Source organism: Vombatus ursinus, unplaced genomic scaffold, assembly GCF_900497805.2.
Source record: "Vombatus ursinus unplaced genomic scaffold, bare-nosed wombat genome assembly UNPS02014805.1, whole genome shotgun sequence".
In the NCBI taxonomy this organism is placed as follows: Eukaryota; Metazoa; Chordata; class Mammalia; order Diprotodontia; family Vombatidae; genus Vombatus; species Vombatus ursinus.
Window position 1 is genome coordinate 12,712,884 of NW_020954583.1, and position 144,179 is coordinate 12,857,062.

Below are 144,179 nucleotides of genomic sequence, written 5' to 3' on the forward strand. Positions count from 1 at the left end.
CTTAAATTTGTCCTGGTGTAAAAAGCCAATCATTAGAGATTTCTACACACTTGCAAATTCTCGCAAGCCATAACCCAAACAAGATTTTTGGCTAGTTTACACATTAAAACAATAACCAAAAATAGCTAAATCATTTTAGCAGAAACCAAATTATGAAAAGCTGCTTGGCATAATTGATAGAAAAATGTCACCAATTTGAAACTTGAAAACAAACCCATTACCAATCAGGTGACTTCAATTTTTGTTAAATGCATTTCCAGATTACTTTACACAGAGAATCAACATCTCATTAACAGTTAAAACTACAATTTTAAAAGAGCATGCTTACCCAAGTTTGGAGGATTGCTTCTTTATCTTGAGCAGGATGTGCTGAACCTGGGTGATGTTTCCAGGCAAAGACTGCCCCAGGGACCAAGGCCATTGCTAGTGAGACCTATGCTGTAACTGCTGCCCCTTACCCATCCTTCTTTTCCCAGGTGGGGGAGGGTGAAATCAAAAGTGAGGGGTAAAGGATGAAACTCTCTTCTCCTATGAGAGGGGTTAACAGATACCCTCTTGACTCAAGGGAAGGGAGTGGGAGAAAGGAGTGACCAGTGTTGTAAGGAGGAGTTTCAAAACTCCTTAATGATCTATCACAAAACCTCCAGAATCTGCTAAGATGTTTTTAGCTGTTCTAACTTTTCCCTGTAACCTCCATGAAGGAGGATTCATGAGTGTAGAGGGGAGTAAGTAAGCCTCAGGAAACCAAAACTGTAGTTTTTCCAATTCTCTAGCATGAAGAACACTGACAGAATTGGGCATACACCTCCTGATAGGGAGTCTGTCCTTGTCCTCTACACTGCGGAAGGTGTATCCAGGTCCATGTCCTCACACTGAACCAGAGGACCTAGAGCTTGAGAGAGTCAGGCCAAGTATGAGACAGCCTCATAACTATCTGCCCAAAAAGCACTCCAAGCCTTGGTGCTTGGAGAGCAACTCCAACTGCAGAGCAAGAAAGGAGGTGGGAGAGGCTTACATAACTTCCAGTCCTGGCTGGAGAAGAATTTAGGATTAGGCAGTTGCCCCATACGGGCCACAAAATGTTGAGGTTGAGGGGTGCTGGGACCCCAAAATCACAACACACAGGTCCTGCCTAAAAGAATTCAACTGAAGCCTTCTTTTAGCCAAAGACAAGGTTTATTAGAACATCTATCATATTGGGCAGACTCTTAAGGAGTCTGAATATTAGTGAGCTATTGGCTAGATCCTAAGAATCTGAGCAGCGCCTAGATTTTAAGAATCTAAGCAGTGGCTAGATAAGAATCTAAACAGTACTAGATTTTAAGAATCTAAGCCAAGAATAATTTTCTTACAAATATTCCCTTTCTGGTATTATCCTTCCTCTTACCCCTATTCCTGCTTTTTTTTTTCCTATTGAGTTTGATATATCTATACAACAAATTCTATGTGTGTGTCTGCATATGTTTATTCAACACATCTTTGTCCATTCATATGAGAATGAAGTTCATCTAATGCCCATTCCCTCACATTTCTTCTGTGTTCATTAATGTACTATTTTCTTAGGCACACCAAATATGAGAAATGAAACATCCTACCCTTTCTCTCTCTTTTCTACAGAACTGTATTCCTTTTACCATTTCTTCTTATTTCTCCCTTTCAAACCCACAGAAGAGACCTGATATGCCCTCATGTCCTCTGCTTTTAACTCCCTCAATACCCTTTGAATATATTAAGATTCTGTTTAGTATCTCACATGAGAATGTTAGAACTACAATATAATACTATCCCATAGAATTATTCAATTATATTGACCTTTCTAGCTTTCTCTTGAATCTTATGTTTGTATTTCCAAGTTCCTAATCAGACTTTTCACCAGAAATGTTTGAAAGTTGTCTGTTTTATTACAAGTCCATTCTTCCTTGTAGAATTATACTCAAATTTGTAAGGTCCAATATTTTTGGTTGTAATCTCACAAATTTTGCCTTCTAGGAAATTATATCCCAGGATCTCTTCTCATTTCTAATAAAAGTTTCCATCTTCTGTGATTCTGACTATAAATTCTCTAAATCTGAACCACTTCTTTTGGAATATTTGCCATAATTTTTATTTGATGTGGGAGCTCTAGATTTGGCTATTATAGTTTGGGGACTATTCCTTGTTTTTCCCCAACAGGTGGTCAGTGAATTCTTCCTTTATCAAATTCACCCTCTGATTTTGCTAGGCCTGGGCAATTTTGATTTATGATTTCTTGAAATATAGTGTCCAGAATTATTTTTTCTGGAAATCCAATAATTTAAAAAATTATCTCGATCTATTTTCTGGGTTTTTTTTTTGTATCTTGTATTACATTTTCTTTAATTTTTTCCAATTATTTCCTTTTTTTTTGGTTTTCATGCAGTTATTGAGTTTTGCTTGTTCTATTCTAGTTTTTAAGGAGTCCATCACCTGGCTGAGGTATATCAATTTCTCTTCTAAACTATTTGTTCTCCTTGCAATTTTTTTTCCTTAAGAATTTTTGTATCTTTCTAAAAATCATTTTCTTCATTTCTTTTTAGCTATTAATTCTGGTAGTGAAAAAAAAATCTCTTTGAGTTACTATTTGCAGTTGTTATGGCATTAGTATCTCCTTTTATTGGCTCTCTAAATTTGCAACAATTTTGGTACTGGTAGTTGTCTTCATTGGTTTACTTATCTCTTTACTGTTACATCGTTTCTGGAATGAAATCCTCTATGAAGATCAAAAGGCCTTGATCCTGGGCACACTATTCAATTCCATCTTCACAGAATCTGCCAGAGATTATGTCCTCCTGGCATAGCTTTTCGGAACCCAGGGTCATCTCCATATCATGATAGCACATCGAAATAATTCTTTACTGCAAAACCAATTCCATAAAAGATAAAAACTAAATACCAAGGTAACTTACTAGTAATCTTGAAGCAGAGCTTGGGCAATCACTTATCATATGAAATGTAGAGAGGGTTCTCATTTACATATGAGATGGACTAAATTATCATTGAAATTCTTGGCAGTTCTGAGATTCTTTGATTTCCTACTTGTGAAGGTAAATAAACTTTTTATAGGGAATGTGTCACTGAATTTGGGTCATTAAATATCAATATTTCAGCTAATGGAAATGGGAGGAAGGAGGTAGAAAAGAATTCCAATATGGAGGGAATAACATGAGCAGACACAAAACAAAAGTGTAATATATATTCATTCCACAGTAAGCAGTCATGTTCAGATGTAAAGTATACTATGGAAAGGAGATTTGAATGATATTTGACTGAAAGTTTCAGCTAAATAAAAATTTAAAAATATATTATCACATACTATGTTGATGTAAATAGCTGTGTTTCATCTGTTACCATCAAAGAAAAAGAAAAATGAACTTTAACAATTAGAAAATTAATTAATAAATATAGATAATTGGTACTTTTAAATAAATTGTTTTGACTGATACAACTGTTTCTCTATGAATATTAATTAATTTGAGCAATCTTCATTTTTATATTATATAGCTGCAACTTATTTTTTTTCAAAAATAAAATGTAAGAAAAGTATAAATTAAGGACATTAATTGCTTATATACTATTAATTTTGTCTAACATGCATTTTTAAATGACTATTTCTTCAATTTTAACTATTTTCCTTCTTGACTGTAATGTTGCTTTCACCACTGACAGTAACAAGGAGGATTAACAAGCTAATTGCTTTTTCATTTTAATTAATTTTGTATCAGATGATGTATAAACTATGAATTTTTAATCACTAATTCCTTCAAACATTGCTTTTCAAATGTTTATAACACCACTTCATAATACAATTGAGGCTAGAATCTATTCCAATAATTTTTTTAATAAGTTAATGGTAGTTCTATTTTATTCATAAGTATGAGAATTTGATCCCAAGTATTTTGATTTTAAAGATACTTTTTTATGATAGGAATTTACTTTCTGGTAATTAGTCTAGCTATCATAATGAAGATTAAAATAATTCCACTACCTCAGAATGTGATACTAGCCTGTTAGTAGTGTTTTTTCTCTCATTGAACTTGTTTGTAAGCCAACTTCTTTCATAAGTAAACTACATACTAAATGTGATGGACAAATTCGAAAATAACAATTACAGCTAACAGGAGAAATTTACCAAAAATTGCTTTTCATATAGTCTTTAACCACACATGTGGCAATCTATTAAGTGCCTTCTGCAATACACACACACACACACACACACAGAATAAAATATAGTCTCTCCTTTGTGGATCAAAATGTGTTGCTTTCTCCATTGCAGTGTTCTTGGATCATCCCATGCTGCTTACTGATAGGTTAAAATCTTCCTATGGTCCACTGGGAGCCTTTTATCATAATTAAAGATCAACACTTATATAGTACCTCAAGTATCAATAAGCTTTAAGCACTAAAGTATTTTCCTTACAACACTGTGAAGTAGGTACCATTACCCTCATTTCATAGAAGGGAAACTGAGGGTCTGAGAGATTGAATGATTTAAGCATTCTCTAGTCAGTCTACCTTTATATGGAATGCTAGAACTGACAAAGACTTTAGAGATCATATGGTCAAAGTACCTACATTACAGAGGAACAAAATTAAGTGTCAGCAAGTTCAGGTAACTTTAGAAAACCATAAAGTGTCAGCTGAGGACAAAAGTTGAGTTTCTAAATTAAAATCTTGACATTTAAGAGAGTTTAAATTGTTTCTCTTTCTTAATTATTCCTGACATTATTGTATTGGCATCATATTTTAAATGGAGAACAGCTTTCCATGCAGAAATCAAATATTCTAGTGTTTTTGCTATATTCTTTCTTACTATTCTCTTTGTGATCCTTGACAAAGACATGGTTATAGAACTTAAACAAAGGCTGAGTTTATCTTAATTAATAAAGACAGTGTACATATCACCATTTGTTCAACAATAACCAAATCAACAAAGGTTCACTCTTTATACCTTGGAAATTTATTGGCACACATATTTTATTATCATCATCATCATTATTGTTATCATTATTATTATTTTGCTCCTCAGCCAACATCTTTTCTTGTAAGTTTTATTAAATTTTCTTCAGTGGTATAAGTTATGAACACTTTGCATGATATAAATAGAAGTGCAATTATACTGTTGACGTGATCACTGCTGGTAATCCATATGTATTATCACTTGTCAAGAAGAATGTGATCAGACTTCCATCAGAAAGGATCCTAGTAAGTTGTTAGAGTAATTCAAATTCCACCACCAAGGATTTGATATAGCACGGATCTTACCCATACCAGAACTTTCCATGTCTTCAGAATAGTTAATTTTAGTTACTTGTCTGTCCCCTTGTTTATCATATTAAAAGAACACAGGTTTTCCACTTTACACTCATCCAATGTACACTTCCATTGCATCAGATATCTTTGACCCATATAGACAAAGAAATATTCTGTGTCTTCCTTTAAGTTCTCTCCTCTCTAATTTATTTGCCTCTCAATCCTCTCTACAATATACTTTTTTGATTCAGGATCTATTTATTTTGTTTTTTTTTTTGTGCTACTTTGACTTTTATATGTGATCTTAACCATTGGGCTTTTCAGACTTCTGGGAAGGGAGCCAAGATGGCAGAGTAGAGAAAGCTCTCAGCTAAATGCTCCCAACACTCCCTCTAAACAACTTTAAAATAATGCCTTATATTGAATTTTGGAGTTATAGAGCCAACAAAACTCCAGAGTAAGACCTTAGACCAGTACCAGATATACTTAGAAGGCCAGAAAGAGAGATTTGTGACACAAAGGTGAAGATTGGCCCAGAACCCATATGGATGAAATACCAGGGGTGGGACTAGATGGTGTCAACAGCAGTAAAAACAACTTTTGGAACTCTCAAGCCAGAGATAGTAAGGTTACAAGAGACCCTTGTGCTAACACTGAACACAGTTCTTCCCAGAAATACAATGATCCAAGACAATCCCAAAGTACTAACTCAAGAAAGAAATGATGGAGTCTGAATGTACTATTTTCACTTTTTTATATTTTTTTCCTTTTGATCTGTTTCTTCTTTCACAACTATGACTAATATAGAAATATGGTTTACATTGTTGCATATGTAGAAAGTCAAATTGCTTACCATTTTAGGGAGGGAGAAATAAAGGGAGGGAGGGAGAAAAATTTAGAAATCAATTTTTTAAAGAAATGAATATTAAAAATTTTATCTTTCCAAATAATTACAAAAAAATAAGATACCATAAAAAGAAATAACTATTCCTAAACCCCATATTAGATGAAATAAGAATAACATCAAGGAATTCATTAATAAAAGGGGAAAATTTAAGGACTTAAATTCATCTAAGTATATCTGGTACTGGTCATTGAAATTTTGGATTTAAATTTCACAAAAGTTACATAATAATAAAATAAAAGAAAAAATACCAATCATAAATGAATGTGAAAAGGAGGCGAGAATACTCAGAATGCAATTTTGAAAATCCATTTTGGACTTTGAAAGCATAAATCCAATGAATAGATCAAACATAACACAGTATTTTCTTAATTGGTATCTGCTATAACTATTACAATTTAACAATTGCCTTTAATGAAAAGATAAAGTGTTCAGGTTTTCTCCTCTGCATGTCAGAGAGCTATAGATGCAAACATCCAATAGCTTTCCATAGGTTTTGAATAGTTCTTTTAAGCCACTTCTCATGATAATAATTGACATCTATACTTGGGAGTATGCCTGGCTAGCTATATCTTTCTTCCTATAGTCTTAACAACTTTAACAAACTCAGTATACACAGTTTTAGACTGGTCCTGAAATGTTTTAAAACTTTCTATTGAATATTATGTTCACTTTTACTGTTTCAGTTATCAGTATCTTATTTTTAACATAAAAATAATTTAGTAGAATTTCACCTATTTTTCTAAATAGTTTATATAATATTGGAATTAATTGTTCTTTAAATGTTTGGTAGAATTCACTTGTAAATCCATCTGGTCCATGAAATTATTGATTGTTTTTGTAATTTGTTCTTTGACCCCGCTTATTCTTTAGGATTGCATTATTTAATTTCCAATTAATTTTAATCTAACTTACCCTGGCCCTTTATTAAATGTAATTTTTATTTCATCACATTCTGAAAAAAAGATGCACTTAATATTTCTACCTTTCTGTATTTGATTGTGAGGTTTTTATGCCTTAATACATGGTCAATTTTTGTGCAAATGCCATATGCCACTGAGAAAAAAAGTATTTCTTCCTATCCTCATGTAATTTTCTCAAGAGCTAATTTCAAATTTTCTAAAAAATGTATTCATATCCTTACCTTATTTCTTGTTTATTCTGTTTTATGGGAGAGTTCATCCCATTCACATTCATAGTTATGATTACTAACTGTATATTTCCCTCCATCCTATTCCTCCTGCTTGTCCTTGCTCTCCTTTAACCCTTTACTTAATCTCCTCCCTTCCTACTTCCTTGTTGGGTAAGATAAATTTCTATATACAACTGATTGTGTATATGATTTCCTCTTCGAGCCAACACTTATGAGAGTAAGGTTCAAGCAATTCCCATTGCCCACCCTCCCATCTTTCTCTCCACTGTAATAGGTCTTTCTTGTCTCCTCATGTGAGATAATTTACCCCATTCTACCTCTCTCTTCCTTTAGCACACATTGTACTCCTCTTTCTCATCCCTTAATTTTTTATGGCATTCCCTCAAATTCACCTTATACCCACACCCTTTCTCTATGTATGGCATTAATGTTGGCTGGAGGCCCACAGGGGACAAGGGTATCTGGTGCTGTGTTGAGCGGGTGGTGGCTGGCTGGAACTGCTGGAGGCCACAGGTGTCCACTGGTGCTGAGATGGGGTCTTGAAATGGTGGTGTTTGGCATGTGCTGAGGCCAGGGGTTTTTTTTCTCAGTTTCCTCAGGGCTATGCTGAAGTACATGGAGGTCCAGCTGCTGGAGGATGACTGCTTTCTTGGGGCTGTTCCAAAGCATGTGATGGTTCTCAGAGCTGGAGTCTGCCGGTTCCATTGGCTATGTTAAGGTGCATGGGGTTGCAGGAGGGGGGTTTTTTGTTGGTGTTCACTTGCTCCACTACAGGGGGTCTTAGGATCTCCCTCAGTTTTGCCATAAAATAGCATCCCAGAACAAATCCTAGAACAGTGGAGCCAGCACAAAGATGGGACGGAGTGTTCTTGTAGCCTCAAGAAAGGGAAGCACATTCCAAGACAAAGAAGAAACACAGCAAGTCAGCAACAATCCCCACCTCAGCAAACCAGTGGAAGATCCTGAACCCCAGTGTGGTAGAGCAGGCAAACACCCACACTAGGAATCTACATGTGTCTAGGCATAGCCAGAGGAACTGGCTGACTCCAGCACTAAGACTCACAATGTGCTTCAGCACAGCCCCAGGGAAGGCAAATGTTCTCCAGAGGCTGGACCTATAGGTACTTCAGCATAGCCCAGGGCAAACAGGGATCCGCCATGGGCCAGACATCCATAAGCTTCTGTGTAGCCCCAATGAAATGCAGAAAAAAACCTACTTGGCCTTAGGACACTCCAGACACCATTACTTAAACACCAGCTCAGCACCAGCTAAATAGCACCACAAAATAGCACCACAGAACAAATCCTGGAACAGTGGAGCCCCTGAAAACATGAGTTGAAGCAGTCTTTTAGCCTCAAAGATTTGGAAGATTGGCAAGAAAAGTCCATCTCATTCAGGTAAAAGAGGAGCCAGTCCAGGAAAGGAAGTGTCCCAGCAAGCTAACAGCAAGCCTCACCTCAGCAAACCAGTAGAAGATCCTGAACCCTAGTGTGGCAGAGCAGTCAAACACCAATACCTCTCCCCATAAGCCTTAGCATGGCCAGGGGAATTGGAAGACTACAGCTCTAAGAACCATCATGTGCTTCAGAACAGGGCAAACAGGCATCCTCCAGGGGCCAGACATCTAAGTACTTCAATGTTTCCTTAAGGAAATTCAGGAAAAAACCCATTTGGCCTCAGCACAAACCACACACCACTACTAGGACACCAGCTCAGCACCAGGTAAGCTGTCAGACCCCCACAGCCTCCAGCAGTGCCAGCCCCCCCCAATTGCACAACACCAGACACAAGGGTCCCCCAAGGGCCTCAAATCATGATTAATGCAGCACCAGGAAAACTGCCAGGGCCTGTTGTCACTGGCACAAGAAGCAGAACCCCTTCCTTTCTGCTTGGGAGCAGAAATCAAATTTAAAAGAAAGCAAAAAGGCAAAAAAAAAAGATGAGTAAAAACCAACAAAATAAGAATCTGACCATAGAAAGTTATTGTGGGGACAGGGAAGACCAAGACACAAACTCAGAAGATGACAACTATGTCAATACACCTATGGGCAAAACCCAAACAAAAATGGGAAGTGGTCTCAAGCCCAGAAAGAACTCATGGAAGAGCTAAAAAGGAGCTTAAAAATCATATAAGAGAGTTATAAGAAAAATTGGGAAAAGAAATGAGAGTGATGCAAGAGAATTTTGAAAAAAGAGTCAACAGTTGAAAAAACTGCTTAAAATATAATTGGACAAATGGAAAAGGAGGTACAAAAATTCACTGAAGAAAATAACTCCTTAAAGAGTAGACTGGGACAAATGGAAAAGAAAGTCCAAAAGCTGATTGAGGAAAACAACACCTTAAAAGTTAGAATTTGGCAAGTGGAAGCAAATGACTCTATGAGACATCATAAATCAATCAAACAAATTCAAAATGATGAAAAAATGGAAGAAAATGTAAAATATCTCATGGGAAAACAAAAACAACATACATGGAAAATTGATCCAGGAGAGACAACATCAGAATCATTGGACTACCTGAAGGCCATAATCAAAAGGAAGACCTGTCCAGTATCTTTCAAGAAATTATCAAGGAAAACTGCCCTAATGTCCAGGAACCAGAGGGCAAAATAGGCATTGAAAGAATCTACTGCTCACCTCAGGAAAGAGATCCCAAGGTAAAAACCAAACCCCAAGGAACATTATAGCCATTTTTCAGTACTATCAGGTCAAGGAAAAAATACCACAAGTGGGCAGAAAAAATTCAAATGTTGAGGAGTTACAATCAGGACACAGCTACAACTTAAAGGATGAGGGGTCATGGAACATGATATTGTGGAAGGCAAAGGAGCTAGGATTATAATCAAGAATCACTCACCTAGCAAAATTAAGCATAATACATCAAAGGGAAAGCATATGGTCATTCAAGGAAATAGAAGAATTTCAAGCCTTTATAAGGAGAAGACCAGAACTAAACAAAAAAAAAAATCTAATCTTCAATATCAAGAGCCAAGAGAGGCATAACAGGTAAAAAGAGAAAAGAAAATGTAAGGAATTCAATATAGCTAAATGATTTACATTCCTACATGGGAATGTGATACTTGTAACTCCTAAAAACTATATCACTAACAGTACAGTTAGAAGGAATATACATAGGTAGATGGTAGGGATATAAGGTGAATCTGAGGGAATGTCATTAAAAAAATTAAGGAATGAGAAAGAGGAGTATAATGAGTGCAGAAGAAAGGGAGATATAGAATGGGGTTAATTATCGTACATGAAGAGATGAGAGAGACCCATTACAATGGAGGGGAACATGCAAGAGTAGGCGATTGGCATTGTTTGAACCTTAATCTCATCAGCATTGGCTCAAAGAAAGAATAATATACACAGTCAGATGAATATAGAAATCTGTTTTACCTGACAGAGAAGTAGGAGGGGAGGAGATTAAGTAAAAGGGCCAGGGGACTGACAGAAGGGAGGGCAGGTCAAGGAAGGTGATAGACAGAAGCAAAACACTGGTTAAGGTGGGAAAGGGTAAAAGGATAGAAAAGGACATAGGAATAATAGGGTAGAGGGAAATGCACAGATATTAATTATAACTGATAATGTGAATGTGATGAACTCTCCCATAAAATGTAAGCAGATAGCAGCATGAATCAAAAACCAAAATCTTATAATATGTTGATTACAAGAAATAGAAGAAGCAGAGAGCGAGACTCACAGAGTAAAGGAAAGGGAGAAGAATCTATTATGCTTCAGCTGAAGTAAAAAATAACAGTGGCAGCAACCCTGATCTTAAACAAAGTAAAATCAAAAATAAACCTAGTTAAAGGAAACCAGGAAGGAAACTATATATTGCTAAAATGTATTATAGACAATGAAGCAATCAAATTAGAAGAGCAAGGAATAATCTACTCATCAGATCTATGGGGAAGGGAAGAATTCATGACCAAATAAGAGATAGAGAGCATTAGGAAATATAGACTAGATAATTTAGATTATATTAAATTAAAAAGCTTATGTAAAAACAAAACCAATACAACCAAGATAAGAAGGAAAGCAGAAAGTGGGAAACATTCTTCACAGCAAGTGTCTTTGTTAAAGGCTTCATTTCTCAAGTATATGAAGAATTTAGTCAAATTTAGGAGAATACAAGCCATTCCCCAATTGATAAAAGGTCAAAGGATATGAAGATACTGTTTTCAGATAAAGAAATCAAAGATATTTATAGGCATATGAAGAAGTGCTTTAAATCATTTTTGATCAGAGAAATGCACATAAAAATAACTCTCAAATACCACCTCACATCAATCAGGTTGATTAATATGACAAAAAAGGAATATAATAAATGTTAGAGAGAATGTGGGGAAAATGCGCACTAATGCATTGTTGGTGGAGTTAAGAATTGATCCAATATTCTGGAGAGCAATTTGGAACCATGCCCAAGGGGTAACCAACCGTGCATACCCATTGATCCAGCAATACTACTACTAGGACTGCATCCTAAAGAGATCATCAGAAAAAGGGAAGAAGACCTACATGAGTAAATATTTATAGTAACCATATTTGTGGTGGAAATTGGAAATTGTTGGGATGTCCATCAATTGAGGAATGGCTGAATAAGTTGTGGCATATAAATATAATAGAATACTATTGTGCAATAAGAAATGATGAGCAAGAAAACTTCAGAAAAACCTGGAAAAAACTTGTACAAAGTGATGCAATGTGCAAAACCAGGAAAACATTGTGCATATTATAAGCAATATCGTGTGATGATCAACTATGAATGACTCAACTTTTCTCAGCAACACAATGATCAAAGACAAGTACAAAAGCCTTATGAAGGAAAATACTATCCATATCCAGATAAAGAATTGATGGACTATGAATGCAGAATGAAGCATTCTTTCCTTTGTTCTTTCTCATTTTTTTTCTTTTGATACAATTCTTCTTCTACAACCACAGTGAATATGGAAATATATTTTACATAAGTGTAAGTATAAACTATATCATACTGCTTACCATTGTCAGAAAAAGGTAAGATAGGGAGGGAGAAAAATTAGGAGCTCAAAATCTTCTAAAAATGAATTCTACAATTTTTATTGATATGCAGTTGTGGGGAAAATACTATTTAGAGAAAAAAGAATACATTTAATAGTGCTTCCTTTCTGCACTTGATTTTGAGGGTTTTATCCCATATCACATGGTCATTTTTTATCTAGGTGCCATGTGCTGCTGAGAAAAAATGTATATTCCCTTCTATACCCATTCAGTTTTCTCCAAAGTTCTGTCATATCTAACTTTTCTAATATTCTACTTACCTTCTTTTATCTTTATTGTTTATTTTTGGTTGGATTTATCAAGTTCTGAGAGGGGACTGTTTAGATCACCCACTATATAGTTGTGCTGTCTATTCTTCCTGAAACTCACTTATCCTTTCCTTTAAGAATTTGGATGCTATACCACTTGGTGCATATATATTTAGTATTAATATTCCTTCCTTGTCTATGGTACCTTTTAACAAAATACAGTTTCCTTCCTAATTTTTCTGTTTTTGCTTTTACTTTGTCTAAGATCAGGATTGTTGCCCTTTCTGTTTTTTTTTCTTCTGTTGAAACATAATAGATTCTCCTGAAGCCCCTTACATTCACTTTGTGTGTCTCTCTGCTTCAAGTGTGTATCTTCTAAACAACATATTGTAGGATTCTGGCATTTTATGGGAGAGTTCGTCCCATTCACATTCCATTATGATTACAACCTGTGTATTTCCCTTCCTCTTGTTTGTTTTCTCTCTCTTTTTACTCTCACCAGTATTTTGCTTCTGTCTACCACCTCCTCTGATCTGCCCTCCCTTCTGTCAGTCCCCTTCCTCTTTACTTAATCTCTTCCCCTCCTACTTTCCTGTTGGGTAAGATAGATTTCTACTTTCAACTGATTGTGTAGATTGTTCCCTCTTTGAGCCAATACTGAGGAGAGTAAGGTTCAAGCAATTCCTATCGCCCACCCTCACATCTTCCCCTTCACTGTAAAAAGTTTTTCTTGCCTTGTCATGTGAAATAATTTAGCCCATCCTACATCTCCATTCCTTCTGCACCCAATGTAATCCTCTTTCTCATCACCTAGTTTTTATGTCATTCCCTCAAGTTCACCTTATGTCCACACCATCTGTCTATGTATATTACTTCTAGCTGTACTATTACTGATGGAATTTTTAAGAATTAAAAGTATCATCTTCCCATGTAGAGATGTAAACAATCTAACTCTATTGAATACCTCATGTTTTCTTTTCTCTTTTTACCTGTTTATGCTTCTCTTGGTTCTTGATATTGAAGGTCAGATTTTTGGTTTAGTTCTGGTTTTCTCCTTATGAAAGCTCAAAATTCTTTCATTGAATGACCATTTTCCCCTTGATGTATTATGCTTAATTTTGCCAGCTAAGTGATTCTTGGTTGTAGTTCTAGCTCTTTTGCCTTCCACAATATCATGTTCCATGACCTCTGGTCTTTTAATGTTGTAGCTGCCAAGTCTTGTGTAGTTCTAATTGTAACTCCCCAGTATTTGAATTGCTTCTTTCTGGCCACTTATAGCATTTTTTCTTTGACCTGATAGTCCTGATATTTATTTTTAATATTCCTGGGGGGAAGTTATTTTGAGATCTCTTTCCTGAAGTGATCTGTAGATTCTTTCAATACCTATTTTGCCCTCTGGCCCCAGGATGACAGGGCAGTTTTCCTTGATAATTTCTTGAAAGATGCTGTCCAGGTCTTCCTTTTCATCATGGCTTTAAGGTATTCTAATAATTCTGATAATGTCTTTCCTGGATCTATTTTCCAGGTTTGTTATTCTTCTCATGAGGTATTTTATATTTTCTTCCATTTTTTCATTCTTTTGAATTTATTTGATTGATTCTTGATATCTCATAGAGTCATTAGCTTCCAGGTGCTGAATTTGAACTTTTCAGGAGTTGTTTTCCTCAAATAGATTTTGGACTTTCTTTTTTATTTTGCCAATAATACTTTTTAAAGAATGTGTTCTTCAGTTGATTTTTGTATCTCCTTTTCCATTTCACCAATTCTACTTTTTAAATAATTGCTTTCTTTTTTCCATATTGTTAATTCCTTTTTTCATAGTTCTCTTGCATCTCTCATTTCTGTTTCCAGTTTTTCTTCTACCTATCATATATGACTTTTAAGTTACTTTTTGAACTCTTCTATGAGTTCTTTCTGGGCTTGAGACCACTTCCCATTTTCCTTTCAGGTTTTTCCAATAGATGTTCTGACATTGTTGTTCTCTTCTGAGTTTGTGTCTTGATCTTATGTGCCATAGTAATAACTTTCTATGGTCAGATACTTTTTGTTGTTGTTGTTGTTGTTGTTGTTGTTGTTTTTGCTCAATTTTTTGTTCTTTTTCCTTCTTTTCAATTTGAGCTCTGCTCCCCTGGTAGAAGGGGCATTGTCACTGGCTTTTTGTGCCAGAGACTGCTAGCCCTGGCTGTTTACCTGGTGTTGCAATGAAGTTTCCTTGAGTCCCATGGGGCACCCTCACGTCTGATGCTGTTTTGAGGGGATATGGTTGGGAGGTGGCTGGTGCTGCTGGATAACATAGATGTCTGGCAGCTTACCTGGGTACTAGGCTGGGATCCTAGTTGTGTTGTCTGGTGTGTGCTGAGGTCCAGTGGATTTTTTCTGCATTTCCCTGGGGCTACACTGAAGCAGCTGGCTTCAGTGGTGGTCTGGCTTCTTGTGCTTGACTGTTTGCCCTGGGGTATGCTGATGCAGGTATCAAGGTCTGAGCACGGCAACTGTGTGTTTGCTTAGTCACCTGTTGAGTTGGCATTTACCTGTTTTCCCAGGGCTGCACTGAAGCATGTGCCAGTCTGGCCATTGCAGGTTGCTTCTTTGTCTGGGGCTATGCTAAAGCTTGTGATGGTTCTCAGCTCTGCAGTCTGCCTATTACCCTGGCTATGCTGAGGCACATGGGGAGTTCTGGCATTGGTGTTTGCCTGCTGCACCACATTGAGGCTCAGAATCTCCTGCTGGTTTGCTGGGATGGATCTTGCTGCTGGATTGCTGGGATGCTTCCTGTCTTATACTGTACTTCCCCTTTACCCAAATGAGACAGATCTTTCTTGGCAATCTTTGAAGTTTCTTGGGCTAAAAGATTGATTACCTATCTTTTTTGCTGGTTCTGCTATTCCAGGATTTATTTGGGGGGTACTATTTTATAGTTGTTTGGAGGTGGATATGTGAGAGTTATGAACATGCATTGCTTACTCTGCCATCTTGGCTCAAGCAAGTCCCTCTTCCATTTACTTAAATAATTGAAATAGCTTCCTACCTGTAGTTGAGAAATAGATAGAAAGATTGGTATTCCATTTTTTGAGGTTTTTTTTGGTGATATTTTATTATGTATTTTAACTCTAATCATGGGCAAGTCACTCTACCTCTCACTGCTTTAGTTAACTCTCTAAATTGTGAAGAAAGACTCAATCTGAATTAGCAGAGGAAATTGACTCTTAGACTTCCAGATACCATTAAAATCACAGATTTATTTCCTATTTCCTATGCTGAAAATCATAGACAATGAGGGAATTTATTATGTTGATAATGTCAGATGTGGATCTAAGCCTCTGGACCATTTTTATTTTCTCCTTTGCTATCCAGTAATTCAATTATTTTTTATTTATTCCATTTCCTCATTATTTTTCACTAGATAATAATCATTTATATAAAAGGTAATGATAATATGATACTACAAATATGATGAATAAAATCTTTGTGATGATAACAACAAAAAAAGCATGAAATAATGGAAAGAGTAATGGATTTGGAGTCACTGTCTGGAATCAAATTCCAACTCTCATTTAGTATCTTTGTAATCTTCATTAATTTAGATACTCTCACTGGGTCTCAGTTTCCCCACCTGTAAAATGGGGAGATTGTACTAGATATCCCCTAAGTTTCACTCTACCTTTGTATGCTAAAGTTTTCTTTTTTTGTAGTTCATTTTGTTTTATTATCTATCTATTTTTCTATAAGAATTCTTACAACTTTATTAATTGATTAATAAATTGCTGCTATTGCTTTAAATCTGTCAGTATATTTGTGAAATATTGACATTTTTCTTATATTTGCCTAACCAAACTAGCTACTAACAAAGATCTTATTTTGTTCAGATATTACTTAATATCTATCAAAATCACTTTTATTTTCTCTTTTTATTATGTCATAAGTCTTACTAAGTTAAAGACCTAATATTCAATAAATTTTGCTTAATATAAAGGTTATTTTGCTTTCCATAAATTTCACCTGATTCTTAATCATAGTAAATAGAGAGATGAATTATTTTTTGGATTTGTTTTGCAATTCTGGTACTTTCCTAAAACCACTTATCAATTATATTAAGTTTTCTGTTGACAGTCTTTGGTTAGTTGGATGTAAAATTTGGTATATGCAGGTAAAAATATTTTAATTTTTTCATTGCCACTATTTTTACTTGTGAAATATTTCTAAAGATTCTTAAAGGATTTTAAACGGAAATATTTGTAGCAATTATCCTTGTTTAAAACCTGTTTTAGGTGGGAATGCTCCTAGAATTATTTTTATACCACATTAGAACATGTTGCTGTTGTTCAGTCATTTTAGTTATGTCTGACTCTTCTTGACCCCATTTGAGATCTTCTTGGCAAAGATAATGGAGTAGCCTGTCATCTCCATCATCCAGTTCATTTTGCAGATAAGGAAACTGAGGCAAACAGTTAAGTGACTTATCCAAGGTCACAAGACTAGTAAGTGTCTGAGGCCAGACATAAACTCAGAAAGATAAGTCTTCCTGACTCCAAGCTTCCTGACACTATCCATTGTGCAACATAGCTGCTCACATTAGATCATGGTTTCAAATATTTATCATATTTTAGAAAGATCTTCATATTTGTATATGCATATATATGTATATATCCACACACACATATATAGACATACACACACAAATATATTTGATTTAACAGTTCTGTAATTGACTGAAATTTCATTCTAATAATATGAAAAATAAAATGTAGCAAAACAGAATCATTTTTATTCTTTTTTATATTATTTATTACTGTGATTTCTTTCGATATTAAACAATACATTTATTCCATTTATAACAACTACTAGGACAAATTGTATGATTTAAAAAATATTCATTTTTATGTGGTACTTGTAAGATTTTTATTTATCTTTTGTAACTATTTATTTTTGTATTCAATGATTTTTTCCAATCATTATTATGTTTTCTTCTCTCAATAACTGAGATAAATTGTTCCTCAGCATATTTTTCTTTCCTTTTTTAATTATTATTTTTCTTTTTTTAATTTTGTTTTTAATTTATGGAAGAAAACAAGTATTTCCATAACAACACAATTAAAATGATGATTGCACATAAAACTGCAGATCTACCATGCACAATTTGCTATTCCTTTCAAATATTTAACAAAATTATCTGAATTTTTTTCTTTCCTCCCTTCCTACCTTACCCTAGAGATGGCTACTATTAGACACAAATAGATGTGTATATATGTGTATATATATATATATATATACATGTATATATGTATATACATGTATATATATATATAATACATATTTCTATTTATCAGTTCTTTCTATGGATGCAGATAGCATCTTTCTTCATATGTCCTTTTTAGTTAATTTGGGTATGTATAATAGACAAAATAACTTATTCACTCAAAGTCATTTTTAAAAAACAATATTGCTGTCACTGTATACAATGTTCTCTTGGTTCTGCTCATTTCACTCTTCATTATTTTGCATAAGTCTTTCCATTTGTTTTTCTAAAATCATTGAGCTCATCATTTCTTATAGCACAGTAGTATTTCATCAAAATCATATACCACAACTTGTTAAACCATTACCCAATTGATGGATGTCTCTGCAATTTCCAGTTCTTTACCACCAGGAAGAAAAATACTATAAACATTTTAGAACATATTGACTCTTTTTCTTTTTCCCCAATCATCTTCAGAAATTGACCAAATAGTAATAGTCCACAACCTTGCCAACATTTGTCACTTCTTCCATTTATTTTAAATAAGTTTCTCTCCCTTTTTGTGCACACACCCACACCCATGTATGCTTTTGTGTGAAGGGTGTGTGTATACCTCTGTGTGTGATTTTTTCTTTCTTTCTCAACTTTGTCTTTGATGTGGGGATCAAAAACATATTTATGTCATCAGATTTGAATAGTCTGTCACATTTTACTAAGATTTACAATAGTCTATTGAATATAATAGTTGCTCATTTTTTCAAAGTTTGGTAGAATTCTCTTAGGACTACATATGTATGCGATGTTTTTACAAGAGAGCTCTTTAATGTCCCTACTGAATTTTCCTTTAATCAATTTATTTTTTTCTGTTTCTAGTTTTGAAAGGTTGGGTAATTTGTACTTCTTTAGATAATCATCTATTATTTTAATATTATCAAATTTATCATCACAAAGGTACATATAATAAACATAATTTTCTTCATATCTTTTGCCTTTATTGTGATTGATAAATACTAATTTTCATGATTTGGAATTACTCTTTTCTTTTTTATTAAACTTACTGTTTAACAATTTTGTTACTATTTTAAAATAGAGTTGCTTATTTATTTTTTCAGGTATTGACTCATTTTCTCTTGTATCACTTATCTATTCTCATCTTGGTTGTTTTTTTTTATGTTGCTTTACTTCTTTGCTCCTTTTTTTAAAATCAAGCATAAACTTAGTTAATTAATTTTATTTCCTGTTGTTTAAGCATCTTGTTCTATGAATTGACCTTAAATTTAAACTTTTGTAGGATTAAAGTATCATAGATTTATAACAAAAAGGGTTATTATGACTGCTTTTTACTGATGAGGAAACTGAGATGCTTCTAAGTTAAAGTATTTGTACAACACACAGATAATAAATGGTAGAGCTGTAATATGAACTCAGGCACATTGACTCTAATCCAATCTACTTTCTAATGCATTATATTGGCCTCCTATTCATTTTCATTCAATGTATTTTGATACATAATATTTATATAGTCATTAACTTTGTTGTCATTTGCTGTTGCTGTTATAATTTTCACATTTACCGAGTAATTGTTTAACAGATCATTATTTTCTTTCCTTTCCACAGAGATATATATCTTTTATTTATTCATCATCTTTCACTAGCAGTTTCATTTCATTATAAAGAAGGAACTTTGCTGAAGAATTTAGATAAATATATCATTAGGAAAATGTATGAATGAAAAAGAAGATTGCCTGACCTGCTGGTTAGAGTGAGAGGTCAATAGGTGTACAGTTCCAGTACTCAACTACTATCTTTGCAATGACAATAAAAAATAACGAAGAAAAATCTTGCAGCACTAGGGATGGACCCCCAGTGCTAAATTTATGGGATGGCATAAATAAATTACATATAGAATGGGTAGGTTTAGGTGGGTTTTGATTTCTATTGCTGGATGGGATATTGAAAACATCAAGAGCATATAACTCTTTGGAAAATTTGTGTGTTCTGCAAATATATTTTAGAAAATCTTGTCTTTGCTGTATTTGCATATATAGAATGTGATGTTCAAATTTTATGTAAATTACATCAAAACTATTGAGGAAAAAGATAAAACATTGTAGTCCAATTTAATTCTTTCCAGTTATTTATTGTGTCTAATTTTGGGAAGGATACAGTTTTGGGTCAGATGGGTTGGGTAGGCATACATACATGAATGATAATTTGCGTTGTTGGATAATAATCAATGTTACCGCAGGTCCATTTGAGTATTTGAGAAGGATAGGAATAGGCACTGGACCTGTTATTTCATTTATCTGTAGAACTCTCAGGTAAGAAAAGTACCAATATAGAATGGTACAACTTAGAGAGTTTCATAGAACATTAAAGGTTATGTGTGTGTATATATGTGTGTGTGTGTGTGTGTGTATGTATATATGTATGTGTATATATATATATCTACTATTTTAATGTACATATATGTATACATAATTATATGTGGACCCATAATGTTTAATGTACATATATATGTGTATATGTGTGTGTGTGTGTGTGTGTGTGTGTGTGTGTGTGAGCCAGTATATGTTACAGATAGAATTTGAACATAGTTTTTCCTGGCTTTGAGGCCAGATATCCAGGATGCCTCTCTTAGTGCTCCATGGTGATTTCTTTGTTACAAATCTATGCTTGAGAGATTTATTGTATGTTGAAAATGGATGCTAAAAAATCTCCATGTATTCTTTTTTAAAAACCTACTTTTTCTGTGTATATAAGATTCCTTTATGAATTTTACTATAGAATTTTAGCTTTTTCTGTCTCTATCTCTCCATGTGTGTATATGTGTGTATGTATTTAATATAATTTCATTTAAAACATTTAAGTGTAAGGTCTCTTTTGTCTCCAAAACATTATTATGTGAATTTAGCATTGTCTTATTTAATTAATGCTGCTTCCACTTTTCATGGTTAAATTTAGCAAGATAAAACTATCCTTTTATTTGGAATCAGTTTGGATATTTCTGTATATTATATATTTTTGTCCATTACCAGATTTTTTTTCATTTTATGGAGTTTAGTCCATTTCCATTTAACATTATGTTTCTGAAGTTTTTTCTAATTCATTTGTTCTATTGGGAAAATGTATACTTGGTTTTTTTTAATCATTTCTATTATTAATCCAAATAATAGAATCATTTTAATTAACTTTATCTGTTATGTTAATTACCATGTCAGTTAGTGTAATAAGATCATCTTCTTAATAATATCAAAGATAAAAGTCTCACTTTGAAATAAATCTTTTTTTTCCCTTTTCTTTTCCCTTCTATGTTTCTATAAATTACCCTTTGGCAATCTTAGTGATTTAATCAGTAAAATTCTTTCAGGATTCTTACATTTTTTAATAACTGAGTTTTTTTTTGGCCCTTGAATTGAGAAATATGATACCTTAATTTTTTTTGGTCTAGGGAGTTTATTTTTTATTCAAAAACTGCATTCATGTTGATATGTTTTTTTTCAAACTTTTCAGTCTGATTTCTTCACTACTTCTCTTCTGACCCGATAAACAGACTGAATTTCCTTGGGTACGTAATTCCAGTTTCATTGTCAATGCTGTGTAGTTTTTTTTTTAATATTGCTTTTCAATTTCTGTGGTCCTTTCTTGTCCTCTTCATAAAGCACACAGTGAGTTGAATGATTATTCCTAGTTCAGTTATTTCTTTTGTTTCCAATTTATTTATTTATTTTTAGTTTTCAACATTTACCTCCACAAGATTTTGAGTTCCAAATTTTCTCCCCATCACTCCCCTTCCCCCACCCCATGATGGCCTACATTCTGATTCCCCCTTCACCCAATCTGTTCTCCCTTCTATTAACACCCCCCCATCACCTTTTGCTTCTTTTTTGCTATAGGGTAAGATGGATTTCCATACCCCTTTGCCCATGTAACTTATTTCCCAGTTCCATGCAGAAACAATTTCTAACATTTGTTTCTAAAACTTTGAGTTTCAAATTCTCTCCCCTCCTTCCTCCCCACCCACCCTTGTTGAGAAGGCAAGCAATTTGACATAGGCTATACATGTGCAGTCATGCAAAACACTTTCATAATAGTCATGTTGTGAAAGACTAACTATATTTCCCTCCATCTTATCCCAGCCCCCATTGATTCTATTCTTTCCTTTGTCCCTGTTCCTCCTCAAAAGTGTTTGTTTCTGATTAAACCCTCCCCTATTCTGCCCTCCCTTCTATCACCCCTCCTTTTCTTATCCTTTTCCCTCCTACTTTCCTGTAAGGTAAGACGGATTTCCATACCCAATTAGGTGTGTATGTTATTTCCTCCTTAAGCCAAATCTGATGGGAGTAAAGTTCATTCATTCCTTCTCACCTCCCCCCTCTTCCCCTCCACTGTAAAAAATTTTTTTCTCACCTCTTTTATGTGAGATAATTTACCCCATTCTACCTTTCCCTTGCTCCTTCTCCCAGTACATTCCTCTTTCACTACTTAATTTTCTTTTTTAGACATCATCCCTTCATATTCAACTCACCCTGTGCCTTCTGTCTACACACACACACACACACACACACACACATACATTCCCTCCAACTAATAATGAGAAAGGTCTAATGAGTTACAAATATCATTTTTCCATATAGCAATGTAAACAGTTCAACTTCAATAATAATCCCTTATTATTTCTCTTTCCTATTTAACTTTTCGTACTTCTCTTGAGTCTTGTATTTGAAAGTCAGTTTTTCTATTTAGCTCTGGCTTCTCAGGAATGCATTAAATTCCTCTACATCACTGAATATTAAATTTTTCTCCTCACTGATTACACTCAGTTTTGCTGGGTAGGTGATTCTTGGTTTTAATCTTAGCTCCTTTGACCTCTGGAATATCATATTCCAAGTCCTCTGATCCCTTAATGTAGAGGCTGCTAAATCTTGTGTTATCCTGATTGTGTTTCCACAATACTTTAATTGTTTCTGGCTGCTTGCAATATTTTCTCCTTCACTTGGGAACTCTGGAATTTGACTATAATATTCCTAGGAATTTTCCTTTGGGGATCTCTTTCAGGAGGTAATTGGCAGATTCTTTCAATTTCTATTTTAGACTCTGGTTCTAAAATATCAGGACAGTTTGCCTTGATAATTTCTTGAAAGATGATGTCTAGGCTCTTTTTTTTTATCATGGCTTTCAGGTAGTCATATAATTTTTAAGTTATCTCTCCTGGATTTATTTTCCAAGTCAGTTGTTTTTCCAATGAGATATTTCACATTGTCTTCTATTTTTTCATTCTTTTATTTTTTTTTAAATTATTGATTTCTCATAAAATTATTGGCTTCCATTTGCTCCATTTTAATTTTTAAGTAATTATTTTCCTCAAAGAACTTTTGGACTTCCTTTTCCATTTAGCCAATTCTGCTTTTTAAGGCCTTCTTCTCCTCATTGGCTTTTTGGACCTCTTTTGCCATTTGGTTTAGTCTGTTTTTTTAAGGTATTATTTTCTTCACCATTTTTTTTTTGGGGGTCTCTTGCATCAGTCTCATTTCTCTTCCCAATTTTTCCTCTACTTCTCTTACTTGCTTTTCAATATCCTTTTTAAACTCTTTCATGGCCTATGACCAATTCATATTTTTCTTGGAGGCTTTGGATGTAGGAGCATTGACTTTGTTGTCTTCTTCTGGCTGTATGTTTTTGGTCTTCCTTGTTGCCAAAGTAAGAGTCTATAGTCTGACATTTTTCCTCTGTTTGCTCATTTTCCCAGCCAATTGCTTGACTTTTAAACTCTTTGTTGAGGTAGGGCTCTGCTTCCAGTGTGGAGGATGTATTGTCCCAAGGTTCAGGGGTTTTGTGGAGCTGTTTTCTGAGATACTTCTAGGGACCTGTAAGTTTTCAGTTCTTCAAAGGTGGTGTGTTCTAAGGAGAGATGTTTACTTTTATCCTGGCCTGTGCTCTGGTCTGTGAGTGACCACAAGCACTCTTTTCTGCCTTGGAACTGTAAGGAGGTTTCCCTCTCCACCACTGCCACAAGCTCCACCATGCCAATGCTCCTCCTTACCCCAGAAATGCCACCCAGGACTGTTACCCAGATCTAAGCATGGGCAAAGCAAGAGGATCCTACCTGAGCACCAGCAAAGATATCTCTGTAATTCTCCTTTGATCAGCCACTCGATCCCCCACCATCTGTGGGCTGAGAGCTCTGGAAGCAGACACTGTCATTGTGGCCACCACCCTGGGGCTGCTCTAGGACCAGGGATGGATTGAGCTCCTCTCTCACCCAGGTCCAACAGACCTTTCCCACTGAACTTCTAAGTTGTCTTTGACATTTTGGGTTGAAAAAGTCTAGAAACCAGCACAGCTCCCTTTGATTCAGTCTCCTGAGGCCTACTCTGGGTTTGCTGGGCCCCAGTTTTTGCCAGCATGGCCCACACTGAACCACGCTCCTATCCCTGTCTGGCACAACAGACTTTTCCCATCAATCATTCAGGTTGTCTTGGGCTGGAAATTTGTTTCACTCTGTCTTTTTGTGGGTTCTGCTGCTCTAGAATTTATTTATAGTCATTTTCTTCAAGGAGGGGTTTGGGGAAGAGCTCAAGCGAGTGCTTGTTTTTTACCCCACCATCTTGTCTCCTTCAGTTATTTCTTGATTTCTGGAAGTTTGAATTACTTCCCCCCCTCGTTACTGTTTCAGTGTTTTGAATTACACTATTCTTTGTCAGTGTCCTGTGGTCCTTTCTAATTGTATTTTGCTGAATGTTGTTATCTTTTCAAATCGTTTTTTTAATCAAATTTTTTTTCAAACATTTATTAAGTGCCTACTATTTTCAAGACACTGTATTCAGTCCTGGATATTTATATCCAAAACCAAAACAGGTACCTCAAGGAACTTATATTTTACTGGATTTATAGTAGTGGATACAAAGTCAATTGGTGGTATTTAAAAATATTGTTTGGATGTCTTTTATTTTTACACTATCTACATCCACCTCCTCTACTTCCTCTCACTTCTCAATTCCTTTGTATCTGTCTTCAGATCTCATCTTTCAACTGAAACTGCTCTCTCAAAAGTTACCACTACTCATCTCTTAATTGTCAAATTTGATAATATTTTTTCAGTCTTCAATCATTTTTATTTATATGCTCTTCCTTTTGTACTTCTTTCTAGCTTTTTGTGATATGACCCTAGTTCTCTGTTAGTTCTCCTATGTCTCTGATATGTCTCCTATGTCTCCTCAGTCTGTTTTGGGGGAAAGATGCAGAAAGGCAGATTTAAACTCAATAAAAATAAAAAAAAATTCTAACAGGAAAATATCTAAAAGTGAAATGGAGGTAGTTTGTTTTCTCCTCACAGAGATCTTCAAAAAAATTCTAAATGATTGCATGTTATATATGTTGTAGAAATGATTCTTGTCCAGACACAGATTGGACTGACTACATGGACTTTGAGGTCTCTTCTAACCCTTATATGCTGTGATTATGTACATTACAGTTTTGAATAATCTGTAGAACTTATAGACAAAACAATGCTTATGGTTTTAATTATAAGAGAATGGTGTTCAGCTCTTCCAACCATTCTCTATTACCAGGTGGAGCCTCCTAATTGTAGATTGAACACTACTATATTCAACACACTATTCTAGGCACTGTGCATGATGCATGGCTATTACTATTTGTTAAAGAAAAAAATAATCAAATATTCCCAATCTTGAAAATATCTAATTAATCTTGTGTGGCAAATCTCTGTTTATGAATTAGGATTCAAATAAATAATAACTAATAATAGCAAATATAAATGCATTTTAAGAATCTTAGAATTCATCAGTACTGAGATTTCATGTTTCTTTTTTAGTTTAGTGTAAGAACATGAATTTTCACCTTCCTGTAAAAAACCCTAAACAACATCCAAATAAGGGATTTTGTCTATTTTTTAAATGATATTGGTATTTCAGGAGTAATTTAGTATTTTTGTGAAATATTTCTTTGAACAATAAAAGGTTCTCATATAAAAAATTTCCACACCAATGCCAGATTCAAAGCACAAAATGTTTTATATTGATAATCTCTTCAGGCATGGATGGCCAATGTTATTATGGTAGTGCCAGACTAATTCTTCTATTCTTGAAATTGAACAATAAGTGCTGGCTAATACAACCATTCTAGATCCTTGCAACTGATTTTTTTTTTGTCTCTGGAACTTTCTATTTCTGAAGTTTCAATAAAAGAGAAACTGGAGAATAATAGCAACCCTTTTCATTGCCTGCTGAATGCTAATGCAACTTTCAATATTACAAGATAAATGAAAGCTGAAGGGAGAGCAAAGTCTTGAATATACATTTTATATTGGTACAGCTTACTTGAAAAGATGTTTGGGAATAGTTTTTTCATTACCCTTTCTCCACCATTTTGCAAGGTCATGGCCACAAAAAGCTATTATTTGAATCTAGAAGGTGCAAGGAACCATAGTCTCCATGAAAATATATTGTAAATAAATGCCATAGCTCTGTGTTTTTAAAACAGTCCTAAACATCCATAAACTGAGTGGTGATTGTTAAACTGCATTGAATCTGAAAAGGATTGCTTCTCTGGGGTGTAGATGTTCCAGATCTTTTGTGTTTCTCCCATTTAAAAAAATAAATGATAGTTTCAATTGTGTTTTCACCAGAGAATGGGAAGAAAAGAAACTTGAACAAGCTGTAACTCAGTACATTTTTTTATTATATTTTAGAAGGAAAATAGTGGGTGTGGGGTGGGGATGAGGGGATGAGGCAAGATGGAGTGGAACAGGAATAGCAAAGATAGATAGCAAAATCTTACAGATGATAGAAAGTAAGCCAACTCATATTTAAACAAAAATGCCCCCAACAACACCTACTAAAACAAATGATACTTTCAAGAATCTGCTGTCAGGAAAATTACAATCAAATTCCAGAAACATCTTTCAATAATATATAATATACACTTTCTATATCTCTATCTATATCCACATACAAAAGAAATTAAGAAATAATTAAGTACACTTTATGTGGGGCTTGTTTGGCCCTGCCTGTAATTTCACTGGGTTAGGAAACTCCTAGATGAATAAATTCCCTCTACCATTGTAAAATACCAATTTACAATCTCAGAAAGTTGCTTAGAGCATTTAAAGATTAAGTGAATTGCTAAGGGTTACATAGTCAGTATGTGTCACTCTGGAGTTTGTCCTCTATCCATCATGCAAAAATGCCTTTCTATAAAACTATGTATTATATCTATAGATGTATACATACATATATCTATGACAATGACTAATACTGAGTTGCAAAGAAGACAATAATGTGCATTTATTGAGGGAGTTTCCTCAGCTAGGAATTCCCAATATCAGTGAAATCCACAGACCATTTGTATGTTTACACATACTGTACAATATGCATGTATACATATATATATACATATGCACACACATACACACATATATGCATGTATATGCATATAAGTATATGTGTATATACATATACATACACACACACACACACACACACACACACACACACACACACATATATATATATGGCAGCTAGGTGGTTCAGTGAATACAGCACCAGCCCTGGACTTAGAAGAACCTGAGTTTAAATCTGGCCAAAGACACTTATTAAGCTGCATGACCCTAGAAAATCATTTAATCCAGGTTGTATCAGTTTCTTCATCTATAAAATGAGCTGGAGAATGAAATGGCAAACCACTCCAATATTTTTGCCAAAAAAAACCCAAATGGGATTATGAAGAGTCAGATATGACTGAAAAGACTCAACAACAACATACATATACAAGTACCTTTCATTAAATTTTGTTTACATTTCAGGACAAAATTAACAATATATTTGCTTATTTTTGTTTGTTCTGGTCCTTGAATACATAGAATTTTATATTGGTAGATTCATGCATGTCTGTCAGTTAGTTAATCAACAAACATTTATTAAATACTTACTACATGCCAGGCATTAAGTTAGGTATTTGGAATCCAAGTAAGTAAATGAAAGAAATCTTACTCTCAAGGAATTATAGAGTTACATTTTTTAGGGGAGATAAGTACATATGTAATAAGTACGTACTAAAAAAGTATATGCAAAAGTGTGGTAGGAACTGTATGTGCCCCAAAGTACAAAATACATACAAAACAAATGCAAGGTAGTTAGTAAAGGAAGGCGATAACAATTGGGAAAGGATGGATCTTGAAAGGTTTTGTGTAACAATAATAATAGCTAACACTTATATGGCCCTTTGAATTTTTCAGTGCTCTTTACAAACATTCTCTCATCTGATCCCCATAACAACCCTGGGAGGTAGGTGCTATTATTTTGCCCATTTTGTAGAAGAGGAAATTGAAGTACAGAAGTTTCATGATTTGTGGGGATCACATAGCTAGTGTCTGAGGAAGGATTTGAACTCAAACATTCCTGACTCAAAATCCAGGATTCTATATATTATGCCACTTTGCTCCCCATGTTGAAATTGACACTTGAACCACATCTTCAAGAAACTAAGAGACTATCTGAGGCAAAGGTGGATGTGAGCAGGAAGTGAATTCTAGACATGAAGGTGGGCCAAGGAAGAACATGTGGAGACGGAATGCAGAATTCAGTGTAAAGAAAACAAAAATCAGTTTTACTGGAATATAGATTGTTGGAAGGACATATATATATATATGTGTGTGTATATATATACATATATATGTATACAGAGAGAGAGAAATGAAATATATATATATATATATATATACAGAGAGAGAGAAATGAGAGAGAGAGAGAGAGAGAGAGAGAGAGAGAGAGAGAGAGAGAGAGCTGGAAAGATAGGTTAAGGCCAGGTTTTGGTTTTGGAGGGATTTAGGAATCAAACAATGAAGTTTATATGTTTACTCAAGAGGCAACAGATAACCACTAATGTTTACTGAATGGGGGTGATGTGGTCTACTCTGGTTTTGTTTTAACATCTCTTCTTTAAAAAAAATCACTTTGGCATCTGTGTGAAAGATGAATTGAAATGAAGAAATATTTGAAGTAAGGAAATCAAATACAATGTCATTTTACTAGTCAAGTGGGACATTTTAAAGACATAAAATTAAAGTTGTAGCTAGGTTAACAAATATAGAAGAGTCAGATGTGGGAGATAGTGTTGATACTATTGAAAAAGTAAGTAAATAACTTATAATTTAATCACTATATGAAGAAAGAAAGAAGAAGAGTAAAAGATAACACCAAACTTAAGAACTTGGTGGTGCCTCTAACATAAATAGGGGTTTTGTTGTTGTTGTTGTTGTTTTGTTTTGTATTTTTTTTGTGTGTGTCAGAAGTATAGGATTGGGTGGAAAGATAATGAGATTTGTCTTAGATGTTGAATTTGGAATATCTTTGGGACAATCAATTGGAAGATTCTAATAAGTTGCTGGTGATTCTGAATTAGTATTTTGAGAAACAAGTTGTTGAACACCATTGAGTATCTTTGTTGGCAGTGGTAGGAAATTATTTCTTGCCTTTACTACAGTTAGGACATTAGAAGTTAAATATATTAAAGGTATTGAACATTTTCTTTTTCCTAAAGAAAACAATCTTTCAGTTATATCATAACCAACTGTTTCCATGTTACACTATGGAAAAAATGATTATTTTATACCTTTCAGAACTTTAATTTCTCAGACTTGTTATTCAGAAAAAAAGTATTTCAAGCCTATAGGTTTTATGTAAATACTATTAACTATAAGCATCATTGTCCTCCTCCTTTAGGCTCTTCTGAGACCAGAAATAGGTATCATACATACATATACTTATGTATGTATATGTGTGTATATATGTGTATGCACATATATGTGTGCACATATATGTATGTATAGATAGATATAGATACATATGTATATCTGTATCTATGTACATATTTATTTATGAGTTTTTCTAAAGCAATATGTTATAAAAACAAATTAGGAAACTTCTATTTTAAAAAATAGATTTATTAAACACCCCAACAATTTCCAGAAGCATATAGTTATTATCTTTAGTATGCATAATATCAGGTAATCAATTTTACATTCAAATTATTTTACATGAGTTTTAAGAGAGTTTCAGAGCAAGAAAAGGGTCTTCAGAAATTATCTAGTTCAATATACTATTTTTTTTTTGGCTCAAAAAAGGGAGGTTCTTAGAAATTAACAGAAACAAGTTGCTAATATAACAAAACCCTTTAGGGGCAGAATTGAAGTTCTCATATCCTGCCTCCTAGAACATAATTTTTCCATCTCACCAAACTGCTGCTGCATTCTAAATGTCTGCCTTCAGTATTTCATTATAACATCATTGTAATATTGTAAGTTATGTTTCAGAGCTTTAATTTTACCAATAAATGTTCTTGCCATTTATATGTAGGTAGAAATGACCTATATTTAAAATTTGAATACTATCTCTTATTATTAAGAATATTTATTTTCATTATTTTTTGCTCTGAAAATATGCCCTTCTGTCCTTTTTCCCATGCCCTAATTATTAAAAAAAATAAAGATGCTTATTAACTAACAAGGGAATTAGACTTAATGATTCTTTTGCTAATCTTAAGATCAATATTCTTGCATGGAGATATGTTTATAAATTAGACCTGTGATCTCCAAACTGAAGGTAGGCTCCCTTGGAAGATATATCATCTGAATTCAGGAGGTAGATGATCAGCTAATTGGAAGGTAGGAAGATAGGTGCCATCCCACATTCCCCTGATTAGCCAGCTTATGACTTCTCTTCATACAACCATACCTATCTTTGTTAATTATCCAGGCAATTATAGCCTAAACCATAACCAGGTACCTACATCAGTAGTTGCATAAGTACCACTGGGGAGAAAAAAAATCCCTCTATATTCCTAGCTTCAGACCAGTGTCTCCCAAATTAATTCTTATTCAGCAAACATAGTTCAGAGAGTTTACTTTGCATTCCAGGGCAATGGTCTGGAAGTATGAATCCCTCCTCCTTGAGTGGGGTAGAGTGAGTAGGCATGAGGAAAGGGAAAGGGAACACATTTATTAAGTGACTATTATGTGTGAGGCAGCTGGTGGTATAATGTGTAGAGCGTGATCCTAGAGTCAGGAAAAACTGAGTTGAAATCCTACGTCAGACACTAACTATGTGACCCTGGGCAAGTCAGTTAATCTTTGTTTACCTCAGTTTTCTCAATTGTAAAATGGGCACAATAACAGTAACTATCTCCCAGAGTTGTTGTAAGAACCAAATGAGATAATATTTACAAAGCAATTAATACATTGCCTGGCGTATAATAGCAGCTATATATAAATGCTTATTCCTTTCCCTACTTCCCTCATTCTCCTCCCTTTATACTAAGAGCTTTACAAATATTTCATCCTCACAAGAACTCTGGGGAGTAGGTACGCTATTAACTCTATTTTACAATTGAGGAAACTGAGACAGACCAAAGTTGTGAGTTAGCCAAGGTCATATATCTGGTAAGTGATTGACACTGAATTTGAATTCTGGTCTTTCTGATTCCAGGCCCCACCCTCCATCCAATGTTACATGTAGCTGACTTGAAACACAAATTACATTATATTATCTTTCCTCCCTCAAACCCACCACTTCCATCCAAATACACCATCCTTGTGTCACCCAGATTCACAAACTCAGTGACATCTTACCTCTTTGCTGTCCTTCTGTTTTCATTCAGGTGATTTTTCATTTAGGCCAGAATGGTGGGTGATGATTCAGATTGGAAGTAAATTAGACAGTTAATAAAAGGATCCTTGATAATAACATAGAAATAATATTCAAGCATGGATATAGCATTGAATGTGGAATGCAGTTTCTTTACCTTCCCCTTTGCAACAGTTGCATGTTTGAAGGCATGTTTCAAGCCAGTAGAACCAGTGATTCATTCTCTCTGTCTCTATCTCTGTCTGCCTGTCTGTCTATCTGTCTTTCTTTACACATTTGTGTGTGTGTGTGTGTGTGTGTGTGTGTGTGTGTTAAGCCGCTTGAACCTTAGACTGGACCACTTCTGTCTCAAAGACAATTTCATTACCTTTTAAGGAAAAAGAAAATACTAGTATAACCTACGGGAGGTAGATATTTCTCATAGGACATATCACTCTTTGGGGGCAAGGTCTTCTAGAGCAGTGGTGTCAAGCTCAAATAGAAAATCCCTGCTGGCTGTATATTGACTTAGAAAACCACAAATTAACATTACCTATGTTTTATTGTATTTTTATTTTTGTTGTTAAATATTACCCAATTATATTTTAAACTGGTTTGTGACGCTGGGGATTTTTGCCTGATGTCCATAGCAGTAAATTACACACCTTTATTCTAGAAGATTCCACCTGATCAGTTATGAAATACTGCCATATAAGGAACCACACTTTTCACATCTTCTAACACATACAGACACCAGACTGGTTCAGGACCTCATCACCTCTCAATGAACTATTGCAATACTTTCCTGATTGGTCTCCCTGTCTCAAGTTTCTGTTTAAATTCAACCTTCATTCAACTGCTTAAATGATTTCCCTAAAGTGCTTATCTGATCATGCTACACTTCTAATTGAGTGACTCTCTTTTGGCTCCAGGAACAAATAGTATTTCATACTTTTCTCATCCTTTTTTGGTTTTACTTTTTGTGTATTTTCAAAATACATAACTATTAGCATGGGTTTCTAGGTGGCATAGTTGGTAGATTGCCAGGCCTAGAGTCAGGAAGCATATCTTCTTGAGTTTAAATCTGGCCTCAAACACTTACTAGCTGTGTGACCCTGGACAAATAATTTAATCTTGTTTGCCTCAGTTTCCTCATTTGTAAAATAAGTTGAAGAAAGAAATGGCAAACTACTTCAGTATCCTTGCTAAGAAAACTTCAAAAGGGTTCATATGTTCAGTCAGACATGACTGAAACAACTGAATAACAAATTTATAGCATAGTAGTACATGTATGTGATTGATAAATAACTGAATACATATTCATAGTGAAGGTACATGCTCCTTTTATGATAAGGTTGTATAATTTAAAAAATTAGAAGGTCACTGAAGTAGCCAGGGATTAGTACACTATAGCCCATAGCTAACTCTAACTTGTTGCCTTTTTTTTGTATGTGTTCCAGGAGCAAAAATAAAGAGGGAAAAGAAAAGAAAAAGAGAGAGAGGAAAGGAGAAGAGAGGAGAGGAGAGGAGAGGAGAGCAAAGGAAAGGAAAGGAAATTTTTTAGTTCTCAGGCTGCAATTTGCTGATCTTTGGACTAGACCAATGAGAAGTCAAATTCTGAGACTTACCAGTTTCTTTTTCATCATTATTTTGTGTGAAAATAGGGGAGAAGACATTAGAAAACTCCACATACTCAATTTGGTGCGGTCTTTTTTGTTTCTATCTTCACAGTGTCTCTTATATCACCTTCTTCTCTCTACTCACACAGCCACTGCTTTGGTGTAATCTTACTTCAGGCCCCCATCTAATGTCTCTCACCACTCCAATTCATTGTTCAATTAGCTGCCATAGTAATTTTCCTAAATTCAGGTCTATCCATGATATTCCTCCATTACTCAGTTCCCTATTAAGTCCAGGGTCAAATAGGAAATGTTATGTTTAGATTTAAAGTCCATTCCATACAATAAGTTATTATAGCCTAGAATGTGAATGGGATGAATTTACCCATACAATGGAAATTGATAGCAGATTAAAAATTGAATTCAACAATACATTGCTTTTAGAAAATACTATAAAAATGACAGATACACACAAAAATAAAATAGAGGTCTACCTAGCATATAATTGGTGCTTAATAAATACATGTTAACTGTTGACTGACAGGCTTTAATCTTCCCTCCAGAATCAGATTCTAAAATCATTAGCACCATTCCCTCCCTATTTCAATCCATTTTACTCCACAAAGAGTAAATTTCACTTTTGGTATGTCATACTCTTCATGAAAAGTCTCAAATGGGTACACATTGTCTGAAAAATGAAGTCTAGTTTCACAACTTGACAGTCCTGGCCACCCATAATCTGTATTAAAAAGCAGGGATAGTAATCATGATCTTAGACAAATTTAAAACTAAAATAGTTTAATCAAAAGAGAAAAATAGGAAGACTACACTGTGTCAGCCATATTATTCAATATTATTTTAGGTCATTTAAAATAACTCAATAGTATAAAGTACCTGTGAGTATACCTGCCAAAACAGACACAGGAACTATATGAATATAAACATAAAACACTTTTTTATATAAATAAATGTAGATCTAAATAACTGAAGTAATAATTATAGTTCATAGGTGGGTAAAACCAATATAATAAAAAATAATTATTTTACACAATCTATTTATGTAATGCCATACCAATTATAATACTAAAAATTATCTTACTGAGTTAGAAAAAATAGAAAAGTTCATTTAGAAGACCAAAAGGTCAGGAACTTCAAAGATACCAGGGTAAAAATGACCTAAAGGAAGCAGATCCCACAGTATCAGACCTTAAGCCATATTGTGGGGTAAGACCATTTTTGAAGTGTAAAATAGATAATTTTGATCATTTTAAGGTAATTTTTTCATATATAAAGAAAACTTACACAGCCGAGAATAAAACAAATGCAGAAAATTGGGTGGAAAATTTCATAGACAATGTCTCAGTTAGAATGGGATTAGATTGGAATACAGCTGTAGTGTAGGAAATAATGAGCTGATTGATTTAGAAAAACATGAAAAGACTTGGACTTGTGAAAGATATTATCCACCTTCAGAGAAAGAGATGACAAGTAGAATTAAGCATAGTAAGGTCTTATATATATGTGTATGAGTTTCTATGTGCATATATGTGTATGTTTATCAATATCTATGGATATATTGTATGTGTATACATGTATATACATATGCAATGTGTGTATATATGTATGGATATATATAATACATATATGTATGTGTGTGTACATGTTTAACTGTAGCCTTCTATGGGGTAGGCAGGGAAAAATAAAGTAGAAAATGCACAGCAAAAAACAAGAAAACCTATAAGGAAGCAAAAGAAAAGCTGGACAGCTTTGAAAAAATATTTGTAGTGTTTATTATATGGGTTTTCTTAGAAATGAAATTTATTGCTTTGTATTGAATCTTCTCTTATGTTCTGCTGTGTACATATCAATGTTTTTTTCTTTTGTTTTATTATTTTGTACTTATGTTTAAAATAAATTTAAAAAATTAAAAAAAGAAAAAAAAACATTACAACTTGTCCTTTTGCTGTCTTTCTAATGTTCTTTTACTTTACTCCCCTGCATTTAATTTATAATCCAGAAACACCTGTCTTCTGATATGCCTTTCATATGGTAAATCATTATTCCATTTTCCTGTTTCCTTTTTCACTTGGTTTCCTTCAAGAGTCAGCTCAAGTATCTTCTTCTGGAGGAGTACTTTCTTGGCTCCTTTCTAATTTCCCTGTCCTGTCCCACTAATGCTTTCTCTTGGAGATTGCCTTTACTGTGTATACATCATATATTGACATATTTATTTGTATTTATCTGCTCCATTATAATGTTCTCTACTTGAGGACTGGACTGTATTTTGCTCTTCTTTCTATACCCAGTGTTTGGCACAACACCTGGGCAGAGGAAACACTTAATAAATATTTGTTGACTTACTGAAAAAAAAAGGAGTGAATTAGATACTCATGTGACCAAATAATGGTTGGTTAGTGGATGTTGCATTTAGAGTTAAGCCTCCTGAGTTCAAATTTCATTTTTATCATTTACTAAGAATGGCTTTGGACAAGTAACTTCTTCCTGGGCCTCAGTTTTTTCAATGGTAAAATGAGAGAGTTGTACTAGACAACCTCTAAAGGTTTTTCTAGCTCTAAATCTACAGCCTGGAGTTTTTCAAAAAGCAATTTGTACTTAACATCTTTGTTAATGTGGCATCTTGGTGACTGAAAGGGCAACATCTAGTTGCCTGTGAGCATTTAAGAGGCAAGAAGATCATTTTAATAAGTTCTTATTATTAAATTTGAGACGAGGAACTATCTTCAAAGAAAATAATAAAAGAATTTAAAAGACTAACTCTAGGGAAATTAACAGATTGTCTTTCCTTCAATGAGCAGAAATCTAGAACCAAATTTAGAATAATAAATTGACATCATTATTTGAAAAAAAATTATTTGGACAATATTATTATTATATTGTAATATAATAACATCTAATAAACATAATAATATTCTATTCTATATTCTGTTCTATTCTATTATTATAATATAATATTATAATATCATTATATGTTCCAAATATTATAAGCATGAGATATTTTCCCATTAAAATGTATAAAACTTACTTTCCTGAGTAATAAAGACACACTTTTGAGGGGACCAAACTACAAATAAAACTTGACTGCCTCAGTTTGGAAATCTTACAAGGTATATGTGCATGTATATATGTAGATAGATATAGATCTATCTATCTATAGTTTAGAAATAGTCATTGTTTATTTGAATTTTATTGATATAATTGTTGGTTCTTAAAACATCAGGGAAAATTAAAAAAAAACATTCTCACTAATTCTGTGAAGATACATGAAATCATTCATTCTTTATTTTCATGTTTGGTTCAATGGCCCCATTGCATTCTTTTAACCTAAGGTTTTCTGAACTGTAAAATCCAAAAAAATCAATTTAGAGACCTATATTTTGCTTAAATTATTGTGTGAAGCATTTTAGGGTTTTGTTTATGAATATATAAACTTATTTCTTTGGGTCACTGGTATTTACATAATTTTTAAAGTAGTAATATTGTCTTTTAAACAGATAGAATAGAAATATGTTTCAAAAAGGTAGAGTTGGTCTTTAATATGATAAAGAAGGGACAAAATAATGACCTTAAATTATAATTCAAAAAAAGGTTTAACATTGCAACAAAAATGCTATATGAGATTGAATCTTCTGTTCATCAAATGAAGAATTATGCTCTATTCAATAAACTCTTAATTAGCCCTCAATAGAAATATGGTTCAAAAAGATAGAGTTGATCTTTATTATGATAGAGAAGGGATAAAATAATGACCCTAAATTATAATTCAGAAACCATTTAAAATTATCACTAACTGACAGAAGATAAAGATATTGATTACTTTGAGAAATTCAACTAACTTTCCATTGAGTAGAATGCAATAATTTCAAGATCTAAGTCATTCTTATCTAAACTTTCTTGATATAAGTATGCAAATAAAAATTCATACTGTATTTTAGATTGTCATATTCTTAATTTAACATATTAGTTATGACCAAAGGATTTTTTCACTTATACTTCCTTATAAAATGAGAAATAACTTTAATATGAGGAAGAACTTTGAAGAACTAATTATATTTCAACTACTGTCTTTGACTTGTTTGCCCTACATTACTAACACTGAAGTGATTGTTTCATTCAGATGTAAAGAAAAATGTAATATTGATACATGGCATCAGAAACCCATTCTACATGTGTCACAGGTGACCAGCAGATAGATTTTCAGTGTTATTTTGGCTAGTTGCCATTGCATTCCTCTTTATCAATGAGAGTATTATTTCTCTACTTAGTATTTTTCTTATAATTGTCATCCTTAGTTTTAGGTCTAGTGCATATGAGTACATGATTAGATGCACTTGAATGTTTCTTGATTCAAGATGTTTTCTTGATACAAAATTAGGTGCACTTGAGTGATACATGAGTATCTTTGGATGAGGAAATATCAATAAATCAAAAAACCTTTATTAAGTGCCTACTATGTGCCAGGCATTGTGCTTAGTGCTAGAAATGGAACTTTTTCCACCAATCTCTTGAACTTAAAGAGAATAACATGCAAGCGTTCTCATTTCCTAAAGAAAATGGTTAAATATGGCTTCCAGAATACAAGAAACCCTGAAGTCACATTCTGAGCCAATCTGAAATTCATTGATTTTTTTTTTTGGTGAGGCAATTGGTGTTAAGTGACTTGTCTAGGGTCACAGAGCTAGTAAGTACCATATTTCTGAGGCCAGATTTGAACTCAGGTCCTCCTGACTCTAGGGCCAGTGCTCTATCCACTGCACCACCTACCTGCCCCAATTCATTGATCTTTTTTTAAAAGAAGTAAATACCTATAATGGAGTAATGTTTTCCATTAAGTATAAACTTGGAGGTAAGGTCTGACTTTAAGCAATCAATAAAATCCCTGAAAGAAACAGGACCAATGAAAGAACCTCCATGCCACTAACTTTCATCTAGGTGCAATAGTCCTTGAGTCCCACTTTCAACCAGTTCTGAATCAATATAACTGTACCATAATCCAGTCCATATCTATCCATCTTGTTAACTATTATATAATGGCTTATTGTGTTAGTTTGTTGGTTTAAATCAAATTCTTAATATTCATTGATTCTAAAAAAATGTCAGAGATAAATTAAATTCAGAACCTTATGACATACCACCAGTGACCTTTCTCTATGATGATAATGATAGATAAATCAATGTTCTTTGAATAGAAACATTCCACCATGTAGAACTTATACCTCTACAAATACAAGTGAACTCTGTTCAATCTTGATATGTACAAGTGCTTTTGGCAATGTGTAGAAATATCTTTCAGTTGCACAGTATTACATAAGAAAATGTTTGAAAATGCTTAGCTCAAATTAAGTACATTATTTATCCAAATTAATAAAGCTAACTATTGAAAATATGGCCATCTTTATATTCATTTTATAAAGGTAGTCTTGTAGACTGGGGGTGGGGGGGGAGATCAATTGTTATTCAGTCATTTAGTGCTGCTTTTAAGGATGACCAGATTATGACCAGCAAGTAGTTATAAACTGGAAGAATCTGACTTTATGCATGAATTGAGTGACTTTAACCAGTAGATTAACTAATTACAAATCCACAAGATATTAGGACACAATTCATAGAAGCATGACAAATTCACATAATACATGGCTTTAGCTTGCATATGTCTATTCATATATTAAGCTATTATTGCTCTGAAGCTTTACTTACTTATTTTTAGTGGTATATGGATTAGTGGGGATTTTCTAGGATCACTTATGGAGGAACCTAAGCTAAAAAGTCCATGTAATACTATGATGGGAGAAAGTTATTGAATGTTTACTTTCTATTCTTCTAAACCTTATTACCATAACTGGATTTAATTGGGGTGGCAGTGGTGGGGGGTGTGTGTGTGGGGGAGTCAGTGTACTCTTTCAAAAGTATGGCTTCCTGAAATCAGCAGAAACAAAATTTATTTTTAAAATATTATAAAGAAATTGATATTTCAAGATGTACCTGAACTGTAGTCATTGTTTGTTTTGTTTTGTTTTAAACAGAAACATAAAATATAGGGCCAAAAGGGATTTTAGAGATGACATAGCTTTGTTTTACAGATGAAATAACAAATATTTTATGTGAATTCCTTCAGTACTTTTAATGCATATATCCTTGTGTATATCTGTTGGTCACCAGGGAAGAGCAATTCAATTCAATTCAACAGAAACAACAACAACAAAAAAATTAACATCAACAATGTTGTATGTAAAGCACTATGCTGGGCCCTGATGAAAAACAGTCCCCATCCTCAAGCAGCATATATTATTGGGGAGGGACACATAATACATAAAAATAAATACTGATGGACCTGAATGAGGAGTTAGTATACATGGTTCTGGCTTTAATTGTCTATGTATCCTTGGAGGAGACATTTAACCTCTCAGAGTCTCCATATCCTTATCTCAGTAAATCATCAATAAACATTTATTAAACACCTACTATGTGTCAGATGGTGTGCTAAGCAGTGATCTGTTAAATAAGAGGGTGCATTAGAACTCTAAAATTGTGTGTTTTTTTTAGAGATGTTAACACCTTATGTCAGAGAGTTGTGAAGATCATATGAGAGTGATCATGTCAAAGTACTTTAACATTTTTAGGCAGTAAATTAACATTTATTAAGTGTTGTGGTCTGAGAGGTTGAGACCCTTCAAAGACCAAAGTATAGGATGGGGTAGTCTGGAATGAATTCACAGACTCAAACATTCTTTAAGTCAAGTTGGCAAAAAGTTTATTGTTATGCTTTTCAGTGGGCAGGGATTCTTAGGAACCTGTGACTTTAGAGGGGTATAGTTAAAGTTTATACAAGAAAAAATATAATAAAACAAGGGCCAAGTATGCTAACTAGGTGATTTAGGGCAGGATTAGGGAGTGGTGAAGGAGTGGTCAGTTCTTAAAGGAACATGCACTTTTTGTATCTATTGCTCAGGAGTTTTACCCAGAGTTCACTAGGAAAAACCCACAAGGAGGGGCCACACGGAGGTGTGGTTTTGGGCCTGCTATGTCACTAAATTAACTGCAGTCAGGAGCAACAGAGTTGTCCAGTCTGTCACCAGTCAATGTCTTATTTGACAGGATAGATGTAGGGAGTGTACATATGTCTTAGGTCTAGAATACAGATGAGGATGTAGATAATGAGGTAGAGCAGTAGTATAGAAAATCCAGTGGGCAAGAATATCTTTATGATTCAGAGCAAAGCCAGTTCAAACTAATGCTTCCTTCAGGTGCTGTTTGTAACTACACCAGGGAGAGAGATAGGGGTCTTGCTAGGACCCACTCATGAGTAATTGCTAGGCACAGTGTCCTTGGACTAGAGAGAAACTGCCAGGGACAGTGTTTCTGAGGCTAGGGAAAAGCATGGTCATGGAATTGGCGTCCCAGTACAAGCACCCAAGCACCCCATCATTAAGCATCTATTGTGTGCCAGGCACTGTGCTAAATACAGGAGATACAAAAAGAGGCATAAGACAGCCTCTGTCCTCAAGGAGCTCACAATCTAATGGGGGAAACAAGCCAAAAATAGATATAAATCAGTTATGTACAGGAAAGCTAGGAAATAACTAAAAGAAGAAAGAGGCTAGAATTAAGAGGGCTTGGGGAAAGTAGAAGATAGGATTGTAGTTGGGACTCAAAGGAAGCCAAGGAACTGAGTAGACAGAGATGAGGATGGAAAGCATTCTAGGTGTTGGGGGCAACTAGAGAAAATGTACTTGCCAAGAAATGGATTTTCTTGTTCATGAAAAAACAAGAAGACCAGTATCACTTGATCAAAGAAAATGTGTTAAGGAGTAAGATGTAAAAAGACTGGAAAAGTAGGAGGGTACTATGTTTTTTAAAATAATATTTTCTTTTTTCCCAATTACACGTTAAAATAATTTTAACATTTTTTAGTATTTTGGCTTTCAAATTCAATCCCTTCCTCCTGTGATCCCCTCCCCCCCAATACAGTAAGAAATCAGAAATAAGATACATATGTCCATGTTAGTCATTTTGTACAACAAGACAGAAAGAAAGAGGGAGAGATGGGGAAACAGAGACAGAGACAGAGAGGAAAGAAAAAGAAAGAAAGAAAGAAAGAAAGAAAGAAAGAAAGAAAGAAAGAAAGAAAGAAAGAAAGAAAGAAAGAAAGAAAGAAAGAGAAAAAGAGAAAAATAATATGCTTCAGACTGAATTCAGACAATATCCATTCTTACTCTGGAGGCAGATAGCATGCTTCATTATGAGTCCCTTGGGACTGTCTTTCATCATTTTACTACCGAGAATAGCTAAGTCTTTCACCGTTCTTCATTGTACAGTATTGCTCTTATTGTGAACAAGCTTCTCCTCGTTTTGCTCATGCACTTTGCTTATGTTCACATAAGTCTTTCCAAGTTATTCAGAAATCACCCTGTTTGTCATTTTTTGGTAGCACAATAGTATTCCATCACAATCATATATCATCACTTATTCAGCCATTTCTCAACTGATGGGCATACACTTGATTTCCAATTCTTAGCCACCACAAAAAAGAGCTGCCATGAATATTGTTGTACAAATAGGTCCTCCCTTACCCCTGACCCCCTCCTCCTCTTTTATTTCTTTTGAATACAGACCTAGCAATGTATTGGTTCATCAAAGGGTATTCACAGTTTTATAGTCCTTTGGGCATAGTTCCAAAGTGCTTTCCAAAATTGTTAGATTAGTTGAAAACTCCCCCAACACCATTAGTATACCAATTTTCCCACATCCTCTCCAATATTTATCATTTTGAATTTTTGTTATATTATCTAATCTGATAAGTGTGAAGTAGTACCTCAGAGTTGTTTTAATTTGCATTTCTCTAATCAATAGAGATTTAGAGTATTTTTATATGACTATAGAAAGAGTTTTGATTTCTTTGTCTGAAAACTGCCTGTTCATATCATTTTACCATTTATCTATTGGGGAATGACTTGTATTCTTATAAATATTACTCAATTTTTCACGTAGTTGAGAAATGAGACCTTTATTAGAAGTATTTGCTGCAAAATTGTTTTCCCACCTTTCTGCTTTCCTTCTAATTTTGGTTGCATTGGTTTTGTTTGTACAAAAACTTTTACATTTTATATAATCAAAATTGTCTATTTTCCATTTTGTGATGCTCTCAATATCTTGTTTAGTCCTAAATTCTTCCTTTATCCATAGATCTAACAGGAAAACTACTATATGCTCTCTTAATTTGCTTATGATATCCCCCTTTATATGTAAATCATATACCCATTTTGACCTTATCTTGGTATACAGTGTGAGATGCTGGTCTATACCTAGTTTCTGTCATACTGTTTTCCAGTTTTCCCAGCAGTTTTTATTGAATAGTGAGTTCTTATTCCAGGAACTATGGTTTTGGGTTTATTAAGCATTAGGTTACTACTGTGTGCCGTGTACCTAATTTATTTCCCTGATCAATCATTCTATTTCTCAGCCAGTACAAGATTGTTTTTATAATTACCTCTTTATAATACAATTTGAGGTCTGGTATACCCAAACTACCTTCATTCACATTTTTTTTTTATTAATTCCCTTGAAATTCTTGACCTTTTGTTCTTCCAGATGAATTTTATAATTACTTTTTCTAGCTCTGTAAAAATTTTTTTGGTAGTTTTATTGGTAGGGCACTGAATAAATAAAGTATTTTAGGTAGAATTGTCATATTTATTATATTGGTTTAGCCTACCAATGAGCAATTAATTTTTTTCTATTTGTTTAGATCTGAATTTATTGGTGTGAAAAATGTTTTGCAATTTTGTTCATATAGTATCTGAGTTTGTCTTGGCTGGTAAGCTCCCAAGTATTTTATGCTGTCTGCAGTTATTTTAAATGGAGATTCTCTACTCTTGCTCCTGGACTTTGTTGCTAATATATAGAAATGATAATGGCATATGTGGGTTTTATTGTATCCTGCAACTTTCCTAAAGTTGTTAATTGTTTCAAGTAGTTTTTTAGTTAATTCTCTTGGATTTCCTATGCATAACATTGTATCATCTGAAAAAAGTGGTAGTTTTGTTTCCTCATTGCTTATTATAATTTCTTCACTTTTTAAAAAAATTATCATTGCTGTAGCTAGCATTTCTAGGACAATACTGAATAATAGTGGTGATAATGAACCTCTTTATTTCACCCCTGATTGTATTGGGATGGCTTATAGCTTATAACCCATTACAAATAGCACTTGCTGATGGTTTTAGGTAAACATTACTTATCATTTTAAGGAAAGCTCTATTTAGTTCTATGCTCTTTGTGTTTTTAATAAGAATAGGTGTTGTAGTTTATCAAAAGCTTTTCTGCATCTATTAAGATAATCATCTATTGATTTTGTTGTTGGTATGGTCCTTTATGATGATAGTTTTCCTAATATTAAACCAGCCTTGGATTCCTGGTATAAATCCTACCTGGTTATAATGTATGATCCTGGTGATAGACTGCTGTAATCTCCTTGCTAGTATTTTATTTAAACAATTACATCAATATTCATTAGGGAAATTGGTGTATAATTTCCTTTCTGTTGTCTACCTTCCTGGTTGAAGTATCAGCACCATATTTGTGTCATAAAAGGAATTGGTAGGACTCTTTATTTGCCTATTTTCAAACATTGTTTATATTATATTGGGATTAATTGTTCTTTAAATGTTTGGTAGAATTCACTTCTGAATACATCTGGCCTTGAGAATTTTTCTTAGGAAGTTTATTGATGATCTTTTCAATTTTTTTCTAAGATTGGGTTATTTAACTATTTTATTTCATTTTCTGTTAATCTGGGCAATTTATATATCTGTAGATATTCATCCATTTCATTTAGATTGTCAAATTTATTGGAAATAATTGAACAAAATAACTATATATATATATAATTATATAATTTCCTCGTCATTGAAGGTGAATTCACCCTTTTTTGGGTTCTGGTAATTTGATTTTATTCTTTTCTTTTTTTAAAATCAATTTAACCAATGTTTTATCTCATTTGTTGTTTTTTCCTCATAAAACAAGCTCCTCCTTTTATTTATTAGTTCAATGGTTTTCTTACTTTCAATTTTATTAAGCTTTCCTTTGATTTTCTGTATTTCCAATTTTTTATGTATTTGGGGATTTTTCATTGTTTTTTTTCTCCCAGGTTTTTTAGTTGCATGCCCAATTCATTGATTCACTCTTTCACTATGTTATTGATCAAACAAAACAAAAAAACAATGATTGCAGTTCAGGTACATCTGGAAATGTCAATTTCTTTATAATATTTTAAAAATAAATTTTGTTTTAAACAGAAACATAAAATATTAGAGCCAGAAGAAATTTTAGAGATCACATAGCTTTATTTTACAGATGAAATAACAAATATTTTATGTGAATTCCTTCAGTACTTTTTTAAATGTTTTTTTTTAAATTTTAACATGTGTTTTTAAAGCTTTGGGTTACAAATTTTCTCCCTTCCTCCCTCCCCACCCACCCTCATTGAAAAAGCAAACATCTTGATACAGCTTATAGATGTGTAGTCATGCAAAACACTTCCATAGTAGTCCTGCTGTGAAAAACTAAGTATATTTCCCTTCATCCTATCCTACCCCCCATTTATTCTATTCTCTCTTTTGACCCTGTCCCTCCTCAGAAGTGTTTACTTTTGATTATCCCTTCCCCCAATCTTCCCTCCCCTCTATCAACCCCCTGCTCTCTTGTCCCCTTCCCCCCTTATTTTCCTGTAGGGTAAGATAGATTTCCATACCCCATTGTGTATGTTATTGCCTCCTTAAGCCAAATCCTATGAGAATGAGATTCACTCATTCCGTCTCACCTTCCCCCATTTCCCCTCCACTGTAAAAGTCTTTTCTTGTCTGTTCATGTGAGATATTTTGCCTCATTCTACTTCTCCCTTTCTCCTTCTCCCAGTATAATCCTTTCTCACCCCTTAATTTTATTTTCCAGATATCACTCGTCTTCATCTTCAACTCACCTTCTGCCTTCTATCTATCTGTCTATACATACATATAATTTTTTTCCCCCTCCCACTACCCCAATACTTACAAAGGACTCATGAGTTACAAATATCATCTTTCCCTGCAGGAATGGAAACAGTTCAACCTTAATAAATCTCTTATGATTTCTCTTTCCTGTTTATGTCTTCCATATTTCACTTGAGTATTATATTTGAAAGTCAAATTTTATATTCAGCTCTGGTCTTTTCCACAAGAATGCTTGAAAGTCCCCTATTCCATTGAATGACCATTTTTTCCCCTGAGAGATTGTACTAAGTTTTGCTGGGTAGGTGATTCTAGGTTGTAGTCCTAACTCCTTTGCCCTCTGGAATATCATAGTCCATGGCCTCTGGATCATTAATGTAGAAACTGCTAAATCTTGTGTTATCCTGATTGTGTTTCCACGGTACTTGAATTGTTTCCTTCTGGCTGCTTGCAATATCTTCTCCTTGACCTGTGAATTCTGTAATTTGGCTACAAGATTCCTAGGAGTTTTCCTTTGGGTATCTCTTTCAGGAGGTGATCAGTGGATTCTTTCAATTTCTATTTTGCCCTCTGGTTCTAAAACATCAGGGCAGTTTTCCTTGATAATTTCTTGAAAGATGATGGCTAGGCTCTTTATTGATCATGGTTTTCAGATAGTCCAATAATTTTTAAGTTCTCTCTCAGATCTATTTTTCAGGTCAGTTGTTTTTCCAATGAGATATTTCACATTCTCTTCTATTTTTTTCATTCCTTTGGATTAGTGTTACAGTGCTTTGATTTCTCAAATTGTCCCTAATTTCCAATTTCTGTATTCTAATTTTCAAGGAAGTATTTTCTTCAGTAAGCTTTTGCACTTCCTTTTCCATTTGGTCAATTTTTCTTTTTAGGGCATCCTTCTTCTCATTGGCTTTTTGGACCTCTTTTGCCATTTGGGTTAGGCTATTTTTTAAGGTGTTATTTTCTTCAGTATTTTTTGGGGGGTCTTCTTTAGCATCACTCTCAGTTTTTCCTCTACTTCTCTTACTTGCTTCTCAAAATTCTTTTTGAGCTCTTCCATGGCCTGAGACCAATTCATATTTTTCTTGGAGGTTTTGGATGTAGGAGCTTTGGCTTCATTGTCTTCTGGTTGTATGTTTCAATCTTCTTTGTCATCAAAGTAAAATAATATAGTCTGACTCTTTTTGTGCTGCTTGCTCATGATCTTGGCTAATTACTCAAGTACAGACTCTTTGTCAAGGTAGGAGTCTGTTTCCAGTGTGTAGAATGTATTTTCCCAATCTGCAGGGGTTTTGTGCAGCTGTTTTCAGAGATACTTCTAGGGACCTGTAAATTTTCAGTTCTTCCAAGGTGCTGTAATCAAGGGCTAGGTGTTTACTTCTTTCCTGGCCTGTGCTTTGGTCTATGAGCATTCTTTTCTGTCTTGGAACTGTGAGGAGGGTTTCATCTCCACAGCCACTACAAGCTCCACCACACCAGCCCTCCTCCTTGCCCCAGGACTGCCACCCAGAACTGTGACTCAGTTCCAAGCATGGGCAAAGCAAAAGAATCCTGTACCTGCAGAGAGATCCCTGCAATCTCCCTCTGATCAGTCACTCAATTCCCCTTCAGTCTGTGGGCCAGAAGCTCAGAAAGCAGCGGCCACCCCAAGGAGTGGGGCTGGGATCCTGAGCTCCTCTCTCACCACTGCAGTCCCAGACTTTTCCCACTGGCCTTCTAAGTTGCTTTGATGTTTGGGGTCAAGAAGTCTGAAAACTGCCACCGCTACCCGTGATTCAGTCCTCTGAGGTGTGCTCCAGGTTTGCTGCATCCTGCGCACCCACACCAAACCGTGCTCCTCTCCCCACCGGCGCAATATACCTTTCTGATCAACCATCCAGGCTGTCTTTGGCTGGAAATTTGTTTCACTCTTTTTGTGGGTTTTCCTGCTTTAGAATTTGTTTAGAGCCATTTTTTACAGGTATTTGGAGGGGTTTGGGGGAGAGCTTAAGCAAGTCACTGCTTTTACTCTACCATCTTTCCCTTCAGTACTTTTATTCCATATATTCTTGTGTATATCTGTTGGCCACCAGGGAAGAGCAATTCAATTCAATTCAACAGAAACAACAACAACAAAAAAATTAAGCATCAACAATGTTGTATATAAAGCACTATGCTGGGCCCTGATGAAAAACAGTCCCCATCCTCAAGCAGCATATATTATTGGGGGGGACACATAATACATAAAAGTAAATACAGATGGACCTGAATGAGGAGTTAGTATACATGGTTCTGTCTTTAATTGCTTATATAGTCTTGGAAGAGACATTTAACCTCTCAGAGTCTCCATATCCTTATCTCAGTAAATCGTCAATAAGCATTTATTAAACTTACTATGTGTCAAATGCTGTGTTAAGCAGTGATCTGTTAAATAAGAGGGTGCATTAGAACTCTAAAATGTTTTCTAGCTTTAGAATCTTGAGGGTTTTTTCGAGATGTTAATACCTTATGTCAGAGAGTGGTGAAGATCATATGAGAGAGATCATGTCAAAGTATTTTATTTAGCACTTTTAGGTAGTCAATAAACATTTATTAGGTGTTGTAGTCTGAGAGGTTGAGACCCTTCAAAGACCAAAGTATAGGACAGGGTCATCTGGAATGAATTCACAGACTCAAGCATCCTTTAAGTCAAGTTGGCCAAAAGTTTATTGATCAAATTTTCTGTTGAGCTCTGGTCTTTTCATCAGGAAGGTTTGGCTGTCCCCCATTTCATTGAATGTCATCTCCTCCCCTGAAAGATTGTGCTCAATTTCACTGGATAGTGGATCCTTGGTTGTAATCCAAGTTCCATTACCTTATGGAATATCACATTCCATGCCCTCTAATCTATTAATGTAAAAATTTCAAGGTCCTGTGTAATCCTGACTGTGGATCCATGATATTTAAATTGTTTTGTTCTGGTTTCTTACAGCATTTTCTCTTTGACCGGTTAATTTTTGAACTTGGTTTCAATATTCATAGGTGTTTTCAATTTGGAATCTCTTTCAGGAAGTGATCAATGAATTCTTTTGATGACTTTTACCTCCTGTATCTAGGACCTCATGTCAATTTTCCTTGATGATTTCTTGAAATCGTCCGTTCCAAGTTATTTTTTCAATCGTGACTTTCAAGTAGACCAATAATTTTTAAATTTTCTCTCTTGGATCTATTTTCCAGGTCAGCTGTTTTACCAATAAGGTATTTTACATTTTCTTCTATTTTTTTTCATTATTTTGTTTCTGTTTGACTGATTCTTGATATCTCATGGAGTCATTAGCTTCCACCAATTCTAATTTTTAATGAATTATTTACTTCTATTAGATGTTGTACCTCCTTTTCCATTTCTTTTTCAATTACGCCAATTCTGCTTTTTTTTTTTTGGTGAGGTAATTGGGTTTAAGTGACTTACCCAGAGTCACACAGCTAGTGAATGTCTGAGGCCGGATTTCAACTCAGGTCCTCCTGACTCCAGGCCTGGTGCTATATCCACTGCACCACCTAGCTGCCCCTTCAATTCTGTTTTTTAGGGAGTTGATTTTTTCAGTGTACTTTTTCCATTTGGCCAATTGTATTTTTAAAAACTTATTTTCTATAGTCAATTTTTGTCCTTCCTTTTCCAAGCCATTGACTCTCTCTTGCATACTTCTCATTTCTTTTCCCAATTTTTCTTCTATCTCTTATTTGAGTCTTAAAAATCCTTCTTGAGCTTTTCCAAGAAAACTTTTTGGGATAGAGACAAGTTCATGTTCCCCTTTGAGGTTTTGGATGTGAGTATATTAACAATGTTGTCCTCTTCTGAATTTGTGCCTTGATCTTCTCTGTCCCCATAATAAGAATCTATGTTCATTGTCTGTTTCTGCTTTCTGCTCATGGTGTTTGCCTATTTTCTGGCTTTTAAAGTTGAGCTCCTTTGCTGGAGCACAGGGGGCACTGAGCCAAGCTTCTTGTGCTGGGAGCCCAGGACCTGGTCATTGGCTTTGGGTGCTGAGGTTGTAAGTGCAGGCAACTGGAGGGTGTTGGGGTCTGGCAGCTTACCTGGTGGAGTCACTAGCATTGGAGCTCTTAAGGTGGGGGTGGGGAGTCTGACCCCTGGAGGATGCATGCTCGCCCAGGCTTCTTTAAAGTGCTCAAATGTTTGGCTGCTGGAGGATGTCTGGAGTTATGCTGAAGCACTGGGAGATTTGGCTACTGGAGAGTGTCAGTGCACGTGATTGTTTTTTAAGCTGGTATTTGCCAATTCCACTGCCTGTGCTGAGCAACTCGGGGAAGGGGGCAGGTCCTGGTGTTGATACTTGCCTGCTCTACCACCCTGGGGCTCAGTATTTCCTCCTGGTTTACTGAAGTGGGGCTTGCTACTGGCTGTCCCTCCCTCAGAATGAGAGTGACTTTTCCCATCAATCCCCTGAGCTTCCTGGGCTACCAGACTTCTGCACCCCATCTCTCTGATGGCTCAGTTGTTCCAGGGGTTTTCCTGGGGTGATATTTTCCGGGATTTTGGAGGTCAATAAAGGAGGGTGAGACTTATTTCTTACTCCATCATTTTGACTCTCATAAATGTTCTTTAGAGAAATTGGTCTATAATTTTCTTTCTATGTTTTGGCTTTTCCTGGTTTAGGTATCAGTACAATATTTGTGTCATAAAAGTAATTTGGTAGGACTCCTTTTTTGCTTACTTTTCCAAATACTTTATTTAGTAATTGTTAGTAATTAGTAATATTAGAATTACTTCTTCTTTAAATGTTTCATAGAATTCATTTGTAAATCCATCTGGTCCTACAGATTTTTTCTCAGGAAGTTAATTGATGACTTATTCAATATCTTTCTCAGAAATAGGGTTATTTAAATATTTTATTTCCTCTTTTGTTAATCTGGGCAATTTATATTTTTGTAAATATCCATCTCTTTCACATAGATTTTCTGGTTTATTGGCATACATTTTGGCAAAATAGCTCCTAATATTGTTTTAATTTCCTCTTCGTTGGTGGTAAAATTACCCTTTTCATTTTTAATACTGTTCGTTTGGTTTTCTTCTTTTTTAAAAAGTCAAATCAAATAAATTTTTGTCCATTTTATTTTTTTTCATAGAACCAGCTCTTCATTTTATTTATTTATTAGTTCAATAGCTTTCTTAATTTTAATTTTATTAATATCTTCTTTGATTTTCAGAATTTCTAATTTGGCATTGAATTGTTTGTTTTTCATTTGTTCTTCATCTAGCTCTTTTCATTGCATGCCCAATTCATTGATCTCCTCTTTATTTTATTCATGTATACATTTAGAGATGTAAAATTCCCCCTAAGAACTGCTTTGACTGCATCCCATAAGTTTTGGTATGTTGCATCATTATTGTTATTCTCTTTGATGAAAATATTGTTTGTTTCTATTACTTGTTTTTTGACCCACTCATTTTTTAGGGTTAGATTATTTAGTTTCCAATTAATTTTTATCCTATCTTTCCATGGCCCTTTCTTACATATAAATGTTATTGCAACATGATTCTGCCTTTCTGCATTGAATTGTGAGTTTTTTGTCAATTTTTAGTCAATTTTTTTGTAGGTGCCATGTACCATTGAGAAAAAAGGTATATTCCTCCCTGTCTCCATTCAATTTTCTCCAGAGGTCTACCAGATCTAACATTTCTAAAATTCTTTTTACTTCCTTAACTTCTCTCTTGTTTATTTTGTGGTTAGATTTATCTAGTTCTGAGAGGGGGATGTTGAGGTTCCCTGTTGGTATCGTTTGCTGTCTATTTCTTCCTGTAACTCACTTTACTTCTCCTTTGGATGCTATACCACTTGATGCATATATGTTTAGTATTGTCTATGGTACCTTTTAGCAAGATGTAGTTTCCTTCCTTATATCTTTTAATTAAATCTATTTTTGCTTTTAATTTGTCTGAGATCAGGATTGCTACTCCTACTTTTTTTTAACTTCAGCTGAAGCACAATATATTCTGCTTCTGTGTGGATCTCTCTGCTTTAAATGTATTTCTTGTAAACAATATATTATAAGTTTTTAATCCACTTCCTTTTTCTGGGAGAGTTGATCCGATTCACATTCAAAATTATGATTACTAACTGTATATTTCCTCCATCCTGTTTTCCCCTCTTTATACTTTTCTTTCTCCTTTCATCTTGTCCCTCCACACCAGAATTTTGCTTCTGATCATTACCTCCCTCAATCTCCCCTCCATTCTATCAGACCACCATTTCTTTCTCATTTCTCCTCCTACTTCTGCCCTCCCTTCTATCACCCCTTTCCCTCTTTTTTCCCTTTCCTCTCTTACTTCCCTATATGGTAAAATACATTTCTATACCCAAAGTGTATATTACTTCCCTTTTTGAGCCAAATCTAATTTTTAAGGATTATTTTCTTTAGTCATCTTTTGTCCTCCTTTTCCATTTGGCCAATTCTGCTTTTAAAGGAATATTTTCTTCAGTTAATTTTTGTAATTCCTTTTCCATGATGTTGACTCTTTCATAATTCTCCATAACTCTCATTTCTTTCCCCAATTTTTCTTCTGCTTCTTTTACCTGATTTTTTAGATCCTCTTTGAACTCTTCCAAGAGATTTTTTTGGATTTGAGACCAATTTGTATTCCCCTTTGAGGCTTCACATATAGGCATTTGTATTTTGATCTTCCCAGTCTCCATAGTAGCTTTCTATGGTCAGGAATCAATTCTGTTTCTTACTTATTTTTCAGCCTATTTGCATGACTTTAAAGTTTACCTCTGCTCCTGGAGCAAGGGAAGGTCACTGTACAAAGCTTCTTATGCTGGGGGTTAGGGGCCTGGTCACTGGATTTCCACAGTGGGTCTCAGATGCTCACAGATTGCCCACTGTTCTGGAGGAGGCCTGGCCTAGTCATACCTGTTGTGCTGGGGTCCCAGGGCTCCCAATTTGCCTTCTGTGCTGAGGCTGGAGGCTTTATTACTGCCCTACTGAGCCAGGATCCAGGGGCCTCAGGTTGCTGATCTGTACTGTGGCCAAGAACCTCCTGCTGGCTCGTCCAGATACCATTTGCAATGGTCTATGCTCTCCGTTTACTCAAGTGAGACAGATCTTTCCTGAAGTCCTTCAAAGTTATCTTAAGCAGAAAAATTGTTTCACTCCATCTTTTCATGGATTCTGTCACTCCAGAATCTGTTTGAAGGCTTCATTATTTTTTTTCCTGAGGGAAACTGGGGAGGGCTCAGATAACTTCTTGGCTTCTCTCCAGAACCTTGGCTTCACCCAGAATTATTTACTTAAGTGGTTATCTCCTTTTCCATTCATCCAATTCTATTTTTAAGCAGTTATTTTCTTTCATGAATTTTGTATATATTTTCCCATTTTTAGTGTTTCTTTTCCCAACTTTTTGACTCTTTTTTTCATGATTATCTTGTTTTACTCTCATTTCTTTTCCTAATTTTTCTTCAGTGTCCCTAAGTTCCTTTTAAAAATCCTTTCTAAGTTCCTCCTGTAATTCTTTTGAGGACCTGAGACCAGCTTACATTTTTTCTTTGAGGCTTCATATGTTGTCATTTTGACACTGTTATCCTCTTCTAAGTTTGTGCCTTGATCCTCCCTGTCACCATAATAACCTTCTATAGTCAAGTTCTTTTTTGTTTGTTTTTCTGCTCATTTTATTCTGGCTATTTTGTGACTTGGTATTTTTAAGTCAGAGTTGGGCTCTGCTCCTGCACTGTCCCTAGCTTCTGGATTGCACTGGAGGGGTGGCCTCCCTGCTGGGCTGTTCTAGGTGTGGGGCCTTGATGCTGGGTTACTATGGAGGCAAGGCCTCTCTACTGGCTGGCACTAAGACTGTGGTCTCATTATTGTTTAATGAGGGTAAGTCCTTGCAGGTTGCCTGTGTTAAGGCTGGAGTCCCTAATGTAAAGGGTTTGCTGTGCTGCACATACTGCTGCCTTGCCTCTGGTGCTGATTTGCAGAAGGGTGTGTCCTTAGGGATTGGCCCAGGTCTTGGAGTGTTACAATGAGGCAGACTGCTACTGCTCTGGGACTTCACCTTTCCTGATGAACTAGTAAGCTGTTTCCCCACTCCTAAATCAGTTCTGAAGCAGTTTTTAGATTATTTTGAGGGGACTTTGTAAGGACTGCAGGAAGTTCCTGCCTCATTCTGCCATCTTGGTTCTGGAAGTGATTAGGAGGGTGCTATGTTAAGAAGGGCATTGAAGGCCAAAGAGAATATTTAGTATTTGATCCTGGAGGAAATAGAGAATCAATGAAGTTTATTGAGTGTGTATGAAAGAGGTGGGGGGTAGAGATGATCAGACCTATGCTTTAAGAAAATCACTTTAGCAGCTGAAAGGAGGATGGATTGGAGTAAGTAAGCACAAAGTGATATGCAAAAAAAGTGGCACTACCATTATTTCTTAAGATGATGATCAACTTTTGCCTGCCTTTTTTCCTATATATACCATGTACATATTTATAGAATACAGAACTCCATATATTAATAAAATGTCAAATCACTCAATAATTGTCTTTAACTCTTTGATAAGGAAGCCCTTAACATAGCAGTAGTTTTACCACTTCCTGAAAGTTTTGGCTTTTTTTCTTATTGTGATTAATATCAATTTTTCATGATGAATCTCATTAAAATACTAACAATAGCTAAAAAATATAAAGTGATTACATCAACAGAAAATACAATTTAACCTAAATAATATACAGAAGAATTTTTCTTTTAACAAAAAGGATCTTACTGACATATCAATGCAATGCTAAATTTTAGATTAAGATCATTACTTGGAAAACTTTGTGGTCCTTTACATTGTAGGCATTGTGAATACAAAATTTAATAGAAAATTCAATGACTGTTGTGGTTTTCCTCCTCAAATAAAAAAACTGTATATTTTATTGTTCATATGAGCAGCTTCTGTTATTGGTAGATTGAGGGTAGTAATTTCAGTAATTAAAAGCAAAGCCTAATGATAGTAGCCAGCAGAGAAAAAAAATTAACATAATTTAATGACACTCCCCTAGAGGTTTGTGAGAATAGCTGATCTTTTAAACCAGCAGACTAAATTTGTTTATTTCCAATATCCTGAGGCTTTGACACAATTATGCTTATTGGGGGTCAGACTGCTACTGCTATAAAAGGGAGGAGGACTGCTGTTTACAAACCACCATTTTTATATCACAGATGATAAGCAAAACAGAAAGACAGAGACAGTGACAGACAGAGATGGAGAAAGACACAGAGAGAGGAGATATGGACAAATAGATACAGAGATAGAAATTATCTAGTACTAGTTTTGAAACACAGTTCTATGGAATAATAGTAACTTAAATTTTCATGACATTTCTAAGTTTGAGAAGTGCTTCATAATATACTATCATCTGACCCTTTAAAACTACTCAAAAAGATAAATGCTCTAGGCATTATCACCTACATTTTATTGAAGAAGTTAGCTTACAGAAAGAAGAGTATCACCAAATATTTTTAAAAGCAAATCCTTATCAGAAATTATATTTGGAAACACATCAATATGTATATATATGCATATATATATTTATACATATATCTACATGAATTATATGTATATGTGACTCTACATATATAATAAAAAACAAAATAGAATTTTCACATATAAGATAAAAACAAAATTTAACAAGTATTATTTTCTTTTGATGATTCCAGAATATTTTTGCTCTCATGAAAATATATGGAACTTACAGTAGGTCCTTCAGTTCCTCTTCTTTTCTCTTCCTGATCCCTTCCTTATTGAAACCTCAAATGTGTCCACCTCATCTTATTCCTTCAGTCTTCTGTCCTCTAGCCTTATTTTCTTCCCTTCACAGTCTTGAGCCTGTAGTTGAATCCTTTTCCTGACCTTTATTTTTTTTTGACAATGTTCAATTTTGGAACTTCTGAGAGCCAAGATGGGGGAGTAAGCAGTAAATTTCTGGAGGTCTCCCATATTCACCTCCAAACAACCATAAAATAGCACTAGAAGAACTGAAGGATCTACATGTATGATAAAATAGGAAAATTCCAAAATTCAAGATGTAAAAAGTCAAACTATTCAGAGTGATAGTGAGAGATGTAAGATATGATTATTTCTGCATGCTTGAGTGCATGGAAATTAGAGTTTGACAGAATAGGAGGGTAGGGTGTTCAAAGATCATCAATATGAATATTGAAGTCTTCTAGTTGGAGGTTAGAAGTTATAGTGGAAAATAATTGGGAAACAGATTCAGAACTCCTTGGGAAAAGAGGGAAGGAGAGATTATTTCTCCACTCCTGTATATCCCCATATAACATATATTCCCCTTTAAATTCCATTCTTACTTTCTCAGTTCCCTTACTTTTCATCCCAAAGTTTCAATAAAAATAAGAAAACTAGAAGTGGCTTTTCTACACCAAATGAAATAAAATAAACAAATACATTAACAGATAAATAAATGAATGAATGAACAAATACATGAATGAATGAATGACCATTCTATATTAATTCATTTTTAACAACCTTTGATCTAGGTAATATATAATAAGTGAGAATCAGATGAGAATGTGGATTCACTGGCATAAATACTTTATAATTCCTAGGCAAATAAATCAGATAAAATTCAACAAATTTATCATCTTTCTAAGCAAAAATCTACACATAACATTTTATACTCTAGTTCAGGTTACTGTTAACTTCTTAATTTTAAATAATTTAATTCATACCTGTATCTAAACATGTCTATCTGTAAAATTCCATTTAAGGTATTACCTTTCTATAAGAATGTTAATAGACTTGTGTATTTCTACTTTTATCATTGTCTTTCTGTCTTTGAGTAATTGTTTTACTTCAACTTTATGAATCTATAAAAGTAAATATTCAACTTTTTATATGAATAATAACAGATAAGGTTCACAGATAAGGTTATATGATAGTAGTAATGAAAATAAATCACCTTTTAAAATTTTGGTACTAGTTATTTAGCAGATTATCAATATTTCAAACATCATTTTTGAAATGATGTTGAGAAATAGTCTTGTTTTCAATGACACTATTTATAATGAAATTTAAAACAGAAAACAAATACAAGGAAGGAAGTGCAAAAATAGAATAGATGCCTACTTTTATGTTATAGCCTGGAGACAATAAAATGCAATATCACATAACATTTAAGTGACAAAACTACTTTACTGATGCAATTAGAACAAAGAGTTAGGGCTAATTACCAATTACCCTTAAGAATCAAGTATATTTGTACACATAGAAGATTCAGGAGTCTTCTACCCAGTGAGTAAAGGAGTCCTACTCACATGAAACATAATCACAAACTGTACTCAAATTATATTAGTATGAGTACAGGTCAAACATTATTTATAATTCATTCCAAAGAGCTGTCCAAACTCCTTAGAGATACAGAAAATATGTTACATTGAGTGTTTCATTACTGCAGTGCCCTAAATAAATATGTATGTATGTGCATATGTACTTATACATACATTTACATACAAATATACATAAGGAATTTAATTGTAATGATATTTTAATAAAAACTATTTTGTTAATTATGCAAAGTAAAAATGAATTATGGCTGTTATTTTCACTATTATGAAATGTATAATTGAACAATAGAAAGAATATAGAAGCATTCTTTTGAAGAACATCCAAGGTGATAAAAAAAGGACTTTAAAATCAGTAACTAATGACAATTTTTTTTTTTTTGCATTTCTTACACGGAGACAGTGAGATCTGTGTGAAATCTATAAAATCAAACAACAATATCCTTTAGGAATTTCAGGATTTTGCAATCCTATAGCAGTGTTTCTACCACTCAATTGGATTCTACCTTCAGTAATGGCACTAAAATGACAGACACCATGCTAAACAGTGTATTTACTTTCATAACATAGATGGTAGTGTATAAAATAATTATAATAATTGCTAGATTGATTTTAGGTTGAAAAATAACAAAAAATTAACATTTAGGACATTTCCACTTAAATATTATTTTCCAAATTACACTAATTAGTAGCCCTAGATTATTTTCCTTTTTGTTCTTAATTTTTAAATAAACAATCATATTAGGATCATTGTGTAGAATATCTTCCAAAAATTATCACTTCATTAAAATGATTCAGGTATTTATGCGGTATTGAAATATGGATAATGACTTGAACATGTCACTAAAATGATCATCTGTCCCCAATTAATATTGATGTATTGCAGTTGTGAGCACTTTTAATGGTCACATTACTGGGAAATTATTGCTGCTTATACAATTTGTCCTTATAATCATGTATTTATCATAGATACAAAAGACAAGGCCCCCAAGAGTCCTATTAAAATCCTTATTCTACTGATTCTTAATTGGTAGGGAAGACGGTTTTTGAAGTTTGTTCTGAAAGATCAACTGGGTTTTCATCAACAGAAGTATCATTTTAAATTATAAAATATATATTGTGCATAAATATCCTTTGTGGGACTCTCATATAAATAAATCTCTTTATTTTTAAAAAGGGCACAAAATAAAAGTCATTGCCAAAAAAGAGAGAAAAAAGGAGATCATTTTATGGAAGTGACATTTTACCATGCTATATACCTAACATTCTACAATATAAGTCACATCAAATAATTAAATCAATTAAACATATTATCGAACACCTACTATGTGCTAGATATTATTTCAGTGCTGAATTTTAATTAGAATCAGAATGATAAATTCCTGTAAATGCTACTTGAAACCATGGCATATATGCATAATTTTAATTTATTAGAATTTTCATCATTTTGTCCAGTAGAAAAACCAAGCTTATTCAAGTCAAGCACTTAAGTGCCTACTAAACACCAGACATTATGCTAAATGCTGATGTTGTAAAGGCAAAACATCAGTCCCTGCTCTCAAGGAGCCAATAATCTGATGGGGGAGACAGCATGTAAACAATTATGTACAGGCAAGATATATACAGGATAAACTGGGAAATTCCTAGCACCAGAATTATTTTTTAAAAAAATTTGCTTTTAAAATATTACATATGTTTTCATCAGCCTTCTCATGCTTTCTCCCTTCCCTACCTCCAAGTGATATCACAAGACAAACCACATATTGAAATAAATGTACATATTGGTCATGTCCAAAAATAAATCTGTCACATTCTGCATTCTGAGTGCTTCATCTTTCTATCAATAGGTAGATAGCATGTTGTCCTCTGGAAACCTAGCTGGCCATTACCCTGAAAAGAGTTCATCACAATAGTATCCTATCACATATACCATAACTTGATCAACCATTCCCCAATTTATGGACATTCCCTCATATTCCCAGGCTTTGACACTACAAAAAAGTATAAATATTTTTGAATGCCCAGAAAGTTTTTTTCCCCCTTAGGACTACTTGTCATTTTAATATCCCCTTATTCTAGTTCCTCCTCCCTTTTTCTTCTTTCTCTCCTATTTCCTTGTTGAGTGAAATGTATTTCTCTAACCAACTCGGTGTATGTGTCTATATTCTTACTTTTCTGACCAGTTCAGAAGAGAATGAGATTCAAATATCAGCCACTTCGCCCCATCTCCTCCTTTTTGTACAGATGTGCAATTATGCATCTTGATAATATGATTTTTTAAAAAAATCTTCTTTTCCTTTCCCTCTCACACTCCAGTTATTACTCTTACCCTCTTGATTCTTTTCTTAAGATCATCAATATATTATAGAACCATTCTCAGGCCTTATTTTTTGGACTCCTTCTGTGAACCCTGATGGTAATAGGGTCAAAGGGCACATAAATCATCTCCTCATATTATATAATAACCAACTTCTTTAACCCTTTATTCATTCATTCATGTTTATCTTTTATGCTTCTCTTCCCTACTGTGTTTAAACTTCAAAGTTTCTCCATAGCTCTGGTCTTTATATCAAGAATATTTGCAAGCCCTTTATTTCATTACAAGTAGATTTTTCTCCTGTAACATCATACTGAGTTTTGCTGAGAAAGGCAGAAGGATGAATTGTGCTGAACATGTAATGATTTTCCTAAAATTATTAAGTGATTAATAAAAATATTATTATTGTACTATATACAATGTGGATATTCTAACTCTAGACAAAGGATGTTGTGAAAAGAAAAATATGGTACCAATTCCTAGAGGAGAAAAAATGTGAGCCTTATAATGTTTATATCTAGGCTATGCATTTCTCACTTCACTAATACCAATAATACTTTATTTATCAAAATATTGTCTTCAATTTCAGCTCAAAGATTGATAAGCTCCAAGAGAGATGATACAAGAGCTCTAAGTATGATCAGTAAATCCTGCTCTGTAAAATGAACTTCCTCATCTAGTATCCTTGCCTGAATGATTCTGCAAACACATTGGAACTTAGTTTTGTCTCATACTATATGTTTCTACTAAAAAATGAAATATTGCTGCTGTTATTGGATATAGTTTTATTACAGTGACCTTAATTCAAGATATACTTGCATGTGACTCTATATAATGCATGTAATCCAGCTTGCTAAGTGCATAATCTATATGTATTTATATCTATAGAATAATAAAATCTTTCCAAAGTAATAAAATCTCTATCACATATTCACTAGTGAAACTTATAAATATTCAAAACCCCCTTTAGAAGCAATTTATGAGCAAGCCTTGCTTAGAATAGTGCAAGTTTGTCTCTGCTATTTTTTTTAATTTTTAAAATGAACTTAATCATATGTTTACATGAACATTTCAGCATGAAAAGAACAAAAATGATTGTATGTGAGAATCTCTATTATGCACAATTTGTTTCTTTTAAAAGTATACATTAAATTTAGCATGGAAGCAATAAACTACCCAGTGTCAGTAATTTATCCAATACTATATGCCAGGCATTGTACAAAGTGCTGGATACAAAGAAAAGAAGAAAAAAAATATACTCTTGAATGAAGCTTACATTATAAAAAGGGAAAGGACAATTAAATAACTAAGTACTTATAAGATGTATACAGAGTACATGGAAGGTAATCTTTTTGAATCTCTATCACTACCTATCAACTCTTTGTTGCCACTTTAGACCCACCCCCTTCCAAGAAACTACTGCTTATAACAAATAAGTATATTTAAACAATGCAGATAAACACATTGGCCATGTCTAAAAATGGATATGAAACTCTATACCTCAAGAAAGGAGGAATGCTTCCTCATTAGTATTCTTAAGTCCCAGTTGATTACTGTTTTGATAAAAGTCCTGAAGATTTTGGATACTGTTTTTCATTACATTATTGTGATCATTATGTCTACTATTTTTCTGTTTTGTTCACATTATTATGCATAGATTAAGACAAGTCTTTTCAGGTTTCTTTGACTGCCATACCAATTAATTCAATGCAATATCCTAGTGCATCAATTCAACAGAATATATTCCATCATTCCCCAATTGACAGATAGACACTTTGTTTCTCTTACTTTAGTACAACAAAAACTGCAGTTACGGATAATTTTGTTATATATAGATTATTCTTCATATCTTTGCCCTCTTTGAGTTATATATTTGGCAGGGGTAACATCTGATCAAAGGAGATGGATAGTTTAGTGATTTTTTTAGGTAGAGTTACATATTACTTTCCATAATGGTTGGACTAATTCACACCTTCACCAACAATATATTAATTTAGTTGTCTTTCCATAGCCTGTCTGTGGATTGGCATTATTTTTTTTCAATCCTTCTTGCCAATTGGATGCATGTGAGAGATTTCAGAGATTGTGAATGTTTTATGTGCATTTATCTTATTACTGATAATTTGCAGAATTTTTCATGTAATTCTTGATAACACATTTGTTCTTTTGAAAGTTTTCATCACTGACCTTTTGGGGAAAATTTGTATTAATTTCTATGTGTCTTTCTATGTGATCTTTATCAAAGAAATGTGTTGCCAAGTTTTTTATTTCCCCAGTTAATTCCCTTCTAATTCTAACTGAATTTATTTTACTCTTGCATAAGCTTTTAAATTTTGAATAAACAAAATTGTCAGTTATCTTTATTAATCATCTTGAACCCTTCAGTTAAGAATTGTCCCATTATTATTATTGTGAAAGGAGCCTCTTCCCATTCTCTTCTAATTTGCTTTATGATATGACCTTTTATATATAGGAAATAGATACATTTGGAGTTTATTGTGGCATATGATATAAAATGTTGGTCTGTATTGATTTCTGTTTTTCAGTTTTACCAGAAGTTATTTTTTTTCCATCACAGAGTTCTTACTATGATAGTTGTTCTTCATCATCTATGTTTGATTAGCTTTTTATATTGTTTTACTGGTTTCTTAGTTTCTTGGAATATTCCTAGGCCCCCTTAATTTCTACTTTAAATAAGATGAAATATATTTATTTTCTATCTTTTCCTCTAATTTATTGATCTTTTTATCATCTCAATCTTTTGTTCCTACAAATGAATTTTCTTTTAATTTAATTACTTATATAAGGAAATCCATGGGTAGTTTGGATTATTTGAGAGTAAATTTATGGATTAATTAATGGATGATTGTCATATTCATTATATTATCTCAGCCAAATCAAGAATAATTGCTATCACTCCAATTATTTGTCTTCTTTTATTTCTCTAAGGAGTATTTTGAAACTATATTCCTATATATCCCACGTATGTCTTGGTAGATGAACTCCCAAGTATTTTAAACACACACTCACACACACACAACAATACATGTATACCTAAATGCATACATATATTTGTTATTTAGAAAGGAATTTATTCAGGGGACTTCAAGGAGTCAAGATGGCAGAGTAAGCAGTAAATTCCTGTCACTCCTCCTTGTTGACCTCTAAAAAACCCCCAAAAATAGCAACCCAGGGAAAATCCTGGAACAGTGGAGACAGTGGACAGGGCAAACCAGTCTTTTAGCCTGGGAAACTTGGAGGATTGCCAAGAAAGTTCCATTTCACTTGGGTAAAAAGGGGAGCACAGTCCAGGATGGCAAACATCCCACTAAGCCAGCAGCAAGTCCCACCTCAGTAAACCAATGGGAGATTCTGAGCCACAGGGTGGTGGAGCAGACAAATGCCAACACCAGGACCCCTCCTGTGCCTTAACATAGCCAAAGGAACTGGTGGATCCAGCTCTGACAACCACCATGTGAGCTGGCACAGCCCTAGGTGGCTAGGCATCTTTCAACAGCCAGAGCTTACCATACTTCAGTGTAGCCCCTGGAAATGCAGAAAAACTCTACCTGGCCTCAGCACATACCAGACACCACCACCAGAATGCCAGCTTAGCAGCAGATAAGCTGCCAGACCCCTACAGCCTCCAGCTGCCAGCACCTGAGGACTAGCACACAAAGCCAGTGGCCAGACCCTTGGTCCCCTAGCACAAGAAGCTTGAGGACAGTGCCCCCAGGGCTCCAGCAGGAAAATTCAACTTTAAAAGCTAGGAAATAGGTAAACAAAATGAGCAAAAAGCAGAAAAGAACATTGACCATAGAGAATTATTTTGGTGACAAGGAAAACCAAAATTGGAAAACTTAGAAGAGAACAACATCATCAATATACCAGAATCTGAAGCTTCAAAGGAAAATATGAATTGGTCCCAAGTCCAAAAAGCCTTCTTAGAAGAATGCAAGAAGGATTTTAAAAGTCAAATAAGAGGTACAAGAAAATTTGGATAAAGAAATGAGAGGTATGCAAGAGAGTTGATTGCTTGGAAAAGGAAGGACAAAAACTGACTGAAGAAAATAATTCCTTAAAAAATACAATTGGCTGAATGGAAAAGGAGGTACAAAAATGCACTGAAGAGAAAAACTCCTTTAAAAAGTAGAATTGGCCAAATGGAAAAGGAAGTACAAAAGCTAACTGAAGAAAACATTTCCTTAAAAAATAGAATTGGGAAAGTGGAAGCTAAGAACTCTATGAGCCATCAAGAATCAGTCAAACAAAATGAAAGAATGAAAAATTGAAGTAAATGTAAAACACCTCAGGAAAAATCAACTAACCTGGAAAATAGATCCAGGAGAGAGAATTTAAGAATTATTGGTTTATCTGAAATCCATGATCAAAAAAAAGAGTTTGGATAGAATCTTTCCAGAAATTCTCAAGGAAAACTGGCCTGAGGTCCTAGAATCAGAGGGAAAAATAGTCATTGAAAGAATCCACTGATCACCTCCTAAAAGAGATCCCAAAATGAAAGGAATATTGTGGCCAAATTCCAGAATTATCAGGTCAAGCAGAAAATACTGCAAGCAGCCAGGAAGAAACAATTTAAATATTGTGGAACTACAGTCAGGATTATGCAGGACATAGCAGTTTCAACATTAAATGACCAGAGAGCTTGAAATACTTTATTCTAAAGGTCAAAAGAGTTAGGATTATAGCCAAGGAAAAACTGAGTTTAATCCATGGGGGGAAAAATTAACATTCAATGAGCTAGAGGAATTTCATGCATTCTCAAGAAAAGATTAAAGACAAATAAAAAATATGACTTTCAAATTCAAGACTCGGGAGAAGTATGAAAAGGTAAAGAGGAAAGAAAAAATCAGAAGGGATTTATTAAAATTAATCTATTTACATACATGCAAAGATGATATTTGTAACTCATAAAACCTTTCTCATTATTAGGGTAGCTAGAAGGAATATGCACACATGCAGGGCACAGGTATGAGTTGAATATGAAGGGATGATATGTAAACAATAGAATTAAGAAGTGAGAAAGGAATGTACTGGGAGAAAGAGAAAGAGAATGGGGTAAATTATCTCAGGTAAAAAAGCCAAGAAAAAGCTTTTACAGTGGAGAGGAAGGGGGGCAGTGAGAGGAAATGACTGAACATTACTCTCATCAGAATTCTCTTAAAGAAGGAATTTCACTCAAATAGTATAGAAAACTATTTTTCCCCACAGAAAGTAGGGAGGAAAGGGATAATAGAAGGGCAGGGATAGAAGGGAGGACAGTTTGGAGGAGGGGGTAATCAGAAACAAACATGTTTGAGGAGGGACAGGGTGAAAGGAGAGAATAGAATAAATAGGGGAGATGGAATAGGATGGAAGGAAATATAGTTAGTCTTTCACAACACGACTATTATGGAAGTGTTTTGAATGACTACACATGTATAACCTATATTGAATTCCTCACCTCATTGAGGGAGGGGTGCAGAAGAAGGAAGGGAGAGAATTTGGCACTCAAAGTTTTAAAAATGGATGTTAAAAATTGTGGGGTTTTTTTACATGTAATTGGGGAAAAATAAAATTCCAAATTAAAAAAAATATAGAAAGTGGATGGAGGGTGTGTGTATAAGTTGCCTGACATGATGATAAAAAAAATTAATTAATTAAAGGGTGAAAAAAAGGATTGTATTGGGAGAAGAGGAAAGAAGGAGACAGAAAAAGTAAATAAAATCACAGTAAGAGACACAAAAGCCTATTAAAGTAGAAGGAAAGAAGGGAGGGAAGTGAGCATTGTTTGAACATTACTCTTATACAATTTGGCTGAAAGAGGGAATAACATGCACACTCACTTGAGCATAGAAATCTATCCTACCCAATAGGAATTAGGAGAGGAAAGGAGAAACAAATGAGGGGGTGGATAGATGGGAGGGCAGAAGGGAAGGAAGAAATAGTAGGGGAAAGGGGAAAGAAAAGGGAGGGTGGCTGACAGAAGGGAGGGCAAATTAAGGGAGGTGGTGGTCTGAAGCAAAACACTAGTGAGGAGTAAAATGGAGAAATGAGAGAGAAAAGCATAAACAGGTGGAAATATGATGGAGAGAAAGACAGAGTTAGAAATCATATTTGTGAATGTGAATAGGATAAACTCTACCATAAAACATAAATGGATAGCAATGTGGATTAAAAGCCATAATCCTACAACATTTTTTTTATAAGAAACACATTTGAAACAGAGAGATACACAGAGAGTGAAGGTAAAAGGCTGAAGCTAAATATACTATGCTTTAGATTAAGTAAAAAAAAAAGTTGGGCTAGCAATCCTTATCTCAGACAAAGCAAAACCAAAACTAGATCTAATTAAAAGAGATAAGGAAGGAAACTACATCCTGCTAAAAGGTACCAAAGACAATGAAGTAATAACAATACTAAACATATATACTCCAAGTGGTATAGCACCCATATTCTTAGAGGAGAAGGTTAGGGAGTTTCAGGAAGAAATAGCAAAATCATACTAGTGGGGGACTTCAACCTCCTCTTTTCAGAACTAGATAAATCTAACCACAAAAAAAGAAAGAAAGAAATTAAGGAGGTGAATAAAATCTTAGAAAAGTTAGATATGGTAGACATCTGGAGAAAATTGAATGTGGATAGAAAGGAATATACCTTTTCCACAATGGTACGTGGCACCTACACAAAAATTGGCCATGTACTAGGGCATAAAAACCTCACAATCCAATGTAAGAAAAGGCAGAAGTATTAAATGCATCTTTTTTCAGATCATGAGGCAATAAAAATTACATGTAATAAAGGGCCATGGAAAGATAAACTAAAAATTAATTGGAAAGTAAATAATCTAATCCTAAAGAATGAGTGGGTAAAACAACAAATCATAAAAACAATCATTAACCTCATGCAAGAGAATGACAATAGTAAGACAACATACCAAAACTTCTGGGCTGCAGCCAAAGCAGTTTTTTTTTCCTTAGGCAATTGGGGTTAAGTGACTTGCCCAGGGTCATACAGCTAGTAAGTCCAAAGCAGTTCTTAGGGGAAATTTTACATCTCTAAATGCTTATGTGAATAAAATAGAGAAAGGAGATCAATGAATTGGGCATGCAACTAGAAAAAGAAAAAAATAAAAATCCCCAATTAAATACCAAATTAGTAATTCTGAAAACCAAAGAAGAGATTAATGAAATTGAAATTAAAAAAACTATTGAACTGATAAATAAAATTAAGACCTGGTTTTATAAAAAATGAATAAAACAGATAAACCTTTGGTTAATTTGATAAAAAAAAGAAAGAAGAAAACCAAATTACCACTGAATTCACCACCAATGAAGTGGAAATTAAAACAATAATTAGTAGCTATTTTGTCCAACTGTATGCCAATAAATCTGACAATCTTAGTGAAATGGATTAATATTTACAAAAATATAAATTGTCCAGATTAACAGAAAAGGAAATAAAATACTTAATAACCCCATTTCAGAAAAAATGAAATTGAACAATCCATAAATGAACTCACAAAGAAAAAAAAATCTCAGGGCCTGATGGATTTACAGGTGAATTCTACCAAACATGTGAAGAACAATTAATTGCAATACTAGATTAACTATTTGGAAAAATCAGAAAGAAAGAGTCCTACCAAATTCTTTTTATGACACTAATATGGTGTTGATACCTAAACCAGGAGAAGTCAAAACAGAGAAAGAAAATTAAAGACCAATTTTCCTAATGAATATTGATACAAAAAATTTAAATAAAATATTAGCAAATAGATTACAGCAACTTATCACAAGGATAGTACACTATGACCAGGTGAAATTTATACAAGGAATTCAGAGCTGGTTCAATATTAGGAAAACTATCAGCATAATTAACCATATGAATACTAAAATTAACAGAAAACATATGATCACAATAGATGCAGGAAAAACTTTTGACAAAATAAAATATCCATTCCAATTAAAAACACTAGAAAGCATAGGAATAAATTTAATTTTCCCTAAAATGATAAGTAACATCTATCTAAAACCATCAGTAAGTATTATATGCAATGAGGAAAAGCTGGAAACATTTCCAATAAAATCAGGGCTGAAATAAGGGTGCCCATTATCACTACTGTTATTCAGTAGTGTACTAAAAATTGTAGCCTTAGCAATAAGAGAAGAAAAAGAAATTGAAGGAATTAGAATAGGCAAAGAGAAAACAAAGCTGGCACCCTTTGCAGATGATAGAATGTTATACTTAGAGAATCCTTGAGAATCAAGTAAAAAACTACTGGAAATAATAAACAACTATAGAAAAGTTGCAGGATATAAAATAAACCCACATAAATCATTAGCATTTTGATATATTACTAACAAATTCCAACAGCAAGAGATAGAAAGGGAAATTCCATTTAGAGTTATTGTAGATGTTATAAAATATTTCTGGGTCTATCTGCCAAGACAAACCCAGGAATTATAGGAACACAATTAGAAATCACTTTTACACCAAAAAATTGAGATCAAAAGAATTGGAAAAATATCAGATGCTCATGGGTATGCTGAGCTAATATAATAAAAATGACAATTCTACCTAAATTAATTTACTTATTCAGTGCCATACCAAACAACTAAAAATTATTTTATAGAGCTAAAAATAATAACAAAACACATCTGGAAGAGCAAATGGTCCAGAATATAAAGGTTATTAATGAAAAGAAATGCAAGGATAGATAGCCTAGCCACCTTATATTATACTGTATTATAAAGTAGCAATCACCAAAACTACTTGGTACTGGCTAAGAAATAGAGTTGTGGATCAGTGGAATAGGTTAGGTACAAAAACACAGTAGTCAATGACTATAATAATCTACTGTTTGATAAGCCCAAAGACTCCAGCTTCTGGGATAAGAACTCACCATTTGACAAAACGTAGTGGGAAAACAGGACAACAGTATGGCAGAAACTGGGCAAGTCAAAATAGTACATGATTTATACATAAAGACTGATGCTATAAATAAATCAAGAGAACAAGAAATTGCTTACCTATCAGATCTATGGAGAAAGGAAGAATTTATGACCAAATAAAGGTTAGAGAGCACAATGAATGCAAAATGGATAATTTTGATTACATTAAATTAAAAAGTTTTTTGCACAAAGCAAATGCATCCAAGATTAGAAGGCAGGCAGAAAGTTGAGAATCATTTTTTTTATAGCCTCTGATAAAGGTTTCATTTTCAAAATATATAGAGAACTGAGTCAAATTTATAATAATACAAGTCATTCCCAATTGACAAATGGTCCAAAGATATGAACAGGGGGTTTTCAGATAAAGAAATTAAAACTCTTTATAGTCATATGAAAAAAATGCTCTAAATCACTATGGGTTAGAGAAATGCAAATTAAAACAACTCTGAGGTACCACATCACACCTATGAGATTGGCTCACATGACAAAACAGGACAATGATAAATCTTGGAGAAGATGTGGGAAAATTACAAAACTAATGCATTGTTGGTGGAGTTGTGAATTGATCCAATCATTCTGGAGAGCAAGTTGGAACTATGCCCAAAGAATTATAAAAGTGTATATACCCTTCAATCCAGCAAAACCACTTCTAGGCCTGTTTCCCAAAGAAATCATAAAACAATGGAAAAAGACTCACATATACAAAAATATTCATAGCAATTCTTTTTGTGGTGTCCAAGAATTGGAAACTGATGGGATGCCCATCAGTTGGGGAATGGCTGAACAAGTTGTGGTATATGAATGTAATGGAATCCTATTGTTCCATAAGAAATGATGAGCAGGTGGATTTCAGAAAAACCTGGAAAGACTTGCATGAACTGATGCTGAGCGAAGTGAACAGAACCAGGAAAATACTGTACATAGTCATAGCAACATTGTATGATGACCAACTTTGATAGACTTAGCTCTTCTCATCAATGCAATGATTTAAGACAATTTCAAAAGTCTCATGATGGAAAATGTTATTCACTTCCAGAGAAAGAACTATGGAGTCTGAATGCAGATTGAAGCATACTATTTTTTAAGTTTTTTTTCCTCATTTTTTTTCCCCTTTGGTTCTAATTCTTCTTTGCAACATGACTAATGTGGAAATATGTTTAATATTATTATACACGTGTGGCCCAAATCAAATTGCATGCTGTTTTGGAGAAGCAGGAGGAGAAAGAGGGGGAGAAAATTTAAAACTCAAAATCTTATAAAAGTCAATGTTGAAAGCTAAAAGTAAATAAATATTATTAAAAAAAGGGGGAAAAAAGATAATGAAATCCAAAAAAAGAATGGAATTTATTTTTAGATCTCTTTCTGTTTTATTTGGTATTTGGTTAATATGCGGAAAGGTTAGTTGTGTCTGCTCCTTTACTGTTCTAATTAGTTCTATTTGAATCTTGTTTCTGTAAGTAAACAATCATCTTATCTATAAACAAGGATAATTTTGTTCTCTCTTCATGCTGATACCTTCAATCAACTTTCTATTATTCTCTCTTATTGTAATAGCAATTCTAGAACTACAGCAAACAAAACTGGTGACAATGGACCTCTTTGGTGTCCTTTGATACAGAAAGCCTCTGGTATTTCTCTATTCAAATAATATATATTAGATTACACATATAGATTAGATTACAAATAATATAATAGATATTTTAACCATATTCAGAATGGGCCTATTTATGTCTATTTTTTAGTTATTTAAATATAGCTTTGTTGCATACTTTTAAAAAAATTCTGTACTCATAGGAGAAAATGCAGGAAAATGCAGAAAATCCAGGGAAATAGAGTGGAGGACATTTGTCTGAGATTCAACAGAAGAATAAAGAAAAACAATATTAACTTTCCTATATGCTACACGTCATCTGGACAGAAGAAACAATGAGATGTATATCTTGGGAAATAGAGCTTAACCTGACACGAAATCAGGAGGATGGGGATGATAGAGAAAATCAAAGATCCAGACATTTGTGCCTATCTTTCTATACAACAAGTGAAGTAATTGATACATTCTTACATGTCTTAATGGTAATTTTATCCATCAAAAGTTAGAGAAAGTGACAGAGGGATCTGTTATTATTGGCCTTGTTTTCACCAAATAAGATGATATTGTATCCTGAAATAAAATTCACAGTAGTGTTGGAAGCAAGTGATTAAGTGCTCTGACATAGAGTTCATAATAAAAGGAAAGAAAGTACTTCTGAAATACACACTATATTTTTTATGAAACAGATTTTAAAGTCTCCATAGGAAAAATACCTCAAATCCAATGGTAAATGTCTATCTAATGGATGTTTTCCAGTAGATGTTAGCTCATAAGTGATGAAGAAGTATCCAAAATATGATTCTCAAGTGATGAAGAGATGATTCAGATCAAAAAGAAAAGGGGACAATTACATTGATGAAGCCTCAAATGTAGAAATAAGGATAGAGTATACTCCATGTATCAGCTAAAGTCTATGCAAAGGAACAGAGAGAAGAGATATAGTATAATAGAAAGGGAACAGCAAATAGTCTATTTTGGAAGGAAGGTCAAGTATATGAATTGAAGCATTGTTAATGCAGTCTGGAAAAAATAGATTCGGGTCAGATTGTGAAGTACTGTTAATGCCTAAAAAGTTTGACAAGAAAGAGGAAAGATATAGCCAACACTTTGAATGACAGAATTGGTATCCAAAAAATGAAGTTTTTTTGGACAATTGAGAAAAAATGGGTCAAATGGAATAAACTAAAATTTAATTGGGATAAGTACAAATTCTATGACTGGGTTAAAATAAGCTTTAGCAAATATAAAAAGTGATAGATATGACTAGACAGAATTTCCCATGAAAAAAGAACCAAAAGTTTTAAAGTACTGAAAGTTCATATGCTGGTAAATTCAATAGTGTAACAAGTCAAGCAAGCTATTGCTAACCTAATGTATATTAAGAAGGATATGCTTTCCAGCGGCCAGAATTCTATTACACTCTACCCTGGTCAGACAATGATTGGGAATAAAGTACTGTATTCTGAGTCCCCACATTTTAGTGCAACAATGGAATTGCTTCTTTGTACAAATGGGACTGATGAACTATTTGTAGAGATTGAGCTCAGTCCTAGGGGATCTTGACCTGTACAAAGAGACTCCAGGCTCTTTTTTTGTTTGCTTGCTTGTTTGTTTGAAATAATCACAGTTAAGCGACTGGTCCAGGGTCACAGAGCTAGTAAGTCTCTGAGCCCAGATTTGAACTTAGGTACTCCTGACTCAAGGGCTGTTGATTTATCCAATGTGCCACCTAATTGCTGTCTCTCTCTCTCTCTCCCTCTCTCTCCCCTATTTCCTTTCACTTTGAATCAGATCATACAAGTCTTTCCAGGATTTATTGAAATCTGCCTGTTCATCATTTCTTGTTGCACAATAGTATTCTGTTACATTCATATACCACAGCTTATTCAGCCATTCCCCAATTGATGAGCATCCCCTCAATTTTCACTATTTTGTCACCATGAAAAGGGCTGCTTTAAATATTTTTGCATATGTAGTTCCTTTTCCCTTTTGTTTTACCTCTTTGAGATAAAGGCTTAGTAGTGTTATTACTGGATCACAACGTATGCACAATTTGATTGCCCTTTGGGAATAGTTCTAAATTGCTCTCCAGAAAGGTTGGATCAGTTCGCAGCTCCACCAACAGTGAATTAGTCCCCCAATTTTCCCACATACTCTCCAACATTTATCATTTTTTATAAATTTGATTCAATTATCTACATATTTGAGAAATTTGGCCTTTATCAGACATTTGCTGTAAAGATTGTTTCCCAAATTTTTGCTTTCCTTCTAATCTTGGTTGGATTGATTTTCTTCATACAGAAGTTTTTTTTTTTAAATAAAATTGAAATTATCTATTTCACATTTTGTAGTGCTCTTTTCTTTGGCCATGAATTCTTCCCCTTCTCTTATATCTCATAGGTAGACTATCCCATGCTCTTCTAATTTGCTTATGATGTCACCTATTATGTCTAAATCATACACCCATTTTGACCTCATCTTGGAATATGGTGTGAAATGTTGGTCTATACCTAGTTTTTTGTCCTACTGTTTTCCAGTTTTCCCAGCAGTTTTTGTCAAATACTCCTAAAAGCTAGTATCTTTGTGTTTATGAAACAGTAGATTACTCTGGTCATTGACTACTTTGCCTTGTGTACTTGACCTGTTCCACTGATTGACAACTTGATTTCTTAGCCAGTGCCAAATAGATTTCATGGCTGCCACTTACATAGTTTTAAATCTGGTATTGCTAGGCCCCCTTCTTTTGCATTTTTTCATCAATTTCCTTGATATTCTTGCTTTTTGTTGCTATTTTTTCTAGCTCTATCAAATATTTTTTGACAGTTTGATTAGTATGGCAATGAATAAGTAAATTAGCTTAGGCAGAATTGTCTTTTTTATTACAATGTCTTTGTCCACCCATGAGCAATTGATATTTTTCCAATTATTTAGATCTGCCTTTATTTGTGTGGAATGTGTATTGTAATTGTGTTCATGTAGTTCCTGAGTTTGTCTTGGCAGGTAGACTCCCAAGAATTTTATATTGTTTACAATTCTTTTAAATAAAATTTCTCTTTCTATCTCTTGCTGCTGGGCTTTGTTAGTCACATTAAGAAATGCTGATGATTTATGTGGGTTTATTTTATGTCTTGCAGCTTTGCTAAAGTTTTTAATTATTTCAAGTAAATTTGTAATTGGTTCTCTAAGTTTCTCTAAATATACCACCACATCATCTACAAAAAGTGATGGTTGCATTGTTATTCTAGATCCTTCCATTTATTTTTCTTATTGCTATAATAGTGGTAATGACACGCATCCTTGCTTCACCCCAATCTTATTGGAAAGGCTTCTAGCTTATCCCCATTACAAATAATGCTTCCTTATGGTTTTAGACAGATGTTGCTTAACATTTTAAGGAACAATCCTTTTATTCCAATGCTTTCTACTGTTTTTAAGAGAAATGGGTGTTGTATTTTCTCAAAAGCTTTTTCTGCATTTTTGAGATAATCATGTAATTTCTATTGATTTTGTTATAGGTATGGTTACTTATGTGGATAATTTTCCTAATATTTAACCAGCCCTGTATTCCTGTTATAAATCTCATCTGATCATAGTGTATAATTCTTGTGATATATTGCTGAAATCACCTTGCTGATATATTTTTTCAAAATGTTTGCATCAATATTCATTTAGGAATTTGGTTTATAAATTTCTTTCTCTGTTTTGGCTCTTGTTTGCTTCGTTGTCAGCACCTTATTTGTGTCATGAAAAGAGTGTGCTAGGACTTCACCTATTTTTCCAAATAGTTTATACAGTATTAGGATTAATTTTTCTTTGAATGTTTTGTAGAATACACACGTGAATCCATCTTGCCCTGGGGAGTTTTTTTCATAAGGGATTCATTAATGGCTCATTTGATTTTTTTCTCAGGTGGGATTATTTAGGCATTCTGTCTCATGATCAGTTAATCTCTGGGTAATTTATATTTTTGTAATATCCATCTGTTTCATCAGATAATTGGGCAAAATATTTCCTAATGATTACTTTAATTTCTTCATTGATGGTGATTTCTCACTTTCATTTTTGATACTGGACATTTGGTTTTCTTCTTTCTTTTTTTAATCAAATTTATCAATGGCTTATTTATCTTATTGGCTTTTTCATCAAGACAAGTTCCTAGATTTAATTATTAGGTCAATAGTTTGATCTTCAGGATTTTTGATTTTGTGCACAACTAGGGATTTTTAATTTGTTCTTTCCTAGTTTTTTAAATTGCATGCCTAATTCATTGATATATTCTTTTTCAATTCTGTTGATGAAAGAATTTAGAAAAAAATAATTTTCCCCTAAGTATTGCTTTGCCTGCTTCTCATAAATTTTGGTATGTTGTCTCATTGTGGTCATTCTCCTTAATGAAATTATTGATAGTTTCTATAATTTGTTCATTGAACCGCTTTAGTATTACATTATTTAGTTTTAATTTTATTTTTAATCTGTCTTTCCACTGCTGTTTATTGAATGTAATTTTTATCACATTATGATTTGAAAAAATACATTTAATATTTCTGCCTTTCTGCATTAAATTGTGAGGTTTTTAATGCCATTTTGCATAATCAATTTTTGTACAGGTGCCATATGCTGTTGAGAAGAAGGTATATTCTTTTCTGTTACCATTTAGTTTTTTCCAAAGGTCTGTCATATCTAACTTTTCAACTATTCTATTTACCTCCTTAGTTTCTTTCTTGTTTATTTTTTTTTGTTGGATTAATCTAGGTTTGAGAGGAGACAACTGAGGTCCCCTAGGAGTATAATTTTGCTGTCTATTTCTTTTTTTCTTTTTCCTTTTTATATTATGGTAATTTTTATTTATTTTTTGTTTTCAACATTTACTTCCTCAAGATTTTGAGTTTCAAATTTTCACCCCATCTTGCCCCTCCCCCCACCCCAAGATGGCATGAATTCTGAATACCCCTTCCCCTAGTCTGCCTTCCCTTCTATCTCTCCCCCCACCTTATCCCCTTCCCCTTCAATTTTCCTGTAGGGCAGGATGGATTTCTGTACCCCATTTCCTGTATTTCTTATTTCCCAGTTGCATGTGAAAACTTTTTTTTAAACATGTGTTTTTAAAACTTTGGGTTCCAAATTTTCTCCCTTCCTCCCTCCCTGCCCACCCTCATTGATAAGGCAAGCAACTAAATATAGGTTATATATGTGCAGTTATGCAAAACACTTCCATAGTAGACATGTGGTGAAAAACTAACTCTATTTGCCTTAATCCTATCTTACCCCCCCTTTATTCTATTCTTTCTTTTGACTCTGAGCCTCTGAAGTACTTGCTTCTGATTACCCCTTTTCCCAATCTGCCCTCCTCTCTATCATCCCCCTACTCTCTTGTCCCCTTCCACCCCCCCATTTTCCTGTAGGGTAAGACAGATTTCCATACCCAATTGAGTGTGTATGTTATTCCCTCTTTAAGTCAAATTCTATGAGAATAAGATTCACTCATTCCCTCTCACCTTCCCCCATTTCCCCTCCACTGTAAAAGCCTTTTCTTCTCTGTTTTTTTTGTGAGATAATTTACCCCATTCTACCTCTCCCTTTCTCCTTCTCCTAGTATAATCCTCTCTTACCCCTTAATTTTATTCTCCAGATATGACCCCTTCATCCTCAACTCACCCTGTGCCCTCTATCTATCTATCTATCTATCTATCTATCTATCTATCTATCTATATCTATATCTATATATACATACATATAATTCTTTCCCTCCAACTACTCTAATACTGATAAAGGTCTCATGAGTTACAAATATCATCTTTCCATGCAGGAATGTAAACAGTTCAACCTTAATAAGTCTCTTGTGATTTCTCTTTCCTGTTTACCTCTTCATGTTCCACTTGAGCCTTGTACTTGAAAATCAAATTTTCTATTCAGCTCTGGTCTTTTCATCAAGAATGCTTGAAAGTCCTCTATTTCACTGAATGACCATTTTTTCCCCTGAAGGATTATACTCAGTTTTGCTGGGTAGGTGATTCCTGGTTGTAATCCTATCTCCTTTGCCCTCCAGAATATTATACTCCATGCCTTCTGGTCCCTTAATGTAAAAGCTGTTAAGTCTTCTGTTATACTGATTGTGTTTCCACAATACTTGAATTGTTTCTTTCTGACTGCTTGTAATATTTTCTCCTTGACCTGGGAACTCTGGAATTTGGCTACAATATTCCTAGGAGTTTTCCTTTGGGGATCTCTTTCAGGAGGAGATCAGTGGATTCTTTCAATTTCTATTTTGCCCTCTGGTTCCAAAATATCAGGGCAGTTTTCCTTGACCATTTCTTGAAAGATGATGTCTAGGCTCTTTTTTTGATCATGATTTCAAATAGTCCAATAATTTATAAATTCTCTCTCCTGGATCAATTTTCCAGGTCAGTTGTTTTTCCAATGAGATATTTCACATTGTTTTCTAATTTTTCATTCTTTTGGATTTGTTTTACAGTGTCTTGATTTCTCATAAAGTCACTAGCTTCCAATTGCTTTATTCTAATTTTTAAGGAACTATTTTCTTCAGTAATCTTTTGGACTTCCTTTTCCATTTGGCCAATTTTGTTTTTTAGGGCATTCTTCTCCTCATTGGCTTTTTGGACCTTTTTTGCCGTTTGAGTTAGACTATTTTTTAAAGTGTTATTTTCTTCAGTATTTTTTTGGGGTCTCCTTTAGCAAGTTGTTGACTTGATTTTCATGATTTTCTTGCAAAACTCTCAGTTTTTCCTCTACTTCTCTTATTTGCTTCTCAAAATCCCTTTTGAGCTCTTCCAAGGCCTAGGACTGATTCATATTCTTCTTGGAGGCTTTGGATGTAGGAGCTTTGGCTTTGTTGTCTTTTTCTGGTTGTATATTTTGATCTTCTTTGTCACCAAAGTAAGATAATATAGTCTGACTCTTTTTGTGCTGCTAAACTCATGATGCCGGCCAATTACTTGAGTTTTAAACTCTTTGTTAAGGTAAAAGTCTCCTTCCTATGTGGAGAATGTACTGTTCCAAGTTTTGGGGTTTTGTACAGCTGTTTTCAGAGATACTTTTAGGCACCTGAAAATTTTCAATTTTTCCAAGGTGCTATGATAAGGGGCAAGGTGTTTTCTCTCCACAGCTATAAGAAGCTTCACCAAGTCAGCACTCATCCTTGCCCCAGGACTGTCCCTCAGAACTGTGACCCAGATCCAAGCATGGGTAAAGCAAGAGATTCTTGCCTCAGCACTGGCAAAGAGATCCCTGCAATCCCCCTCTGATCAGTCACTTGATTCCCCCTCAGTCTGTGGGCCAGAAGCTCAGGGAACAGCCACGGCCCCCCTGGGGTGGCTGAGACCTAGCTCCTTCTCTCACCGCAGTCACAGACTTTTCCCACTTGACCATCCGAGTTGTCTTTGGCATTCATTGATTGAGAAGTCTGGAAACCACCACAGCTGCCCATGATTCAGCCGTCTGAAGCCTGCTCCAGGGTTGCTGTGACCTGCGTGCCCACTGCTGCACTGCTCTCCTCTCCCAGCCCCATGCAATATACTTTTCCGATCAATATAAATAGAATTTGTTTAGAGCCATTTTTATAGGTATTTGGAGGGGTTTGGGTTTTTTATAGGTATTTGGAGGGGTTTGGGTAATCATCAAGTCACTGCTTTCCCTCCATCTTCTTGACTCCTCCCCCCTGCGGTCTATTTCTTTCTGCAATTTACTTAACTTCTCCTTTAAGAATTTGGATACTAGAGTTGGAGCCAAGATGGCAGAGTAAAGGTAGGACTTGCTTGAATTCTCCCCCAAATTCCCCCCCAAATCCTTTTAATGGTTCTAAACAAATACTAGAGCAGCAGAACTCACAAAAAGACAGAGTGAAACAAATTTCCAGCCCAAGACAACTTTGAAGGTCAGCACAGACTATGCCCCAAAAAACTAGGAGCAGACCTTGGGGTGAATGATCCACTGACATCAGGGGTGGTTTCCATACCTGTCAACCCATAGATGCCAAATACAACATAGAAGGTCAGCAGGAAAGGTGTGTTCCACCTAAATGACAATGGAGCACAGGCCACATCAGCACAGTGCCCCACAGCAAGCCACGAGTAGGCCTTGGGAGTAACTGAATCAGCATAGGTAGTGGCAGCAGCTGATTTCTGATCTCTCAGCCCACAAATGGTAAGGAGGTCAAACAACTGGTCAGAAGGAGATTACAGAGGTCTTTTGCTAGTACTGAGGCAGGACTCTATTGCTTTGCCCTTAGTTGGATTTAGGTCGCAGTCCTGGGTGGCAGGTCTATAATTATATAGACCTATACTAGCACAGCAGAGCTTGTGGCCATAGTGGAGGAAGGACACTCCTCACAGTTACAGGACAAAAAAAGAGCCTTTGTGGTCATCACAGACCAGAGCACAGGCCAGGAGAGTAGTAAACACCTGTCCTTAGATCAGACCAACTTAAAAGAAGTGAAAACTTACAGGTCCCTAGAATTATCTCTGTAAACAGTTGCATAAAATTCCTGAAAGCTTGGGACAGTTCACCCTTCACCCTGGAAACTGAATCCTAACATAACAAACAATTAAAAAGTCAACTAATAAACTAGGAAAATGAGCAAACAAGAGGAAAAAAATCTCTGACTATAGAAAGTTATGATGATGATAAAGAAGATTAAAATACACATTCAGAAGAAGACAACAAAGTCAAAATTCCTACATTCAAAGCCTCCAAGAAAAATATGAATTGGTCTCAGGTCATGGAAGAGTCCAAGAAAGATTTTTAAAATCAAGTAACAGAGTTAGAAGAAAAATTTTGAAGTGAACTGAGAATGATGAAAGAAAATCATGAAAAACTAGTCAACAGCTTGGTAAAGGAGACACCAAAAATGTTGAAGAAAATAATACCTTAAAACACAGACCAGGCCAGTTGTTAAAGAGGTTCACAAAGCCAATGAGGAGAAGAATGCCCTAAAAAGCAGAATTAGTCAAATGCAAAAGGATGTCCAAAAGCTCACTGAAGAAAATAATTTGTTCAAAGTTAGAGCAAATGGAAGCTAATGACTTTATGAGAGCTCAAGAAACAATAAAACAAAACCAAAAGAATGAAAAAAATAGAAGACAATGTGAACTATCTCACTGGAAAAACAACTGACCTGGAAAATAGTTCCAGGAGAGACAATCTGAAAATTTTTAGATGACCTGAAAGACATGATAAAAAAGAGCCTGGATATCATCTTTTATTTTATTTAATTTTACTAATTTATTTTGATTTATCAACAATCACTTCCATATGCTTTTGAGTTTAAAATTTTTCTCCCCCTTCCTCCCCACCACCCTCCCCAAGACAGCACACAATCTGATATAGGCTAAACATATACTTTCTTATTAAACATATTTTCACACTAGTGATGTTGTAAGTAAGAATTAGAACCAATAGGAGGAACCACCAGAAAGAGGAAACAAAACTCAAGAGAAGAGAAAAAAATTAGCAAATAGTGTGCTTTGACCTACATTCAAATTTCATAGTTCTTTCTTTGGATGTGGACAGCTTTTTCCATTATGAGGCCTCTGGAGATGTCTTAGATTCTTGTGTTGCTGGGAAGGGTTAAGTTTATCAATATTAGTCATCACACAATGTAGCTGTTATTGTATACATCGTTCTCTTGGTTCTGCTCACTTCACTCAGCATCAGACCATACAAATCTTTCCAGGTTTTTCTGAAGTCAGCCCGTTCATCATTTCTTATAGCACAATAGTATTCCATTACATTCATATACCACAACTTGCTCAGCCATTCCCCAATTGATGGGCATCCTCTCAATTTCTAATTCTTTGCCGCCATGAAAAGAGCTGCTATGAATATTTTTGTACATGTGGGTCCTTTTCTCATTTGTATGATCTCTTTGAGATATAGCCCTAGAAGTTCTATTGCTGGGTCAAAGGGTATGCACATTTTTATAGCCCTTTGGGTATAGTTACAAATCTGGACATCATCTTTTAAGAAATTATAAAGGAAAACTGTCCTGATATTTTTTAAGAGGGTAAAATAGAAATTGAAGGAATCTACTGATCACCTTTTGGAAGAGATCCCAAAATGAAAACTGCTTGCAATATCATGGCCAAATTCCAGAGCTCCCTGGTCAAAGAGAAAATATTGTAAGCAGACAGAAAGAAACAATTCAGGTATCATGGAGGCACAGTCAAGATAACACAGGATTTGGCCGCTTCTACATTAAAAGATCTAAGGGCTTGGAATGTGATGAGATTACAACCAAGTATCAACTATCCAGCAAAACTGAGTAAAATGCTTCAGGGGAAAATGGATATTCAATGAAATAGAAGTCTTTCAAGCATTCTTGATGGAAAAAAAAACAGAGCTGAATAGAAAATTAGACTTTCAAATATAAGACTGAAGAAAATCAGAAAAAGGAAAACAGGAAAGGGACTTAATAAGGTTAAACCACTTACATTTCTACATGAGAAGATGATATCTGTAACTCATAAGATCTTTCTCATTGTGAAAGTATTTCAAAGGCATGTATGTAGACAGAAGGCACAGGCATGAGTTAAAAATGCAGAGTTGATGTCTAAAAGCAAAATTAAAGGGTGAGAGAGGAATGTTCTTGGAGAAAGAGAAAGGGGGAGGTAGAATGGGGTAAATTATTTCACATAAAAGGGGCAAGAAAAAGCTTTTATAGTGGAGGTGAAGAGGGAGGAGCTGAATCAAAGATAGTGAACTATACTGTCAGAATTGGCTCAAAGAGGGAATAACATACACGCTCAATTGTGTATAGAAATCTATCCTACCCTATAGGAAAGTAGGAGGGGAAGGGGATAAGAGAAGGGGGATGATAGAAGGAAGGGCAGATTGAGGGAGGGAGTAGTCAGAAGTGAAACACTTTTAAGGAGGGACAAGATGAAAGGAGAGATAGAATAGAATAAATAAGAGGGAAAAGATGGAGGGAAATACAGTTAGCAACAGTAACTGCGAAAAAAACAACTTTGAAGTAAGTTTCTCAGATAAAGGCCTCATTTATCAAACATATAGAGAACTGAGTCAAATTTATTTAAAAAAAGTTACTCCTCATCTGACAAATAGTCAAAAGATATGAACAATTACCCAAAGCAACTCTGAAAGACTTATGATGAAAAATGCTATCCGTGCCCAGAGAAACAACTGATGGTGTCTGAATACAGATTGAAGCGTACTTTTTTTTTACTTTATTTTTCTTGAGTTATTTTTATCTATGTTGTCTTTCATGATATGATTATTATAGAAGTGTTTTTCATGACTACACATGTATAACCTATATAGACTTAATTGCCTTCTCAATAGGGCTGTGGGTAGGGAGAGAGGAAGGGAGAGAATCATTTTTACATGTAACTGAGGAAAAATAAAACACTAAATAAATAAAGAATTTGGATTCTATATCAGTTGGTGCATATATGTTTAGTATTCATATTGCTTTACATTGTCTATGATACCTTTTTAGCAAGATGTAGTTTCCTTCCTTATGTCTTTTAATTATGTCTATTTTTGCTTTTACTTTCTCTGAGATCAGGATTCCAACCCCTCCTTTTATTTTTTACTTCAGCTGAAGCATAATAGATTCTGCACCAGCCCCTTACTTTCACTCTTGTCTATATCTCTGTGCTTCAAATGTGTTTCTTGTAAACAATATATTGTGTGATTCTGACTTTTGATCTACTCTGCTATCCACTTCTATTTCATGAGTTCATCCTATTCACATTCAGTTACAATTACTAATTGTATATTTCCCTCCATCCTATTTTTCTTTCTGTTTTTCATCTCTCTCCTTTCACCCCTTCCCTTCATGCCAGTGTTTTGTTTCTGCCTACCATCTCCCCTGATTTGACCTCCCTTCTGTCAATCCCCCTTCCCTTTTTACTTAATCTCCTCTTTCCTACTTCTTTGTCAGGTAAGACAGATTTCTATATTCAACTGATTGTGTATATTTTACCCTCCTTGAGGCAATACTGATGAGAGTAAGGTTCAAGCAATGCACATCACTCTCCCTCCCATCTTCCCCTCTACTGTAATAAGTAATTCATGTAATAGATCTTCATGTGAAATAATTTACCCTATTCTACCTCTCCTTTCCTTCTTCATCCAGTGTACTCCTCTTTCTCATCCCTTATTTTTAATGTAATTTCTTGAAATTCACCTTTTACCCTTTCCCTCTGTCTATATAATATTCCTTCTAGCTATACTGTTATACAATTTTTAAAAGTTATAAGTATCAAGGGCAGCTAAGTGGCACAGTGGATAGGGCACCAGCCCCAGATTCCAGAGGACCTGAGTTCAAATCCAGCCTCAGACATATAACACTTACTAGATGTGTGACCCTGGTCAAGTCACTTAACCTCATTGCCCAGCCCAAAAAAAAATAATTAATAGTATCATCTCCCCATGTAGTGATATAAACAGTTTAGCACTATTGAATCTCTTAAGTTTTCTTTTCCCTTTTTACTTGCTTATGCTTCTCTTAGGTCTTGACTTTGGGGATCAATTTTTTTTTTGTTCAGTTCTGGTCTTCTCCTTATGAAAGCTTGAAATCATTCTAAGTCATTGAATGATCATTTTTCCCCTTGATGTTTTTTGCTTAATTTTGATGGGCAAGTGATTCTTGGTTGTATTCCTAGCTCCTTTGCCTTCTGGAATATCATGTTCCATGACCCCTGATTATTTACCGTTGCAGCTCCCATCTCCTGTGTAATCCTCATTGTGGCAGCCAATATTTGAATTGTTTCTTTCTGGCCAATTGTAGTATTTTGACCTTTAGGGCTGAAATTTGGTTATAGCATTCCTTGGAGTTTTTATTTTGGGATCTCTTTCCTGTGGTGATAGGTGGATTCTTTCATTGCTTATTTTGCCCTCTGGTTCTAGGACATCCAGTAGGTTTTTTTTTTTATATAATTTCTTAAGAGAAGCTATCTAGATCCTCCTTTCGATTTTGGCTCTCAGGTCCAATTATTCTGACATTGTCTCTCTTTGATCTATTTTCCAGGCCAATCGTTTTTTACATGAGGTATTTAATATTTTCTTCCTTTTATTCATTCTTTTCAATTTGTTTGATTGATTCATGATGTCTCACAGACTCATTAGCTTCCACTTGCCAAATTCTAACTTTTAAAGTATTATTTTCCTCAATGAGCTTTTGTACTTTCTTTTCCACTTGGACAATTGTGCTCTTTAAGGAGTCCTTCCCTTCCCTTCCCTTTCTTTTTGTTTGTGAGGCAATTGGGGTTAAGTGACTTGCCCAGGGTCACATAGCTAGTAAGTGCTAAGTATCTGGTTGGAGGCTGGATTTGAACTGAGGTCCTCTTTACTCCAGGCATGGTGCTCTATACATTGTGCCACCTAGTTGACCCAGGAATTATTTCTTCAGTGGATTTTTGTATCTCTTTTTCCATTTGGCCATTTCTATTTCTTAAGCAGTTGTTTTCTTTTACCAAGCTGTTGACTCCTTTTTTTTTTTTTTTTTGGATAATTCTTTTGCCTCACTCTCATGTCATTCTGCAATTTTTCTTCTACCTCTTTGATTTTTATGCTTCTTTTTGAACTCTTTCATGAGTTCTTTCTGGGCTTGAGACCATTTCCCACTTTTCCTGGGGGTTTTGCCCATTGATATTTTAACATTGTTATACTTGATCTTGGGATCTCCTGCTGGTTTGCTGAGGTGGGGCTTGCCTCCAGTTTTCTGGGACACTTTCTGTCCTGGACTGTGCTTCCATTTTACCTGAAAGAGAACTTTCTTGCCAATCTTCCAAATTTCTTGAGTTCAAAGATTGTTTCCACCCATATTTTTCCTGATTTTTCTATTCTAGGATTTATTTTGGGATGCTATTTTATGGTTGTTTGCAAGTGAATATGGGACAGTTATGGTGATCTACTGCTTTCTCTGCCATCTTGGCTCCCAGAAGTCCTTTCTGTTTGTGTATATCTTTTGGTCCAGCAATACCACTACTAGGTCCCAAAGAAATCATAAAAAAGGGAAAAGAACCCACATGTACAAAAGTATTTAGAGTAGCTCTTTTTAAGGTGGCAAAGAATTGGAAATTGAGGGGATGCCCATCAGTTGGGGAATAGCTGAACAAGTTGTGGTATATTAGTGTAATGGAATACTATTGTGCAATAAGAAATGATGAGCAGGATAGTTTCAGAAAACCCAGAAAGACTTAGATTAACTGATATTGAGTACAGTGAGCAGAATGAGAAAAACATTGTACACAGAAACAGCAACATTGTTAGATGATCAATTATGATAGACTTAACTCTTCTCAGCAACATGACGATCCAAGACAATTCCAAAAAACTCATGATGGAAAATGCCATGTAAAGAGAAAGAACTATAGAGTCTGAATGCAAATCAAAGTGTAATATTTTTATTTTGGGGTTTTTTTTCTTTCTCATGATTTTTCCCTCTTATTCTAATTCTTCTTTCACAACATGACTAATGTGGAAATATGTTTAGCATAATTGTACATGTATAACCTATATCATATGGCTTTCTGTCTTTGGGTGAGGCAGGGGGAGGGAGAAAGGGAAGGAAAAAAATTGGAACCCAAAATCTTTTAAAAATAACTGTTGAAAACTGTCTTTACATGTAATTAGAAAGAATAAAATACTGTTGAGTGGGAAAGCAAAAAAAAGATAGTAATGAGAATAATATATGAGATATTTTATAAGCTAACAAAACCCAAATAACCATTAAAAATAAACAGTTTATATACAGAGTATCAGATTTTAGTACAATCTAAATATGAAAAAAGTTGTAATTAGTCATTAAATTGTGTGCTTTTCAATTCTGTATTGGGATCAAGGATAAAAAAAATAATGCTTTCCTTTTGAATAGTTACCTTTTTACCTTGTGGCTGCATATGGCTGCTATTGCCATGATATTGATACTACCTGGGTATCATGATCCAAGAACTCTCAGAGTCTAAAATTCATGAGGTCACTTACAAGGCTGGAAATACTCAAGGTCAGATCATGGTTAGGTCACTGTGCTTAGGGAAAAAACAAAACAAAACAAAACAATAACAGAAACAACAACAAGAACAAAGCAGAAAAGGGTTCTGAGGGCACAAAACTCAGGTTCAGGGTCAAATTCTCCTAGGCAGCACATAACTGCTTAGGTGGGGGAGGAGAAGAAATCCTTTTCACCATCACTGAATAACCCCAAAATATAATTATAAAATACATATTCTAGACACAGTAGGGAATAAGGCATGACAGTATTTACTATAACAAAAAAAGAGTGGTTCCTAAATGGTGTGACTTTCTTATTATACCATAACAGAAATCTCTCTTTTTATATTGCGTTGATTGGGCAGTTCTTCTTCTCTCAGTGACCAATCTTCTCTGAAATAAGCACTCAATATTCTACTCTCATTTTTTGATGAAATCCTTTGAAAGTATGCTTCTGGTAAAGTTGATGATTTTTGTGACTGTTAAAAAAAACTTTCAGGATTCTTAGAAGGTTCTTTGTTGTAAGAACATGTTTGGTTTAAAAGCAATCAGTGATGATGACAAGGGGAGCTTTATTATTTCTTTTACTTACATAGCAAAATATGATGAATTACCAAACATCAGAAGAGCTGTATCTGTGAAAAGAATATTAGGCTTTTCTTTCCAGTTAAAGCTTTGGTTGGAATAAAATTATCATATCCAAAATGCTAAACACCTTTGAGTTTCCAAAAAAGACTCATAGAATGAGAATTCATTTTTGATGGTATGAAGGATTTTGCCTGTGGGTAACAAGTAAAATAAAGACTACTTAAAAAGATATAAGTCGTTTCAACCACATGCATACTGAAGGGGAAAAGTGTGACTAACTATTTCCCAAAGTCCTGTTTTGAAATGTTCAAAGAATTATCAACAATTCTGGAATATATCACATGAACTGCTTCTAGTTTTTTCTTCTTCTCCTGTTTCAGTCCAGAAACCATCTTGACTATTTATTTCTAGTGCATATAGTTTTATAAAAGTCTCTCTAGTAGTGTGGGTCTTATTTTGTTTGTTAATCTGATAAATCACATTATGGAATACTGCATGAACATGCATTTTGTGAAATGGAAAATCAATGTTTTGGAAGTACCTCATCTTTTTTTTTTTTAATTTAGCACTCTTCAAAGTATAAGAATTAGATTCACTTTAAATGTATTTGGTACATTTTCAGAATGGGCAGATGCTGCTGTGGACAAAAGAAAAGTGTTTCTAAAACCAATTGCTAAAGAAGAAATGTTGATGATCAAAGAATTCTATATTGTATATTACATGGTAAGTAAATATATTAATGCTGAACAATACAGCAAGCAGACAATTTAATGCCTTTAGCATATCATCTGTCCATAAGATTATTTACTTAATCCTATTTACTAAATTCTCTTTACTGAGAATTATAATTATTCAGTGAATATATAAAATGTGTATTTTAAAAAGAAAATTAATATACAGAAATCTAATTGCAATGGTAAGGGTTGGGTAGGATAAGCCAATGAACATTATTTGAAGTGACACTATGGTATCTGTAAGTGAAACCATATAATACATAGTCTTCATCATGCTGACTTTTCTTCACTTTCAACTTAATTTTGATTCATAAACATATGAAATAACAAAATTAAAATAAAATCAGTTAGTATAAATAAATTTGTATTTTTCCCTGCACCTAAGTTCACACATCCTATTCCATATACTCCAGGTTAACAACCCCTGCTCTACAATTTTAAATATTCTGGAACTAGCAAACATTTTGTAACTAGCACTTTCAAAGGTCAATGAGATAATTTAAAACTTAACCTTTTTATGAACAAGTCTCCAAAAGCATTCTACTACTACATACAAATATTGACTCTGTTCAGCTTTAGAAGATAAGCACTCATTTCTGGCTTTGGGAAGGCTTATCTTCTATTTATTTTTTATCTTGGAGAAAGACTTGGAAATTTGCAGAAACAAAGTTTAAAATTTAGTTCAAGCTGAAGGCATAGATAGATTTAAAGATAAGAGGGGGTTCTTTTTCTTTTGAAAAACTAACTCTCAAGTGACTTTTCTAAAGCAAAATATTCTTTATTTGAAATATGCTACCAAATGCATGTGTCTCTTGTCCTCATAATGCTATATATATATGGAACATTCATCTTTTATGTATATACTAACTTTACCAGGTAAAATTTCAGCATTATTATAATGTATACATTGCTACAACTCATGACCTTAACATAAAAAAAAGTTCAGGCTTGATTAATTTTTCCTAATTGCACTTTAGAGATGTACAGTTAGTGGATTATATTATATTCCTTTTGAAATCCTGTCACAAGGAAAATTACTTTCTTTATTACAACAGACCAAATGACCTTTGTCATGCCTGAATTTATTCCTGAAAAGTAAATTGCTTCATTTTTACTTGATTTATCAAAATAATCTTTGTCCAAGCTTATGAAATCTCAATGAAAATTGATAATCTCCAAAGAAGGGCACTTGTTTTACAAATATCCTTAGCTAAAATTCACTCTCATAAATCTTTATAGTAGCAAAATCTGAAAGGAACCTGAAGTTGGGAATACCATTTATAGGGAAAAGGAAGAAATTGAGTACCTAAGTTTGGTCAACCTCACTTACAACCTTATATATATCTAACTGATTTTCTAGATACTGATTATTTGATTATAAAGACAGATAATTTGTTAAGCAGCAACTTGTACAGAATCACATTTCATTGTAGCCATTTCAAATCATATAAGAAATCTCTAGGATAATTGTAATGTAATTTTTTATCACAAGTCTATTAAAAATGAGAGAGATTGATATGAGGGAGGGTAATGGATTGAAGTAGTAGTGTATTTCTTCTTACCAAAAATACAATTTTTTTTTAATTTGGAAAACTTTGCTTAGGAAACCGGAAATATTTTTCAGAATTTTAAAATAAGTCATGCAAAATACTAATGCAGCATGTTTTCCTTGAAGGGAAATCAATCATGATTTTAAATAATTAAAAATATTACCAAATGTGTAATAACTGTTTTATTTTCCACAGCACTGTTATGATTGTTAGTCCACCAAGATTATAGCAATTTTTCCTGTTTTGGTCAGAAACCCTGAGGGTCTTCCTCTCTCAGATTTATTATTTTTTTTACTAGGTCAAATAGGCCATTCTTTACCTCATATCTTAATTAGCCTTAATCACTGATTGTTACCTCAGTCAAAATGAGACTTGTTAAAGACCTTAGCTTAAAAAGAATAAGGTCTCCCACTGCATGCAGGCCCATCTCCAGTCATCCTGATCTATATCTTGCCACTGGATCCATATGGCTCCAGAGGAGAGAGTGAGGCTGGTGACTTTTCACAGCCTTCCCCATTTCAATTGAATTCACTTGCAAGTGAAGATATTCAAGAATGAAAGACAAACAACAACAGTCCACCTAGGCTTCAGAGAAGCTACAAAGTATGGGCTCTTAGATTCCACATGGCCATATTGTTTTTTTACTTAATATTTCTGTCATTTCAAATCATTATAACTGAATAGGGAATAACTTTCTAAAAGTTTAATATCAGTTGGTCTGATGGTAAGAACAAATTGAAATAATATCATCTCTCTTGTGATATAAACCATGAAATTTCTGTAATAACAACATTGCATATTTATATAATGACTAGTACAGCAATATAAGTTCACATTACTGAAATTTAGCACCATTGCAACTATAAAAATAGCATGTTTGGACTAAATCAGTGTGATTCCTTTTTTTATATTCTGATCTGGAAAGGGCAATAAGAATTATATTCATTTTCAGTTATATTCATTCTCAAAATATTCTTTAGGAGATACATTAATGAAAATAGTTTTGAGAAATAGGTTGAAATTTCTAATAGTCACAGGAATAAAAGTGTGGTAGTCTGTGTAAAATGGCTTAAAGTTTGAAAACTGTCCTAGAAAAGTTAAAAATGATATGCTTAGGACCAAATTAGTCTTGCTAGCTTCCTTGATCAGTCAGGAAGTTATCAATAAAACTCCCCCCCCTCCCTAGAAGGTATAGTATCTAAAAAACTGAATTATAATATCTAGTGGTAGCTGGTGCTAATATTTTGTTTTATTTTATAATACGTGTATATAGTAAGAACTAGGATTTCATTGGCAGAGAAAACTCTCAATATGGAATCTTTCTTCAATAATACATATCAACCCTTTGTCAGCAATTATACTCATATAGAAATACTTAGTTAGGATTGTTTAAATGACTCGCTCAAATTTGCGTAGCTAAATGATACCAGTCACTTGACAAAGAAGTAGTGTAACTAAAAGAGTTGACTGTGAGATACACACACATATGTGCTGTGTGAAAAAAATTATATATTCATACACATATATGTATGTGTATATATACATATATATGTGTGTGTGTATGTGTGTGTGTGTGTGTGTATTCAGACTTGACCAATGTGAGAATTTTTATTAATTGACTATGATTACTTGTTACAATAGAAAGGGGTTTTTTTGTTTTAGTTTGTTTTTTAATGCGAAGAGAAACTTTTGAGGAAAAGAAAAGAAGGGAAGAGGCAAGAGAAGAGGAGTATATAGGAGAGGACAGATCAGGAAAAGAGAGGACAGGACAAGGCAGAACAGGAAAGGTGAGGAAAGGCAAAGCATTAAAGAAAGTCTCCATAGGAGTTTTGAAAAAATACAAAGAAGAAAACAGAACTATTTTCCAAAGAAGCCATAGGCAAGCAAGACAGTTTTGAAGCTATCATGTTGAATTTTATCATATTTTAAAAACGTGAGTATTATGTAATATAAATGTAGAATCTTTGTGCCATTTGCCAATTATGGTACAACAACAACAAAAAAAGAGCTAAAAATAAAAGTAAAATATGTCAGAGGCAGGAATTAAACTTGGGTGTTCTTGACTCTAAAGACACCTTTTGTATCTACTAAAATAAACTGGCACTCAACTACATCTCTAGTATATATTAAACAGATTTTTTAGTCAGTTGCTGAGAAAAAGTGCCCCTAAATGTCACAATAGTTTGAGTATATTGTATGAGTATGTTTACCTATAATCAACTGATAATTTGAGAACTAGGTTTTGAAGATCATTCCACTGTGGGTCCTCCACTTTTTCCCTCTTGCACTTTTAAGCGATTGATTGTCAGATGTATGGAAGATAGATTAGAGAAGGCAATCACTAGTGTAAGAAGATCAATTAGAAGTCTATTGCAATAGCCTAGGAAAAATGTGATGAGAGTCTTAATTAGGGAGGTGGACATGTGAGATGAGTTTTTTTTTAAATCTATCTTTTAACTTGTTTTTTAGTGACTAAAAATCTCTTTTTTTCTTCACCCCACCCCATTTCCATTGAAAAGGGAAAAAATACTCTTGTAAGAAGAAAACCTCATTCCCACATTGGTCATATGCAAAATTAAATATTTTAATCTTCACCCTGATCTCATTACCTCTCTCTCAGGTCATAGAGTGCATGTTTCTTAATAAACTGTTAATAGAATGTGCTTGATAATTGTGGGTTTTTTCACAATTCTTAAATATTAATCTCAGTCTGGGTTGCATGATGGCAGAAGAATAAAATCAGACAATTAAAATTATAGATTACTTATCTTGACCCCATTCCCTGCTTTTTCTCACCTCTTTTTCTTTGTGAAGAGGGAGGCAGAGGAAAGAGATAGGGAAATACAAGAAAATATGATGGTAGAGGCTGGCCTCTGAGAACAGGATGGCCTGGAACAGTGTTTTTAGTATCACCAGCTTTTTTCTTAGCCTAGATAGTGAGTAGGGGAAAGAGGGCAGGCAGACCTTATGAATGAGACAAGACTGAGTAGACTTTTTTCCATCCTCCAAGAGGAGAATCAAATTAAATTACCAGATTTATATATATCTTCTTCACTCCTCAAACATCCCTGGTATAGGTGTATGACTTTGGTTCAGAAGTAAAATCATTTTCTTGGTCACTCATTCTTATCCTTAGCTTACATTTTCCTGCTTAAATTTTTCCTATCAAACACTAGTTATGCAAACGATCATGACAAATAGCAAATAGATTTTAACTAAGATCTTTCTGATTCTGAGCCCAGTGGTGTATCTTCTGTGCCACCTAGCTCATCTACTTATTATACATACATACATACATATATATGTATATATGTATACATGTATATAACACTTTTGATGAACCAAACAAATTTGATAAAAATAATTACATTTAAAATTATCTTTAAATAAATAAGCAAAATTAATTATTATTAAGGAAGTAAAAAAGAGACCCTACTTGTCATCATAGAAAGCTTTATGGTACTTCCAGTAATAAATCTAAGACTGATTTGTTAACAATAAAGTGAAAATTTTATTAATATTCCAATGTATATAAAACATAAACTTTAAAATACTGATAAAAATTAACCTTAAGATTGATCTGTGTTTTAATTATTATAATTGAGTAGAAATTCTCTCCAGAAGTTTATTTTATAAAATTTCTAGTTATTTTCCATGAGATTATTTCTCTTAAGAACATTGAGAAGCTGAAAAAGAAAAGGACCCATTTAAAACATCTATTTTCCCCTAAAAATAGAATAGAAAGGTAGAATATATAAAGTCACCAAATTATTTGGATTATAAAATTTTTATATTTCATATCTTAAGTCAGCAAAATAAAATTGAAGCATAAATTTACAACTAGCCATAAAGCTTAGTTTCAGATGTTTGAAGTTGGTTTGATTCTGTCATGCATGTAATAAAAATGAATTTTTAATGAAAATGATTATAAACAAACAAATTCCCTTACCTTTAAGACTCTGTTAATTCTATCAAGAATGGTATTGTCATAATAAGTATAAAATGTGACTTTTTTTTTTTGGTATTACATAGCCTACCATTTCCCCTAGAACAGATTTCCTAAGACTAAATAATTTTTAGTTTATTTTAACTTGTTGGGTTTCATTCAAAGTAATGTTTCCTTTCCCTTCCCCCTGCTTGTCACCCTTCCAAGACTCTGTTACTAGTTGACTATGTTTTGATTAACAAAAAAAAATAAATGTCATAAAAAACAGTTTTGTCAGAAGTTTATAGTTAGAAATATCACAACACATGGCAGCACCAGCTGGGATTTTAGGAATTTAAGAAGATCATATGAGTCTTCATTAAAACAAAAACTAGTTTATTATGTATGTTTACTATAATTAAATGCATTTGAATTTGGAATGGTTGTTTCTTGGAACAAAATAAAAAAAAATTTCCCTAAATTTTTCAGTATTACTTCCCTTCACCCCCTCCACCTGCCCTCTTTTTCTTCTCTTGCTAGGAAAAAGACTTCATTTTAAACAAATTAAGAAAAATATTAATAGAATTTAAAATGTACTAATGGGGGGAGATGGTAATAAATTGCTTTCCCTTTCTTCTGACACTAACCAAATAAGATATTTGTCACCAAAAAAAAAATAAAGAAATAAGAGATCTTCTATGTTCCAAAACCACATGGAAGAAGGGAATCATCAATCTAAATGGCTAAGTGATCAGACAAGATACTTTTCCTCAGAAAAATAATTTAAAAATCATCTATTTTCCAAACAAACAAAAAAAAAAACTTGAAGGAAGCATGGTACTTCCACCTAAGCACCCAATGCTCTCACAAAGCTCTCTTGCTGCCAAGGACTCTCAGAGTTGTTTACTTGAGACAAAGTAAAACAATTACATTTGCTGTCTGTTGCAATAACCTTAACAGATTTTTAAATATTAAAAAAAACTTAATACATCAAGATGTATAGTATGTTTTCCTTCTTTTTGTGTAAATCATTTGATTTACACAACTTAGCACCGAGTTCATGAGATGGTGAAACACATTCATTATGCAAAACATTTTTTTACCTTGTATATTAAGCATACCTTTAAAAAATCTTTCATCTTTCTAAATCTATTCTTGAAACAGACTGTAGACAATAGATTTTCAATGAAGTTTAAATCAGGTGAGTTCCCAAGTAATTGAAGCATGTCTATATCTTGGGGAAAGAATTTCAAATCTTTTATGGGACATGGCATTGCACAGTAGTCAATTTCAGTTTGAGAATATCTATATTTCCAGAACAATTTGGGATTTTAGTGGATAATTATATTTCTTAGTGTTCATTATTCTTTTAATGAGAATAAGACTTTCAGACCCAATGGAGGTAAAAAATAATCCCTAAAACTTTTTTTTTTTAAGTGGAGTTTTTACAGTGTGGTGAAAATGTCCATCTCACAGAAACTTGGAGTATTCTGATAATGGTTTTGTACAGAATTAGATGAAACAGGGAGTTTCATTTAAAAAAAAACTCTTTCCAATATCCAGTACTTTATTTTTTCTTCTTTATGAAAAGCAATGTTTATTTTTCCCCATACCAATGGATAACAACTTTTAAAAAATTGACTTTCTCACTGTTCTTCCAATTTCAAGAAGCTTGTGCTACACTGTAGAGAAGTCCATCATAATTCATCTATCTTCTGCATTCCTTTAAAGATATTTTCTTGTTTCCTTGTTGATTTTTTTAGTTCTTCGAATTTTTTAAATATTCAATTTTACTTCTGTTTGCACTTTAGTGCAACTGATCCTGACTCATGTATTTGAGTGATCTTTTAAATGCTTCTCTTGCTTACCCTAACAGTTTCTTCAGCATCTCTAAAATTCATTGAATTATGATCTTTAAGAACTACAACTTTTGTATATTTTCCTAGAATATTAGGCATTCATTTAAAAAGATGAAATTAAAAACAAATAAAAAAAGCAATGAAATGGGAGTAATGAATGAAATCCAGAACCCAACTGATGGAAAATAACCAAGAGTGGGAAAACCATCTAAGGCTGCTCAAGTTCAGATGTTTTATATTAGCCTAATATTACTAGAAGAACAAATACATGACCACTGGCTTGTGAAGAAATTATTATATTTCCTGGAAAACTAATTAATTATTGTATTGTTTAAATCCAACTTTATGTAACTAAAACTTTTTTGTACCTAGAATATTTTCCTGTTCTCATTACACTCTAGGAATTCCAGAGATGGTGACTAGGAATTTTGGGTTCACTCAGGTCCAGAACCACCCACAATATTTATGTTACCACATATAGGTCTTGTTTTGGATTCACATAAGCTTGCATTTTGGGTTCCCCTTATGTTTTTGCTTTCTCTCAAATTTTATTTAATATTTACATCCATTAATATCCATCTCAGTCTACCTTGTTTGCATGTTGCCCTCTTGGCTAGATTGCTCTTCTGTGTTCACGTGATTTTGTGTGGGTATCCTTGTCACAATCCTATATAATGTAAACCTTTCAGTGCCCTAGACAAGAGGGAGCCAGCCCTTCTTCCTTTTTTATTTTTTTTACCTCTTCTTTCTTCTTTTCAATTTTCTGTCTCTTTCTCTGTCTCTGTCTGTCTGTGTATCTGTCTGTCTCTCTATTTCTCTGAGTCTCATCCCCAAAGGCCAAATCATTTTATTTTTCTTTCTAAAATTATCTAAGATTTTGGGGTTTATTCTCCCTAACAACAGCTATCACAAAATGAAACCATATAAAAATTATAACTTGTCTCAAGTAATTCATACACCACTGTGTTCTGGTATCATCTCATCTAACCTTTTTCCTCTGTCTTCCTTCTCTATCTCATAGAGGATTTTTGTATCTATGGATTATTAACAAAAACAATGAGTTATTAAATTTTTATTGTGTGGCACACTAGGTGTAGGGATATAAATACAAAGAATGAAGCAATTCATACTCTCAAGGAGCTGACATACTAATTAGGGAGAGACAAATTAGGAAGTTGTTATAATAGTCTAGGCAAGAAGTGATGAAGACCTTAACTAAGGTGGTGGCAGTGTAAGTGGCAAGAAAAGGTGATATGGAAGAGATATTGCAGAGATTGAAAAGGCAACATTTGTTAATTGATTGGGTGTGTGAGGAAGATCTTGAGAATAAGCACAAGGTTATGAATATATGAGACTGGAAAAAATGATAGATCTTTCAACAAAAGGGAGGAAGTTTGAAGAGGAAAGGAGGTTTCTGTGATACATATAGAATCCTATGTTGGACATATTGAGTTAAAGATACTTAAGGAATCTATTCTAAATGTCCAGTAACCTGTTGGTGATTTAATACTGGAGGTCAAGAAAGAGGATAGAGTTGGATATATACACATGAGTCATTTGCACTAGAAAAACTCTGACTTTATCACTCTGAGAAAGGGAGAGGGAGAGAAAGAGGAAGAGGAGTAGAGGGAGGGAGAAAGAAGAATAAAAGAAAATGTCCAGTTAGAAATCATGAGGCATACTCATAGTTGGTGGGATGATATCAAGGATGCTCCAACCAAAGAGACTGAGATGAAGTAGTCATAAATTTATAAAGAGAACCAAGCAAAACAATATTATAAAACCCAAAGGGAAGAGAATATCCAACAAAGAATGATAAAAAGTATTGAATGAGGCAGAGAGATTGAAAAAGATGAAGAGTTATAAAATGTACTTTACTATGTATACTAAGAAATCTTTGATATCTTTGGAAAGTGAAGGTTCAAGTGAGAATGAGGTCAAAACCATATTGCAAGGTGTTGAGTAGTGAATGACTTATGAGGAAGTGGAAGCAATGAGTATAGATATCAAAGTGTCTATGAGCAAATTTTCCCTTTTGAAATGTTTAAGAGGCAATTGATGATCCAGCTTTAAAGCTCAGGGGAGACACTGGGGATGGAAATATGCAAATGTGTATACACACATACACATACGTGTGTATTGACATATGGATGTTTATATGTAAAGTTCATATGCTTCACCAAACTGCTAAATGATTCCATGTCACGAAAAAGGTTAGTTCACCTTTTACTACATTTTCTCATCATAATCTCATCAGCTCCTATTGATTTAATTAATATCTCTATGCCAATGGATCCTGTATTTATATGTACATATGAATATATACATATACATATATCATATATACATGGGAATGTGTATACATATGCATACACACATATGAGTCATTGGAATGAAGATGTAAACTAAACCCATGCAATTGATGAGATCATAGAGAAATGGTAGAAAATGAGGTCTTGAGCTTTTTTTTTGACAGTCTAGTAAAGCCTATGGACCCTTTCTCAGGATATTTGTTTATGTTAAAAAATAATTGAAGAAAATGATAATTTTGTGTTAAAGGTTAGTGAAAATAAAGATGTATTATTTTCTCCCTAAGTTCACAAATCCTATGAAATCTATCCACATTTACCTGGAAAAGAAAGAAAAGAAAAGATGGCAATGGATAGAGGCATGGGGAAGACTAACAGTTAAGATTTGCTATGAGTATGATAAGCCAGCAAATGTGTCTGAGAAGGATCAGTCAGACTGGCTGGAGGGGAACCAAGAGAGAACAGTGTTAAAAAACAAACATGCAAACAAACAAAAAAACCCAGCAGTTTCAGTTGAATCATGAAGAATAAATAACATAACTCCTATGGTTGGGAGGACAAAAAGGAATACTATTTGTAAAGGGCTTTGAAAACATTAAAGTACTACTTAAATGCTAGTTGTGATGATGATGATGATGATAATGTCAAAGGCCAGATTGTAAAGAATGAATTTATATATGAGAGGAGAGCAAGAAGAGGGAGTAGATAGAGTTTTTAGGAGTTTAGATATGAAAGGGAAGAAAGATAGAGAATAATTTGAAAGTATAGTAGAATCTGGATCAAGCTTTTATTTTTAAAGTAAATTCAAATTACTTTCCAGCATGGCTGGACCAAGTGATAGCTTCACTAAAAAAGCATCAACATTCCTGTTTTCCCATATTACTTCCAATAATTATCATGGCTGTCTTGCACTCTGCACCACACATTGCCTTCATCACTCTCGTATCCTATCTGTCTCTTCTCCTTACATTCACAATCACAATCTATTAAATGCCAATGTTTGCAGCGAGGGTGCATCCAAGAAATTTTATTGTGTTTAGGTAAATGGAAGTGTTCATGATAAGGTCATGAGATGCACATGTCATCAGTAGTAAGTGATCATTGCTATTGCTTTTTCTGACTCCATTTCTCCCAAGGACTCCCTGCCATGTCTGGTAGTCTGTGTTTACTTTTGCATTAAAGTTGCCCAGAATTATAAGCTTGTTCTCTTTTGGCACATTGATGATAACTCTCTCCAGGTGTTCACAAAAATTTTCTTTGGCTTCATTAGGGGCCATCGTAGTAGGAGCAAATGCACTGATGATGGTGGTGTGGCACTTTCCTGCAAGTGGCAATTACATTGTAATGAGTCTGTTGTTCATTCCTTTTGTTAGGTATACAAGCTTGTTGACTGGATTAGTTTTGATTGTGAAACCTAAAACAGCTTCATGGTGTTCCCCTTTACTGTGACCACTCCAGAAAGATGTTTACTCAGTTGCAACTTCAGCAAGTTGGCCTTTATCTGTCATCCTTGTTTCACTCAGGGCAGCTATTTGGATGCAATAGCTGCAGAGTTCTCCAGCAATAAGAGTGTTCATCTTTCAGGTCTACTGAGTTTTGTATTGTCCATAAGCATGTGCACATTCCATGTAACAACGGTGAATGGATTCATCTTTGCAAAAGCTTTTGAACATTCTGTGTTTTGACTGCAGGGTGAGATCCCCACCTGCTGCAGTAAGCAGGCTAGGGTAGGGTGAAGTAGATAATTTTTAGGGCACTTTTTCTAGCCCCTTCCTCACATCAGGAGATGAGCAATGCAGTCCTTAAAAAAGACTGCTCAGATACCTGGGGGCTGCCAAATCCCATTGTTCCTTCCAATGAAAAGACAACCCTATGGTCTGGGCCAATTGTGTGTAGGGTATTTGCACCTGCTGCTTTGAAAATGAGAGACAGAGACAGAGATAGAGACAGAGAGAGACAGAGAGAGACACAAAGAGACACAGAGAGAGACAGAGACAGAAAGAGAGAGAGACAGAGACAGAAAGGGAGAAAGAGAGAGACAGAGACAGAGAGACAGAGATAGAGACAGAGAGACAGAGAGAGAAAAATAGACAGAGAGAGAAAGAGAGAGACAGAGACAGAGAGACAGACAGAGAGAGACAGAGAGAGAGAGACTGAGAGAGAGAACTGGGCTAGAATTTTTTCTGTTTTCTCACTTAAATATTCTTAGTCTAGGGGATTGTCAGGATCAAATAAGTAATTAGCACAGTTACTTATACATAGTAAGCAGTATATTATCATTTTACAGTTTTCAGATTCAAACTATAGTTTTCATTGTTGCTTACTAAGGGAAAAGGAGGACCCAAACTTTAGATTCAAGGCCTGACTCTTCCCACCAAATAATAGGTCCACAATGAACATACATAGCAAGTAGCAAAGAAACCCATTTATCCAAGTTGATAGCAAAACAGAAATCAGAGAGTACATACAAGGGAGAAAATACACACACACACATCATACATACACACATACATACCTGCACATGCATACACATAATGTGCACACATATATACATACATGCACATATATGTATGTGTGTATATGTATGTATGTCTGTATCAGAGAATACAAAGTGAAGAATTTCTTTCAGTAAGTGAGGTAGCAGCTCAAGGAAAGAGAGTCCCACATCTTGCTCATGGGATAATTCCTCTAAGTCTATAGTGTAGCAAGCTGGGAATAAGGACAGGATAAAGAGAGAGAGAAAGAGAGATTGGGGGTGGGGGTTTATCTTAGCTGATTTTCGCAAGAGATAGCAAAGAGTTTAAGCCCAGGAGAGAAATTTTACACAATCTTAATGTCCATAGGTCCAAGACTCCTCTTATTGGTGGAGATCAATCAATGTCCTTTGCCTATGTGAGGGACAGATCAGAGTTTGGAAAAGCAGAAAAGAGGAGAGCTCTCGTCTTTTCAGTCTGAGTCCCTTCAATCTCTACAGTCACTGAGTACTTCTGACTTCCAGCTTCAAGAGAAAAGATAGATGATGCCAACTTCTATTCAGATTGCTGAAGGGAGAATAAGATTGGAAAGAAGCTGACATGAGAGGAGCAAGGAAAGACAACTACCAGAAGACTTAATGTCAACAGATTAGAGTGCTTCTCTGAGTGGGAACAGTTCAGTTGCCAATTTGGGGGGGGGGGACCTGAGCCAACATACAGTTGGCAGCAGTGGAGCAGAAAAGGAGTAGCTAGCTTTCAGAGATTTGTTGTACAGCCCCACATTTACTCATCTGGGCCAGAACATTTGCAAAAATCAAGATTGGTTTGATGAAAATAATAGGGAAATTCATAAGCTGCTAAACAAAAAAGGAAAACTCCACAGGGTTTACCAGCATGATAGTGCATCCATCTCTAAGAAGCTTGCATTTGGGACAGAGCCAAGATGCCAGAGTTAGGAGCTCACCTGATCTTGCCCCCAAACCCCTCCAAATACTTCTAAAAATTACTCTAAACAAATTCTAAAGCAACAGAACCCACCAAAAAATGGAGTGAAACAAATTTCCAGCCCAAGATAACTTGAAAGATTGGCAGGAAAGGTTTCTTGCACCAGGGTGAATGAGGAACACAGTCCAGGGCAAGATGTGCCAACATAGACGGGAGCCCAGAAAATTGGAATCATATTTGGTAGTGACTGAATCACTGACAGCAGTGACTGTTTCCAAACCTCTCAGCCCGTAGATGCCAAAGACAGCTTAAAAGGTCAGTCAGAAAGGTCTATCATACCTGGGTGAGAGTGGAGCACAATACAGTGCAGCAGTCCAGTGCAGGCCATGCTTAGAAGTACAATCCAGCATAGGACATGCCGGACCAGGCCTTGGGAGTGACTGAATCAGCAGCACCAGTGGTAGCAACTGATTCCTGAACTCTCAGACAACAGATGGTAAGGAGGTTGAACAACTGGTCATAAGGAGATTACAGAGATCTTTTTGCTATCACTGAGGCAGGACTCTGTTGCTTTGCCCATACTTGGATTCAGGTCGTAGTCCTGAGTGGCAGTCCCAGGGTGAAGAGGAGCACTTGCATAGCAGAGCTTGTAGCCACAGTGGAGGGGAGACACTCCTCACAGTTCCAGGGCAGAAAAGAGTGCTTACGGTTGCCCACAAACCAAAACACAGGCCATGAGAATAGTAAACATCTCTCCTTAGTTCATACCAAATTGGAAGAACTGAAAACTTACAGGTCCCTAGAATTATGTATGAAAACAGCTGTTCAAAACCTATGAAGACTGGGACAGTTCACCCTCCACTCTGGAAGCAGAGCCCTACCTTAACGAAGAATTAAAAGGGACAAGAGAGCATAGGGGGATGATAGAGGGGAGGGCAGAGTAGGGGAGGGGGTAATCAGAAGCAAACACTTCTAAGGAGGGACAGGGTCAAAAGAAAGAATAGAATAAATGGGGGTTGGGATAGGATTAAGGGAAATATACTTTGTTTTGTTTTGTTTTTTATAACATGACTACTATAGAAGTGTTTTGCATGACTTCACATGCATAACCTGTATCAAGTTGCTTGCCTTCTCAATAAGGGTGGATAAGGAGGGAGGAAGGGAGAAATTTTGGAACTCAAATTTTTAAAAACAAATATTAAAAATTGTTTTCATGTGAAAATGGGAAATATAATATGCAGGCAATGAGGTATAGTAATTTATCCTGCCCTACAGGAAAATTGAAGGAAAAAGGGATAAGAGAAGGGAGGGGAGATAGAAGGGAGGGCAGATTGGAGAAGAGTTATTGAGAATGCACACCGTCTTGGGGTGGGGGGAGGGGAGAGATGGGGAAAAAATTTGGAACTTAAAATCTTGTGGAAGTGAATGTTGAAAAGTAAAAATAAATAATAAAAAAGAAAGTATGAGCAATATGATCTCAGAAAAAAAAAGTAAAGTCTTACATGAACTGATGCAAAGTGAAATGAGCAGAAATGGAAGAGCATTGTCCACAGTAGCAGCAGTATTTTATTTATCTTCTATGAATAAGTTAGTTATTCTCTGCAATACAATGACCCAAGGCAATTCTGCAGGACTTATGATGAAAGGTGCTATCCACCTCCAGGGAAAGAAGTAGTAGAGCCTTAAAGCAGTTCAAAGATACTCTTTACTTTCTTTTCTTGGGTTTTTTTTTTTTTGGTCTGTGTTTTCTTTCACAGAATGACTTACAGGGAAATGTGTTTTGTATGACTACACATGTAAGATTTAAAAAAGAATGAGGGGTCAAAGAATAAATCATTGACACATTGATAATTTCATTAAAGAGAATGACAGCAATAAGACAACATTCTAGAATTTGCAGCCAAAGCAGTTTTTAGAGAAAAAAATATCTCTAAACAAGTACATCAATAAAAGAGAGAAAGAGTTGTTCAGTGAATTAAGCAAGCAATTAAAAAGAGAACTAGAAAAAGAACAAATTTAAATCTCCAATAAACACCAAAATGGAAACACTGAAAATTAAAGGAAAAATGAATGAAATTGAAAAATTTTGAAAAAGAATAAAGAAAATTAAAAGTTTATTTTATGAAAAAGGAAATAAAATTAGACAACCTATTGGTTAATTTGATGAAAATAAAGAAATAAGAAAAGCAAATTAACAATTTTTAAATTGAAAAGGATAAATACACCACCACTGAAGAGGAAAAAAAGTTGTAATTAATAATATAAATGTCTGCTTCCTTTCCTCTCTCACTCTCTCTTTATCTCTACATTCTAGCTTTTGGCATTCTCATTCAGCTAAAACTATTCTCTCCAAAGTCTCTAGTGATCATTTAAATGTAAAATGTAAGGACTTTTGTCCAAAATCCTCATCCTTCTTGTTCTCTTTGTATTTTTTGACACTGTCACCCTTTTGTCCATGATGCTGTTCTCTCTAGGATTTTGTGACAACACTCTTTCCAGGTTCTCCTTCCTCTTAGTCCCCTTTGTTAGGTCATTCTCTTGTGAGGACCTCATATGGCTCTGTTCTGTGTCCTCTTCTCTTTTCCCTTTATACTTCTTCACTTGGCTTTCTCATCATGGGTTCAATTATAATCTCCAATATGATAATTCTTAAATATATTTATTCTTCACTAACCTATCTGGTAATCTCCACTCTTTCATCTTCAATTGCCTATTGGATGTTTGAAATTAGATGTCCCATGGACACCTTAAACTCAATATGTCCAAAACTGAACTCATGATTTTTCCTTCAAAAAACCTTCCCCTCTTTCTAAATTTCCCATGACTATTGAGGGTACCACCATCATTGCAGTCACTCAGGCTTGTAATCTAGATAATTTCAATTTGTTTTACTCTTTCATTCAGCATAAACATTCTATTGCCTAAGTTTGGTAATTTTACCTTCAAAACATCTCTCAAATATGTCCCAGTCTCTCTTCTGCATAGTCTAGTGCAGCTAGGTGGTGCAGTGGACAGAGTGATGTTTCAAGTCAGGGAGACAAATTCAAATCCAGTCTTAGACATTACTAGTTCTGTAACTCTGGGCAACTCACAACCCTCTATTTGCCTCATTTTCCTCAATTATAAAATGGGTACAGATAATAGCACCTACCTCCCAGGGTTGTTATGAGGATCAAATATAATAGTATTTGTAAAGTGCTTATTAGCACAGTGCCTGACATATAGTAGGCACTTAAATGCTGTTTCCTTTCTTCCTTTGTAGTGCATGTTTTCATCAGTTCATACCTGAACTATCATGATAGCCTATTAGTCTCTCTGAATCAAGTTTCTACTCGCTCTAGTCCATCCTTCACTCAGCTGCCAATTTGATCTTCTTAAAGCTCATATACACGATCAAACATAAAATCTTCCATTTGGTTTTGAGAGCTTTTCTTAACCTTCCCTATTCCTACCTTTTCCTGAGTCTTTGTATGCCTTAAATGTCCCTTACCCACATATTCTGCTATCCAGTGACACTGGACATCTTCCTCAAATAAGAAACTCCATCTCCTGATTCCTACTATTTTCACTGACTACCTCCCATGCCTGGAATTCTCTCCCTTCTCATCTCTGCCTCCTAAATTCTTTGGCTTCCTTCAAGTATAGCTAAAATCTTATCTTTTACTAGAAACTTTTCCTGATTGCCCTTAATTTTAGTTCCTTTCTTCTATTGATTATTTCTAATTTACTCTGAATATAACTAGTTTGTAAATAGTTATTTGCATATTCTCTAACTTATTAGATTGTGAACTACATAGAAAAGGGGCTGTATTTTACCTTCTCAGTGCTTAGAACAGTGCCTGACACATTGTACATTCTTAACAAATATTTATTGATTGACTTAGTAATACATGTTTTTAAAAATAAATAAAAATCTGGCTTGCTAATTGAGGTCAACTGATAATAAATAAAGTAGAAGCATGCCAGTGAAGGCTCATAAGAGATACCTATTATATGTTAGGTGCTGTGCCTAGTACTGAGGTAGGAGATACAAAAATGAGATAGTCCCAGTCCCCAAAATTGCATACTAATTGAAGGAGATAATACATAAAGGGGGTTGATGTCCAGGGAAAGAAGAGTTTGTTTGTTTGTTTATTTCACCTGAAGTGTTAAAAATGATGGAGAAAAAATATTCCTTAGCTTCTCAGATTTCATAAAACACTGTAGAGAGTAGTCAACTACCTTTTGGGGAGCTTATTTTATTATTCAAGCTCCACAAGGCATGACTGATTTTCCATAGGTAATTCCAATATATTTTCTGTGTAGCATCATTTCATTTCTTCCAATGTCTATTCATTTCCATCTTCATTAGTCTAGCTCTTTGTACTTAGTTCAATGTCGTTGTTTTTTTTTTTTTTTTCAATAGAAGTGCTTTCACCTGACAAAGAAAACGGGGCTGGGACATTTTGTGAGTTACTTGACTGATATTTTCCTCATCATTTAGCACAATGATCTGCACAAGCAGGGTGTTTATATCCTAAAAGAAATTATATCTGTAGCATTCTTAGTTATTAAAAATATTTTAATTCATTCTGAGTTAAGCATTCCATGGAGCCTGATTTCTGTTATACAGATATTTTATTTTTCCATGTACATTTTCATGTATTTTCCCTGGCCACACTGTAGCTTAGAATAATCTACAATAAGAGAAATAAATATACATATAGATACGTATTAGTGGAATCTATATTTTTCTTTATTTTTATCTCTTCTACATAATTTTATTTTAATACAAAAACAACAAAACATGCATTATTTAGTCTCTACTCTGTGCATAATTCTTTACTAAGTGAAAAAGTAAAAAAAAAGATACTTTCATGAAGCTTTTTTGCTTAGTAGAAAACTCACATTCACATAACTACAATTCTTAATAATATGTGATAAGTGCTTTAGAGATTTGCATAACAAAATTCAGAGGAATTAAGTAAGACTCCATAGAGGAGGTGACATTGGCATTGGGCTTTAAAGGGCAGGTAAATATTCATTCATCAAAGGAGAGGGACTGTATTCTAGGTATAGGGAACAGAATAAGTTTAAAAAAACACAAAGATTACATGGCATGTATGAGATTCAGAAATTAATCATCTCCCTGGAATATAATTTGCATAAAGGTGAGAGTAGGAGACAGGAAATTAAGAAAAGAGTTTAAAGTTCTTGGAAATAGAGGGTCTTGCACTTCTAGCTATACTAGTGATAGTTATCAGAAATCCCAAAGTGGAATTATGAGAATCATCTGCTTAGCCATGTAGGGTTTACTATCTGACTTCCACCAGAGAGCAGAACTCCCTTATTTGGCTTTGTGGAAATTCCACTTAGTTTTAGCCCTACAGGATAAAATCCCTACAGGGATTTTACTAGAACTTCCCTCTACTAATGAAAACATTTTTTCTCTTATTTTAATCTTTTAAAATTTAATCTTTTTTTGTTACCACATTGTGGTTCTGTTGTCCTGGTGTTCCCACAGTCCAAAATCAGGTCCTTTGTGAGAAATAGTCAATAAAAATTATATAGCATTTGATATGAGACTTGAAAGGTGTGTCTAGCACCAGAGAAAGGAGGACCTTGATTGCTAGGCAAAGGAGTTTCAGTTTTTAGTCAGTAGGTAATAGGGTCATAGAAGATGTTTAAACAAAGTAAAAACTCAACCCTGCCCTGCTGCTGCCCTCTATCTAGGCCCTGGAATAATATCAGCTGAATGGGACTTACATAGAGCATGACCCCTCACTATAGGAGTTAATCCATTCAGCATTGGAACCTGCCCTAGGGCTGAGCTTTCCTGATTGATGAGTACAAATTTATTTAACACACGATATCTATCTAGCTGTCCCCAGACTATGCTTCATATCCATCTACCCTAGATATCTTGACATATGTAATTCCACCTCTTGCCCACCCACACACACCCCTATTTCTTTGTACTACCATTGCTTCTGGAAAAGGTATGAAAAATCAATTGACTTTCTATTCACCATTTCTATGATTCCTCAGAACAAAGTTTCCTTTCCCATCCTTTACTACCCTATATGTTTCGTCTATTCCAATTAGTATGTAGGTTTCTTGAAAGTAAGGACTATCTCACTTTTGTATTTGTAATGCTAGCACCAAGCACAAATTTTAACACACTAAGTTGAGGCTATATAATATATACACAGTATATTATAAACATTAGACTTATAACTATATAGTAGACTTGGTGAGAGATGGTAAGTAAAGATGGTTATTGAATGAGTGAAGAGGAAGGTGTGTATCCCAGAGGTATTGAGAAGATAGCAATGTCTGGATTTGGCAACTGGTTAGAGAAATGTCATGTAAATCCACAGAGGAGAGGGTATCCTGGGGGAAAAAGTGGTCAGCTGTGTAAAATGTTGCTAAGAATTTGAGAAAGATGAAGACTAAAAAGTCACCATTAAATTTAACAATTAAAAGATCAACAAACTTAAAGATATTAATTTTAGATGGATGATGTGAGCAGAAACCAGAATCCTGGAAAAAAAGTGTAAAAGGAAGTAAGAGGATACACACACACACACACACACACACACACACACACACAGAGGAAGAAATAGAGAGAAACAGAGACAGGGAAGAGAAACAGAGACAAAGGAGACAGAAGAGACAGAGAGAGACAGACAGAGAGGGAGACAGAGAGAGAAAGAGAGAGAGAGAGAGAGAGAGAATCTTATTCAAGGGGAGATTCCCTGAAGTATCTAGTGTGCTAAGTTGTAGATAGGGACATGACAAGAGGTGCACCTCCTCTACATGTCAGCTTCTTCCTAGATTTCCTCCCTTCAGGTACCTCTCCTGGAAGAGAATCTGGAAATTCATGTCTTCTCTTGAGAAGACAGAAAACTGAATACTCATCATGTCTCTTCCTTCAAGCTATCACCAACTTTACCAATCATGAAGAAGTAGGATATTGATATAATCAATAACCATCAATGAAGAGAGTCTTATACAAATGGTATATTGAGCCCCTAGGTTACATTAGTAAATGTCTTTGATTTGAGCTAATTGACTCTTTTGTTCAACTAATAAAGATATGTTCACTTGTAAGGATCAGTTTATATGGTTTTAGCAGTGGTATCCTTGGATCATTGATAGTAGTTTCCCTCCAGGAAATTTAAACTGCAATTGTAGGTGTCATTGGGGTTGGAAATATCCCATCAGATGAATAGGACAGAATGAATAGTTAGAGAGTTAATAAGAAGAATCATAACGACCACTGCCAAAGAATGTGAGAGTACCTAATAGGAGAGGGAGGATAGCATTGTCACAAGATACAGATACAGAGACATAAGGACAATTAGAACTTTAAGGAAATACCTTAGAACTGGCAATTTGTAGGTCATTGATGACCTTCGAGAAATAGTTTTTAGACCTGTGATTTCATCAATGTAGTAAACTGCTGGTATGAAAACTCCTTCCACCAGTGTAGAATAGCAACATCTCTTAGAGAGCTGCTTGGAGCACTGGAAGTAGCTTGACCATCATTACACAGCTAGTACGTGTCAGGGCAATACTTGAATTACATATTCCTGGCTACCAGGCTAGGTCTTCATCTACCATATATACCATGCTGCCTCTCCTCGGTAGAGTCCTGCAAGAAAATAAAAGGTTAGAAGGGATTAGAAGAGTAATGAGTAATGAGGGAATAGAACAATTGTGTGGACAACTTTTTTCAATAAATTTAATAGGAAGTTAGAAGAGAGAGAGAGGGAAAAGTAGATGGATTAGTGAGCCTTAATATTGCAGAGGCAAGGAAATTAAGTCCAAAACCACTCAAATATAGAAGAAATACATAGTTAGTTTATCATATTACATGCTGTCTAATTTAATGTTTAGTAAAGTCTTATGGTAATTTTTATATATTAAGTTATTTTCAAAAGTAGTTTTATCCTCAGCTATCTGTAGAAAGAAATTTGTTTCTTATGGATTGCATCAGGTACATAAGAGAAATAGAAAACACATTTCTATTTGAATTTGTTTTCATTTTCAAACAGCCAAATGATTTCTGTTCACTATGTGTATCTCATCTAATGTAAACTTGTCTTTGTTTTCATGACAATACAAAGATGAATGTACACTTCTGAGTAGCCATGGAGTAAAAGAAAGTGTTTGTCATTTCTGTCACATCTAAATGAAGGAAGATGAGTGTTTATAGGCACTCCAGTTTCCAAGGCAACATGATGTGCATTCATGTGCCTCTATGGAAACATAGAAACTTGTAATTGGTGTTCAACCCTTATGTTAGCTAGCCAAACTCTGTTGGGTTCCCAATATAAATGCTAATGGGAGCAAAGTTGGAAGGCTTTTTTTTTCTTGTTCATCAGAATTATATCTACTAGAGCCTGTAAATTGCTTGGAAATCCCAAAATTAAAATTCTACATAGGCATAATGTTGTCATTTTCATTATTTGTGATACTGTATATCAAAACTGTGACTGACTTTTAGTGCAACACTAGTTTTAAAATTATTATAAAAAACATTTTTTAGTCTTTTCCAGTTTGTTGTTGTTGTTGTTGTTGTTGTTGTGTGTTAGGATTTTCCTGGCTTCATAGCTAAATCCTAGATTAATTTATTCAAACAGCTTATATCCAAAACTTTCAAGCAAGCTTGGTCACGTTGTCTAATTTTTGGCTAACTTTCTTTTCTATTATTAATATCATTAATGATATGTTTTGTAAAATTTTGAAATAACTATTAAATAATAGAAGTCCTCAAAATATTTCTAAAATATTACTTTGGAAATGTGATTAACCAGATCAGATATATTCTATGGATACCCATGCTTATCCATTGCAATTTGACTCCTCACTCACCACTAACTTTTCCACTTTATAGCCAAATGGCTCTTCTCACTGTCACCAAAAACAACTTCCTGTTTTTGGGTCTTTATCTACAATGTTAAACCCACCTGGAAAGCCTGGACCTATATAAATCTAACCTTCTCTGTGGATATTTGCCTCATGACTCCAGCCCATAATAATGTCTCTGTTTTTTGAATTAATAAGGTATTATCTAGACTAGTCATTTAAAAAGTGGAGGCCATGGCCGTTTGAGGTGACAGGCATGAAATGATCCTCAGATTGAGATCAACCAACTGGAGGTCAGAAGTTAGAACTCATCTCCCTTCCTGAGATAAACATTCATGGGGCTCATCTCCAACACAATCACACTCCTCTATACTCATTTTTATTCAATATTTCCCCACTCTGCCCTCTCTCAACTCTGTTCAAATTCCAACTCTCCCTTGTTCTGAACAAAAGAGTTTTGGTCCCTCAAAGCTATTATAACATAACTAGATCCAGGATCACTTTGGGTCTGAGGCAGGCATATCTTTGAGGGTGGAATGATTTTTTCTAAATGATAAGACTTTTCCAGTCTTCCCTATACTCTATAAATTCTAATGACTTCCCAAAAATTCTTTGATAAAGTACAAACTCCTTTGTTTACTGTTTAAAACTTTCATAGCCTGACCTCAGGCTACCTTTTTAGCTGTTTAACATGTTTTTTTTTCCTTCAATCTACATTTCAAACAGATTTGCCTTCTTACTTTTCCTCCCAGTTATAAAATTATGACTAAAATATCCAAACATGAATGGGAAATTAAGGTATGATACCATTCACTTACATTTATATTGAATGTATTTTTATGCATTGAATATATATATTTATATTGAGCACATCCTCCTTTGTTGATATTAGAGACGATTCAATACTTTCCCTAGTGTTATTTATATAATTTTAGAAATGCTCATGATACCAGTAAACAGAGGGGATAAATGAAAGTAGAAAGATTGGCAAAGAGGAGATAAAACTATCTCTATCATGTAAGGAAATGTTTTCACACCTATCAGATTGGCTAACATGGCAAAACAGGAAAATTATAAATGTTGGAGAAGATCTGGGAAAATTGGAACACTAATGCATTATTGGTGGAGCTGTGAAATGATCCAACCATTCTGGAGAGCAATTTGGAACTATGCCCAAAGGGCTATAAAAATATGCATACCCTTTGACCCAGCAACAGCACTTCTAGGGCTGTATCCCAAAGAGACCATACAAATGGGAAAAGGACCCACATTTATGAAAATATTTGTAGCAGCTCTTTTTTAGGTGGCAAAGAATTGGAAATTGAGAGGATGCCCATCAATTGGGGAATGGTTGAACAAATTGTGGTATATGAATGTAATGGAATGCTATTGTGCTATAAGAAATGTGTATATATATATCCTATATCAGATTGCATGCCACCTAAGGAAGGGAGGGAGAGAAAATTTAAAATTCAAATGCTTATGGAAGTGAATGTTAAAAACTAAAAATTAAGTAATTAATTTTAAAAAATAAAGAGTATCAATAAATATCTGAAAACAAATTACCTCTGCCTTGTAGGGAGCATCTAATGCTTCAGACTCAAAGGACCCACATTCTTGACTACACTATCTTTTATGCCTAGTGCCCTTCTTATAACCTACTAAAGTGTAAATATCAGGATTGGGAGGTAGGGGATGAGAATGGAAGATGATAAATAGAAATAGTACATTTAAAAAGTTTGTCTAAAGCTTATTTTATTGGTAAAGGTAGAGAAACATTGGGTATTTTTTAGTTGAATCACTACAGTTTCAGATTTCAGTTATTTAATCCTTAACTTTCTAGATTAACATTTTTATCAGCAGTTTGTGCAATCAAATTCAGAATGTATATCAGAATAACTAATACCCGTTACTAACACAGGAAGTCTAATCTGTAAGTCTACTCTAGAGACAAAAATTGCATATAGTAAGGTTGCTTGATAAATACCAATTATGGAAATATGCTGTAAAGATTTTTATTCTTCATTTAAAATTATATTTTTAATTAAATTACCTTATAATATCAGCTTAATTGAATTATTTAAATTCATCTAAAATAAAACACCTAATTTAATATAAGTTCTTCCATATCCCTTTCCAATGTCTTTTACTCTCCAACTACATTTTAGAAATAATCACATTTTTTGTATAGTTAGGGGCAGTGTCTACTAATTTTTGGTTTAGTTTTACATTATACCATATGAGTCTTTCCATATGTTTTCTATTGCTCATATTTGTCTTTCTTAATGGTGATATACTACTCCATTACATTGATGTATTTTCATCAAATTTGGCAACTTGATGAATTGCCCTCCACTTGAGGGATATTACTGACTAGATTAACTGGTGTTAGTCATTACTATTTAAGTATGCTCCATCTTGAACAATGATAGAAACACAACAAATTTGTATTATCCAATTCTTACTTTGCAATAGTTATAATAAAGCTTATGTCATTAGACTCCTTTTGTCATATAACTTTCATCATTTCCAAGATTAAAGTTTATCTTAAATATATTTAAACTTAAAATAGTTAAGATCCTACACTACATTTCATATAACAACAAAAAAAAAACATTTGGGGCAATTTTGAGCACTTAACACATCCAGAGGATCATTCTACATGTTAGGGAAGATATGAAAATTAAAAAGAAAAATGCTCATGGTAATAAGAAACAACTCAGTCTTGTTGGCAACACTTTTAAATCAAAATATTTATTTAGGGAATATGTTTTTAAAAGAATTTCCAAGTTTCCAAATTCATTGATTTGTTTTGATATTTGTTCATTTTCAATTTTTACAGTGCTATTTTTAGCCCTTGTTCCCCAAGGGTAGGAATGTGTCTTATTAATATTATACTTATATTTCTTAAGTTTTGGATTCCAATGATTTGAAAATATAAAATATGAATACTTTTTAAACAAGCAAATAAATTCAAATTAGTAATATCCATGGTTCTTTGATTCATCTGGGAATAGAATTTAGGAAACTCAAGAGATTAAGAAATTCAGATTAAGAAACTTTGAAGATGATTTTTGTCTTTAGAATTACCTAAAGTAATCAGAAAGTTTGAGGGTTTCTTTTTAATCTTGATAATAACACTGATCCAAATTACTCAGAACCTGTATTTGTTTTATATGATTCATGTGTAACCTTTGGTTCCTTTCTTAGAAAAGAGAAAATTCTTAGTGGGACATGAAGTTCTGTTGGCTGGAACTGAGTTTGTAGGCTTGGCATAACGTATGAATTGAGTAGCAAACTGTGTGTCTTAAATGTCCTGTGTTTTTTCACTTGCCTTGGAGTACAGGCTCTGGTGAGGTAGGGGATGTGCATATTGACTGAGGTTTAGACAGAATTTCATATGGTTTTGACTTGGGGTTCAGTTTTTGCTTGCAGTTTGCAAGGAGTGGGTAAAAAAGAAGAACTGCTTGCTGTCCCAGTGATTGCTGCCACTATTACCAAAAATGGGTCCTATCTTTCTCTCTTTTCCCAATGAAGAAGAGAAAAAAATCCCCTTCTGAAGCTCATCTCTATTTCTCCAAAATTACATTTTAAATTTCTGTTTAATTAGCTTGGATTTGCCAGCTCAATAAAATTTGATCAATCATATCTATTTCTAATCTGCATACCTCATTATTTGTGAATAGGGAATCCCTGCACAGAGAAAAATGAAAGAAGACAGAAAGCACTGACTCTGTTTAAATAACAGGGATCCAGTTTGATTGAAGTTTCTGAGTAATATGAAAAACAATCTTATTGATATAAATATGCATATATGTATGTATATGTATATATTTATGCATACATATGTATATGCATATGTATCAACCTAAGGAAAAATAAAAGCTGAATCCAAAGTTTTCCCTTAGGTTAAAATAATTCAAGTACCAGTGATGCCTAATATAGGGCTAAGTCATTTTTCTTTCTCCATTAGAAATCCTCAACATATAATCACAGGAATACTTCCCCATTTAGAGCAAAGGAAATCTAATACAGAAGGAATTCTTGATCTTTTGTGTATGACATGGACCCCTATGATAATCTAGTGAATTTATAAGAAAAATCTAGTCTATGGATGCCTATGAACACCTATACTAGAGTTAAGCCTCCTTGAGGATTATTGAAATTTCAAGGCAATTCCTATGACTTGTGTTCTAGTTGTGAAATGCATGAAATGAGGTGGAAAAGTAAGTGGAAAATGATGTTTATGAGCATCCAGAGCCCAAGAAAGATTCAAGATGTCAAGGCTGTTTGGTTATTCCAGATGACAATGCAAAGGACCTATGAGTTATAGAGGCAGAATTGGTAAAAATGAGTGATTCTCTATCTCACTGGAAAAAAGAGTTGGTAACTTCTATTTCATCAAACTTATGTGAGTAATCAAGCAAAACAAAAGGGTTCACAGAAAATCTCAAACTAAGGGAAGGGAAAAGAGAAAGGGGCAGACGGTCAGTATTCATAACTTGATAGAGAATGCATTATATGAGTGTTAGAGTCATATTTATATAATTATTCACATAATTACCTAACATAACCCATACTGAACTTGAGGTAGCATGGTATCCCAGAACAATACTACATATTCAATTTTATTTCTTGCTGTTATTTCATTACTTTTGATTCCCTTCCTAGAGTACTATATAATACTATATAGTGCTATAATTTCATTTATACATTAATCAATTAACTATTTAGATAATAACTACTATATAGCCTCTATTTTAATTATGCATTTTCACACATAGCAATTTCTAGAATTTGTTATGTTGTCATAAATCCCTTAACTATGGGAGGAAAGTCTAGATGTATTACTCAACATCTTTTTATGCACTAATGTTTTTATGTGCTTGCAAAATAACTACATGTTTCTAAGTCATTTCATATTTGTGATGAAAGAACACAAAACAATTTCTGATCTATGACTTTTATCATTTTTTGACTCTTGAGGAATAATATCACAAAAGGAAAGTTATCTCCCAAAGAAGACACAAAACAAATTATTTTCTCTACTATTCTATTATGTAATATATAATGGAGATATATTTCAATCTTTTCCAATAAAATTAGAAATGAAACCAGAATTTTCATTGTCACCACTTCTCTTTGACATAATGCTAGAAATGCAGCTAAGAGGAATACAAAATAAAATAAAAAGAAGTGGAAGGCATAAACACAGGTAAAGAACAAAGACTTCTTGTAGAAATTGGAATTTTAGCTGGTACTAAAGCCAGGATGTTAGAGATGAGGAAGGAAAGAATCACAGGTTTAGGGGAACAGTCAGTGAAAATGCCTAGAGTCAGGATATGGTGTGTTTTGTGTGAGGATCAGCAAGGAGGCCAATGTCATTGAATTACAGAATACAGAAGGGAGTAAGTTGAAAGAATAATGGAAAGTAGGAAGGTGTATGTTATGGAGGGCTTTGGAAAAGGGCTTTGTATTCAATCATAGAATTAGTAGTGATCCACTGCAGTTTATAGAAAGGGGTTTAGAGTGGTAACATCATGGTTAGATTTGTGCTTTAGGAAGATCAGATCTATGGAGGATGGATTGAAGTAGGAAGAGATAATTCAAAAGAGTATTACAATAGTGTAGGCATGAGGTGATGACAGTCTGCACCAGCATGGTGACAGTGTGCGAAGGGAAAGAGGGACAGCATCAGAGAAGAGATATTATAAAGGTAGAGAAGCCAGGACTTAGCAAAAAATTGGTTTTGGTGGTGGATTTTGAATTTAGGTGACTGGGGGATAGTAGTGATTTTCAAAGTAATAAAAATGTTGGTGTGTAGAGTGTGTTCAGACCAGACTAGTACCTCTTCTGTGAGGGCTATTGAGCCCTTTCAGGACTGCTTTCCACCTTTGGTGTCCACCTGATCCACTTAACTCTCACCTGTGGCTCCAATTAGCTATAGCATGCACAGTGGTCAACACTCTGGTAAACCATTTTGGCAGATGGGCCAAACTAGGTTGAGAGTAACCTAGGGGTCTCAAACATGTTAGTGAGTTAGGTAGGGTATCTACCCCAAGCATGTGAAAGCTTTCCTGGTGAAATGAGTGGATGAGAACAATTTGTTCTAATGTCCATGAAGGCATTGAAGCAGGCACTGTGGAGCACTTAGAGCTTGGTTAGACATCAAAGACACCAAAGTCCTCCACTGTATCTCAAACTATCACCATTCATCTTGACTCTATCCTGCCACAGGACTGTGATGACTCTAAAAGAGAGAGTGAGGCCAATAACTTAATTCAACTCTGCCTCCCTTAAATCCATTTTATGTATGGAACAAAAGACATCACCCATACCATTTTACCATTTTACCTATCTCAAAGTCCTGTGGTGACAGGAAAGTGATGTAGAAACAGGTACAGATATACTGGGATCTATAGTTACAACATGACACACAGGTGGCCCAAGCCATAAGGTCATTTTCTCACTGGAAGCAGTAATGAAATTTGGCAGGCTTCTGGGTGTCTAAGCATCTTTTTAAGGATCACACTGCTCATCTGCTGGTGTAAGGAAGGGGCTAGAAGAGGTGCCCTAAAATTGTTTGTTTACCCAACCCTGGTCTGATTACTGCAGCAAGGAGGGATCCCACCCTGTGGTTGAAACATATGCACATAAAACACACACTCACACACACACACACACACACACAGGTGAAAAGATTTCTGCAAAGATGATCCATTCACCATCTATACATGGAAGGTTCACACACATACAGACAACACAAAATCCAGTATATCTGAGAGACGATCAGGTCTTGTTGTGAGAGAACTCAGAAGGTGTCACATCCAAATAGAAGCCCTGAGTGGAAAAAGGTTGCAAATGGAGTCCAGCTTACTAAAGTCAGAGGTGGGAACACATTTTTCTGGAGTGACCTCAGTGAAGGGGAGTGCTGTGAAGCTGGAGTAGCTTTTGTAGAAACAATAACAGCAGTGGTCACTTACTATTGAAGACTTGTTCATCTCATGACCTTCTCATCACCAACACTGTCTTCCATTTACCTAAACACAATAAAACTCAATGGATATACCACCAAAGCAAAAATAGCATTAAATAGAGTATGTGATTGGAAGAAGAAGAGACAGACAGAATGTGAGAGTGATGAAGGCAATGTGTGATGCAGAGTGCTAGACATATCATAGACTTATCCTCTCCAAGCTAAATATTCACATTCAACAAAAGTAGTGGCCTTGAGGCAAAATGACTACCAGAAGAATTAATGTCAACAGATTAGAGTGCTTTTCTGAACCTGAAGAGTTTGTTGCTAATTTGAAATAAAAGTTAAGCCAACACACAGTTGGCAATAATGGAGCAGAGAAGAAGTATGCAGTTATCAGAGATTTGGTGCATAGTACTGAATTTGCTCATCTGGGTCAGAACACTTGCAAACATGATGATTGGATCAATGAAAATGATGGGGAAATTCAGAAGCTGCTAAATGGAAAAAACAAACAAACAAGAACTCCACAAGGTTTACTAGCAGGATAGTTCATCCATCTCTAAGAAGACAGCATTTAATTCCATCAAAAGTAAGGTACAAGCAAAGCTTAGAGAGATGTAGGATTCTTGACTCAGTAAGAAGGCAGATGAAATTCAGTTCTGTGCTTGCATTAACAATCTAAAGCATTTTTATGATGCCCTGCAAGCTATTTGTGGGCCAAAGACCTATGGTACACCTCAACTATTCATTCAGTGCTGATGAAGCCATATTGATTAGTGATAAGGACATGATCCTAGAGAGATGGGCTGAACATTTCCATAGTATTCTCAACAGACCATTGTCAATCAGTGCTGAAGCCACTGACTATATACTTCAGGTTGAAGTCAATCCCTCCCTAGCTGAAGTTCCAACTGAAGAAGAGGTTTTGAATACCATTAGGCTCCTTTATGTGGCAAAGCACCTGGTGCTGATTCAATTTCAGCTGAGATTTACTTGGTGGGGGTAGTGGTCCATTTCTCATACAAAAGCTGACTGAAATTTTTAGGCTTATATGGCAAGAGAAGATTATCCCCCAGGAGTTCAAGGACATCTCCATTGTCCATCTCTATAAAGGTAAAAGAAATAGATTGTCTCATGATAATCATGGGGGACGGGATAAGGTGCTCTTCCTCTTAGTCATTTCTGGCTAGATTCTTGCCAGAGTCCTCCTTAATAGGCTGATCTTTCACCTGGGAAGATGGTCATCTACCTGAGAGCCAATGTGGCTTCAGAAATGACTGAGGCACAGTCCATATGCTGTTTGCTGCCCGATAATTCCAGGAGAAATATCAGGAACAGAACAAATGTCTATATGCAATGTTTGCAGTTCTGACAAAGGCCTTTGATACTGTCAATCATGAGGGCTTATGGAAAATTATGTCAAAATATGATTGATCAGAGAAGTTTATCAGTATTTTATGTCAATTTCACAATGACACGCTTGCCCAGGTTCTGGGTCATATATGATGCTCTCACACTTTCTCAGTCACCAATGGAGTGGAAAAAAGGCTGTGTGCTTGCTCCCATGATTTTTAGCATGATGTTTTCAGCCATGTTGTCAAATGCATTCAATGAGGACAAATATGTCATCAAGGTCAGCTACTGCACTGATGGTACATTCTTAAACTTGAAAAGGTTACAAGCCAAGACTAAAGTGGAGGGAGTGTTGGTGTACAATTTCTTGTTTGCAGATGATTGTGCACTCAATGCAGACTCTGAAGCTAAGGTGTAACAAAATAAGGATTGATTCTCCACTGCTCAGGCTAATTTTGGCCAAACAATTCACACCAAGAAAATGCAGGTGCTCCATCAGCCAGCACCACACCATTCATGTATTCAACCATTAGGTACAGGAAATGGAGAAGTTTTGAATACTGTGGATTCACTTACCTTGGCATTATACTTTCCAGGGATGTGCACATTGATAATGAGGTTGACACATGCATAGCTATAGCTAGCTCAGTGTTTTGGAGGCTCAAAAGGAAAGAATGAGAGAGAAGAGATGTTAGATTGACTACCAAACTGAAGGTCTACAGAGCCATTGTGCTGACCTCATTGTTCTATGCCTGTGAAATCTGGATAGCACACCAGCACCATGCCAGGAAACTGAATGTATGCCATTTGAATGTCTTACTAAAATTCTGAAGATAACTTGGCAGCATAAGATACCAGACACTGAGATGCTTTCTTGAACTAAACTGCCAAGTATTCAAACTCTTCTGCAGAGAGAGCAACTCTGATGGGCTGGCCACATTGTTCAAATGACAAATGTATGCTTGCCAAAAAGACTTTTATGGAGAACTCACACATGGCAAATGCTCACCTGGTGGTCAGAAAATGTGACACAAGGATACTCTTAAAGTAACTTTGGAATTGTTTGTGTGACATGGGAGACAATGGCACAGAACCACCCAGCATGGTGTCCCCTTATCAGAGAAGGTGCTATCCTCTATGAGCAAAACAGAATTGAAATAGCTCAGAAGAAATATGAGATGCACAAATTTAGAGAATCCACCCCAAATGTTCACATGGAGTATTTGTGCCCAATCTGTGGTAGAGCACTCTGAGCTTATGTTCTGATCAACCACAGTCAGACTCACTGTAACTTGACTCTAAAGTAATGATGACATTTTGGTCCTCTTTGAGAATGAAGGACAACAACTGATAATAAGAAAGTTAAGAAGGGGAGAGATGTTGCGAGAAAAAATAAGTTCAGTTTGGGATATGTTAAGTTTAAGATGTTTGTAAGACACTCAGTTCAACATGTCCAATATGAACTGAGTCCAATAAGACTGAAATGAAAGTTAAGAGAGAAATTAGGGCTCTAGAAATATGCCTAAAAATTATTGACCCTGAGATCACAATTGAATGCTGGATAGCTGATGAAATCACTAAGTGAAATAGTATAGAGGGATAAGAAAATAGAGTCCAGAACAGATGCTTGTGGGATATTCATGGTTATTGGGTATGTAACCTGGATGAAGTCCAGCAAAGGTGACTGAGAAGGAATAAGATAGTATGAGATAGTAATGTCACAAAAAATCTAGAGAAAAAAGAATATTAAGAGTGATCAGCAATTTCAAAGGCTACAAACAGGTCTAGAAAGATGAAGATAGAGAATGGCCATTAGATTTGACAGGAGATGATTGGTAACTTTGGAAAGATCAGTTTTAGGTGAAAGATAATGTCAGAATACAGACTATAGAGAATTAAGAAGAGAGTTAGGGGAAAGAAACTGGAGGCATCTACTTCTCAAGAAGTGTAGCCAAAAAAAGGATAACTATCCTTGACTCCTTGGTGATACCATAAGTAGAGTTCAGCCACAAAAGAGGACTGGGTAAAGGATAATAGCCAGTAGAGAGGCACAGATGAAATAAGGTTTTTTGTTTGTGTTTTTATTTTTTTGGGGGGGGTGTTAATGGACATATAATGTCTTTGTAGGCATTAAAGAAGCATTCAACAGACAAGAAGAGACTGAAGATATGTGAGACAGAGGGGGCAATCTACTGGAGAATATGGGATAAAATTGTATCATTGTGTATATTGAGTGGTTTCCCTTTGCAAAGATGAGGTTGAAAGAGGAGACAGTGGCAGAAAGAATATGAGTGATATGAAGTGAGGGGAAGAAAGGAGATCCCAGTGAAAGGTTTCTTTTTTTCAGGGAAATATGAGGTAAGCTAAGAGAATAGGGAAGGGGAATCGTAGGAAGTTTGAGAAAGGATGAAAAAAAAAATTGGAAAACAACTTTAGTGAATGAGATTGAGAAAATATTAGAAGATATGAAAGGATTGCCTTATGATGGTGAGGTCCCACAATTTTACATAACGTAAATGTATAGTAGTCTCAATTAGCATGGTTTTGCAATTTTCTCTAGCTTCATTCAGAAGCAAGTAGGATTAAAGGATGCAAATGATGGTAATGATCAAAACCTGAGGCTCAGTAGGATACAATCAGCAATAAAATAAGGAACAGAAGAGGATTGTATAGTCAAACTAGTTAACATTGAGGTCAATATGAAATAGTGATGTGACTGTAGCTAGTGAAGGGGTGATAACCGAGGGGGTGGGGTGGGGGTTGAGAAACAAAGAGTGAAGAGATTGGAGGTTGTGATGAGGGCAAAAAAAATAATTTAGGGTTGCAAGGCACAGGGAGAAGTAGTATGGCAATATATTGTTACCAGGTAAGGCAATTTCAGAATTAATGAAAATGGAAGAGAAAAATGTGTGGTGATGGCTAGAAGGTAATAATTTGGATGGTTGAGCTAGCCTGGATAATCAGGAAAGAGGCATTCTGAGACAATTTTCTATTCAGAGGGAGAACCTGGGGCATGTTGAAATTAGTTTGAACTGGCTCTATAACTGCTTGTTAAGTTTTCATTACGAATATTTACATCTCAGAAATCAGTAAACAATGTAAATGAAGGCATTATTGTTATGCTGATTGTCTAGACCTTTAGCTCTTCTCAGAAATACAATGATCTAAGATAATTCCAAAAGACCCATGATGGAAAATGCTAGTCACACCCAGAGAAACAATTATGGAGTCTTATTCTACCTAAATTAATTTACTTATTCAGCAACATACCAGACGACCAAAAATTATTTTATGGAGCTAGAAAAAACAATAACAAAATTCATTTGGAAGAACAAAAAGTTCAGAATATCAAGGAAACTAATGAAAAGAAATGCAAGGGAAGGCGGTCTGGATGTACCAAATCTTAAATTGTATCATAAAGCAGCAATCATCAAAATGACTTGGTACTGGCTAAGAAATAGAGTGGTGGATTAATGGAATAGGTTAGGTGTGCAAGACACAACAGTCAATGACTAAACTAATCTACAAGTCAGTAAATTGAAAGACTCCAATTTCTGGGATAAGAAATCATTATTTAACAAAAACTACTGGGAAAATGGGAAAAATGGATGGCAGAAACTGGTCATAGACCAGTATCTTATACCCTATACAAAAATAAAGTCAAAATGAGTATGGATTTAGATATAAAGCCTGCTATCATAAGCAAACTAGGAGAGCAAGGAATAGTTTACCTTTCAGATTTATGGAGAAAAGAATTTATGACCAAACAAGAGATAGAGAACATTATGAAATACAAAATGTATAGTTTTGTTTACATTAAATTGAAAAGGTTTTGTACAAACAAAGCCAATGCACCCAAGATTAGGAGGGAAACAGAGACTGGAAAAGAATTTTTACAACTAGTGTCTCTGACAAAGTCCTCATTTCTAAAATACATAGACAACTAAGTCAAATTTATGAGAATACAAGTCATTCTTCAATTGATAAATGGTCAAAGGATATAAACAGACAATTTCCAAATGAAGAAACTAAACCTATCTATAGTCATATGAAAAAATGCTTTAAATCATTATTGATTAGAGAAATGCAAATCAAAACAACACTGAGGTACCACATCACACCTGTCAGGTTGGCTAACATGACAAAACAGGAAAGTGACAAATGACATTTTTCCCACCAATTGAGAAAATTGAAACACTAATGCATTGTTGATGGAGTTGTGAACTGGTCCAACAATTTTGGAGAGCAATTTGGAACTATGCCCAAAGGCTATAAAAAATGTGCATACCCTTTGACACAGCAATACCACTTCTAAGTCTGTATCCCAAAGAGACTGTACAACTGGGAAAAGGACTCACATGTACAAAAATATTTATAGCGGCTCTTTCTGTGGTGGCAAAGAATTGGAAATTGAAGGGATGCCCATCAATTGGGGAATGGCTAAACAAGTTATGGTATATGAATGTAATGGAATACTATTGTGCAATAAGAAAAGATGACCAGGCAGACTTCAAAAAAACCTGGAAAGACTTACATGAACTGATGCAGAGTGAAATAAGCAGAACCAAGAGAACATTGTACACAGTAAAAGCCACATTGTGGGATGATTGACTTTGATAAACTTGGTTCTTCACAGCAATGCAAGAATCTAAGATACCTCCAAAAGACTCTTGATGGAAATTGCTATCCACATCCAGAGAAAGAACTATGGAGTCTGAATACAGATGGAAGCATACTATTTGCTCTCTTTTTCCTTTGTTGTTTTGTTTTATTGCCTCATTCTCATGGTTCCTCCCATGAGTTCTAATTGTTCTTTACATCATCACTAATGGGAAAATATTCTTAATATTGTGTGGGGTACAGAGACCTTTATCAATGAATCCGAGACTCAGAGATATTAGCAAAAAGAAAAATTCATTTATTAGCTTTCTCAGGAAAGGGCTCCCTCAGAACACCAAAAAATTGGTGCTGACTGAAGAGAGCAGAGGTGTGTTCAGATCAACAGGTTATATAGGTCCTAGTTCAATCCCCTTCCCCCCCTTCCTCAGGGTTCATTAATGCAAGCTCTGAGGGTACAATCTATTTGCAGCAATCTACCCCAGCAACAAAGAACAAGGACACTTTTTACAACTTGCCTGGAGACAGGAGGTTTTCTTTTTCTTTTTAGAGTAAATAGTTTTAGAGAGGGAGGAGGAGGTCTGATAAAGTTGAAAAGCATGTTTCTTCACAAGGTCAACCAGCTGCAAGTGTTTCAACAGAACAAGAATCAATTAACTCCCTGAGGAGGCTTCATTCCTGAGAGATTCTCAGAGATCATCTCTCACAATATGAATGTATTAGTAGAGCCTATATCAGATTGCATGCCATCTTGGATGGGGGGGAGCAGTGGGAGGGGGAGAAAATGTAAAATTCAAAATCTTATAGAAGTGAATGTTCAAAACTAAAAATAAATAAATTATCAAGAAAAATTTTTTCAAAGGAATTATGGAGTCTGAATGCAGATTAAAGTATCTTATTTTCTCTTTTTTTTCTTTCTCATGGTTTTTCCTTTTGTTCTAATTCTTCTTTCACAACATGACTAATGTGGAAATATGTTTAATTTGATGGTACATGTATAGCTTATACCAGATTGCTTGCTGTCTTGGGGAGGCGGAACTCTTGTTCCTCTCTCTTGGGGAGGGAGGGAGTAAAAATTGGAACACAAAATCTTATAAAAATGAATGTTGAAGACTATCTTTACGTGTAATTGGAAAAAATAAAATATTATTAAGTGGGGGAAAAGATTGTCTAGTTTTAAGAAAGTGAAGAAAATGTTAATAATGCAGATTAAACTTAATAGTGGTAATATGGCAATTAATGTGGTAATTTTTTAAAAATACAATGTCAGTTCAATTTTTTTCTAGCAAAACCTGGAGAAGATTAATAAATTTGAGGGTACCAGGGAATTTCCTAGAGATCTTAGCTATTTTTTTTTCCTTAGGGACAAGGAAAACTGGTGAATGGGGTTGGGGGAAGGGAAAAAAAGAATGTGAGGAGGATAGAAACATGGTAGAACTAAGAGGAGGTTTTTACTGGGCATAATCAGAATAACACCTTTCCTTATAAGGTCTATAACTATATAAGTATGCTGTGTACCTACAATTCACAAAATTGTACATTGTTGAATTTAGAGTGGCTGGCTGAATGATATGTAATTAATGCCTTAGAAAGGGCAAAGATACATTCCTTAGTTATAGTCTCTCTGAAAGAAAAAAGGTATAGAAGGTTGCTATCTTCTTCACCAGACCATTTTTTCAGAAGAGTGGCAGATTTTATGCATTTTAACTAAATATCAACACAAGATGCTCCACATTAAAACTATAAAAGAAAGATTGTTTCTTTTGTTTTTGAGGGGGGGGGCCTAACCAATGGGGTTAAGTGACTTGCCCAGGGCCACACAGCTAGTAAATGTCAAGTGTCTGAGGTCTGATTTGAACTCAGGTCCTCCTGACTCCACTGAGCCACGTAGCTGCCCCAAGAATGCTTAGGTTTAATAGAGAACATTCTACCTCAATCCACTCTTGATGTTCTGCCATTGTGTAACTGGGGGGTGGGGGGATGCAGTTATGGACCATTGGTTTTGCTGTAGGAAATCCAATATAATCCAAAATTTTCTAGAGTCTGAGGTTTTGTCCACTGAAAATTTAAAGTCATAAAATTGTCTCCTTTTCAGGCAAAGCGGCAAATGCACATTGTTTTAAAAAAAATTCCTGAGGGCTTTAAAGTAGGGAGGGAAAACCTCTTTACTTTAATCCCTTGGGTAGAAGCAGCAAAAAATGACCAACATCAAATATGAGAATTCTCATGTATGCAATTACCTTCAAATTTTATCAGTTTTGCTATTTACCTCACTTTTACTGGAATGGCATATACATAATCTCCTAAGGGAATAGATTCCTATAACAGATACCTTTTGATTTAAAATCTCTTTTACTATTCACATCCTTGAAATGCATTTAGAAAACTATTGAAATCTGGTGTCTTTAAAGTGAATAAGCTACTAACAGTTGGTTCCTGATATACTGATGTTTGTATTTCAAGGTCTCGTGTAAAGATTGCCATAGCTCTGCTGCAGGAGAATATTTGTGGTTTATGATCTGTGACTATAATAGCATATTAGCCATACAAACAATGGTGCATTTTTAATGGAGATGATTCCTGAAGGAGATTCTCCCTGAACATTTGATCACTACTAGCACAACAAAGATAAATGGCCTTCTCAGACACTTTATTTGCAGTCACACTCATTTATGTTCTAGTCAGGTTTAACAGTAAGAGTTATGAAACAAGTGGATAAGATGAATAATTTCATGCTCCACTTGATACTGTAGGTCAGTTTCCACTTTGTTTCAGTGAGTCTGATACTGTTTGGCTTTGGGATATTACTTATAGAGGAAGTTTTACTCCATAAAATGACTACTTCTTATATTCCATGGGCTATTTGAAAATTATATATCAAATAATGTTGACACATAAATGAACTTGCATATTTTAATCAATTTAAGATTTAATCAACAAGTAACTGAAAAAGTTACTGAATTCATACATTTATATAATTGTCTTCCTCTTTCTGAAATGCCACTTTCAATCTACTCATATTTAGGTTATTGGGTTACTACTACTGACTATAGCTATGTGCTTGCCTCTCATCCCAATTGCCACAGTCTTTTACAAATATAACCTATCATTTTATTGATTTTCTTTCTTATTTCTGTTGTATTTGTTGTCATTTGGATTGTGTACAGAAGTCAGACTGTGTCATATTGTTGCAATGTAATCAGAGCAACTATGTAGAAATGTATTCTACTTTATTTTCTTTTCAATATGTGCTTCCCTTTAAGTCATGTTTTTCTCATCTTTATTGCTTGTAGAAATAGCTTTTGTTTGCACTAAACTTTTTATAATGTTGCTTCATAGTTGATTTCTTGTTTAAATAAATTCCTGAGGTTTTGGTAAAATGCTATTGTTACTTTGGCTTGGTTTACATTAAAGAAATTGAGGATTTGTGCTCAGAGAAAAGAAAAATAATTGGGAACACAATAACTGTATCCAAGTATTTGAAGGGCTGTCATATGGAAGAATTGCTGAACCAAGAGCAATGGATGGACCCGGCAAAAGGTGAAATTCCACTTAATGTTAGGAAAACAAACAAACAAAGCATTTCCTAACAATTAGAGCCATTTAAATAAGAGCAGACTGTCTCTTGAGGTAGCTGGTCACTTTTTCCTGGAAATCTAATAGTAAAGGTTAGGTAATTTCTTGTTGGGTATTTATAGAATAGATTCTTTGTCATGTATGAGATGTATCTAAGTAGACTTGAAAATCCCTTTCAACTTTGAAATTCTATGATTGTGAACTATACACTTTAAATAAACAATTCAATTACATTTATCGAGGGCCTATGTCCCAAGGTGTTTTACTAAACAAGGGGGACATAGGGGTATCTCTATACTCAAGGATCTACCATAAGTAGAATATAGTGATGTCAAAGAAGAGATCTCCACTAAGAAAATTCAAAGATAGCTCTCTTTTATAGGGTTGAAGGGAGGGGAGAATTGAAAGTAGGAGAGGATAAAAAGAGAAAGCCCTGGTAGAGGAAGTGGTAGAAATAAAAATATACATACATACATACATACAAATTCATACATCATATATGTTTACATTCAATAACAGAAATGATATTTTATGAAAGAATTCAAATTGAACTTGTAAATAGTGTAATGTTTTCTAATAATTTTATCTTGTACACAGTATCATAATAAACATTTTTGTCACTATACATCATCCAAAGTTGAAAAATGACAGTCCATTCTCCTTTTTTCATTCAAATTACATGTTAAAGCTTTATCTTCCACAAAACTTGTGTTGCTCTAGGCTGGATAAAATGAGATGTCCTTTCTCCTTTAAAACTTGACAATAAGGAGATATTGATAGCTGAAATTTGTATAGTGCTCTAAACTTTGCAGAATGCTTTATGTAAATAGTATGGAAGATCTCATGTTTGTGATATAGTCCATGCATGACATGGGACAATGGTGTAGTGATAATCTCTCCTGAGGTCCTTAGTTGGGTTTATGATCAATACTAGGAAAATGAGAAAAGCAACCAGGGCTGGCAACAGCAGCAATAGTAAAAGCAGAAAGCCTCAGTGGCCTAGCAACTGCAGATCTAGTTCCACAATTTCTAATACTCTATACTCAATGTGATGAAAATGAGAGCTAGACCTCAAAAAGGAAAAACCCTGGACTTTCCCACATATCCAAATCTCTGGCATATGCCTAAGGCTATAATTCCATCAATTTAGCCTTTCCTTGTGGCTACACCCAATCTCCCAATTTTCTGTTACCCCTAACCTAGCCCAGCCCTCCCTATGGCCCCCAGCCATTTCCCACACTTGATCCAAGCTAGGCTCCAATCTCCCTTGGCCAAGTGGTCCAGGTCCCAGGAGTTCTGTTCACCCCAGTTTACTGGCCACTACCATTCAGATCTTCTTTAGATCCCTGCTCCAGTCACCCCAAACTACCTGACCACTCTTAGATCCCTCCCACAGTCTTTCTGTATATAAGGTCCATCTTGTCACCATTAAACTGCTCAGAATGTTCAGACTCCTTAAGAGTCTGCCCAATATGATGGATATTCTAATAAACCTTGTCTTTGACTGAAAGAAAGATTAGGTCAAATTTTTTCGGGCAGGACCTGTGTGTTGTGATTTTGGGGTCCCAGCACCCTGAACCTCTAGAACTCATCATATGGGTCCCTGCATCTGGAAAAACTGCTTAATACCAAGCTCTTCACCAGCCCAGACTGGAAAGTACCTAAGCCTCCCCTCTTCCCCTAATCCCTTTTTTTTGCCCTGCAATTGGGTGGATTTCCAAGCAACTAGGAAAGCTTGGCTTGGAAATGTTTTTCGGGCCTGACCTCTCAGATCCCATTAGGTCAGATAACTATGAGGTTGTCTCAAACTCAGCCTGACACTCTCATGCTCTTGGGTCAGTGGTTCTGTTCAAGACCATGGACCTGAGCACATTTTTGGCTCCCTATGTGGAAGCATAGGCCCAATCCTCTCAATTCTCTCAGTTCTAGGGACTTGGGAAAACTTGAGGTACTTCTTTGGGTTTTTTGTTTTTTTGTTTCCCGAGGCTTATTCCCAAATCCTCCTTCAAGGAGGCTGAAGGTAAGGTTACCCACTTTATCATGGTTATGTTCTCTGTTTTAGCCAATTACTCTGTGTCCTTACCTGCCCCTTGACCATCTGGTCATGGGCATTGAATGGAAAACTAAGGGATGTCTCCTGACATACCCCCCTCCCCTTCCTATTTGAGGATCTGTTGTTTCAACACTCCTTTCTTATCATCTCATCTTGTCCAGCCCCCCCCTTGCTGGGAAGGGATGGTGAATTTGGGAAGCCAAATTTCTCTAGTTAAACCTCTCATCTCCCTTTTCCCTCTGTTCACCAGACCTCCCCATGTTCCCCAGAAGTGTGAGAGACAGTTGAGCTAATTGTTTGTCATCAGGGAATTATGTCAAGCAACTTCTCATAATTTGGTTACTGCTAAAATAATTTGGCTATTGTTGGTTATTATTTTAATGTGTAAACTTGCCAAAAAGCTTGTTTGAGTTCTCTATGGCTTGCTGAGAATTTACAAGTATACAGATATAATCTCTAACTATTGGCTTTTTCAACCAGGACAAATCTAAGTTTGAGATGTAAATCCTGGAAAAGTTTTTTCTAAGCTATGATTAGTGAAACTTGCTGTGTGAGGTAAAAGCTCATAGGATTTTATTTTGAGTTGTCTGATGAATCATAATAATCCATTGATAATCAATAATCCATCATCTGAGAGAAATGCCACAAACTACTCAGAGAATGTGATATTGGTGGGAAGTCAGCATCAGGAAAAGCTAAGAGGACAATTTTAGCCTCAGTTTAAGGTGGGATTCTCCTGGCTCAGTTTCCCCATTATGTTCCTTTGAAAGGGAATGTTACCCACCTGGCTATTCCTGAGTCTGGCTATGAGGTGGATTTGATACTACATGGTTGGAAAATGGAATTATCTGAATCCAAACAGAGCTAGAGATGTTTTATCCTCTCATATTTGGGCCCTAAATTTAGCCCCTGCTTTACATCTAGGCCCCACTATCTTTTCTGTTAGATTTGTGTCTTCCAAACTACAGGCCATTCACCTACAGTTGGTAGCAAACATCGAGTACCAGCCAATGTCCCCCCATTGTTCCCTGGATGCAGCCTGTGCTTGGTTCCAGTCAACCTCCTTTTTGGGACCCCCTCAAGGCAGGGACAGCTCTATGCCCCTTGCCAGCAGGAAGCAGTTTCAGAAGCCAAGACCTTTGCCTCTTCCCCCAAAAGAATTTCAGTTCCATTTGTTTGAGGGGGGAATGATGAGGAGTGGAGCTAGACCCCAAAAGGAAAAACCCTGGACTTTCCCTCATGGACAAATCTCTGGCTTTTGCCTGAGTTTATAATCCCATCAACTGGCCTTTCATTGTGGCTACACCTAATCTTCCAATTCTGTTACCCTTAACCTTGCTTAGGCCTCCATTGTCTTACCTCCCTATGGTCCCAGGCCATTTCCCACCCTTAATCCTAGCTAGGCTCCATTCTCTCTTGGCCAAGTGGTCTAGGTCCCAGGAGTTCTGTTCACCCCAGCTTACTGGCCACTGCACTTCAGATCTTCCTTAAACCCCTCTTCCAGTCACCCCAAACTACTTGGCCACTCCTAGATCCCTCCCACGGTCTTTCTCCATTAAGGTGCTTAGATTCTTAAAATTTAGCCACTGCTCTGATTCTTAGAATCTAGCCAATACCTCACAGACTCTCAGACTCCTTAAGAGTCTGGCTAATATGGTGGATCTTTAATAAACCCTGTCTTTGGCTGAAAGAAGGCTTGGGTCCAATTCTTTCAAGCAGGACCTGCGTGTCATGATCTCAGGGTCCCAGCACCCCTAAACCTCTAGACCTCATCATCACCACTATTCTCAAATCTCACACAAACACAATCACAGAAAGAGAAAAAAAAACATAAATTGGAAAATTAGAAAAAAAAAAGGAGAGTGAAAAAGAAACATCTAGCAAAAAGAACAGTCATAAGAAAGCCAGATCAAGTACAAACAATGTGGTTGGCATATGGAATTAAAGTTTATAGCAAAGGTAATGGAATTAGAGTCTCTTCCTTTAAGACACATAACTCAAGCACTACTTTTCATGCAGTTTTTCCTAATCCCCACAACTGTAAGTGTCCTCCCTCCCAAATTACCTTGTGTTAAACTTTTTGTTGTTGTTCACTTGTATCTGACTCTTTGTGAACCTATTTGGGGTTTTCTTGGCAAAGATACTGGAGTTGTTCACCATTTCCTTTTTCACCTCATTTTACAAAAAAGGAAACTGATACAAACAGATTTAAGTGACTTGCCCAGGGCGATATAGCTAGTTAGTGTCTGAGGCTGGATCTGAATTCAGGTCTTCCAGACTCCAGGCCTGGAGCTCTATCCACTGCACAACATAACTGCCATAACTTTGTTTATGTTTGTATTTATTAACTTGATAGTTATATATTTTATGTTGATTAATTTCCTCCATTACAACATAAGTTGGTTTTTTTTTTTTTTGAGTAAGGATTATTTAATTCTGGGATCTTTTATTCCCAGTGCTTGGAGAGCTAGCACATGGAATGCATTTAATTAAAACTCATTAATAGGATAATTGGCTGATTGGTTTCCCTGTATAGAAATATCCATTTTCCATATTTTACCTGAAAGTTAAAACTACTTCCTCTCTCCAATCCAACTACTATCTCATTGGGTTTATTTGGTTGATTCCATTTATTTAATATCATTTTAATCATTTTGTGTGGGAGGCGTGATTATAATATAGTTTGTTCTACTCTTGGAGTGTGAAAAGAAGAACTAGAAGAAATAACTTCTATACTTTTATACTTCCATTAATCTATGATATCAGCTATGTCATTCCTCCTCCTTCCTCTGCAGATTACAGTCAGTCCATGCCTTCTCCTTTTCTATGATTCTTTTTCATTTCCTCCCTTCAATCCTTTATAATAGATCTATCTAATGTGCTTCTTTTGATATTATGTGGAGACCAGTAGAGTGCTAGACCAGCTATCACTAACTATACAAACATCCCATCTCCTTTTGTGTAGTATATTACTAAAATGATATTCTTTACATTGTTTCTACTTCACATATTTTCCCAGACAATATTTTTTGTTCTACTCACATCCCGCTGCACCAACTTTTGGATGATCTCAACTTCTGATCCTTCATTAATGATGCTATTCCATGATTTTAAACTGTATTGAATCAATGCAAGAATACTTTAAAATATGAGGCCTTTATAATTCAGGAAGAAGTTTGGGGTCATGATTCCTTTAAAAAATATAGCCTGCTCTCTTTCTAAATTCTGGGCCAAGTTCATTGTCACTTTGTACTACCTGTATAAGATACATGTACTGATAAGAATTGTTCCTGTATAAAAGAAGGAAGGATATTGAGCTTAGGTATGTGAGTCTGGGGGGGAGGAGAATCACAGACATTATTATTACTGATAGAAGCTTTTGAAAGAATATTAATAATTAGTAACCTTCCCAAGTCTATAAAATCTTTATGAGAATAATATTCACATTTAATAAGGGCATCTTTGATATAATTTTGAAAAAGGTAGAGGCAGGCTTTTGCAAATAAAATTCTATAATTGATGACATTTACCAGTGACAAGATTGACTGAAAAGTACAAATAAATACAAAATCTCATTTGTGTTAATTGTTTGTGACTGAATTGGCAGAGACAATTGTTTCCTTAAAGGCTTTCCTTCAACAACGTATCTCCAATGAATGATTAAAATCATAAAGTATTCCTTGAAATGCATAAAACAATGACAAATTTGACAATCTCCTGATTATTATCAAGTAAGGCATAGAATAGCTATAGCATGTGCTCTACAGCATTGTTTATGCTACTTCCAAGGCAGAGAAGGAATAGCACAGAGTTCAAACTGAAAATGGATTCCCTGTGGTAGGTGAAGTCCTCTAGATATTACTGTTTTGGGATAATATTGAATTGATTGAATTATGACCCCAAAAATGTTGCAAAGCTTCCAAAGGAAAATATGTGGAAAAAGAAATAAAAAGCCAATTATTAGTTACCAAAAGAGTGTAACATTTTTGTCTTTCAGAAGATAGAACTATAATGTTTTTCTGTGGAACATTATTCAATACCTAAATAATAATGCCATTACATAATCTGAATACCAGATGAGCACTACATGATTCATATTATAATAAATACTAGAAACAGATATTAATGACTAGTCTATTATGTTCAGTGTTCCCATCATTATTAATAATTTTATAATATGGGCTCCACTAGGGTACACAATCCATAGCACTGGAGCTAATTTCTGTTTTGAGAGAATGGATTCATTTTACTATACGTCACAATTTTGAGACAATCATTCTCTTACCTTGTGATCTGTTTCCTCATTATATTATTACTATGTAAAATTGGTTAGTGTTTTTAAAGACAGTAGGAATGTAAACCATAAGTTGATTTCTTATATACAGAAATGATTTTTGTAATACAATGTGCACTTTAACCTTATTTAATTCTTAATTATTCAGGATAATAAAGGAAAGCTCTCATTTGGTGTTATTCACACCACAGTTAGCTGCCAGAATTTATAATTACCCTTGATTCACAGCATTTATTATATTTCCATTTAATTGCTAATTAGTATTTATAGATTTGTAAATGTAGAAGCTAGCATTAATGCATTTTTCTACCATGTAACTCAGCAGAAAATATTGAAATTTCACTGAAGTTATTCTTCATTATGCCCTAAGGTTTCCCTGAAAATAATTATGGATTTTCTAGTCTATTTTTTCCTATTATTTTCTTCTGTCCCTGTGACAAATAGAAACAATTGTAGAATTTTAGACCTTGAAATGACCACAGAAATAATCCAGCCCAAATTCCTCATTTTACAGATGAAGAAACTAAGATTTGAAGAAATGAATATAGTAGCAGTGCTAATATTATTATCATGGTTTTTTCTTTCTTTCTTTCTTTCTTTCTTTCTTTCTTCCTTCCTTCCTTCCTTCCTTTCCTTCTTTCCTTCCTTCCTTCTTTCCTTCTTTCTTTCTTTCTTTCTTTCTTTCTTTCTTTCTTTCTTTCTTTCTTTCTTTCTTTCTTTCTTTCTTTCTTTCTTTCTTTCTTTCTTTCTTTCTTTCTTTCCCTGTTCAGTGTACTTTCCATGGTTTCAGAGCTCTCAGAATAGTGAATGGTTTCAGATTTGTTATTTTAATTTGCAAGGGTCTTTTTACAGAGATGGCTTAAGAATTCTAGTTAAGCATCATAGATATACATAATCCAACCAAAGAATGTTTCAGGAGTTGAAAACTTTGAAATTTATTTTTTTTGAGGAGCACTACTTTTTGCCTTCTCCTGTTGAATCTTTTGTATTAATACCACAATGAATAAAATGGCTAAAAGAGAAGTAGAAGATAAAAGGAAAGTATAATGTCTGGGAAATACCCAAGTTGTTAAACCCCAAATGACTAAAAATTGCCTTTATTTGCTCTGAGCTTTAAACAAGATGATGCATTTTATATTTTGAGAAAACAGAAAAAAGTAGTCATTGGAAATCTTGATAGTAGATTGAAGAAATTGAATTTATCTTAAATAGCATTGTCAATACTATTCTTTAATAACCTTTAATTTGCTGTTATCATAGTAACTCTGACAGTTTTCTTTGGTAACTGTTGTATTAATTTGTCTTTCCTGGTTTGTTAAGTGTTACAGTCTAAGCCAGAGGTAGCATGTGGCCCACAACAAGTGCTGCCTTAAAGAGATTGAAATGTAATTGTGAAATATTTGACAAAATAAGTGGAAATACAATAAAACATAGATAACATTGCATTTTAAAACTAAGTCAATATATAGCCTGCAGAGATCCTTATGTAAGGTTGGGGAGAGGCACTTGTATCTATGTGAGTATAATACCACTGAATAAGCAACTGTAAGGCCAGTACTCTAAGTCAAACTTGACTCAAGATGATCTGCTTCCCACATCACACCATCAGATTTGCTAACATGACAAAACAGGAAAAAAATAAATGATGGAGAAGATGTGAGAAAATTGGAACACTAATGCATTGTTGGTGGAGCTGTGAACTGATTCAACCATTTTGTAGAGCAATTTGGAACTATGCCCAAAGGGCAACCAAATTGTACATACATACCCTTTGATCCAGCAATACCACTTCTAGGTCTGCATCCCAAAAAGATTGTAAAAAAGGGGAAAAGACTCATATATACAAAATATTTATAGTAACTCTTTTTGTGGTGGCCAAGAATTAGAAATTGAGAGGATGCCCATCAATTGGAGAATGGCTAAACAAGTTGTGGTATATGAATGTAATGGAATACTATTGTGCTATAAGAAATGATGAGCAGGTGGACTTCAGAAAAACCCGGAAAGACTTACATGAACTGATGCTAAGTGAAATGAGCAGAACTTGGAAAACCCTGCATACCATAACAACAACATTGCGTGATGACTAATCCTGATAGACTTAGCTCTTCTCTGCAAAGCCAAGATCTGAGACAACTCCAAAGGAAACATGATGGAAAATGTCATCCACATCCAGAAAAAGAACTGTGGAGTCTGAATGGAGATTGAAGCATACTATTTGTTCTCTTTTTTTTGTCTGCTTTGTTGTTGCTGTTGTTGTTCTTTTTCTTTCTTGTGGTTTCTCCCATTGATTCTAATTTTTCTTTACAATATGACTAATGTGAACATATGTTTAATATGAATGTATATTTAGAGCCTATATCAGATTGCATGCTGTCTTGGGGAGTGGGGAGAAGAGTAAGGGAGAGAAAATTTAGAACTCAAAATCTTATGGAAGTGAATGTTGAAAACTAAAATAAATAAATAAATAAATGTATTTAAAAAAATATGATCTGGTACCTCAGGTTCAAGACTGAAATAAAATGAGGTACTCATGAAATATATATCAATTAACAAAAAGATTTACTTACCTATATCTGGAGAGTCAGTCTAGGAAAAGAATATACAGTGAGAATACAGTGGTTGTATAGCTGAGCACAGTTTCCTTCTGAGACAGTTGACTATTCTGGTCTGCTAGTCAGAAACCTGAAGGAGGAGCCAAATGACCATTCCTACTTTGGCTTTTCTATTTAAGCTAACAGGAAGCTAAATCAATGACCCAATTAAGTCTCTGTATTTTAATATACTATTCTGCCTCATTCATTCCTCTTGTCAGAGTTTCATTTATTTGATTATGACAGACATTATATTCTAAACTGTCTTATTTTTTTCCTTCAAGAGACCCAATAACCATTTAATTTTTTTCATTAAGTTCCTAAACTTATTTATTTTTACAGTTATTCAATTCTCATTTTTCAGGATCTAGTTGTTATCACAATTTTTTCTCCTAAGATTTCTTTAATATTTTTACACACCTTCTGGAATTTATTCATTGAATTAGGATTGTGTGTTTCATTCACTTCATCCTTCTTCTGATATTTCTGTGAGATTTTCCTTGTGAGAATTTGAGAATTTCTTTTCTACCTCCTCTTTTTTTCTGTTGTTATTCTGTGATTTTATTTGAATCATTTCTTGATTTTTTAAACTGGGGAAATCACTCTTTAAACACAATTACTCCCTCAGCTACCTTCCTGGAAGTCCCCATACAACATCTTTTTTTTTTTCATGACAGAGTCAGCTATTAAACCTTCTGAAATTTAAAGAACACATTTTCAAAGATTCCTTTGTCATTTGAAGAAATATATTATTATTTATAATTTATCATATCAATTTATTTGGTTTAGACCTACAATTTCTTCCACATGGGGAACTTAGTATGTAAACAACTCCAAGAATGCAGACAGGTAACTTATCCATAACTTATAGTCTTAGAGAGTTTTCTAGGGCCCTTTTGAGTTAAGTGACTTGCCCCAAAATATCTAGAGGTGGGAATTGAACTTAGCTCTTTCTGGCTTGCTTTCTATCTACTATACTACACACTCTCTCAATTTACATAACCATATTAAGAATTATAGATTTTTGGAACGAATTATTATTTTTTTCCTTTTTTAAAATTAATTTATTTTGACTTATCAACAATTACTTCCATAGACTTTTGAGTTTTAAAATTTTCTACCTCTCTCACCTAACCTCCCTCCCCAAGATGGCATGCAATCTGATAAAGGCTATACATATACATTCTTATTAAACATATTTTCACATTAGTGATGTTGTAAGGAAGAATTAGAAGGAATATGAGGAACCATCAGAAAGAGGAAAGAAAACACAACAGAAGGAAAAAAATAGCAAATTAGTATGCTTTGATCTGCATTCAAACTCCATACTTCTTTCTTTGGATGTGGATAGCATTTTCCATCATGAGACCTTTGGAGATGTCTTAGATCCTTGTATTGCTAAGAAGGGTTAAGTCTATCAATATTAGCCATTGCACAATGTGGCTGTTACTGTGTACAATGTTCTCCTGGTTGTGCTTACTTCACTCAGCATCAGACCATACAAGTCTTTCCAGGTTTTTCTGAAGTCAGCCTGTTCATCATTTCTTATAGCACAATGGTATTCCGTTATATTCATATACCACAACTTGTTCAACCATTCCCCAATTGATGGGCATCATCTCAATTTCCAATTATTTGCCACCACAAAAAAATCTGGAAACTTTCTCTATAAATAATAATTTTACTAACCAATCAATAATGAAAAGTAAAGCATTGAAAATAGTAGATCCTTTCTAATTTATTTTCATGATATAATGTAATAGTTTATCTAAGCCGCTCATATTCTTTTTGGCCTAGTGCTCATAATTTTCATTTATTTGTTTTATTCCCTCCTTATGTTGCTGTTGTTCAGTTATTCAATCACATCCAACTCTTCATGACCTTGTAAACCATACTGTCCATGGTATTTTCTTGGCAATGATACTGGAGGGCTTTGCCATTTCCTTCTCCAGTGGATTAAGTAAGCAGAGTTTAAGTGACTTGCCCAGAGTCACACAGATACTAAGTGTTTGAATCCAGATTTAAGTTCAGTTCTTCCTGACTCCAGGCTCAGCACTCTATCCACTGTACCACCTACCTGTCCTGTCTTTATCATCACCAATATTTTATAGTCACAACTAAAGGAATAATCTATGAAAAAGGAACTTCTCTTGAAGGCAAATGCCCTTGAGACTAAGGGGAAAAAGTACTTCTTTTTCAAGAAAACTGTACTTCCTTTTCCAGTTTCAGATCCACCAAAAGAATAGCTTTTCCTGTTCATAAAATGAACCAAACAGAAGTTTAGTTTCCTAAATCTCTTTCTTGCAAAGACAATTTTAATATCTCAGGTGTAAGAGGGAGGGGAGGAATATATTAAAAGTACCATTGTGAGATTTGTGGGGAAAATGATTCATTATACTGTTTAAATTCAACTTTATGTGATTAAAGGTTATTGATATGCAGAATGTCATTTCTGATTCTAGGAATGCCAAAGATGGTTAAAAGGCATATCTCATTCCTCTAGGTCCCCAGATCCACTCAAAGCATTCTTGTGTTTGGTTATAATACCTAGGAATTGTGGAGGGGTCCACCCCAAGCTTCTGTTTTTGGTTACTATTACATCTGTTTATCTATCTCTGTATATATATGTATATAGATATCCATGTGTGTGTGTGTGTGTGTGTGTGTGTGTGTGTGTGTGTGTGTGTGTTTGTATATGTAGCATTCAGGTTGCCCTCTTGGCAAAATTGCTTAATTACATTTAACATATATGGGATTACTTTGTGGAAAATCTTTGTCAAAATCCTATATGATGTAAATCTTCCAGAATCTGGAGAAGGGGAGCCACATTTCCTTTCCGGCTTTCTCTCCTCTACCAAATAACCTAATAAATTTCTTCCTAAAATGATTCCAAATTTTGAAGTCTATTCCTGAGAACAACATATTCAACTGTAAATGGTAGAATAGAAGTAAGAGGTTTGATAAATGGAAGGAGAGAGAGGGAGAGAAAGAAGGAGATGATCTTGGGATGGTGACTGCTAGGACCTGTGTTGTAGTCCTGAAGTAGGTACCAGTAAAACCCACAAACACCAGACAGATGTTTGACTGTTCTGTGAAATCATAGCTCAGCCTGACTGACAAGAGATCCCACTTGTTTTGCTTGGTGTAATGGTACAAAACAAAGAAAGCCAAGGATCAGGTGTTGAACAAATATTGAATGAAAATTCCAGCTATACTGTAACATAGCTGTGTAACTTTTAGAAAAGTTACAAGCATAAACAATGTCTAAAGCATTTAGATTTTACCATGATAGAAAACATCTAACAACATCATTCCCTGATCACAAAAATCAAACTTTTTTTCATTTAAAATTCTTTGTTTTCAGTGTACATGTCAGACAATATACATGTACATGTACATGTTGACAACAATAACAATGGCAACAATAAAACTTTAGAAAAGATTTGTCAGCAAATCACCACAGAGCAAACAGTGGCATTTGAGGGAAATAATGATGATAACCCTTGTATCTTTAAAGAAAGAAAAAAATTAAAATATGAACCAAAATATTTTTAAAATTATCTTCCACCTAGTGATTAATTATTTCTCCTTTTAAAATGACTATACAGACTCTGATTCGGAGCAGAGCTAAGATGGTGAAGCGAAAGCAGTGACTGTCTTGAGCTGTCTCCCAAAGCCCTCCAAATACCTAAAAAAATGGCTCTAAACAAATTCTAAAGCAGCAGAACCCGCAAAAAGACAGGGTGAAACAAATTTCCAGCCAAAGATAGCCTGGATGGTTGATCAGAAAGGTATATTGCCCTGGGAGGGGAGGGGAGCACCATTTGGTGTGGGTGCGCAGGCCGCAGCGACCCTGGAGCAGGCCTCAGAGGACTGAATCGCGGGCAGCTGTGGCAGTTTTCAGACTTCTCAACCCCTGAATGCCAACGACAACTTAGGAGGTCAGTGGGAAAAGTCTGTGACTACGATGAGACAGGAGCAAGGTCTCAGCCACAAGTCTTGAGCGTGGCCCGGGGCCCCAGCTTTTTCCTGAGCTTCTGGACCACAGACTAAGGGGAAATCGAGTGGCTGATCAGAGAGGGATTGCAGGGATCTCTTTGCCAGTGCTGAGGCAGGAATCTCTTGCTTTACCCATGCTTGGATCTGGGCACAGTTCTGAGGGGCGGTCCTAGGTCGAGGAGGAATGCTGGTAAGGTGGAGCTTGTTGTGGTGGTGGAGAGGAAACACCTCGCCCCTTATCATACCACCTTGGAGAAACTGAAAATTTACAGGTCTCTAGAAGTACCTCTGAAAACAGCTGTACAAACCCCTGAAGCTTGGGACAGTATACTCTTCACATTGGAAGCAGACTTTTACCTTAACAAAGAGTTTAAAACTCAAGTAATTGGCTGGGATCATGAGTAAGCAGTGCAAAAAGAGTCAGACTATATTATCTTACTTTGGTGACAAAGAAGATCAAAACATACAACCAGAAGAAAACAATGAAGCCAAACCTCCTACGTCCAAAGCCTCCAAGAAGAATATGAATCAGTCCCAGGCCTTGGAAGAGCTCAAAAGGGATTTTGAGAAGCAAGTAAGAGAAGTAGAGGAAAAACTGAGAGTGATGCAAGAAAATCATGAAAAACAAGTCAACAGCTTGCTAAAGGAGACCCAAAAAAATACTGAAGAAAATAACACCTTAAAAAATAGCCTAATCCAAATGGCTAAAGAGGTCCAAAAAGCCAATGAGGAGAAGAATGCCCTCAAAAGCAAAATTGGCCAAATGGAAAAGGAAGTCCAAAAGATTACTGAAGAAAATACTTCCTTAAAAATTAGAATGGAGAAATTGGAAGCAAGTGACTTTATGAGAAATTAAGACACTGTAAAACAAATCCAAAAGAATGAAAAATTAGAAAACAATGTGAAATATCTCATTGGAAAAACAACTGACCTGGAAAATAGATCCAGGAGAATTTAAAAATTATTGTACTGTCTGAAAGCCATAATTAAAAAAAGAACCTAGACATCATCTTTCAAGAAATGATCAAGGAAAACTGTCCTCATATTTTAGAATCAGAGGGCAAAATAGAAATTGAAAGACTCCACCAATCACCTCCTGAAAGAGATTCTCAAAGGAAAGCTCCTAGGAATATTGTAGTCAAATTCCAGAGTTCCCAGATCAAGGAGAAAATATTGCAAGCAGACAGAAAGAAACAATTCAAGTATTGTGGAAACACAATCAGGATAACACAAGATTTAGCTGCTTCTACATTAAGGGACTGCAGGGCATGGAATATAATATTCCAGAGAGCAAAGAACATAGGATTACAACCAAGAATCACCTACCCAGCAAAACTGAGTATAATCCTGCAGGAGAAAAAATGGTCATTCAGTCAAATAGAGGACTTTCAAGCATTCTTGATGAAAAGACCAGAGTTGAATAGAAAATTTTATTTTCAAATACAAGACTTGAGTGGAACATGAAGAGGTAAACAGGAAAGAGAAAATCATAAGAGACTTATTAAAGTTGAACTATTTACATTCCTGCATGGAAAGAGAATATTTGTAACTCATGAGACCTTTGTCAGTATTAGGGTAGTTGAAGGGGAAAAAATTATATGTATGTATATATACATATAGATAGATAGAGGGCACAGGGTGAGTTGAAAATGAAGGGTTCATATGTGGAGAATAAAATTAAGGGGAGAGAGAGTAATATACTAAGAGAAGGAGAAAGGGAGAGGTAGAACAGGGTAAATTATCCCACACAAAAAAAAAAAACAGAAAAGAAAAGGTTCTTACAGTGGAGGGGAAATGGGGGAAGATGAGAGGGAATGAGTGAATCTTACTCTCATAGGATTTGACTTAAGGAGGGAATAACAGACACACTCAATTGGTTGTGGAAATCTGTCTTACCCTACAGGAAAATGGGGGGGGAGGGGACTAGAGAGTAGGGGAATGATAGAGAGGAGGGCGGACTGGGAAAGGGAGTAATCAGAAGCAAATACTTCTGAGGAGGGACAGGGTCAAAAGAAAGAATAGAATAAATGGGTAGGTGGGATAGGTTTAAGGGAAATAGAGTTAGTTTTTCACAGCATGCCTACTATGGAAGTGTTTTGCATAACTTCACATATATAACCTATATTTAGTTGCTTGTCTTATCAATGAGGGTGGGCAGGGAGGGAGGAAGGGAGAAAATTTGGAACCCAAAGTTTTAAAAACACATGTTTAAAAAAAATGTTTTCACATGCAACTGGGAAATAAGAAATACAGGAAATGGGGTACAGAAATCCATCCTGCCCTACAGGAAAATTGAAGGGGAAGGGAATAAGAGAAGGGGGGAAGAGATAGAAGGGAAGGCAGACTAGGGGAATGGGTATTTAGAATGTATGAAACTTGGGGTGGGGGAGGGGCAAGGTGGGGTGAAAATTTGGAACTCAAAATCTTGTGGAAGTAAATGTTGACAACAAAAAAATAAATAAAAATTACCATTAAAATAAAATGACTCTATAAATCATTTATTTATGAAAATTGAATTGAAGTAGCAGTAATAATCCTCATAACCTTGACACAAAATTTCCATAATATTTTCTAACTTTTATACATAAAACTCAATTAGAAATAAATTAAATTCTAAAATAACCTGAAATTCATTTGAATAAAATTATTTGTGCATGTGTAGAGAGGATGACAGAACAACAACAACAATAAAATATTCATCCTTTTTTTTTTCAGCCAGATGAGGCCTTCATTAGTAATGCCTCTTCTGTGACCTAGTCTGTGTGCTGTTTGAATAGATTTTTAATCTGCCTGTTAACAGTGAGGACTGCATTTGCTCTCTATGGGCTATTAAAAACAATTTACTAAATTGAAAATTTTTTTTTAAAGAGAATAAAGATTTTTATGGGAACAAAGAAGAGATAGAAAAAAAATCTGAAGGTTAATACAGTAAATAAAAGGATATTACAAGATACCTTCTTTCTCCCATGGAAACCCTTGAGGCAACTACTGTTTTTTGAGAGAAGGTCATTTTTAAACTCAAGGTGAAGGTTTTGGTGAAGTGTGATAATTTTTTTTTAAGGAAAGAAAAAGTATGACATCAGTGGTAGAATTCAAAGGAAAAATATGAAATATGCTTATAAAGAGGCAATTGTCATGATAGTGCAACACCTGTGATTGTTGCTGTCTCAGCTTTAGATTCATTTTATTTTCACTGTACCTTTCCATACCCAGTGGGGAAAGCTAAGTATATTGCTGTCTTTTCAGTCATCCTTATCACAAATGATCACTTCATGTGGCATGCGTTAATTATTCCAGCTGTCTCTTTTTCTTTCTATTAGATTAATAGTTGCCGATTATGTATACTCTCATCTGCACAGCTATTGTGTACATATTCTCTAATTTTCTTCATTACTCCAGCGAGTGGTTATAATTATCGTCATAAGTTATCCATCTATCTTTTCAAGGACAGTGAGAAATGTTCTGTACCCAGTGCCTGAGGTTTCATTTTTTTTTTAATTTTCCTTCTTCATTTCTGTTAATAATGTCTTGGAATAATAAAGGCCTGGGCCATTTTAAAAACACAAGACAACTGAGTTATATGATTTCCTTTCTCAAAGTGCATTATATGAATTCAAGTTATTATATTTGTAGAAAGAATAAAATGGTTGTGTATATGTATATGCATATATGATATGTACATATGTATGTATGTATTTATCTATTTATCTATCTATATAAACATGTCAAAGGAAAGATGACACAAATGATTGAAATTATTATTTGAAATTAATTTATAATCCCTGGTATAAGACTGACTAACCTATTCTTACTTTCTCACAAGTATCACTGATTATCTTTCATATATTTACCTGACTTTTTGAAAACAAATTTACAAACTTGTATACACAAAGAACTATAGGTATCCATTTCAATTCAGTTGAACAAATTTTGTGTATCTACTATGTATGAATCCTTGTGCCAAGTTCTGTGTAGGATAGAAAGATAGATGATTTTATTCTTGCTCTTACAGAACAGAAATATTTTAATGTTCTGTTTCTTTTATTTGTTTCATTTATTTTTTGTTCATTCATCCATTCATCCATGCACGTATTTATTTATTCATTTTGCTATCAATCCACTCATTAATGTATTTATGTATCTCTATATTTATTCATTTGTTTATTCATTAATGTGTTCACTCATTCATTCATTCATTTGTTAAAGACCGGTTCTCTCTATCTCACCTAGCTGGAAGTGCATTACCTTATACTACTCTGATCAGTATGGGATCATTGAACCTGTTTCTTTTCTGACTTAGGCAATTCTCTTTTGGCAGTCTTTTGTTGCTCCCACTTCCATTCCCAGATGCTTACAGTAAGAATATTAATGTTGAATGTAGATTGGCTTATCAAGTGAAAACTCCTGAATTCTATGAATCCACCAACTTCAGTCTCCCTGCTATATGCCACCATACTTGCCTATGCTTTGTTTTCCAAAGTCAGATATTTTCTTTCAAACTAGACATGTACATTGATTTAACTTAAAGGCAGATTTCCCATTATGCATGTTCATCCTTTATAAAGAATATATTCTGAGATCAGCAACATTGTGTATAGCACATATGATAAAAATGGATAAATGTCTTTTTTAGGAAAAAACGCTTGACATTCTCAATATTTACATGCAGGTATATAGATAATACACACAGATAAATATACTTATATACATACACATATGTATACACATATACATGTACATAAATTATGCATGTGCACACATATATAAATTTATGATTTTATTTGCACAGGAAAATTCATTTGTGAAATTATACTTGTGACTGATCCTACTAGAGTTTCCTGGATAACCTAAATTTTATGTGATTTACTCATGGTTACATGGCTAGCATGTTTCAGAGGCAGAACTGAAGTCCAGGACTTTTTGATTCCAAGGCCAGGACTTAGAAGTCATTGATGGCAATCTCTTCATTTTGGAGCCACAGCAAACTAAGGGTGAAAGAAAAAAAGTGACTTGTCCCACACCACACATGGAAAAATTAGCAAAGCTGAGATTCCATGCTTCTTCTGTTGTAATTATAATTGTAATTGCCTTGAGAATGTCCAGTGTAGGCAACTGTCTTCATCAATATAAGATATATCCATTAAGACATATTGACTTTCAAGCATTACAGAGCTAATAAATATCTAAGGAATGATGTGAACCCAAGTCTTCCTACCTCCAAGACAAGCAATATACCCACTACTGTATACTGCTTTTATATTATTATATTTGCATATTATATTTGCATATAACTTTATTATATAATTAGCAGCAGCAATATACATACATATATATGTATACATATATATATATATATATCAGTCTTCTTAAAGCACATATCTCTTTCTTGCAAATTCCATGCTTTTCTTTAGTCCTTAAGAAGTGTAATCTTATTTTGTGGGAGGGGAAGGAGGTAGAAAATTGACCTGTGGGGGAGCAAATATTGGCTGATATGGTATGTGTTGCTTTTTTTTCCATTAAGGCATTTAGGGATCTAAACAGTCATTATAGGAGTGATGTGATTTATTAATTGCATAATTGTGCATCATATTATAAGGGGCCCCATACAAACAAGTATTTTTATTGTATATTACCTACCACAGTATGGCAGAGAGCCAGTATTTTAAATAGGCAACAATCAAAGTAGTATTTTCTACAGGGGAACCTGTAGAGCTTTGTGCCCAAAGTGTCTATTCCACATCAATATAAAAGATTGATTGAGACTCTAGGTACCTGACACTGTGCTAGGTGGGAGGCAGAGTGAGTGGTATAAGAAACAGCCTTTGGAAGAAGTTTTATATAATTAAATCTGTGAATGAGCTATGAAAGAACATTAATAAGAACTGTACACTATTGAAATTGGTGGCTGGAACTTAGGCATGGAGGATCTGCACTGAAAGTTGACATACCCACATATACTGAATAATAAGAATGTATTTTATTATGTGTATTTGATGACATTTCCTCTCAGTTTCTTCCTGATTTCATGTTACCTAAAAAATTTGGGGAGATATTGTTACTTTTCTATAAATGTATTCTCTTTCACACTTTTCATATGGTTCTACCTTGGACTTATGCATAGATTCTAACAATTCATTTAAAAAGTATCTTAGCTTCCAATTGCTTTGTAAATGAGATTAGGTCACTTTGCTGCAGTTAACATAGCTATTTCCTAAAATGGGTCATTTCTCCACTTAGTTTAATGGTAAAGATTATGACTTCTTACTTTCCAGGTGTGATCTGATGCCTTCAGACATTTTCTCTCTGCTTACATTTCCAATTAAATTAAATTGTTCAGAGGGATACTATTAGAAGTATCCAGTATACAGCAAATGAGACATTATTACTTAAGCATGTAAAGGTTCCAGGTTCTCCCTATTTTGCCTTATTCCTTTCTACCTTGCACAAATTTTGTCATAACCTTGGAGAACCCAGGGTAACCTTCACAACATGATGAGACATTGCTGTAGGCATTGTTGACTTTGTGTGGGAATATTTTCCTTGTCAAAGTTAAAATATAAGGTTGGCTTCTAAATGAAACATTTTCTTTTCTAGTCTGCCAGGTTCCCTGCTGGGTCATGCAGAGTTGGAAGCAGAGCACAAAGAATGAAATGGCTAAAAGCTATAGAAATTTGCTCTTCTCCACAAGCAAAAGGGACAATTACAGAAATATGGAATGAGTAAGGAAAGAGAGCAGAGTAACTGAGGAGAGGAACCACTGGGAAAGTACTTAAGTGGAAAGTTTAATGCTTTGCCTAAGGTCACACAACAAATCAGTAACAAAACCATGACTAGACCTCAGGAGAGTTAATTCTTGGCTCCCTGTTCTTGTATCTAGACAATACTATTCTCTCTTCATCAAGCATGACCTTTCTCATACAACTTTGCAAAACCTAAAGGGAAATAGCGGTATTAAGTATAAGGACAACATCTCTCTTTCTTGTTCTATGGCCCCATGAAGTGCATAGAAACCTAACTCTCCCTTTGAATTTCATGGGGCATCCCTTCTCAGATAAGCTCTGTAGACATAGAGGTCAAGATATAACCTGAATCAAATTTTAGCTCTAAATGGTAGAAATCGGATTCATTTACAAAGTAAATTTTCCTAGTGCTCCTGAGTCTAGCTAGTCTAGTTATGTGTAGCAGTTCTACTTCTCTCTGTTTTAACAGCTAGTCAGATGTGGGAAATAATA